The 135,927-nt window shown below is 49.3% G+C and overlaps 12 protein-coding genes across 27 annotated transcripts; 5 read left to right on the plus strand and 7 right to left on the minus strand.

The window, feature by feature from the left end:
• Positions 1-14,414: 14,414 nt before the first annotated feature.
• Positions 14,415-15,473, minus strand: TSTD1 (thiosulfate sulfurtransferase like domain containing 1). The gene is made up of 3 exons (XM_065899366.1): positions 15,446-15,473; positions 15,116-15,238; positions 14,415-14,602 (listed from the first exon to the last, which is right to left on the minus strand). The coding sequence occupies exons 1-3, from the start codon at positions 15,453-15,455 to the stop codon at positions 14,415-14,417; spliced, it is 321 nt and encodes a 106-aa protein (XP_065755438.1). The 5' UTR covers positions 15,456-15,473.
• A 359-nt stretch (positions 15,474-15,832) lies between these two features.
• Positions 15,833-21,677, minus strand: USF1 (upstream transcription factor 1). 2 transcript variants are annotated; one of them, XM_065874314.1, is made up of 11 exons: positions 21,587-21,677; positions 19,401-19,493; positions 18,978-19,027; positions 18,698-18,813; positions 18,338-18,439; positions 17,903-18,098; positions 17,565-17,652; positions 17,369-17,427; positions 17,128-17,222; positions 16,750-16,878; positions 15,833-16,589 (listed from the first exon to the last, which is right to left on the minus strand). In XM_065874314.1, the coding sequence occupies exons 2-11, from the start codon at positions 19,406-19,408 to the stop codon at positions 16,500-16,502; spliced, it is 933 nt and encodes a 310-aa protein (XP_065730386.1). In that variant the 5' UTR covers positions 19,409-19,493; positions 21,587-21,677; the 3' UTR covers positions 15,833-16,499. The 2 variants fall into 2 exon arrangements, with proteins under 2 accessions (XP_065730386.1, XP_065730393.1); XM_065874321.1 differs by lacking the exon at positions 21,587-21,677 and having other exon boundaries at positions 16,139-16,589; positions 18,086-18,098; positions 19,401-19,469.
• Positions 21,678-22,645: 968 nt separating this feature from the next.
• Positions 22,646-37,265, minus strand: ARHGAP30 (Rho GTPase activating protein 30). Of its 3 annotated transcripts, none has more exons than XM_065881249.1 (13): positions 36,896-37,265; positions 31,987-32,089; positions 30,069-30,213; positions 29,093-29,175; positions 28,815-28,922; positions 27,968-28,095; positions 27,311-27,482; positions 27,128-27,231; positions 26,973-27,050; positions 26,298-26,699; positions 25,094-25,359; positions 24,644-25,001; positions 22,646-24,016 (listed from the first exon to the last, which is right to left on the minus strand). In XM_065881249.1, the coding sequence occupies exons 1-13, from the start codon at positions 36,990-36,992 to the stop codon at positions 23,397-23,399; spliced, it is 2,664 nt and encodes an 887-aa protein (XP_065737321.1). In that variant the 5' UTR covers positions 36,993-37,265; the 3' UTR covers positions 22,646-23,396. The 3 variants fall into 3 exon arrangements, with proteins under 3 accessions (XP_065737321.1, XP_065737320.1, XP_065737322.1); XM_065881250.1 differs by having other exon boundaries at positions 23,397-24,016; positions 24,653-25,001; positions 36,896-36,992; XM_065881248.1 differs by having other exon boundaries at positions 22,646-25,001; positions 36,896-36,992.
• A 781-nt stretch (positions 37,266-38,046) lies between these two features.
• NECTIN4 (nectin cell adhesion molecule 4) lies at positions 38,047-54,703 on the minus strand. Of its 2 annotated transcripts, none has more exons than XM_065876023.1 (9): positions 54,374-54,703; positions 45,332-45,691; positions 43,783-44,073; positions 42,566-42,686; positions 41,480-41,628; positions 41,075-41,231; positions 40,579-40,654; positions 40,133-40,207; positions 38,047-39,800 (listed from the first exon to the last, which is right to left on the minus strand). In XM_065876023.1, the coding sequence occupies exons 1-9, from the start codon at positions 54,447-54,449 to the stop codon at positions 39,576-39,578; spliced, it is 1,530 nt and encodes a 509-aa protein (XP_065732095.1). In that variant the 5' UTR covers positions 54,450-54,703; the 3' UTR covers positions 38,047-39,575. The 2 variants fall into 2 exon arrangements, with proteins under 2 accessions (XP_065732095.1, XP_065732085.1); XM_065876013.1 differs by having other exon boundaries at positions 39,576-39,800; positions 41,075-41,234; positions 54,374-54,449.
• A 10,350-nt stretch (positions 54,704-65,053) lies between these two features.
• KLHDC9 (kelch domain containing 9) lies at positions 65,054-66,904 on the plus strand. The gene is made up of 4 exons (XM_065892244.1): positions 65,054-65,709; positions 65,994-66,153; positions 66,245-66,443; positions 66,712-66,904. The coding sequence occupies exons 1-4, from the start codon at positions 65,189-65,191 to the stop codon at positions 66,876-66,878; spliced, it is 1,047 nt and encodes a 348-aa protein (XP_065748316.1). The 5' UTR covers positions 65,054-65,188; the 3' UTR covers positions 66,879-66,904.
• Positions 66,905-67,431: 527 nt separating this feature from the next.
• Positions 67,432-80,819, minus strand: PFDN2 (prefoldin subunit 2). Its single transcript, XM_065891678.1, has 4 exons — positions 80,740-80,819; positions 68,555-68,643; positions 68,311-68,434; positions 67,432-67,721 (listed from the first exon to the last, which is right to left on the minus strand). The coding sequence occupies exons 1-4, from the start codon at positions 80,812-80,814 to the stop codon at positions 67,545-67,547; spliced, it is 465 nt and encodes a 154-aa protein (XP_065747750.1). The 5' UTR covers positions 80,815-80,819; the 3' UTR covers positions 67,432-67,544.
• A 98-nt stretch (positions 80,820-80,917) lies between these two features.
• NIT1 (nitrilase 1) lies at positions 80,918-83,791 on the plus strand. 4 transcript variants are annotated; one of them, XM_065883341.1, is made up of 7 exons: positions 80,918-80,969; positions 81,501-81,599; positions 81,866-82,120; positions 82,232-82,335; positions 82,548-82,681; positions 82,850-82,975; positions 83,257-83,791. In XM_065883341.1, coding segments are annotated over exons 1-7 (987 nt in total). In that variant the 5' UTR covers positions 80,918-80,967; the 3' UTR covers positions 83,524-83,791. The 4 variants fall into 4 exon arrangements, with proteins under 4 accessions (XP_065739413.1, XP_065739426.1, XP_065739436.1 ...); XM_065883354.1 differs by having other exon boundaries at positions 80,921-81,000; XM_065883364.1 differs by having other exon boundaries at positions 80,928-81,016.
• A 607-nt stretch (positions 83,792-84,398) lies between these two features.
• Positions 84,399-95,062, minus strand: DEDD (death effector domain containing). 2 transcript variants are annotated; one of them, XM_065883340.1, is made up of 6 exons: positions 94,982-95,022; positions 93,239-93,271; positions 86,591-86,979; positions 86,280-86,369; positions 85,821-85,967; positions 84,399-85,277 (listed from the first exon to the last, which is right to left on the minus strand). In XM_065883340.1, exons 3-6 carry the CDS (start codon positions 86,913-86,915, stop codon positions 84,901-84,903), a joined length of 939 nt encoding a protein of 312 aa, XP_065739412.1. In that variant the 5' UTR covers positions 86,916-86,979; positions 93,239-93,271; positions 94,982-95,022; the 3' UTR covers positions 84,399-84,900. The 2 variants fall into 2 exon arrangements, with proteins under 2 accessions (XP_065739412.1, XP_065739411.1); XM_065883339.1 differs by lacking the exon at positions 93,239-93,271 and having other exon boundaries at positions 84,724-85,277; positions 86,280-86,387; positions 94,982-95,062.
• Positions 95,063-95,571: 509 nt separating this feature from the next.
• Positions 95,572-113,323, plus strand: UFC1 (ubiquitin-fold modifier conjugating enzyme 1). 2 transcript variants are annotated; one of them, XM_065883928.1, is made up of 7 exons: positions 95,572-95,757; positions 109,837-109,959; positions 111,595-111,662; positions 111,900-111,963; positions 112,257-112,333; positions 112,586-112,676; positions 112,879-113,323. In XM_065883928.1, exons 2-7 carry the CDS (start codon positions 109,837-109,839, stop codon positions 112,957-112,959), a joined length of 504 nt encoding a protein of 167 aa, XP_065740000.1. In that variant the 5' UTR covers positions 95,572-95,757; the 3' UTR covers positions 112,960-113,323. The 2 variants fall into 2 exon arrangements, with proteins under 2 accessions (XP_065740000.1, XP_065739990.1); XM_065883918.1 differs by lacking the exon at positions 95,572-95,757 and having other exon boundaries at positions 109,830-109,959.
• Positions 113,324-113,936: 613 nt separating this feature from the next.
• On the plus strand, positions 113,937-120,094 carry USP21 (ubiquitin specific peptidase 21). Of its 3 annotated transcripts, none has more exons than XM_065879105.1 (13): positions 113,937-114,131; positions 114,943-115,563; positions 116,355-116,414; positions 116,573-116,693; positions 116,917-117,028; positions 117,196-117,351; positions 117,858-117,922; positions 118,179-118,282; positions 118,465-118,551; positions 118,837-118,915; positions 119,146-119,253; positions 119,360-119,474; positions 119,720-120,094. In XM_065879105.1, the coding sequence occupies exons 2-13, from the start codon at positions 114,964-114,966 to the stop codon at positions 119,808-119,810; spliced, it is 1,698 nt and encodes a 565-aa protein (XP_065735177.1). In that variant the 5' UTR covers positions 113,937-114,131; positions 114,943-114,963; the 3' UTR covers positions 119,811-120,094. The 3 variants fall into 3 exon arrangements, with proteins under 3 accessions (XP_065735177.1, XP_065735195.1, XP_065735185.1); XM_065879123.1 differs by lacking the exon at positions 113,937-114,131 and adding an exon at positions 114,181-114,207 and having other exon boundaries at positions 119,720-119,810; XM_065879113.1 differs by lacking the exon at positions 113,937-114,131 and having other exon boundaries at positions 114,964-115,563; positions 119,146-119,257; positions 119,406-119,474; positions 119,720-119,810.
• An 842-nt stretch (positions 120,095-120,936) lies between these two features.
• PPOX (protoporphyrinogen oxidase) lies at positions 120,937-124,926 on the plus strand. Of its 5 annotated transcripts, XM_065879878.1 has the most exons (13): positions 120,937-121,161; positions 121,336-121,430; positions 121,591-121,725; positions 121,859-121,974; positions 122,154-122,286; positions 122,586-122,730; positions 122,840-123,030; positions 123,688-123,748; positions 123,932-124,050; positions 124,128-124,238; positions 124,338-124,487; positions 124,582-124,624; positions 124,708-124,926. In XM_065879878.1, the coding sequence occupies exons 2-13, from the start codon at positions 121,344-121,346 to the stop codon at positions 124,848-124,850; spliced, it is 1,434 nt and encodes a 477-aa protein (XP_065735950.1). In that variant the 5' UTR covers positions 120,937-121,161; positions 121,336-121,343; the 3' UTR covers positions 124,851-124,926. The 5 variants fall into 5 exon arrangements, with proteins under 5 accessions (XP_065735950.1, XP_065735954.1, XP_065735958.1 ...); XM_065879882.1 differs by having other exon boundaries at positions 120,940-121,430; XM_065879886.1 differs by lacking the exons at positions 120,937-121,161; positions 122,154-122,286 and having other exon boundaries at positions 121,344-121,430; positions 121,591-121,732; positions 121,845-121,968; positions 122,561-122,730.
• A 586-nt stretch (positions 124,927-125,512) lies between these two features.
• B4GALT3 (beta-1,4-galactosyltransferase 3) lies at positions 125,513-129,603 on the minus strand. The gene is made up of 6 exons (XM_065875699.1): positions 129,342-129,603; positions 128,575-128,810; positions 127,453-127,643; positions 127,222-127,344; positions 125,920-126,024; positions 125,513-125,786 (listed from the first exon to the last, which is right to left on the minus strand). Exons 1-6 carry the CDS (start codon positions 129,601-129,603, stop codon positions 125,513-125,515), a joined length of 1,191 nt encoding a protein of 396 aa, XP_065731771.1.
• Between the last annotated feature and the right edge of the window lie 6,324 nt (positions 129,604-135,927).

The following is a 135,927-nucleotide window of genomic DNA, read 5'->3' on the forward strand; positions in this document are numbered from 1 at the left end:
CATATAAAACATTTATGTATATATTAATATTTACAAAGCATGAAAGTAATTTTGGGACATGCAAATAATTTGATATTCACCAGGTTCCTTTTCCCATAAAGTTGATTCAATAAATAATAAATTTTAAAATTTCATTATCATTGACATTTGTTTTCTGTAGTCTTTTTTGAAAGCCAGATTTTGTAAACTTCAGACTGGTGAGTTTGTCTGCAAAGTAGAAAATTCTGGAAGGGACTATTAAATATAAATCTTGATTCTGTCATCCAGTATATTAGTAGTTGCACCTGAATCTGTGTTATATGCAGATTTCATACACAGGCTATCTATGACCCAATTCAATAAGTTAATAAAAATATTGAAGAAAGACAGAGTTGAAAACAGAATCCTTAAGTGACCTCTTTCTGAGCTGGTATAGTACACTAATAGCACTCTAGGTACTGATATTTCCAGAGGTTCCTGTTGAGAGATGGTGTGCTTCTGTCATATGCTGGTCATATGGATGCCTTACATTTTATAATCAATCTGGTTAGTCATTTTGCTTTACTCTCTAGGAAGACCAAGCCCAAATTTGCAATGCAAGTCCAAAAATTGACATGCATTCATTTCACCTGACTTTATCCTGACTTCACCTGACTATGCTATTCAATCTTCCCTTAGCCCTGACATGTTTTTTTTCTTTTATCCTTTTTGGAATGTAGGGTTTTCTGTACATACAAACATACTGTAGTAATGCTGACTCCCTTTCAGAAATGAAGAACAATTTCCCCAGCTGTTGGTCTCTTTGGGAATTGCCTCCACCAAAGAGAGGCACCTAGGCCAAAGACATGCCCCCTCACCTACCCAGGGGAGGAGATTAGATATGTACAGGGATTAGACATATATCTAATGTCTAATCCCTGTAAATTGTTCATGGGTCACCTTGAAAGAAGTGTCAGGGGAACAGCGGAGTAAACAATAAAACCTGTATGGAATAGGCTGAGGAGAGAATGTAAATCGAAGAAATATAGACTATGGCTACAGGCACTTCAAGAGAGATTTTGCTGAGAAGGGCAGCAGAAAAAAGAAGCGGCAGCTGGAAGGGTGCTGGATGAAGGTAGAGCAGGTATTTTGTTTACATGGAAATGATGTTTGCTAATGACAATGACCCAGTATAAAGGAAAAAATTAATGCTGTATGAAACAAGAGGGGTTATTTGCGGTACCAAGTTCTTGAGGAGACAGGAGATGGGATCCAGAGCCCAAGTTGAGGGTCAAAAGGGAGCAGAGACAACCATCCACCATGACAAGAGGGAAGTATATGGTACAGTTGGTACATTTGCTGGTGGGAAGATGATAAAAATTTGGTCTGCCTTCTGTTCTCTGGAGCGTGAGGTAAAGCCATTAGCTAAAAGCACAGAGGAAAAAAGGAAGTTTAGGAGATTGAAGAGTGGGGAGAAGCAGAGACAGAAACTGAACATACTAGGGAAGTGTATCAGGCCTGGTGAGCAGTATCAAGTGCCTACTAGATATTTTGGACATAAATTTAAAGAGAGACCAGTCAAGCTGGTATGAATTTTACTCCAGCTGTTTGACTGCAGGAAAAGTGTAAGTGGTTAGTTGGGTGGGACCACAGTTGGGATTTTCCTAATAAGTGGATGGAGAAAGCAGCAGGGATGCTAAAGAGGTGTTCAAGGGAGTGGCATTTTACTAATTCTCTCTGTGTCATTCCAGAGTTTCTTCTTGCTAATATAAGCAATTATAAACACGTATTCATATTATCTTACTTTTTTTTTACACTACATTTTATTTTTCACTTGAAACATGTCTTGGAGATCCTTCGCAAATGCACTGTTTCCTCATTCTTTTTTACGGCTACATAATATTCTATCGTACGCTTATAATGTTGTTTGTTTAGCCAGTTTTAACTTATAGATACCTGGATTGCTTCCAGTCTTTTGCTAATATAAATAAGGTAATGAGGGCCTTCCCTGGTGGTCCAGTGGCTAAGATTCTGTGTTTCAACTGCAGGGGGCAGAGGTTCAATCCCTGGTCGGGAACTAAGATCCCTGCGTGCTGCGGCCAAAAAATAAATAAATAAATAAATAAAATAAGGTAATGAATAAACACATACATATATCATTTCACACGGATGCAAGGTTATTTGTCCGATAAATCTCCAGAAGTGTGAATGCTGGGTCCAAGGATATATGCGGTTATTTTTTTTTTAATATGTTTTTTCAGGTCATTGTCATTAATCAGCGTTTATTTTATTTTATTTTATTTTTTAAGAAGATGTTGGGGGTAGGAGTTTATTAAGTTATTTTTTATTTACTTTTGCTGTGTTGGGGCTTCGTTTCTGTGCGAGGGCTTTCTCTAGTTGCAGCAAGGGGGGGGGAGGCCACTCTCCATCGTGGTGCGCGGGCCTCTCACTGTCACGGCCTCTCTTGTTGCGGAGCACAGGCTCCAGACGTGCAGGCTCAGTAGTTGGGGCTCACGGGCCTAGTTGCTCCGCGGCATGTGGGATCCTCCCAGACCAGGGCTCGAACCCGTGTCCCGTGCATTAGCAGGCAGACTCAACCACTGCGCCACCAGGGAAGCCCGCGGTTATTATTGTAAGGCCAACTGGCCCGAGGCAGTGGAACACAGTCAGATTCACAGGTTGCATCAGACCGAAATTCTCTGGACCACCCAGTTCCAGAAACTGCCCTGGAGACATTCCGGACCACCCAGTTCCAGGAACTGACCTGCGGACTTTGAACCCAGCCCAGCCTTCCCGCCTTTCGAGGGGCGGGACTAACGGTCCCCCAGGATACCCAAAAGACCACCAAATAAGGAATACCCTGCGCCCTCCCAGATTCACCACACCCCTTTCCCTTCTTCCCCTATAAAATCTTGCCCAACCCTCGCCCGGGTGCGACTTCTCTGGCCCCCTTTTTCTCGGACCAGTGAACCTCGCCCGGGAGCGCTCCCTAATAAAGCTCACTTGAAGCCTTCCTCTGTTTCGTGGTGCCGTTTGTTAAGATCCGACCTTACATTTGGTGCCGAAACCCGGGAGGGGTACCAAGCCTCGCGGGTTACCGCGCGGGCCGCTCCTTCCCTCCCCCAGGAGACAACCAGGGAACCTCTACTCATCCACTCGATCCGGCAGAAAACGGGGTAAGTCCCCCTCCCTTGTTCCCTCCGACCCTCAGAGTCCCTGCCCACCGGACTCCCTGTCCTTAATCGCGGCCGCGTCAGGGATTCCTCCGTCCTCTCCCCGGGCCTCCGGCAACTGTGGAGACATCCCGACTGCCTGACCGCTCTCCGATGCGCCGGGCCTCGGGTGATTGTGGAGACGTCCCAATCGCCTGACCGCCTTCCGACCTGCCGTGAATTGGAGACTGAGACCAGGGACGCCTCTCTTCCTCTCCATTCACTCAGGGACAGACTGGGGGTCATGGGAACCTCACAATCGAAACCAGATTCTAAGACGCCCCTGGGGTGTCTCCTAGCCAATTTTACAGCCCTCGGCTTCACCCAAGATCTCCGTTGCCGATGGCTTATTTTCTATTCCACTGTGGCCTGGCCACAATATCCTCTAGACAATCAATCCTGAAGGGACTTTCGATTTTAACATCCTCCGTGATCTAGATAATTACTGCCGCAGGACGGGCAAATGGTCCGAGGTCCCCTATGTCCAGGTTTTTTGGTATTTGCGCTCCCGCCCCTCCCTTTGCTTCGATTGTTCCACTTCCCAGATCCTTCTTGCCAAACAGACATCTCCTGCATTCAAGCCCTTAATTTCCTTTGACGATGACCCCTCTCCACTAGCCGACCCACCCGAATCTCTCGCCTCTCCCCGCTCCAGCGCTCCTCTCCAACCTCCACCCTACCCTGAGGCGGTGCCTCCTCCTCCCGAACCCGCTCCGGCCCCTCCAACCGTTCCACCGCCTCCCTCGACGGTTTCTCCTCCCACGCCCCTTGCTTCGCCAATTAGTGCACATACACGCCCTCACGACTCCCATTCCTAATCTCCTCTGCCCTGTGAGGGAGGTAGCAGGAGAGGAAGGACTGGTCAGAGTCCATGTCCCTTTCTCTCTCCAGGACCTCTCTCAAATTGAAAAACGATTAGGCTCCTTTTCTGCCGACTCTTCCCGCTACATCAAAGAATTTCGCTATCTCTCTCAAGCTTACGATCTAACCTGGCACGATACCTTTGTGATCCTATCTTCTACTCTGACCCCTGACGAGAGGGAAAGAATTCAAACTGCTGCCCGAAACCATGCAGATCAGGTTCACCTTACCGACAACTCCATGCCTGTCGGAGCGACTGCCGTACCTGGCCACCGATTCAGGCTGGACTTACCAGGATGGCCAAGATGGCCGCCGTAAACGCGACCTCATGATCCAATGCCTCCTGGCTGGCATGCAGGCTGCCGCTCATAAGGTAGTCAATTTTGAAAAACTAAAAGAGATAACCCAAGAACCTAACGAAAATCCAGCTATCTTTCTCAATCGCCTTACAGAGGCCTTACCTCTCTACACCCGGCCGGACCCCGACACCCCGGCAAGGGCAGCGGTCCAAGCCACCCATTTTATCACCCAATCAGCCCCGGACATCCGAAAGAAATTAAAACGGGCAGAAGACGGCCCCCAAACCCCTATTCGAGATCTGGTAAAAATGGCCTTTAAAGTCTATAATGGTCGTGAGGATTTGGCAGAATCCAGCCGACAGGCTCGGATGCACCAGAAGGTGGCCCTCCAAACCCAAGCTCTTGTAGCCGCCCTAAGGCCGGCCATCTCCCATGGATCACAGCATCCACGGGGTCCGCAAAAGGCAACCCCGCCGGGGGCCTGCTTCAAATGCGGAAAAGAAGGCCACTGGGCTCGCCAACGTCCCAATCCCCAACCTCCTTCTAAGGCCCGTCCCAGCTGCGGGGTAACGGGCCACTGGAAGAGTGACTGCCCTACGACTGGCCCTCCCTCAGCGTCTCCACGCGGGGGGCAGGCCGACCCAACGGCATTACCACTCGAACTGCTGGGATTGGCTGACGACTGACGGCGCCCGGACTCGAAGACCCCCATCACCCTCGCCGAGCCCAGGGTAACGCTACAGGTAGCGGCTAAGTCCATCTCGTTTCTGGTGGACACGGGGGCTACCTATTCGGTCCTGCCTACTTATTCCGGGCCAGTTTCTCCTTCCCACTCCAGACCGGTCCACCCCCGCTGTCTGCTTCACTTACGATCAGACCCGAGACTACTGTCAATGGTGGAATGAGACCTATGGGGGGGGTGCCCCTATCACTCATGTAACATCCATGTGGCAAAACTAGATACCAGGAGCTCGCTCCGACAATCCCACCTGCTCACCACAAATGGCAAGTGTCAATTATTCATCAACATCAAAGATCTCTGGGACACAAGATGGGTAAAAGGGGTACAATGAAAAATCTACCGATGGGCAACTGATGCCTACCCCATGGGCTCTATCAGGGTCTTTCGCTCATATATCAGTTTGATTCCCAAAGTTATCTAACAGTTGAGCGAACAAGCCACTGCCATCCAGGAAACAGAACAAGCCCTAAGACACCAACTACCTCACCCCGAACACAAAGAGGATCATTTTTCTTGGTTGACCCTCGTCCGTCAAGCAGTACAGATACTCAACCACACAGGAATAGGTAACATCTCCGACTGCTTTCTATGTGCCTCGCCTGGCCGGCCACCCTTGGCTGCTGTCCCACTCGACCCGCCCTTCAATTCTACTTCCTACACCTCCCAAAACCCACCTTTTTCCCCGTTAAAATTCCCCATATTCCTTGATTCAAAAAATCTCACCATCTGTTATGGCAGCCGCCCAGATCTAGGGGATACTGGGTTTCTTTGCAACTCATCCCTCACGGTAAGCACATCAATTGAAGCATCACCAGGCACGTTTTTGTGGTGCAATGGTTCCCTCAAAAAAGAGATCAATTCTTCCTCCCCCTTCCCATGTATCCCCGTTACTCTCGTCCCACAACTCACACTGTATAGCCAAGCCGAATTTTCCTCGCTAATCACGCCGCCCTTTACCCGACGAAAAAGAGCTATCTTTCTTCCTCTGGTCGCAGGCATCTCTCTCGCCTCCTCCCTGGTCGCTGCTGGCCTCGGGGGCGGGGTGGGGAGCCCTTAACACATAGTGTTTCAACATCCCTTCGACTTAGAACATAAACTCCAGCTAGCCATTGAAGCCTCCGCCGGCTCCATCTCTCTCCAGCGCCAGATCACCCAGTAGCCCGAGTTGCCCTCCAAAATCGACGAGCCCTGGATCTCCTGACGGCCGACAAAGGAGGTACCTGCCTCTTCCTACAGGAGGAATGCTGCTGTTACATCAATGAAACAGGACTCGTCGAAGACAACGTAAAAGCCCTCCATCACTTAAGAGAATAACTCCAACGCAAACACCAACAGTCCGCCTCCCCAATTCCCGATTGGTGTTGATCCACCCTCTATACCTGGCTAACACCAATCTTAGGCCCCTTAATTCTCATCTGTATCTTGCTCACGTTTGCTTCCTGTTTTCTTAGGTTCCTTCACAGGCGCATGCAGGAAGTCTCTCGGGTGGCCACAAACCAAATGCTCCTCGATCCTTACACCTTGCTTCCTACAGAACCCCCCACTGGTCTCCCCTAAGCCTCGGACCTCTCTGGTCGCCCAACTCCCCTTTCGATGCCCCCATTCAGCATGAAGTAGCCAGAGATCAGAACGCCGCCCCATTACACCAAAGATGTCGGGATGTAAGGCCAACTGGCCCGAGGCAGGGGAACACAATCAGATTCACAGGTTGCATCAGACCGAAATTCTCTGGACCACCCAGTTCCAGAAACTGCCCTGGAGACATTCTGGACCACCCAGTTCCAGGAATTGACCTGGGGACTTTGAACCCAGCCCAGCCTTCCCGCCTTTCGAGGGGCGGGACTAACGGTCCCCCAGGATACCCAAAAGACCACCAAATAAGGAATACCCTGCGCCCTCCCAGATTCACCACACCCCTTTCCCTTCTTTCCCTATAAAATCTTGCCCAACCCTCACCCGGGTGCGACTTCTCTGGCCCCCTTTCTCTCGGACCAGTGAACCTCACCCGGGAGCGCTCCCTAATAAAGCTCACTTGAAGCTTTCCTCTGTTTCGCGGTGCCGTTTGTTAAGATCCAACCTTACAATTATTTTTATTGATATTGACAAATTGCCCTCCATAGAGGTTGTACCAATTTATATTTACATAATCTATTAGCATATCTATTTTCCCACAGTCTTGCTAAAAGTGTTTTATCAAACATCTGAATTTTTGCTAAAATGATAAATGCAAATTGAAACTTCAGTTTAGTTTTAATTTGTATCTCTTATGAGTAAGCTGAGCATCCCTGTAGGTTTAAGAATCATGTGTATTCTGTGAACTGTCTCTTCATTTGTTTTGCTCACTTTCTTACTGGGATAGTTGTCTTTTTCTTATCCATTTGTAAGGGCTCTTTATATATTCCAGGAATTAGCCCTTTGCGTATGCTATGAGTTGAATTTTTCCCCTAGTTTGCTGTTTGTTTTTGGCCCCGCAGCATGTGGGATCTTAGTTCCCCGACCAGGGATTGAACCCGTGCCCCCTGCATGGAATCTTAACCATTGGACCACCAGGGAAGTCCCCTGTTTGTCTTTTGACTTGACTTGTGTGATGTTTGTCTTTACCACACAGAGGCTTGCTTGTTTTGTATTTTCTCAGTCTTTTCTTTCATGGCTTCTAAATTTTGACTTAAAGTTAGAGATATCTCCCCCACTTTTAGATAATAAAATAATTCTTCTTGATAGTTTCCATTTTTACTTTAAATCTTTGAAAGTTATCTTGGTATACAGTGTGGGGTTTGGAACTCATCTATCTAATTGCTAACTATTATATATTTTAATAGCTGGTAGGGCTTGCTCCCCCTTACTGATGTTCTTTTTCTAGATTTTTCTGGCTATTCTTAATTTCAACTAAACTGATATATTTATGGAACTGAGTCTTCCTATCCAAGAACCTTTTAAGTCTTTTCTTTTGTGCAAGTCTTCTTTTAAGGTCTTTTCATCATGTTTTAACATTTTCTTCATATTGGTTTTGAATTTTCTTGATAAGCTTAGTCCCAGTTATGCAAAGGAACGATGATAATGATGAGCCATGCATGGAATCAACTAGATTAGGAGGAAAATAAAATCATGAGGAAAATAATAGTGAAATTTGGGTAAGGTAAATTAATTGGAGGACTTGATAGGTTGAGGAATATGATTAGGATGGGGAAAACTAGTGGAATAAATGAGCTGGAAGGGCTTCCCACTGGGAAATACTATCAAGTCTAGGTTCTGAAGACTCTCAACTCTGTTGACGCATATTCTCCTTAGAGTCTCGCTATGAGCTTAACTGATATTTTCTTTTAATTAAAAAAATCTGCTTTTCTTGTGTCTAATTGTGCTTAGTGTTTTCTTCTTTGGTTAATATGAATTCCAGGAGACATGGTCTATTATTACCATGTAAACACTAACCTAAATGAAGCTGGTGTAGTTGTAATAACAGCAAACAAAATAGACTTTAAGGTAGGAAGCATCACCAGAAATAAAGAAGGACATAGTGAGAAAAGGATCCATTCCGGAGGAAGCACAGCAATCCTAAATCTGTAACATATAATAACATAGTCTCCAAATATACAAGTTAAAATGCCAGAAAAAAAAGGCAGAAAAGACAAGTTCAAATCATGATGAAAGATTTAAACATACCTCTATAAGTAGCTAATAGAATAAGCAGATAAAAAAAGTCAGTAGAGCTATAGATTTGAACAAAATAATAAACTGGCCCAAACTGACATATATAGAACACTACACCCCAAAACTACAGAATATACCCTCTTTTCAAGTGTTCATGGAACATATACAAAAATTGACCATACACTTGGCTATAAAGCAAGTCTCAACGTGGTTTAAATGATTCAAATCACAGTGTATGTTTTCTGACCACAGCAGTGGTTAAATGAGTGTGTAAAAAATCAAGCTGAACACTTATATTGTCTGACTGTTCTATTAAATATATTTTCTTTAAAAAACAAACAAAACAAAACAGTTTTGGGGACTTCCCTGGTGGTCCAGTGGTTAAGAATCCGCCTTCCAACGCAGGCGACACGGGTTGGATCCCTGGTAGGGGAACTAAGTTCCCACATGCCACAGGGCAACTAAGCCTGCATGCCACAACTACTGAACCTGCGCTCTCTGGGGCCCGTGCACCACAACTAGAGAGAAGCCCGTGCACTGCAACAAAGAGCCAGCATGCCACCATGAAAGAGCCCGCATGCTGCAACTAAGACCTGACGCGGCCAAATAAATAAATAAAACAACCCCCTTGTAAGTTAACATAAATAATATTTTTAAAAAACCACTTTTCCACTGCCAGTCATAAGTTCCCTTCCATCAAGTTTCAATGATATCTATGCTATTTTATTTATCTTCTTGTGTTTACTCATATGTACATCTCTAAATCCACACGTTTTAAATGACGGGCACTTTACATATGTTATCCCAGTAAACTTTCACAACCATCCAAAGAGATAGTCTTTTAACCCCCATTTTATAGATAAGGAAAGTGAGAAGTGGAATAGTTAAAAAGTAACTTGCAGTGACCACTAAGTAGTGCTGAGTCAGAACTGGAACTCAGAACTCTGATTCATAGCCTTTGCTCTTTACATAATAACATGCCATGACACCATTCGTGAGTATTATTCCCAACTTTCTCCCCTTGCATTTTCCCCCCTGGGAATTATTAAACACCACAATAAAAATTCAACATCTATTGAGTACCTCCTTTATGCCAGGTTCTGGTTTCATTGTTGTCCATACAAAAATAAGATAAACAGTCCCTCCCCTTAAAGAGTTCAGTCTAGGGCTTCCCTGGTGGCGCAGTGGTTGAGAGTCCGCCTGCCGATGCAGGGGACACAGCTTCGTGCCCCGGTCCGGGAAGATCCCACATGCCGCGGAGCGGCTGCCCCCGTGAGCCATGGCCGCTGAGCCTGCGCGTCCGGAGCCTGTGCTCCGCAACGGGAGAGGCCACAACAGTGATAGGCCCCCGTACCGCAAAAAAAAAAAAAAAAGAGTTCAGTCTAAAGGGGAAGAACCACATAATTTATAATACAGTGTGTTAAGTGCTACATAGAGGTGTGTGCCTTATCCACCATTCTCCTGTTTCTTCTGTCCTTCATGGATCGGTTATACAATCTTATCTGGTTATTTTTTCTCCCTTTTCCTTCAGTTTACAAGCCCTCTAGATGAAGACCGCAAGCATCCTGCCAAATACATTCTTCTAATTTTTGTGAAATTGAGTGTGGCACAAAAGAGGCTGGCAGCTTCCCAAACAGGGTAAATCTTGAGTAAAGGTCAGGGTCAGAAAGGAGTAGGGTCTACTTTGGGGCCACTAAAGAAACTAGTCTGATGGGAGCTGGCACTGAAAGATATGTTTGAAAAGGCAGGGTGTTGCCAGACCCAGACTAGAGACTGCTCGAAATGCCAGGCCAGGACGTGTGCTTGAGCCACTACGCAACAAGGACCTATTGTAAATTATCAACTCTGACTGATAAGATTAAAATGTTATTTTAAGATTGCGCAGGCAGCAATGTTTCAGAAAGACTGGCATTAGAAGATTCTGAAAGTGGGGAGGCCAGTTATGCTCAACAAACACCTACTGAGAACTCAGATCCCAGGCACTGGAGGTAAGGAAATGAAAGCCAGTTTCTTCCTTTGAGGAGTTCACAATCAACTGAGAGAGATAAACAACAAAAAACGTAATGTAGTAGATATGATGACACAGTCAACACAAACCTACGGTAGATAAAATATGGTGAAAGAGAGGAGTCTGATGTAGCATGGAAAGAGAGAAGGCAGGGGAAAGACAGAGCTGGTAAGCTCTAGCTCTTCATCCTCACCTGCTGAAATAGTTAGCTACGAGGAAAGGGAAAGAGAATGTTAAAGGGCAAGGTAATGGCTTGGCACAGCCTATCAAGATTATGAACCATATAGTCAATGAGGGAGAAAGAGGAATGTTCTCTTAACAATGATCAAGCCGGAGGGCGTGGTCATGTCGTGGGCCAGCTCAGTTTACTTCCAGGATCCTCTCTAACCCTCATCAGCTAAACTGAAGAAAGCAAGTAGTGTAGGTTGGCAGGCCAGGAAGGAAGCTAGAAAACTAGTTTTCTAGTTACAAGATAGAAAATGGTTGCCTAGAAAGAGATTAGGGATGGAACTGACTGGCAAAGCACCCTAAAGAAATGGGGGGGATTTTGGTGTTCTGTATCTTGCTTAGGATGATTGTTACCTGTAAGCATACGATTGTCAAAACTCAATGAACAGAACACTTAAGAACAGCGCATTTTAGGGAATTCCCTGGTGGTGCAGTGGTTGAGACTCTATGCTTCCACTACAAGGGGCACGGGTTCAATCCCTGGTCGGGGAACTAATATCCCACATGCCGTGTGACAAAAAAAAAAAAAACCCAAAAACCAGTGCATTTTATTGTAGGTAAATTATGCCTCAATAAAAAAAGAAATCAAATTACAAAACTTGAGGAGGGAAAAAAGAAAGTTAAGACTCAAAGAGGGAATGGACTTGAGGATATGGGGAAGGGGAAGGGGAAGCTGTGACAAAGCGAGAGAGAGGCATGGACATATATACACTACCAAACACGTAAGGTAGATAGCTAGTGGGAAGCAGCCGCATAGCACAGGGATATCAGCTCGGTGCTTTGTGACCACCTGGAGGGGTGGGATAGGGAGGGTGGGAGGGAGGGAGACGCAAGAGGGAAGAGATATGGGAACATATGTATATGTATAACTGATTCACTTTGTTAAAAAGCAGAAACTAACACACCATTGTAAAGCAATTATACTCCAATAAAGATGTCAAAAAAAAGACAAAGAAGGAAATCAGATCCCATGAAAAATTTCCCAACTAGTCTGAGAACCAAAGGAATTTGGGTATTTGGGGAAAGAGTAACTGATACCTATTATTTGCCAGACCCTAGACTACACTGTTTCACATATTTCAACTTCATCTCCGATCCAACAATGTCCATCTAAGCTCAGTATTTTAACAGTATTGTGACTATTTCAGGGAGAGTGAAATAGGTCTGTGAAAGGAGGTGGAGAGCTCAGACGAATGGAAGATTTCGTACAGTGTGCAGTGTAGACTGTGAGATAAAAGAAGTATGAGGGCTGGGTTCAGTCCCCCGAAAGGCAGAAGGGGAAAAGGTGAGAGAAAGGCAAGGAATACAGGAAATGTCTGAAGGAATTTCTCCAGAAACTTGAAAAATCAGAAAATTGGGTCCATCTCTGATTCAACCTTTTCTTCCACAAAAAAAGGAATAAAACTTTTGTAAATCAAATTTAAGAAGTCAAAACTCTGCCATTAAAATATTTAGAAGGGGGGGCTTCCCTGGTGGCGCAGTGGTTGAGAGTCCGCCTGCCGATGCAGGGAACACGGGTTCGTGCCCCGGTCCGGGAAGATCCCACATGCCACGGAGCGGCTGGGCCCATGAGCCATGGCCGCTGGGCCTGCGCGTCCGGAGCCTGTGCTCCGCAACGGGAGAGGCCACAGCAGTGAGAGGCCCGCGTACCGCAAAATATATATATATATATTTAGAAGGTCTGGAACCATATGCATTAAACCAGCGGTCCCCAACCCCCGGGCCACGGACCAACACCGGTCCGTGGCCTGTTAGGAACCAGGCCACACAGCAGGAGGTGAGCAGCAGGCGAGCAAGTGAGTGAAGATCATCTGTATTTACAGCCGCTCCCCGTCACTCGCATCACCGCCTGAGCGCCGCCCCCTGTCAGCATTATGGTGAGTTGCAGAATTATTTCATTATATGTCACAATGTAACAATAATAGAAACAAAGTGCACAATAAATGTAATGTGCGTGAATTATCCCCAAATCATCTCACCCCCACCCCTGGTCCGTGGAAAGACTGTCTTCCACGAAACCAGTCCCTAGTGCCAAAAAGGTTGGGGACTGCTGCTTTAAACCATGAACTATGCTAGAGGGAAGTTATATACCTACTGTATAGTGTTGCACTTTATCTCAGTAAACATGTGCTTTTTCTTTTCTTTTTTCTTTTTTTACCAGTTAAATTTTGTTAAATCCACTGTGGGATCAGAGAACGGTGTTGCTAAAAACTGGGACCTCTTTCTGTTGGCACAGGAGGAACTCCTCATACCTGTGGATCTGTGTTTGACACAAGTGTAGGATTTAAGAGTGGCATCCATTCCTTCACACGACTGCCTGGGAGAGCCCTATCATTTTCTCAATCCAGTGACAAAGTCTGAGAGAAGTGAGGTTGGGGCTGGGGACCTGAAGATCTAGAGCAAGCGTGGGCAAACTTTTTCCATAAAGGACTAGATAGTAAAAATGTTAGGCTTCGAAGAACATACAGTCTCTTACAACTATTCTGCCATTTTAGCCAGAAGTAGCCATAGACAATATGTGAGCAAACGGTCATGGCAGCAAGACCAAGTGGGGCCATAGTTTGCCGATCTCTGGTCTAGAGCAGTGGTTCTGGCTCCTGACTGCACATCAGAATCATTTGAGGGGCTTGTAAAACCACTAATGCCCAGCTCCCACTGCCGAGACTCCAAATCTGATATGGGGCCCAAGACATTTTTTTTTTTTTAAACTACCAGGTGGGGACTTCCCTGGTGGTGCAGTCGTTAAGAATCCACCTGCCAATGCAGGGGACACCGGTTCGAGCCCTGGTCCGGGAAGATCCCACATGCCGCGGAGCTACTAAGCCCATGTGCCACAACTGCTGGGCTCACGCGCCTAAATCCCGTGCTCCGCAACAAGAGAAGCCACTGCAGTAAGAAACCCACGCACCACAACGAAGAGTAGCCCCCACGCGTGGCAACTACAGAAAAGCCGGCGCGCAGCAGCCAAGCCCCAATGCGGCCAATAAATAAATAAACAAACTACCAGGTGGTTCTGAATTATAGTCTCTCGGCAAACTGCTGGGCGTTTTCATTTTCGTTTTGGTTTTGGTGTGTGAGGGTGCAGGAGCAGATGAATGCTGGAAGAAGAACCTAGGGCTGAAATGAAGTCTAGATTAAGATTAGAACTGTTTTCAGTCCACCTGACAAATTAAGTGCTTCCAATACTTTAATTAACTGCTCTTTATTTGTTGCTTTTGGTGCACAGCACTATAAGAAGTTGCCTGACTCAGCAAGTCAGCCCCTTCATCACTCCCAGTGAAGGAGGCCATGGGTGGGTGGAGGGAGCATCCAATAAGCCACCTTCTACCTAACCTTCTTTCTGGAACCATTCACTATAGGCCCCTTCATAGTTCCGAGCCCTGTGGAGAGAAAGAGGGGTGAGGGAAGGACAAGCCCAGGAGGCCGTGCCCAGGAGGCAGTCCCCAGTCACGCCCCAGCTAGCAATTCACACCATCCCCATACCCTTTGTATCCAAGGCCCCGGGCCAACTGTGTGGCCTGAAAGCCCCGCCTGCCCTTCTGACAGAAGAAAATGAGGTTCTCATCTTCCAGCTTTGGTTTCTCGGTGGAGTACAAAGCCTTGAAAGCAGCGGGCTCCATCCTCAGAGCAGTTTCCAACTCTGACACTGGCAGGAGGAGTCAAGAGGACAGAATGGAAAGCCGGCAGTTTGGCAACCTCAGGCTCTGAGGCTGGGCCTGGAAGGACTGGTCCTGCGGTCGAACAAATCTCCAGGGGGCCCCAAAACAACACACGGTGACCACCACCCCCCAACCGCAAGGACAAGATACAGCCTACCTGCACAGGAAGTCAGCCACACAACCTTTGAAGGGAAGCCACTTCCCTAGTTTGTGAGGAGCGGGCAAACTCAGGCATTCAGCCTTGGGGAGATCGAGCGTGTACAGAAGCTGGCCTGCCACTTCCATGTCGCCTGTTATCCCCTCAAACTTGAAGGGCCAGTTCCGCGGCCAGGATCCGCCTCCAATCAACCCTTCTTAAGGGAAGTTTGGGGAGCTACCGAATACCGGAGCCCCGTAACCCGTGCCTTCCCCACACCATCCTAAGTGAGGTCCCATGGGCTGCGACTCTCCTGGACGGCCTCTCTACTCCACCACCAGGGCTTCCCCTCTCAATCCCATACCCGGGATGTTGAGCGCCCCAGGGATGGTGCCAGCTGCCGCCTCCTCCCGAGATCTCACGTCGATGAGCCGGGCCCGGCCCGAGGCCAGGAGCGAACGGAGTTCAGGGAGCAAGACCGTGGGCTCTGAGGCAGGGGGCACGAGAGCCTTGAGGGGAGCAGGACTGCTAGGCCCGGCTGCCGCGGCACCCCCTCACCTGGCCGCGCCCCTACCCGGCGGGGGTGAGCGAGGACGCCCTCCGCCACGCCCCTTTGCGCCTCCCTCCGCGTGCACCTCCACCGGGGGTCTCCACGCGCAGCCTATACGAGATTCCAGGTCTCCCCTGCGGGTACCTCCAGCCATTGTGCGCGCCGCAAACGCGAGTTTCAGGAATGCGGCCCCGGCCAGCCCCCACTGGGCGCCCGCAGCATCTCCCCCGCCCTCCCAGAGCCGGAGCCGGAGCCAAGCCGAGACCGGAACCGGAAGCGAAGGCACCGCCTCTCGCACAGCCCCCTGCAGCACCGGTTGCCGGTGGCCCTAACACACGGCCGCTAGAGAAATCCTCGCGATTGCCGGGCGTGGGCGGGCAACGACACACCGGTCTGGCCCAGGTAGTAGGACTCAGAGTCCAGGAGCAGCACCCCACCCTAACCTTGGCCCAACCCTTACTGGTCAAAGCACAATGTGCCCCCTCCCTCCAGCCCTGGGGCCCGTAAAAGGAGAAAAAACGGAGACAGTTGTGGCTCTGAATATTTTATCTTAAAAAAAAAAAGGAAAGAAAGAAAAGTGGGGGGGGGAACCGTCCCCACAAGAGGGTAAGGCCCCCAGTGGGCCCTGCCTGTTGTTCTCCCTGGCTCCAGAGACTTCTGCATAGGCCTTAGCTGCTTGCCGGCCAATCTCCTCTTCCTGGGGCAGCAGCCACTGCTTAGCATCCTATCCCCACTTCTTGCTGAAGCCTGCTCCCCAGAGTCCTCAGGTGCACATCTGAGCTCCAGGGAAAGGAAGAACCAGTGGAAGCGCCAGTGTCCTGGGGCAAGCCAGAGCTTTGCTTGTCAGCAGACCCTCTGCTGACACTCTTAAGCAAGCACAGGGCAAGCCCCCCAGTTCAGTGTGTCCAGTGTCCAGCATGGAGACAGCACATGCATTGTGCAAGAGGAGCACAAGGGCCCAGGGGCTGCACGGTGGGGTTGGGCGAGGAGGTCAGCACACATCCACGTGTGTGTTTCACACCACTGCAGGCTGCTATATCACAGGGCCTCAGTTCAAAGACACGCCTTCTGAACTCCCCCCAGTCCCATGCCAGAAGTGGGCAGTGAAGGAAAGGGCACGGGGTTAGCCTGTTGCTCCTGGGCTATCTGCAGTTCTCTGAAAGGGGCTGTAGGGCCCAAAGCCTCTGAATCCCCAGAATTAGTTGCTATCACTCTTGATGACGACCTCTACTCCGTGGTGCCTCAACTGAGCTCGTAGCAGCAGATTCTTGTTTTTAAGATCTTCCACCTACCACGGGAAGGAGGCAGTAAGGAAAATAGGTAGAAAAGTTGGCACAGCCAAGTCCCTGAACTTACCGGGACACCCACCGGTGAGGAGGAGGAGGCCCAAGCTGGGTTAGTGGTTAGGGAGGCTGAGGACAGCTATACTGAGGGTGCGGGGGTCTGACCTGCTGTCGAAGCACATCATTGTCCAACTGCAGCTGGTCAAGCCCCTGCAGTTCTTCAGACAACCTGTGGTTACTCTGCCGAAGTTCCTGGATATAATCACAGGCTTTGGATAGAATTCCACCTTTACTCTGTAAGAAAAAGCCAACAAAATGAGGACTAGGATATAAGATACCTGGCTTGCTTTCCAAAAGCATGTTTACACTTTGGACCTCATTTTCCCTTAAGGATGGTGAAATAACATCTCCCAGGGATTCAGGAACCTCAGAGAGAGATAGGAAAAGACTACTGCCATGTGTGCCCACTCTCTACCATTTCTGGAAACAATACCAGGAGACAGAATTCAGGCATCTTGCCCACTACCAGGGTCTTTCCATGACCTGGCCAGACTTGGTGCTCTCCATGGAGCAGTCTGGGATGATCTTGGACAGCTGTACAATCCAGTTGTTAATCTTGTCTCGGCGGCGGCGCTCCACTGTGGGGCAAAGTAGAGGACAAGGTGACTCAGGGAGAACTCACCAAAGGCCCCAGGGTAAAATTACCTAACCTCTCCCCTCAACATCACGGCTATCCCCCAATCCCACCAGAGAGCTCCAAGCTTCAGACGCAGATCATACCTACCTTCATTATGCTGAGCCCTGCGTTTCTCATCCCGAGTTGTCCGGGGAGCTTCTGACTTCCTAGCAACAGAGCCCAGAGTGGCCAGAGTGAAGGGAGGGTCAAAAAAATGAGATTGGAGTTTGGGGTGAGGAATTACACCAAATCTGGAAAGAATCAAGACCATTTCTGGTAACTGAAAAGAAACCGGGTTACTCACGGGGAATAAGGGTGGGTCCTGGGGGCAATAGAGCGCTGGCTTCCTCCTTGCAACACTTCTTGTGGTGACATCATCACAAAGAACTGACCTATGAAGATGCACGGTAGGTTCTGTCAGGACATAGGCCTAGGAACCTCACCAAGCTCTAAGGCCAAGGCCCTGGGACCCTCCTCTAAGAAGGACATACTGCCTCCTGCTGGAAGGGCAGCCCCAGACTCACTGCCTGCCCACGTCTTTGTGATCATTTAAGGGATCATGAGTGAAGGCCCACTGCCCACCAGCCATGTCCCACAGCCTATCCTAGCCCCTCCAGCCAGCATCCTCACATAATATCTCACCAGTGCCAGGAGGGGTCGCCTGCCCCAGTAGTGCCTCTGAGCCCTGGGTGGTAACAACAGCTGCTGTACTCCCCGATGTGGTACCCCCTGACCCATCTCCCACTGCAGTGCTGGGGAAGTAAGTATAGTGCGTCTCAGCAGCTGTCCCCTCTGTGTCAACTGCATCATCACTCGTGAACGCACCCTGGATCACAGCCTGGGAAGGGGAGCAAGAGAACAGAGACAAGTGACAGTTAAATACTTCCCATGAGCTACTATGCAGCTTCTATCCCTTGGGAGGAGGGAGGGAGAAACATCCAGAAAGGGAGAGCCTAGTGCTTTGGGTCAAGGCAGCCCTAGATGCTTCCCTATCCCTAGCCACACCTATCCTATTGGTTCCCTTCTTCATGTTACTACTCAGAGCTCTAGTCCCCTCTGCAGCCCATACCCCTGTACCTGAGTCATGGATTGAGTGGCAGGGTAGCCACTGATGGCGCCAGTCCCCTCAGTCTGGCCATCCAGCTGCCCCTCAGACACCTGGATCACCCTGTACATCACCTAGAGGCAGGGAGGAAAGGGGAAGGAGGGGAAGAGGGAACAACAGAGTAAGTGCTAGGGATTCCAGGGTCCCTCATAAAGCTTCTCTTGGTTAGGGCCTCCAAACAAGAATCCTTCAGAGACCCCCATCCCCTTCCCCCCAAACAGTCCACATCTTCACCTCATCCTCCAAACCAGGTTCTACCCATGACAGGTTCAATTACCTCCCTCAATCCCAACCCCAGGTAACACCTGCAGCCACCTGGCCCCCTCCCTTACCTGGCCCCCATTTTCAGTTCGGAAGACGTACTTGACGTTGGGGTCAGGGAAAGTGGCAGCTGACTGGATGCTGGCGATAGCCACACTGGTTGGGTCCTCCCCAGTTGCCACTGCACCTGAATTAGGAAAAGGACAAGTCTGTGAGTTACTGCTGTTCTCCCTCTGTTGCACCTGCGTGTCATTTAAAAGGAGTAGCTTGCACAGGTGATAGGCCCGTGGGGTAGGGGGAGAGGCCACGATGGGCTCTCCGTCTCAGCTCAGTTCCGTTTCTCCCACTCACCTTCCTGAATCTGCACTGCCCCCTCTTCCGTTTCAGCTGTTTTCTGCTGCCTGTTTGTGAAGGGACAAGAGGAAGAATAAGGGAAGAAGTGAATTCAAAGCTCACTGGCCCAGTAACATATGGCTCCCAAACTCACTGGCATTCCCAACAGGTGCTAGGTTAGGTTAGAATAACAAGAGCTAGTATCTACTGAGCACTGAGCTAAGCACTTAACAGGCAATATCTTACTTAATACTAAGAACAGCACTATGAGTAGGTAGCACCACTTGCATTCTATAAACTGGAAACCAGATCACATAGCAGGGTGATGTAGCTGGGACCTAAATCTAGGTCTGCCTGACTCCAGAGCCAGTGCGCTTAGCCATTTTGCATTCTCCCAGGCCTCCCATCTCCCATCCCAGACCCTACCTCTTCTTCACTCACCCCTTCATCTCTCTGTGAGGGGGCACATCCGAGGAATTGGTCCTTCTTTGGAAGTCTTCGTATCTCCTGCCTCACAGGCCTGAGTGCTAAGTCCTGGTAGGAATCAGGGAGTCTAGTGAGTCTAGGAAACTGAAAGCTCCCCTGTTTCTAGAACCTAGGCTCCCTGAAGACACATCCAGGAACATAAACCAGTCATCTGCAGGCGACAATCAGCTTTCTCTATTCTGATACTGAGGGCTGGCTACAGTGATTGAAAAAGCAACTCTACAAATAGTGCTCCGTGTCTCTCCAATTATCACTCCATCTCCTGATGGAGAGGGAATAATTATACTGCAAGACTGAGAAACAACATATTTCTGGATGGATTATTATTAAAGCTATTACGATCTGCCATGACATGGGGATTAGGAAGGGCCATGTTTAGACCACAGCTATCAAAAAACACAGGGCCGGGCTTCCCTGGTGGCGCAGTGGTTGAGAGTCCGCCTGCCGATGCAGGGGACACGGGTTCGTGCCCCGGTCCGGGAGGATCCCACACGCCGCGGAGTGGCTGGGCCCGTGAGCCATGGCCGCTGGGCCTGCGCGTCCGGAGCCTGTGCTCCGCAACGGGAGAGGCCACAACAGTGAGAGGCCCGTGTACCGCCAGAAAAGAAAAAAAAAAAAAAAAAAACACAGGGCCATGGATGCTGACGCTTCTTCCAGCCTCTCAGGCACATATTGTACACCGAGAAATTCCCGTCCTCAAATCTAGGAAAGGGAAACCTGAAACCCATTGGAAAAACCTCCGGAACCATAAAGACCAGACTTGGCCCTCGGGCCCCTTTCTACTGACAGGGCTCTTGTTTTGGGGAGTCCAGCTTTATGTCATTCATTAAAGACCCTAAAGCCCAAGTGTATCATCTTCAAGCTGCTACAATTTTATTCACCAAGCCTTCCTGTAGAGCAACACAGTTGCTAAAATGTTGCCATGACAACTCCAAATCAACTGAGCCTCAGCAAAAAGGGGCGAAACTCCAGGTTCGGGGTTCGGAAAGAGAAGAGACAATGGGGGAGGAATCCATCTACGAGGTGCCTGCCTTAAGACCGTTGACACCCGTTGCGGGGGGCGGCGCGGACTGGGGAGGCGGGCAGGAAAAACAAAGGGCCAAGCAGACAGATGCCTCCAGGAAAAAAACAGCTACATCGTACAAAGCAATAAAATAATCCCGACAGGAAAGGGGTAAGACTTTTGTAAGTTCTCTACCCATAAGGTCCCCCAGACCTTTATCTTCAGCGAATTAGCCATGGAAAGCTTGTATCCAGTGTTAACCAAAAAAAAAAAAAAAAGGAACTGAAAGTGAAACTGTCCGGAGGAAGTAGCGCTGCAAGAAGATCCCAGTCCCTAAGGGAGAAGTAGCACCAGAGTTTCGAGACCACCTACCTCTCCATCCTCAAACCTGCGGAGGAAGTGCCCCTCTGAGGCTTGCAGCGCTGACAGCAGAAGGAAGCAATGAAACAGAGGCCAGGGCACAGGAGGCGTCTCTATGGCCCACAGCTGTCAGACAGGGGCAGCCTCTGAGGACACCCAGCAACGGGATCAGGCTACTTATTCAAATCTTATTTGGACATCGGGAAGCATTTCCTGAGCATTAAGGGTATGCGACACGGAAAGCGGCTGGGATGTTGTTGCGTGCACGCTCAGGGAACGAGGGCCCTGCAAGAGCCCTAAGTCTCGACACAAAGGGAAAAAGAATCAAGTTCGCAAAGAAGTCAGGCGCCTAGACCTTGCCTGAGAATGCGGCGTCTCCCTGCAGGCCCACCAACCAGTAGGCGCTCAGCAGCTGAGCGCCGGCCAGGCGCGCGACCAGGAGCCCGCGCGGTGACCTGGCCAGCCCGGCCGGGCTCACCCCCAGCCTCCGCTGATCCGCAGAGGTAGGAAAGGACACCGGGAGCTCAGCGGGTCCCGCAGTGTCCGGCCCATCGGCTCGCGGATAGCAGCGCGGGAGGGCGGGGACTTGTGCGCCCGGGGGCGGGGAGTGAGTTCGGCCCACAAAAGGGGGAGATAACGAACCAGGCACGGCCCCCTCCCTCAAAACAAAGGCTTCCGCCCCAGGAGTTCCTGAACCTAAAAAACGGAAACAAAATAGAGGCTGCTCTGCCTCGCCGGCGCACCCAGTCTCCAGACTCCCGCCGTGTCCTGCACTCACCGGCCAAGGCAGCTTCAGCCGCCGATCTCCCCCAACCGTGTTCTCCCTCTCCGGACTGGGGTATCTCCAAAGACAGCTGATCATGCGCACTGCCGGCCCGCGCCCATGTTGGTGAGGGGCGGAAGTGTCTCTCTGGACCCGCCCAGCTTACTCAGCCTCTGAGTCGCCCCACTTCCGTTCGCTCCATCTTGATGAGGGCTTGGATGGGGGCGTGTTGTGGGTGTTGCTGGGGCGGGGAAGAAGCAGTGGTCAGGGATCTCGGGAGAATGGCTCTGAAGTCGTAGTCGCTTTCGTCCTAGTCCAAGAACGGGAGAAGGACGACTAACTTGGTGCTACCATTTTTCTGCTGGACAGTGCCTTTTTAGTTCCAGGAGAAGGGAGTGAGAGAGGCCAGCTTAGATCAAGAGAGGGACATCGGATGGAGGCGCCATCTTTAACAAAGGACATCTTTTTTAAGTTTTCTAATTGGAGATTAGGACATATCTGGGCACACATAGAATTTGTATTAGCGTTAGCGGTCACCCAAAGACCCCCAAGGCTTATGGTTTTTGTGAGGCTCAGAGTTTCTGTGAGAGGTATCTTGATTCCCATTCGTTTCAGTCAAGACCTACCCTTAATGGATTTGGAGTAGTGTGGTGTGATAGGAAGAGTTCACACTCTGGAGCCAGACAAACTCGGGTCTCAGATCTAACCTCTGCCACTTCTTAGTTCTGAGACTTTTGGCAACGTTTGACTTAACATTGGTTTCCTCATCTGTAAATGGAGATTACAAATACCAACCTTATAGAATTATTAGGTGGACCAAATAAAATCAAGAGCGTAGATTCTGTGCACATAGAATACCTAGCCTTTACTGGCATATAATGAGCATTATGTAAATATAAGTTTCTCTTCCCCATTTCCTGACCACCATGAACCCAGCTCTAGTTTCTAGCTACAGGTCTTCACGACAACAACTGAGGAAGAGCGCCCAAACAATAAAAACAGAAAAACACAACGTTTGGCCAAACGTATCACTCAAGACTTTAATAAGAATAATGAGACACCACAACTACTTATGTGTAAAAATACAACGTTTATTCTGAGACATTGCCCCTTGGGACGTGTGGCCCCAGCCTGTCGGGAGCAGTCCCAGGGCCTGAGTGACGCCATTCCCCTTCCCTAAAATAGGAAGTTATTCCAAAGGAGAAAGGAGAGGCCAGAGAGATCTATACAAGACCTCTCTTCCTTGAGATGGAGGGAGGCAGAGGGTGGGGGAGCTGGGAAGGGAGCCAGTCCCTCCAACAAATACTCCGCATTCAAAGTTTCCTGCACATTTTCCTCCTAATCTGGAGTTAAGAGGAGCAAGAGGTGTCCCAGGGCCCAAGAGTAGAACAAGGATGGGTAACTCTAAAAGTGTTTGTATGTAATAGGCTCTGATCTGGCCCTGACCCCTGGCTGTACTCTGGACTTCCATGAAGAGAAGTTCATTGCCTAAGAGGGCCGGAAACTTGGCTGGAGTTCTGCCTTCATTCTTCACGTTGAGAAATCGTTAAGTTTGCCGCCTACTCTTTGTTCCCTTTGGCCAGTGACCCCACTCTCTGGGAACAGGATCTCGGTGACTTTCTCTGGAATCTTGTAAGGGATAAGTGCTTTGTGTCTGAGACAACCTCAGGTAAACGGACTAAGACGTGCCTTCCACAGTCCTAAAGAGAAGCCGGAGGGCCAAAACCTATAAAGTTGGGCACTAAAGCTGCTCAGGCTGCCAAAGAGACAGCAGAGAGACCCTGGAGACAGCTACTGTCCCCTGTGCCCAGTGGTCTGGTCCGAATCACAGTCCCTCACCTTTCCCAGAGTTAGCCTGTGTTTCAAATGCATACGATCGGCGCTGGGGCGACTCAACAGGGTCAGGGAGCTGGGGTTCTCTCGGGGGCAGACTAAACCGACTCCGGGGTCCAGACCCTTCTGTGCCTTCAGCTGGGAGCTCCAGGCAGCTAAGGGGCCGAGGACAATAGGCAGAGATCATGCTATAGGGGGAGGTTTTGGGGATGAGGCTGTAGTCCCCAGCCCCAGTACAGGTCTGGGTCCGCCGAACTGCCTGAGCTTCAGTCCTCTGGCGGTCCCGGGCCAGGGCCACAGCAGCATCGAAGGAAAGACTGCCCCCGTTCCTCCAAGAGGAGCGGGAGGCTCGGGACCCCCAGGCCCGTTCCCCAGGAGTTCCATCAAGCCGGCCAGGCCTTGGGCATGGGTTTGCTGGTGCCACATGGATCTTGCCACACATTGCACCGGGCATCTTGGCAAACTGTGGTTTGGGGGGCACCACAGGCACAGAGCGGACCTGTTGGACCTGAACCAGGGTGGAGGCCAGGCGCATGCCCACACCACCAGCTGAGCCAAGGGGACTGGGCTGCCCCTCTGGATCCATCTCCTCTGGACGGGGTGGCTGTGGGGCTGCGTGTTCTGTCTCAGAGGGCTGGGCATTGCCCTCTCTGGCACTGTCAACCTCCAGGGACTCTACATGTGGCACTTCAGGGAGGGAGCCCTCTTCTACATGGTCACCTCCAGCCCTCTGGTCTCCCTCAGCTTCTCCGTCTCCACACTCCCGTTCCTTGCTGACCTTCCCTGCTCCTCCTTCAGCTGCTGCTTCTGGGATTCTGCTATCTTCACCATCTCCTTGGTCTTCTCTTGCCTCTTGGTTCTCATCCCCCCTCTGCCCTTTGACCTCATCTTCTCTGCCTCCTTCAGCCTCTTGTTTGTGTACAACTTCCCAGCTCTCTTCAGCAATTTGGTTTTCCTGGGCCCCATCCTCTGGGTCTCTCCCGGCTTCTCCCTGGGCTTCATCTCCTTCCTCCTCTTCTTCTCGCTCGGTCTTTCTTTCCTTCCCCTGCTCCCCTCCTGTTTCCTCCACACCCTTAGCTTCCTCTGTACTCTCATCCTCCTGCTGACCTCTGGACTCCTCTCCCTTGGCCTCTGTCTCCTCTCTCTCTTCCCCACGTCTTTCGCTCAAACTGTCAATCACCTTTTGGCTTCCCTCAGCCTCCACTCCTTCCTCACTGGCCTCTCCACCCTCCACTCCACTCTCTGGACTCCCCTCAGCCTCCTCCCTGATGTCCCGTCTACTTACAGGCTCAGCCTCCTTGCCCTTCTCAACTTCCCAGAATACCTGTTCTCCCTCCGCCTGTCCTGGAGCCTCCTGTCTTCCAGACCCTGTTCCCTTTTCCTCTAGACTGCCTGAACCCTCCCAGGTCGGGAGTTTGGGCCCCAGAAGGGGACTTAGGTCATCATAGGCACTCAGGAAGACTTCCTCCCCACTTTCCTCCTCTGCTTCAGGCCCGGAGCCAGGAGAGTCCAGGGAACAGCAGCTGGGGGCCAGGACAAACTGAGCCTCATCCAGAGACAGGTCATCCAGGGGTGGCTCCACAGAGAACTCCTCCACCTGTAAGCACAGCATCGTGGCTCAGGACCAGGTGGCCCTGTCCACCCTCTGGATTCCTTAGCACCCCCAAACCCAGCACAGCGCCTCCTTACCTGAGGCCCAACTCCCAGGAGCTCCTCCAGGTAGCCCATCCCAGGGTCGTCCTCCCCAGGGGAGAAGGCTGCTCCTGCTGGTCCTGCCTTGGCCACCTCCCCATCCACCACCCCCACCCACTCAGGCTCTGAGCTGCTTGAGTCCTCTAGGAAGGAGAAGGAATCCTGCACCTCCTGGGACAGGCAGTCCTCCAGGGCAGGGGTCATGTCCGCTGGGCCTGAGTCAGCCAGGGGACCTGGGGCTGGACTTGCCTCCAACTTCTCATCTGTTGGGAGAAAGGTAGTCCCAGGAATACAAAGGTCAAGACCAGCCCTGACCCTTTCCAATGTGAGTCTTCCTAGCATTGCTACAGTATGGGCCCAACGTTCCCAGCATAGATCCTCCATGTGGCCGATCCTCTCAGACCCATATCCCTAACCATTGGCTTAGAGCCACCTTTATTGAGCTCCTACCAGGTGCCAAGCACTGCGCTATACATTTTATAATGCGTTATCTTATTTTCTCCATAAAACAACCCTATAATGTAGGGTATTTTTCCCCATTTTATATATGAGGAAAGTGAGACTCAGAGAGATTTGTCCATGGTCACACAAACAACGAGTGGCACAGCCAAAATTTGAATCCAAGACTACTTAACTGTGTAGCCCTTATCCTTATCCAGTACCTAGTGCTGCCTCAATGCTTCTCATTATTGACACTTCAGGAACTGGAGTCAGAGCAAAGATCAAATCCCAGCTCTGCCACCTCCTACCAAATCGCTTAATGTAAGTCTCAGGTTACACTGCTGTAATGTAAGGATAAAAACAATACCTGTGTCAACATTATGAGAAAATGAATGAGCTAATGCCTTCAAAGTCCTTAACAAAGCCCATCATAAACTCTCGACAAATGTTAGCTATTAGTATTAATATTATTATTATTACCATCATCTATGATATATTCCCACTTTGTACTTAGTAATCCCTGCTGTATATATATGACACAGATCCCCATTCTTGGATATATCAGTGATCTAAGGCTGCCAGAGATCCTCTCTGCAAGAATTTCACACAACCTGATAATATTACTGGATTCTCCCCATCTTGAATCCGGGGAGGCAGCTAAAGATAACCAGCCAAAGCCCAGAGCAGATCCCCAGCATCGGAGCCTCAGCCTAGAGTTCCAGTCCCCTCTCCCAGCCCTGGGAAATCCTTGAATCCTCACCTGGGGGACCAGGGCCAAGGCCAGGGCCAGAGCCAGGGCCAGAGGCAGGGCTTGGCCGGGGCTGTAGGGTGGGGTACTCAAGACCACGGGCGAACCCGGCCAAGGAGACGTTAGAGATGATGTTCGGGGATATGTTGAGCATAGAACTGATGTGTGGTGGGAGGTTGACATCGTAGGGCTCTGAGATGTGGACGCCAGCACGGCGCTCTGCATGGCTGCTGCCCCCAGCACGGATTGCTGACCGCCCAGGTCGTGGTGTGCCGGGCTCAGAGCTCGTGCCAGCCAGTGCTTCTGCCTCGGGCTCCTGTTCACCCTCTGCTGCTTCCACAGAATCATTCTCCAAGCTCGCCAGCAACAGTGGGCATGGCCGAGGACTGCTGCGTCCCACCAGCCCCTCTGGCTCTGTGGAGGAGAGAGAGGTAGGCAGCAGCCTCTGCAAGGGGACTGGACACCTCAGAAAGGCTCCAGAGAGTGCCCCCTGTTTTCTCTAGCCTGGAATACACCAGGCCCATCTTCCCTTAGCCGCTACTGCAAACCTTACAGTCAGCAGGTCAGACGTCACCCCACCAACACCTACTTAGGAACCCCCTTCCCTCCCTGGAGGTACAGTCACTAGCCATCACTACCCGCACCCCGCCCCGACACACACACACAGGAGTGCACACCTATACTCACCATCACTGACCCCAGCCACCGCACTCAGTGAGTCCATGCTCTTGGCTGGCCGCAGAGTCACCTTATCAGATTTGTCCTCTGCAAGACAGGGATGCGCGTAGAGCCAGGGCCTGGCACACCCTCTGCAGAGCTCCCCCTACATCTCCCAGACTTACCCCTGTCCTCAGCTCCCCGTGGAAGTTTACGCTTGGTCTCATGGCCAGAGCGACCCAGATTGAAGATAGATCTCCACTTCCTGACCTTCAAAGACCCCTTCCTCCTGGAGGGGATGGAGAAATCACTGCAGTTGGAGCCTGGTGGCCAGTGCAGGGGAGGAGGGCCCAGGAAGAAGGCCTTACTTGTGCTCTGCAATCTCTATGATAGTGTGATAAGGCCGCATCTGTGGGGGTCCATCACCAGACTGCAGGATGCTAGGCAGGTGGTAGGGCAGGGATCGGGGCATAACGTCCTCGGGGCCGCCTGACACCCGGACCCCTGGAAGTGATCGCCATCCACTTTCCACCTCACCACCTAGGAAAAGAAGAGGAATTGGCCAGCCAGGAACAGAGAGAGGGCTTTGGGTACGGAGCTCCTCACTGCACCCTCCCACTCACCAACTACCATGCTAGGGATATACCTGGAGGCAGACCCTCTGTGTCTAGCTCCTCAAGAGGGAGTCCTCAGGGACAAAGGGGGCCAGGAGATCCCGGGACATTGGCCCAGTGGGCCGGGGGTGGGAATGATCCTTCACTAGCCTCGAGAACCAGGATGGATGGTGATTCAGAGGCCAAGTTATGCCCTGGACGGAGAGCAGAAGAGGCCTACTCAAGTCCTGACTGCACCATTCTCTCTGCAGGGTCTTCTCCACGTGACCATAAGCAACAATACTTTATGAGACTCAGTTCTGTCATCCACAAAGCAGGGAAACTGAACTAGATGATCTTGGAGGCTCTCTATAACTCTGACATGACTCCCAGACAGAGGATGGTGATTTGGTGAGTTGGAAGGGCACTGACCAGAGAGAGCAGCACCCTCAAAGAGCTGGTCCACATGTGTGAGGATGAACTCGACGACAATGGACTGCACCCGCACCTCCATGAAGGCTGCTGTCCCATTGAAGCCTGAGGCCTCTATGTCCTTAGACCTGTGGAGGTGTGGAGTTATTCTCCCCCAGCCCCACCACACTTCCCCATTCGAATTCTCCCTAAAAAGATCTTACACCCTTTCCCCTGAATGCCATTAACCCCATCTCCACCTCTTAATCTACATGCATGATTCAAGTCTCAAATGGCCACTTCCTCCAGGAAGCCTTCTTGGACACCCTCCTCAGGATTAATGTCTACCTCCTCTGCAGGGCGCCTTGTGTATAGCGAATCTCAGGACTTCTCATAGTCTGCCTTGCACCACAGGGAGTGACATGCAACCCACTTCTCCAAGACATTTGCTCAACAAACGTTTGACAAGGATCCCCCCAACCCCTCCCTGCTCCAGTCCCTGAGCTAAGTGATGCAGTGTAAGAAAACACAAAGGTCTGGGAATTCCCTGGCAGTCCAGTGGTTAGGACTCCGTCCTTCCACTGCAGGGGGCACGGGTTCGATCTTTGGTCAGGGAACTAAGATCCCGGATGCCCCTCAGTGTGGACAAAAAAGAAAAAGAAAACACAAAGGCCCTGTCCTTAGGGACTTTACTCAAGCTCAGAGAAGGGGCTCACGTGGGTGAGCTCCATCACACTCAATGTGATCCTGAAACTTCCTGTTCTCACTGGGTGAGACCCCTCTTCCAGTGCACCCGCACGGCCACAGCCCCTCCTCGAGCAGCTTCCCAGGGGCTAGGCTCTGCCAGGATCCCCACACATGCACCCACCTCAGCAGGTTGGGGGCCCACACGATGGCCAGGTTGCGGGCGTGCATGTTGGTCTGGGCACTCAATGAGGCCATGTGCACCAGGTGCCGCATGAGGAACTCCAGGGTCCTGCAGAAAGGGGGCGTTGTGGGGTAGAGCTCACAAAGGGAGCGCTCAGGCAGAGGCAGGATTGAGGGGTGGTGCAAGAAGAGAAGTGAGCAGTCAAGGCCCCAGGTGGACAAAGAGCCTGGGCTGAGCGGAGTGAGTCGGGACTCTGGATGGGGAGGAGGCCCACACACCTGTAGTTTGGGACAGGGAGTTCTCGAAGCACCTCTAGGATCTTGACCAAGCGCTCAGGTTCCAGTTGCACTGCCACAGCCTCCTGGTTGAAATCAAGGAGCAGGAGTCACTGACCCAGCGCTGCCCCTGCTTCCTCCCCAGAGTTCTGAGCCAAACTCTCAGAAACAGTCTGTGCTGTACCCCACTCCATCCCCCAGGTTGAATCTTCGAAGTACACTGACGTAGAATCTGGGCGCCCCAGGACCTGCAGATGGATCTTGGCTATGCCGCTTACTAGCTTTGTGACCTTGAGCAACTCACGGCCACTCTCTGCCTTAGCGTCCTCATCAGTAGTGCTCTGGCTCTGGAACACATCAGGTTCCACCCTGTGGGCGCCCCAGGGGCCACGGAGTTGATTTCAAGGTGTCCAGGAAGGCCCATGCCCACCCATTCTGGCCTGTATGGGCTGAATGGCATACCCTGGTATTCAGGATCTCTAAATGATGTCATGCTCAATAAAATGCAACTTAATTTAGAAGTGTTACTCAATTCAAGAGAGCACTTTTGTCATGTATTTTCTTATTCAAAAGATATTCAGCACACGATCACAGTTCATGGAAGGGCGAGCTTGAAAAACAATTGACTTCCTAAAAGGGTTCTCACTCTCTTAAATGTAGGGAAGCTCCCGTCTAGGTGATTTCCAAGGGCTTTCCAGCTTCTGCTCTCTCTCTGGCCTCTACTCTCCCCCAGTCTCACCCTGCACGGTCTGCAGTTTGCAGGGAAAGGAGAGACAAGGAAGAGCAGAAGGACAGGGGAGAGCAGAGGCAGCAGAGCTAGGAGATTTGTAAGGGACGGGGCTTTTCATTTTCATGTGGTCTCTGTCACGCAGGATCCCTAGAACTCGGTCTGCATTGGACACATCTGGGATGTCAAAACCACAGAGGTCACCACCCTCAGCCTTCTCTTCTCCCCCGAGCCCGCTGTCACTCAACTCACAGCAAACTTGTCATAGAGCCGGTAAGTGAGCAGGGGGTCTGGCAGCTCTCTGAAATAGGCCTTGCACAGGGAGGAGACGCAGTGAATGTCCTGAAGGTAAACATCTCGCCGCAGGTCTGGCTTCCGCTCAGCCTCAAACTCCTGCCTGGGGAGGTGTAGAGTGGTCAGGAGTGGTGACAGTCTGAGGAAATGTAGGGACCCTCACCTACATTAAACCTATGATTTGAGGGACCCTCACCTAGGCAGAGCTGTAGAGATGAGCTCCAGGCAGGGTCGAGGGTCAACATGTATGAATCTTGGAAGGAAGAGGTTGGGGCGTGTATATACGTGAGGCAGCAAGTATAAGGCGTTGTATCTGTCAACGTGCAGAGTGGATGTTGAGATGGGTAAGTGGATAGGTAAATGGGTCTATGCATGAACAGGGGTACATATCAGGATGTAGAGTCGGTGTGAGTAGCAATGTAGGGGTATGTAGGAGTCGGTAGAAGTGGGAGGATGAGCCTAAATGTGTGTTTCCGGGTATGTGTAAAGATGGAGGAGTGTAACTTTCAGAAGGAAACATAAGTGTAAATCTTCAGGACCTCGGATTAGGCAACAGTTCCTTGGATATGACATCAAAAGCACACGCAACCAAAGAAAAAAATAGATAAATTTGACATCAAAATTACAAACTGTTGTGTACCAAAAGATGCTATCAGGGAAATGAAGACAACGCACAGAATGGGAGAACATATTTGCAAATCATAGATTTAATAAGTGTCTGATATCCAGAATACATAGAGAACTCTTACAGCTCAAAAGACACAAATAACCTAATTATTAAATGAGCAAAGATTTGAATAGACATTTCTCCAAAGATACACAAATGGCTAATAAGCACACAGAAGGTGTTTGACATAATTAGGTATTAGGGAAATGCAAATATAGATGAAATATCACTTCATACACATTAGGGTGGTTATAATCAAAAAGACACACAGTAACAAGTGTTGGCTGGGATGTGGAGAAATTGGAACCCTCACACATTGCTGGTAGGAATGTAAAATGATGCAACTCCTATAGAAAACAGTTTGGACATAGAGTTACCATACGACTCAGAAGTTCCACTCTTAGGTATATACTCAAGAGAACTGAAACCATATGTCCACACAAATACTTGTATACAAACGTTTATAGTAGCATTAATCACAACAGCCGAAAGGTGGAAACAACCCAAGTAGCCATCAACCGATGAATGGGTAAACAAATGTGATAACGCCACACAATGGAATACTATTCAGCCATAAAAAGAAGTGAAGTACTGGTACATGCAACAGTATGCATGAACCCTGAAAACATGCTAAGTAAAAAAAGCCAGACACAGAAATGTACAATTATATGATTCCACTCATGTGACAAGTCCAGAATAGGCAACTCCATAGAGACAGAAAGTAGACTAGCGGTTGCCAGAGGCTGGGGGAGAAGGGCAATGTGGAATGACTGCTAATGGGTATAGGGTTTCTTTTGCGGTTGATGAAATGCTCTGGAATTAGACAGCGCTGGTTGCACAAACTTGTAAATGTACTAAAAACCACTGAATTATACATTTTTTTTGAATTACACATTTTTAAATGGTGAATTTTATGGCATGTGAATTGTATCTAAATTTGTTTTTAAAGCTGGGTGGGTGCATGTGGGAGGGGAGGAGTGTTTGTGTGTGTGTGTGCACGTGTGTGTGTACATGCGTGTGGGCACACACATGCCCGCGTGCAGGCTAGCCTGTGGGGAGTGCGGGGCATGGTGTCAACCTTCCCCGAGGAGACTAGAGCTCCTCCCTTGGACAGTATCTATCATCTTTGTTTCCTTCTCCCCACATCCCCTCACCCCTGTGATTCCTGGCCTCCCGGCCACAGAGCTCTCCCCTCACTGCCTGACTCACCGGAGCTTCTGGATGTTGGAAGAGACCCCTGAGAGGCGGTAGATCCCATCCACCACTCCATACTCCTCCACAAACTCTGCACAGCTCCTTAGCACCTGGGGCACTGGGAACACAGATGGGGCAGAGAAAGAGAAATCAGAAGGTCTGGGAGGTCAGAGACTACAGGGGGTCTGAGAAATGGATGCATCAGGGAAGGAGGCTTGGGGAGACTTGAAGGCAAAGCTCGTGAAATAAAAACTTGTCGGGGGCTTCCCTGGTGGCGCAGTGGTTGAGAGTCCGCCTGCCGATGCAGGGGACACAGGTTCGTGCCCCTGTCCGGGAAGATCCCACATGCCGCGGAGCGGCTGGGCCCGTGAGCCATGGCCGCTGAGACTGCGCGTCCGGAGCCTGTGCTCCGCAACAGGAGAGGCCGCAACAGTGAGAGGCCCGCGTACCGCAAAAAACAAAACAAAACCAAAAAACCCCCCAAACTTGTCAGCAAGATTATTGCAGGACATCAGCTCCAGCCTGCCAACCCATTACAATCTCTCTGCCCATTGGGCCTAGAGTCTCGGCATAAACTCCCCCAGTAAGGGGGAGCTCACTGCCTCTCCAGACTGCCCATTCCTGTTAGAAAGTTCTGCCTTTGTTGACCTGAAATTCTCTCTCTCTGTAATCACTAGTTGCTATTACAGAAATTTTAAAGGGACAGCAATGCGATTGGAAGAGGACTCAGGGTGAAGGACTGGTCTTGAAAGTGCGTTTACATAACACTCTACATAAGATGAAGGAACATGAGCTCTTGCAACCAAAGTGGAGCAGAGCTGATGGGCATTACTGTGAAGCACCTCCTCTGGTTAGTGAATGCATGGATCTTAGATCTGCCATAGGAAGGTACATGAAGTTGCGACAGACCTTCAGACGGGTCAATTCAGGAGAGAAGCACCTATATGCCAAGCACTATGCATTAGACATGAAAACCGAGGATCATAGAAGTAATGAGTGTGCAGTATCATCCAGCTAGAGCCAGGATTCCAATCCAAGAGTGCAAAAAGCTGTATTCTCTCTCCCTTCTTCGGAGCCCTCCCCAGTTACTAGACCGTAAGCTCCTTAAGGACAAGATCTAAGTGTGACCCATCCTACTGTTCCTCACCTTATCTGTCATGGTGTCTCAGTCATGGGAAATCCTCAGAAACCATGTGTTGAATCTCATCTCCACAAGGCCACATAGTTACCTCTCTAAAGCACTTCCATGCTTTACTTTTTTTTTTTTTTTTTAAGCACTTCCATGCTTTAAATCCTTTGCTATGTACACACTCTGCTCCACCCCAATCTTCAATGCTTAGCTTACAAACACAGAATAAAGTAGAAACTCCTCAACATGGTATACTGTATAAGACCTTTCACAAACCAGGTCCAGCTGCCATTCCAGCCTTAGCTCCGGCCAGCTCCTCCAATAAATCCTATGATCCAGCACTTTCCTACCCCCTGAACAAGCCTTGATACTATCACTCATGTTTTCCCTTGCCTGGAAATGCCCTCCTCTCTGTGTCTGCCTGGTGAGTCCCTATGCATTCCTCAAAACACACTTCAGACATCACTTCCAATTCTGAACCCTTTGCTTACATCGTATTATACTTCCCAAGGTCCTTTGTTTATATCTGTCCATAGCACTTATTGTACTTTTTTATGATTGGTATATTTTGTATCTATACCTTCTGACAAGTAGTGACATCCGCCCCAGCGTCTAGCACAGTGTTGAAACAGAGCAGGTGCTCAACAGATGTTTATTAAATTACTCAATGAATTGGAGCTTTAATAGAGAATATTGCCTAAGACAAAACATTGAGTCCAATTAACTGAGACTCACCAGAGAAATTCCTGTCATGTGTTAGTGTCAGAAAAAGCTGTGCTTCTCCTAAGCCACCTATTTTTTTCTTATGGGCTTTATGAATTTCATACCTGATTACGTTTACCTCTTTAACTACCAGGAAGCTCAGAGCCCATATCTTGGAACCATATAGAACCACCTGAAATGCATTTCTAGGTACTGATTTTACCCCTCCTGTTTTCCCTTCAACTCAATTCCTTCAGTCATTTATTCTTTTTTTTTTTTTTTTTTTTTTTTCAGTCATTTATTCTTTTTGTAAAGTTTTGGGTTTTGGAAGTCATCCGTCTCAAGCTCTTTGTGGAATTAAGTAAGTTAGAAATACAGACTGAAGAAAATCAATAAATCCATCAAACACTATTTTAAACCCTCTTTATGTGACCCGGAGTCCATACCCTTTACCCTCCTGCACCCCAGAGCCAGGATTTGGGTGAGACAAGGAGAGCATCAAGGCTGCAACATTTAAGCACTCACTCTTAGGGTCGTGCACGTGTCAACTGTGTACATGCACGACCTTGAGAGTGAATGCCTCCTTAAGAAAGAAGCACCTAGGGCTTCACTTGCCTGGCCCTGAGAGTGAGAGTTTCCTTACATTTTGCACCCTAGTCACCTCTCTTGTCTCAGCTTAGTACAGGCTCTACAGTTCACCATCCACCCCTCCAGGACCTCTGCCCATTTGCCGGGGTCCCCTGACCTCAGGTTCCCAGCACTGAATGCAGAGATGAGGCAGACCCTCCTGGTTCAAGCTGTTGCTCTACTCTTGGGTGAATAATGCTACCCCAACTCTTTCGGCCATCACTCTGTTGACTCATAAATAGTTGGCTGTCACCTGAACCCCAGGTTGTTTTCACAGTAACTGCAATCAGTCCAGGTCTTCTCCATCCCATCCTTCTCTGTTGATTTTGAGTCTCCACGGGAGGCCTTTGAAGAAGGCATACCTTTAAAGAAGGCATTTGAGAGCCTAAGGAGTCAGAGCCATAGAAGAAATGGGTCAAGGAGATGGGGGAAGAGATAATAGGATCAGAGGGATGGAGGAGTCAAGGAGACAGAGATAAGAGAAATGGGGTCAGAGATAAAAGTTAGAGACATAGTTGGGGTGGTAGAGTCAAAGGGTGGGTCAGGGAGGAGGGCCTGAAGCTTAGGAAACTGGAGAATCAGAAACCTGAACAAGATCTCAAAGAGATAAATACTAGGAAAAGGAAGAAATCAATTGATATAAGGGCTCGGGAAGGAAGAGACCCACCTAGGGCAAAGAGCTGAGAGAGGGTGCTGAGATGGAGCGAAGCTGCAAGGATGGGGGAAACCAAGATAATCAGGGAGGATAAGTTAACCCACAAACACAGCTCTCCTGGCCTGGGCTTTCATTTTTGCTGGATCTTGGCTTAAAGAGAGAAGCCATCACTGGCCTCTCTCTGTCCTTCCACTTTCCACCTGTCTATACTAGGAGGAGCTGGGAGAAGGGGAGAAGGCTGCCACTGCTTCTCTGGTGCCCAAGATACTCCTCCCGCCTTGGACTCAGGTGAGGTTCTTGTGAAGGGCAGGAGGGGCTTCTCTCTCTCTCTCTCTCTGGGATTCACTAGGATCAGGACCCAGCAACTAGATGCCTATCCCTTCCAGAGAACATGCCCCTCACCTTCTGGGAATGCTGACAGTTCAGTGTTTCAACAGGAGGTTGGCAGGGGGTCCACAGGGAAGGACAGTGCCAGGATGAGGATGCTGAACTGAGGGTTTGCAGAGAACTGGAAGAACATCAGCCCCAATTAAATCATGTGGCCCTCACCCAAGAGCCATCATTCTCAAGAGGCATCCCTTGTAAAGGAGTCAACCCCACACTGGCGGCTGGGCTGTGCCCTGTTAGAAAAGAAAGAAAGGCACAGAGAAGCCACTTGGGCTGTTTAACACCCTTCCTTGGGGCCCGGGCTTTCCCTTAACTGAGGCCAGTGGGATGGGGGCCTCTGGGGGAGGAGAAAAGGGGAAGGAGGTGTCTGGGGACACAGGGGCGGGTCTAAGAGCAGGAAATGAGCTGGGAACCACCATCACCCTCCCTCTACTGCAGGCACACAGAGCAGCAGCCCAGAGCAGAGAACAAAGAGGAAATGACAGATTGGGGTGGAGGGGGGGGAGAAATCATGCCCTTCTTTGGGAGGAGGTCGAAGTACCAAAAAACAAGCTGGGCTGGGCAGTCAGGATACCTGCGTTCAATTCCAAATCAAATCAAGAAATGTTTCTGAGTGTCTACTCCACACCAAGCACAGTTGGGAGCCAATGTTGTCCCTGGTCCTGCTCGTTTCCAAGCGCCCTCCAAGGTAACTCAGGGAGGATGCTTTCCACAGACAGTCCTCACCCCCATCCTCCTTTGTACCCTCTACCCCCATCTTCACACCAGGCCTCAGACCATCTCTCTTACTGTTCTGGTGTTCCCATTTTAGCAGCTTCTCCCCTCACCTTCCACTTTGAACCTGTTTCTCCTTTGCACAGGGAAAACCGGAGAATCAGAGAGACTGGGGGAGGAGACTGTCCCCACCCTGCATCTTCACCTGTGGCCCAGCAAGGCTGCAGAGGGATCAGAGCCCCATAACCTCGTCTCCTCCAACCAGGAAACACCCATCCTCCCCATGTGCCATCCTCAGGCTCTCCAGGGGCCCTTCTCCTGTCTTTTTTCATTCAGACCTAAGGACCATCCATGCCCCTTCAGCCACTCATCTCCTGACCCTGTCCCTTCAGCCTTCCTCTCCTGTCCCCCAGCTGTCATCTCCTCACCTCTGCTTCTTCTACCTCTCCTGGGTCTCCAGTCTCTCCCTCCTCTCCTCTCAGTGCTCCCTCGGTGCCCCCATTCTCATCACCAGTCTCTTCACCCCCAGGCAGTCACTGAGCCACATTTCCTGCCCTGCCTGCTCATCAGCTGCCTGGGGGTGACCCCAAGCCACTGCTCGTTCTCCATGAGCTCCTGGAAGCTGCTTCTGTACCCTCAGCCTAGATCAGGCTGGAGAAGCTCCACGCCTCCCCCTCCGCCCAGCAGCAGCTCCGGGCTGGCCTCCTTACCCTCCTGGCCCGAGTGCTGAAGGTGGTCCTGCAGGTCGCACCCAAACACCCGCTCCTTCGAGCTGCCCTTCTTCTTCCCTTTCTGCCGAGACTTCATGGCCGGAGCCCCAGGGCTCTGGCCCAGCCACCTCTGTCCCCTAAGACCTTTGCCCTACTAGTCCCCCATGGGATCCCAAGCCAGCCTCTGGGCTTGGCCTGGCCCCAGGGGGGCAGGGCTCAGAACTGGGGGTGGAGGGTGGCCTGGGCAACGGGCAGCAGCTCCTGCCTCTGGGGCCCCGGCCACACGGAAGTGGCTGTGGAAGAGGAAGCTGCCAGGACCCCGGCAAGAAGTTGTGTCTCGTGGCCGGGCCTGGCACTCGCCCTTCTCGCCCTGCTCAGCCCTGGGGGGCAGGAAGCTGTGCAGCTCCTTAAACCCGCTTCCTGTTAGAGCATCTTTGCAACCACAGAGCTGGGGTGGGGGAGGTAGCTGACATTCACATCCTCACCCATTGCTGGGCCTCCACTCATTGGTCAACAGGAGGTGATGTCAGAGCCCTGGGGTGGGTGGTAGCGCCTGGGGCGTGAGCAGGTGACTGACACCCTCGGAGACCAGAATTCTGGGGTCTGAGGTGGAGACCCGAGACTTGCCTAGGAGCAGAGCAACACAGGGCTGTGCAAGGCATACCCAGGAGGGAGGACGGCCAGGCTTTGGCCCTGACCGGCCTGTAGTCTCAGTCAAGTCACATTACTTTGCTGAGCCTCGGTTTCAACACATATAAAAAAATGGAGAGTGGACTAGATGATCTTTAAATCTTTCCAACTCTAACATTCTGTGGAACTCATTTGAATTTTGGGTTCTTTGACTGTAAAAAGTTACACTGTTGTCTACTTTCCAGGCCTGTTGTAGTGAGACTCCAATACAATACAGGATATAAAATACTGACAACTAAGGCACTGCCTATCTTGGAAGGGCTTATAGTTCCACTGCCGACCTCGACTCTCAGAGATGGCTGAAGGTCTTGTGGAGGCCGTTTCTTTTCCCCCGTCCCCCCTAGTTCCAGGCAAACTAACTCCTCCCCTACTTGGGACCACAAGGAGGATGGTGCTGAGACGGAGAGCACTGAGGTTCAGGACTTACACAGTCCAGGGAGCAAGACAGGAACCGGAAAGAACAGGTTTTATCTGTTTATTTAAAAACAGAATATCTTTTTTATATACAAATATGAACATATTTACACAAAATATACATACTAGAGTTCCATGTCTTCAGGTTCCGCATCCAAAGTCCTGGGCTGGCTGGAGAGCAGGGGATGAGAGTCTCTCCTTTGGTCCAGAAATCCAGCAGAGTTCAGGCTGAGCAGGGTTTGGGCACTAAATCTAGATATTCTGGTTGAATGTATTTGGGTGGGGCAGGCAAAAATGGACCTTATCTAATCCCAACCAGAGAAACGGCTGGAAGTTAGTGATCCAAGTTAGTAACCCTGAGACCCCTGGGGAAAAGGAGACATTCTTGCTCCCAGCAGCTCCTTCACCTCCCTTGGTCTATAATCACTATTCTCTCTCCCCTACACCACAACCAAACCAGGAGCCCTTTTCACCAAGTCCTAGCAGCCCCCCACCAAGGGATCACAAACAACTGTGGATACAACTAAGAAAACATGAGGCTAGGGGAAGAGCTAAGGAGCCCCTAGGGTCAAGGACTCTACCTACCCTCCCATAGCCAGTAACTGAGGGGCGCACACCCCTCCTTCAAACTCTATCAGCTCTTAGGCTCCCTCCCAAGAGCCTGCCTAGATTAAGATGCCTTAGATGGAGCACCTTTCAGAACCACAGGAATTAACCCCCTGGGGTAGGACCTGAGCAAGGTCTAGCTTTGCTGAATTCTTGTGTAGGCTGATGTCACTTTAAGCAGTCCTTGCAATAATAAATGTCCAGATGAATCAAAAGTTTATAAAAAGTCTTTTCTCTTATTAATGCATTTGGGGCAGTAGTCCTTAAAGAAGCTCCACTGTGCAGGTTTATGTACAACAAATATGTACATGCAGCAGGCCCAGAGGCCACCAGAGGGCAGAGGGTTTCTTCTGTAACAGTTTGAGCCTCTGGCCGACCCCTAGGCCCGCTGCTTTACACTTGCCCTGACAGCTCCCAAGTGGTGGGAGCCCGGCTCCCGCACTCAGGAGGCCAGATTCCAGCTCCAACTATGCCCGCACACCTGGACCTGGCCCACAGTCTCCACCTCCCGCCTCCAACCTCTGCATCATTAATACTGCTCTGGGGTCTGAGGAAAACACCTGCGTTTTACAGGCAAAGGTCACACAGCCACACGACACATGCACCGATCCCCTGTGGCGTTCCCCATGCAGCCACTGAACCCAGTGGCACACACACCACGGTTCACTTGGACTCTGACGTGACAACACAACGCACACTGTGGGCACGGTCACCCCTCCACGCACACACAGTGCACACCCAGACAAGCACTAACGCACACACAGTGACCTGCACACACTGTGGGAGGGACTCAACAAGCAGAGCCCTTCCGTCATCCAACAGAAGGACCGGAGGAAAAGGTCGAGCAGTCAGTGGGGTGGGGAGCATCTTCCTCAAGAAATGAGGTGTGTAGGGAGGCTCCCCGGGGATGAGCTGAAATCTTCCATGTCAGCAGAGGGAGCCAGGCTTAGGGGACGGAGGCAAGCCTGGGTCAGACCAGGTGCCCCCGCCCATTGATGTAGATGCCATTGCCCGTGGGCTTGGCCCGCAGGGTCCCATTCTCCTGAACAAAATGGTTCATGGCCTGTTTGATGCCTTCATCCTGATCTTCCTCCTCCTCTGTCCGCCCAGAGCCTGGAGACAGCAGTTCAGTCTGTGTTTCAATCTCCCTCACTGTGGTCAGCGTGGAGTAACTGCGGCCCTCTGCCTCTTCGCTCTGGAGACCAAGGGCGGAGGGCAAGTCAGGAACCAGGGCGGGGCAGCCAGACGTGAGGGGGTCGACTGAGGCACGCTGGGGTCAGGGGTCAGGCACAAGCAGGGGTTATGGTTGCTCAACGGCTCAGAGATGGGGGCCCAGGAATGAATGTTAGGCCTGGAGAAGGGGAGACTAGAGAGCAAAGGTACAGCGGGGCGGGGAGGGGATGGGATGGGGCAGCGTGAGTCTGAGGTATCAGGGACCGGTGAAGGGGCAGCTGACGCACCACATCTGGGACCCGGAGAGGGGCCTGAGGAGAGTGGTAGGGACGCCGGTGGGGCCGGGAGCCTCACCATCACAGAGCAGCTACTGTTGTCCTTGAGACCATCAGGGTGGCCCTCGGCTCTCAGCCCTACACTCTCCTCCGGCTGCAAGGCCCGCACATGGGGGAGGAGTCAGAACAGGGCTCAGCCTCTTCACTTCTGTCCTCCCCCAGCCTCCCCCCAATCACCTCCCCCCCAACCTGACCTGTCCATTCTCTCCTCGATGCAAACATCCTCACTTCCCCCACCCCTACCCTCATCCCACCCTAATCCCACCCTGAAACCAGTGCTGATGGTGGCTTCCCACAGCAACCTCGAAGGGGGTTGCTGAAGGGGGCCTTCTGAAGGAGCCCAGCAAACCCAGAGCAGCTCCAGACCTGCCGGGGCTGAGTCAGCGGCCAGACCTGGGGGCGGGCTGCGCTTCTGGTCCGCAGAGGGGCCCCGGCCCCAAGAATGCATCCAACCTTGGCACACACCTGGTTCCTGGGGTCCGAGTGATGGGAATGCAGCCTCCGGATGGAGTTCTCCCTGGTCAGGGTCAGCTCCTCCTCACTGGGAAGACACCCCCTGGTCAGGAGCTGAGGGTAGTGGTAGCCTCCCAAGGTGAACCTAGCCTGGCCAAGCCTATGTGAGCCGGGGCTGGAGGGTGTGGGCGCTGGATTGTCCCTGCAAGTGCGAGTGAGTGGCTGTAGGTGGCGGTGCGGCTGCAGAGCGTGTGTGTGCCCCTGTGATACACATGCATGCGGATCTGACCCTCACTCAGGCAGTGTGGCTCCCCTCATCCAGCTGCGACCCAGGCCCCAAGGCCCTTCTCACCTCCCAGAAGACTGGCTCTGCCTACCTCTGGTCCACAAGCTCCTCAGATGTCAGGCCGCCCAGTCTCCTCTCGCTCCTCGGTCCTGGCCCACCTCCTGCTTGCCTCCCCTTTGTTCCCTGCTTACCTCTACCCGCCCAGGAGTGGCCAGTACTCACTATTTCTGGGTCATCTGCTGGGCCTTGCGTCGATGGTATCGGGACATGAGCACCACCACCACCACCAGAAGGCAGAACAAGAGTGCGGCGATCACACCCACCACCACCACGGAGGCCGACACCAGATCCACCTGCTTCCCCGTGGTATCCTGGGGGTCTGCTGGAGACAGGCCATTGTCTGAGGCCGATGCCCAGATCCCTGACCGGCCCCCGGACTCCACAGCCCCCCACGCACTGTCCTCCCAAAACACGTCCCAGGACCACCCCCTCAGCCTGGCCCTCTGCAAAATACATGCAGTCCAGCCCCCTCCAAATAAATACTCTCCCAATTCACTCTCTCTGTCTTGCTCCCTGTCCCCCCATCAGGCCCTCGGCCCATGTCCCAGCCTCTGCCCCAGTGCTTACCAAGTACATCCACATCCACCTGAGAATCCCTTGAGGAGAGCTCATTGCTGACGTGGCAGACGTAGGTGCCACTGTGCTCAGTGGTCAGCGGGGGGAAGGCCAGGGTATCTCCTTCTGCTTGTACCCCACTGGGCAGAGGCCCGTCCAGCCTGGAGGACAGGGAAGCTGATGGGTGCTGGCTGGGGAGGGCTGAGACTGCCACGACCCAACGTGCCCGGGCAGCTCTCCACCTCCCTCCCCCATGACGTCACCCAGAGCCACCGGCTGTTCCCACGGTGCCCCTCCTTCCCCTAGGCAGGTCTAGGCAGAGGTCCCTTCTCCCTGCCGCCCAGCCTGACCCAGGCACCCACACACACACTTGGGGAAGATCCACACGCGTGCCGTCCCACAAGCTCCATAGGCATCACGTCATCCCGCACTGGGTACCAGGTCCACACGGTATATAAAGTCCACACAACAGGACTGTCCCTTCCTATCGGGGCTCAGATGTACTTGGACAATGTGACTGCATGCCCCAGCACCCACGATGTTTCATGGCAGGATACATGAACACAGCCCCAGGCACAAGGCCACATGCGTGGCTCATCTTCTCACATGTGAGCCTGTCATGGGCTCACACACATGTGTCCCTGACCCCTCCCTGATTGTCTGGACATCTCAGACCCTGAAAAAAAGTCAAAGAACTGGCAGAGATGGGTGGGTGCTTCTGAGGTGCTAGCAACCTGGTAGTGACTATAAGAGTGTTAGTTTCACAACAGTCACAGTCAGCTGTATCTTTTTGTCTTATTCACTTTAGGCACTTACATAAATATATAAAGTATTAACGTTGAAATGCTGTATTATATTTCACAATTTTAAAGTTAAGGAAAAAGAAGCCAAGGACTTATCAGCTAATTTCCTGCCGATTACCACGTATCCTACACTCCTAGGTGCAAGGCAATAACAATGTTTGGTGAGCATGCATATTCTTGTATTGGTTTGAACATGTGCCCTAATTTATTTGGGGTTCAGAATATATTGTCCCAGCCCACGGTGAGTATGTGCTGGTCCTGAGGGAAAGACCCTGGTCCCAAGATAGGCCCTTACCGTGTCCAGTTGTACGAGGGAGGAGGCTGCCCTTCACTCAGGCACTTGAGCATAGCTCCTTCTCTGCCAACCTGCCACAGCTTTTGGTCTTCAAGGCCCCTCACAGAGGCCTCAGCAAGGACTGGAATGAAAAGTTGGAGGAGAAAGGATGGAAATGATACCTTTGATCACGCTCTTCCTCAAAGGGCCCCCGCCCCAGGCCCCACTTTGCCTGGAATAGCCTCCCCCTGCCCTTCTCCATCTTACTCATCTGCGGCCAAAGCTAGCCCAGCCCCGCCTTACTGACAGCTCCCTCCCCTCTCTAAGTTCAGAGAGTCCACATGGGTTTACCTGTGCAATGAGCCTATAAGTCCCTCTGCACAGCAATGTGGCACACCTTTTCTGAATCCCCCGTGGTCCGTAGCATAGCGCTAGTCACAGAACAGGTGCTCAGCAAACACTCCCTGATTCATCAAAGGCTTAACCATCCTACTAGTTCATTCATTTCTTTTTTTTTTTTTCTTGGCCGTGTGGCGCAGCTTGTGCGATCTTAATTCCCTGACCAGGGATCGAACCCGGGCCTTTGGCAGCAAAAGCATGGAGTCTTAACCACTGGGTCACCAGGGAATTCCGGTTCATTCACTTCTTTCACAGACATTTGTTGAGGACCTACTTTGTGCCAAATGCTGGGTTAGTATGAGTAGAAAACATTGCTATCCTCCAGAGAGGCTCAAAGTCTAATGCCAGGAAAACAGTATCGACTGTCGACCGAGCACCTTCTATGCGCTAAGCGCTATGCGAGAGGCTCAGCATTCGTTCAGAGCCCCATAAAGTTGACATAATAATACTTCTGCTGATGAAGAAAATGAACCTTAATAAGATTGAATAACAGCTGGTAAACAGCAGAACTAGGGCTCATCCCAAGTCTATCTGTCTTCAGATCCTAAACTGTCTATTTTACAAAATGCTTTTAATTCCATGTTTATATCTGACTCTCCCAACAACCCCTGAAGCAGGGCCAGCTCCTTTGTAAACAGAAGGACACAAGGTCAGAGTGATTTGCCAAGGTCACCTGGGATGAGCTCCAGGTCTTCTACCTTGGACTGGTGCTCTCTCAGCCATACAAGGTGGCCTCCAGGACCCAGGCTGGCCAGACTGGTGTGGCTTAGGGTCTCTCACTATCTCACCAATCCCCTTGGAGCCCATGGGGGCGCCTTACCCAAGATCCAGGTACTCACAGGCCACTTGGAGGATGTGGGTGATCCTTTGGTCCTGGAGCAGGCCAGGGTGCGACACCACGCAGGTAAGTGGCTGTCCATTCATGCTGCGGCTAGGCACCAGATGGAATTCTGAAGTGACAGCAGCTGAGCGAGAGTGCGTGAAAGAGCGGCTGGATGTTGTGCCCTTGACCTCTGTGTCCCAGGTCACGCTGGGGGCCGGGCTACCCTCTGCTGTGCAGGAAGCTGCCAGTGTCAGGCCCTGGCCCTCTTCTAGTGCTGGACCAGGATTCAGTGAGGGCAGGGGAGGCACTGCAGATGGGGGGGAGGCAGAAATCACAACCTTCACAACCCCTGTCAGGAGGCCCTGCCCCATCCCAGTTCAGTCTTGCACAGGTGCAAAGTTTCAGGCCCCTTTTTCTTCTTTTATTTCATCAACAAAGATGCCAGGTGAGTGGTAGCATTTCAGCGGACTTTGTACCTTTCTCCAATGCTTGAATTTTTTACAATGAGTACGGGTCATTTTTTAAATAAAAATAATGAAGTAATTAAAAAACTAACCAGATAACATCTATATAATAATAATAACAGCCATCATTTATTAAGCACTTACTATGTGCCCAGAATTGTGCTAAACACTTTACAAACGTTGTCTCTTTTAATCCTGTCAACAAACATGAAGTAGGTGTTACTATCTGTATTTTACAGCTGAAGAAACTGAAGCTCAGGGAGGTTTAATGATTTATTCCAGATCAGTAGCTATTAGGTGGTGAAGCCAAGAGCCACACCCAGATTTTTCTACCAAGGCTGGTATTACTAACTTCCATGTAGATAAAGGGAAACTATAAAGGCCTTTATTTATTTTTATCTTCATAACATTAACAGTCCAAGCACAGAATGGAAAAGACTTAACTTGACCATAAGTCTAGGGCATCCGTGGAAAGTGGTGGTTTAAAAGGTGATTGTGGTCTCCAACCACATTCACTGAAGGTCCAGATCAGGAAAGGTCTCAGCCCCACTGGTCATAGCTGGGTCTGCATGTCCACATCTAGGCACCACATTCTAAAACCATGGAGCCCAGGGTGGTGAGGGAGGCTCTGAATGAGTGTCTTTAGTAGAACTATTGCAGAAACCTGTAAGTTTAGCTTGGAGAAGAAGAGACTTGGGTGGGGCATGGCAGAGGTCCTCAGCTGGTGGAAAGGCTGTCGTGCAGAAGGGAGAATAAGCTTGTGCCATCTTGCTGGGGTGGGTGAAAGCAACCGAGAGGGAGATTTCAGATCAGCAGAAGGAAGAACAGCCTAATACGTGGATTCTTCCCCAAGCCTGACCAAGCAGTATCAAGCTTTTGGGGTCACTTGGAGAGAATTTCTGGATTGGGGTGAGGGGGGGTGGCTAAATGAAGCTCCCTCACGCCTACAGGGCCCCACCTCTTTTTCCTGTTCCGCTTCTGCCCGCTCCATCTCTGCATCCCCCCGCCTCCAGCTTCTGCCCTCCAAGACCCGGGGCCTGAGGACCCGGTGCTTCTGCACACACAGCACCCCCGCCCCCATGCCCAACGGGCCTCACTTACCCAGCACGCGGAGCCGAAGCTGCGCCTGGAAGCTGCCGGCGGGGAAGGTACTGACGCGACACTCGTACTCGCCCTCGTCCGCCTGCACCGCGTTGCGCAGAAGCACCGCACCGTCCAGGGGGTTCCTTGGGGGAGGCGGCTGTTCCACGCGGCCCTCGTAGGCTGAGCTCACGTACAGCCCGTATTTAGAGTTCAGAAGTGCCAGCTCCTGGCCGCCCTCGCCCTCGTGCACACGAGCCCATGCCACTTGCTCCAGCTGCTCGCCCGGGTCCCCTCGGTAGAAGCAGGGCAGTTTTGCGTCCTGGCCCAGCACCACGGTCACCAAGTCCGAGGTCTCCAGCTCGCCCGCCGGGCACCGACCTGCAGGGGGGCAGACAGAAGCAGCCAGGATTAGGGGCACTGCCAGAGCGGGGGGGAACACTTAACCACAATGATAATGTCCGCAAAGGCAGCCCGGAACTCCTGGAGCACTTTATGCTTGCAAAGCACGTTCAGTCCATTACCTCATTAGATTCACAAAACATTCCCAAGAGGCAGGTGTTATTATCGCCGTTTAACAGATGAGAAAACTGAGACCCAGAGACAGGAAGTGACTTGCCTAAGGCCACACAGGTGGTATGTGGAAGAGTCATACCCTCTCTCAGCCCAGGATTGTATCCTGAGCAATTGTAAGGTGGGGGCTATAACAGGAGGAGAGACCCAGCCTCTGCCCTCAGGGAGCTCCGGGAAATGGATTTTGTGCACACAAAGACGGGAAGCCATGGACAAACTTTCACAGAAGGCTCAACCTACCAAGGGGGGGAAAAGTGAATGCTTTCAGAAAGTGTGGCCAGGAACCAAGGCAAGGGTCGAGAATAGTTGGTGTCTGGGATGGGGCATGTAGTGTAGGAAGGGTCCAAACCAGCAGGCCCTTCGGAACAGTCTTTTCATGGCTTTAAGATGAGAGACCTGGATTCCCAGAGAGAAGAAGGTATTCTATGTGGGAGGAAGGGCATGAACCAAGGCTCAGAGATAGGAATGAGAACGTCACCGAAGACAGAAAGGCCCCAGGTCAGAGACCCAGAGATACGAGGTCAGCACAGACACACATGACAGGGTCAGAACCGTGAGCCAGAATCGGAGGACCAGAGATAGGGACCAGTGACAAAAGGCGAGTGTTTTGTGCCTTGACAAGGAGCAGTATGAAGCACTCAGGGGTATCTATCATGTAGCCTTATCTGCAAAGAAGGATGCATTTCCTGCACTCACAGAACCTGAGCTCTGTTCTGGAAGAGGAGATACGTGTGGAGACAGCTATGGAGACACTTGTGATGGTTTCTGATTTAGCTCTTAGTGGTGTGTTGCAGGTTAGTCGTGGGATGGGACAGTCACAGTGGTCCCGAGTCACACAGGAGGGGCTCATGCATGAGTTGGGTAGAATCAGTAGGGGATGAGACCTGGAAAGGGGTCCCAGGTAAGGGACCAAGGTGGGCGAACCCCAAGGAGGTGGAGAGGCTGGCTGGTTCAGGAAGCAGAGAGGAGAGGACAGAACTAAGGCAGAGCAGGAAGTGGGACATCTGGTCAGAGGAAAATCACCCAGGACCTTTCATACCAGGCAAAGGAATTCAGATTTGGCCAAGATGACACAGGGAGTCCCTAAAGCATGAAGCCAATGGGCATGTGCCCTCAGACTAGAAAGTAGGGAGACTGGGGACAGGAGACCCACTAGGACCCTGCAGCTGCCATCCTGCACCGTGCTGCTGAGAGGATGGGACAGTTCCAGGGGAAGTTTGGCAGGATTTGGTCACTGACCAGAAAGAGAGAGAAAAGTCTCAAAGACAACTCCTGGGTTTCTAGGATAAGTAACTTATGAGGGAGGCGTGGCCGGGCAATCTCATGGCTGGGAAGAAAGAAATTTGGAGTTGTGGAATAAAGCGTGTGAAACACAGGGCTGGGGGCTGAGGCTGCAGACAGAGTGAAGGCTCTCTGGGATGGCAAGAGCTCCTTGCGTTGGAATGCATATCCAGCAATTCCCAAAAGTTCAAAGCTCCTGCCTCTGGCCAGCACTTCACACACCCTGCTGGCCCTCACTTTGCTCCCACCTGGAGCTCCTGCTGGAATGCCCTCCTCCCTATGTCTGGCAGTTCCTAGTCATCACTGTCTGGGTAACTCCTACTCATCCTTGAAGACTCTGCTTAGACATCACTTGCTCCTGGAGTCCTCCCTCCCCCCACCCCCACCTCAGGCAGAGTGAGGTGCCCTTCCTCTGTTCTCCTCTAGCACCCTGCTTTGACCCATCGTAGTACTTTATACCACAGATTGTATTTGCTATTTTCTTGTCTGCCTCTTCCACCAGATTGAGAACCTCAAGAGTATAAACTCGGTCTCACATCACATATGGAAACACGGTTTCCGATTTAGTGCTCAGTGGTCTGCATTCCTGGCACATAATTTGTGCTCAGTTAATGTTTATTGACTGACTGACTGAGTGAATGGGTGCGTGAATGAATGAATGCGAGAGACAGGCGGAAGAAGGAAAGGGTAGAATGAGGAGGAATGTGCAGTCTTCGGTTGGGCTGGGCAGGGAGGGGGTTGGCATGGCAACCTTAGGCTTGCCTTAGAGACAACCTTAGAGACAGGATAGGCTGGCTACCTGGGTTCTCTGCCAAAGGAAACACCTCCAGACTGGACCTAGGGAGAAGGAAGGGGATGCAGGGCGTCAGGCGTGGAGGGAGAAAGTGAAGCCCCGCTAGAGTGGACCAGAGGGGTCCAGTGAGGCAGAGCGTGGGACAGAGGAAGGGGGTCCCATGGCCCTGCTAGCAAGGGAGGAGGAAGGGAGGATACTCTTGGGAGCTGGGAGGTCCCAAACGGGACAGGACAGACCTGCAGGGCCAGATACCAGGGCCCTGACCTGCCTAAGCTGATGTTGGTCCCACCCAGCCCAGCCTGGGAGTCCAGCTAACCATCTGCACCTCTCCCAGACACCTCCTCCTGGCGCCAGAGGGAGCAGGGCTGCCAAGGAAGGGCTGGAGGTGGGCTTGAGATAGGGGCTTCCCAGTACTTCCTCTGCTTCGAACACTGGTGTCCATGCAGGTCACAGGGAGTCCAAGGCCTGCTCCACTGGAACATTCAAACCCTTTCAAAGACTATTTCTAGGACAATGTCAGATGGCATATTTTCCATCCCCATCCCTACACTTGCTAACCAGCTGGCCCCTCCGCAACACGAATCACTCACATTTCCCCCCCAAAAAAATACCTTTTTTTTTTTTTTTTTGCCACACAGCGGCATGCAGGATCTTAGTTCCCCAACCAGGGATCGAACTCACGCCCCCTGCAGTGGAAGCTCGGAGTCCTAACCACTGAATTGCCAGGGAATTCCCAAAAATACCCTCTTAGGGTACAACATGCATCAAGTCCCCAGCACATGTCTGAGTCCAATCTTCCACATCCCTACCTGTGGGTCCAAGATCCCCATGATCCCAAGTGATAAACCCAAGCTTTGTAGGATGAGGAACCCAGTAAAATCAGAAAGTCCCTTCTGGGTGAGCTCCCCATTGTCCTAAATCCACTGTTTAGTGGGAGCATATCAGCTTGAGCAATGCCTTCCTTCACTTACACACATGTGCGCGCACACACACACACACACACACACGCTGCAAGAGAAGGAAAAGAGAACTTGGGCTTTAGAATCCCTGTCCTGGGCTCAGTGGACCCAGAAGCTCATACTCCCAGGGTAAGGTAGGCCAGGACTGCCTCCCACTTCCCTCCCCCACCCAGTGCCCACCCAGCATCAGCATGATGATGTCACCAGAGCAAAGGAGACACGCCGCCTGCCTGGTGAGATCACCCTGCGGGCATGTAGTAGCCAGGCCAGGCCCATGGACCCTGCTGCTGCAAATTGTTTCCTGAGCCTGGTGGACTCTGCTGGCTGGACCCTCCTCCCTCTGACCCTCCCCCCCCCTTCCCTCCCCTCCCCTCCCCTCCCCTGCTTCTGGGAGTACCAGGATGCTGATCAGGAGCCTTGGTGATTCAGCCGCTGCTGCACAGCAGGCCCAGCCTCAGTCACCACCAGCCACCACCTTGCGCAAGGGAGAGAACAGGCCCAACTGGCCAGACGGGATCCCTGCCCTCAGCCTCCCCCACCCCGGGCCAAGCCCCCACGGGCCTCTTTGGGGCCCTGCCCTCTGTGTACCCTGCCTGCTCCCAGACAGGCCCTCCATTCCTGGCTTGGGCTGGCTGCCTGCTCCCCACCCTGTGCCTGGGTCCCAACTTTCCTATCTGTGTGAGGCCTGGCCTCTGATCTCCAGAGGGGCAACAGGCTGGCAGCTGCCGAAGACAGCATCTCTGGGGAAGGAGGCTTTTCTTTCTGAGGAGACTGTCTCCTTCAGCATCCCCTGCTAGTACATCTAGGGGTACGCAGTGGGGTCCTAGAGATGGGCCCGTGAGTAGGAAGAAGGGAATAAGTGTGAGCCTTTTGCGTCTGAACGTACATCTTTGGGTGAGGGTCTGGTGAGTCTCAGTGCTGGTTAACATGCAGGAGAGGCTGTCTCTTTGCATGAACTTGGGGGCGTTTTGCACATATATGTGTTCGTGTCTTATCTTCAGGAAAGCGTGTGTGCTTGTCTGTATCCAGAGGGGGCTATGAAATGCGTGTGCGTGTGGATGTGCACACATAGTAAATATTTTGATGTCGGTTTCTCTTGGCTTCTGCATGGCTGTCTGTCTCAGCTGCCTTAGGCCAGTGGTGTGTCGCTCGGCGCCTTCGCCTCTGCACCCGTTTGGAGTGTCGCCCAGGCAGCCCTCCCCACCCCACCCCAGACTTGAGGGCAGATGCATCTCAGGTGGGGGGACCCAGAGATGAGGTCACTGTCCCTCCAGGGTGATAGGAAATAGCCATCAAGGACTCCCCAACAGAACAAAACAAAAGCTCTCTCCACCCTTGCTCCTCAGGTTCCTACTAGAAGGACCCCCACCCTTCTCACCCCCCAGCCACGCCCCCAGGCCCTCCAGCACCTCTGGCCCCCCAAGGAGGCCTCTCCCTGGGAATCTCCGTCAGGCCTCTGCTGCTGCCACCACCAGAAAAACCAGCTCTAGCTCCAGGCCTGGGGTGAGGGTTGTCTGGTGTAGGTTTGGTGGGAAGTGGTGGGGGGAGACCCTGCCTGGGGCTAGGGGGAGGGGTCCAAGCTGTCTAGGGTCTCACTCTCCTTTGTTAACTCTTGCCTCCCCTCACCCCACAGAAGCAGCCTCCACCAGAGACAGGTGGAATATGTGGGTGAGTTTGGGATAAGAAAGGACGTGGGAGGGGAGCCCTGAAGCCCCCCATTCAGGACAGGTGATATACACAACGCAGCACTTTTTTTCTTCCATCCTTCCCCCCATAGCCTTGGCCTTGGAATGCTAAGGAACTTTGAAAACCAGCAAGATTCTCCCTCTGCATTCATCCACCTCCCTCATTCACCCCACATTGTCCTAAGCCCCCCAGCTTAGTGAGAGCTTCCCAACCCGGGCAAAGCGCCCACCACAGATTAGTGGATGGGGAGGGGGGCCACACCAATCACAAAGGGAGGTGAGAACAATGGGGGAGGACAGGCCTTGAGGCAGCCCCGGCTCTGGTCCAGACACAGCTTCCAGCACAGGTAAGTCCCCTAAACCCCCAGGGAGCCAGAGTCTGAGCCCGGCTGAGTCACCAAAACAGCCACACCGTGGGTGGGAGACCCAGAATTCCGCTTCTCCCAAACTCCTGAGATCCTGCCAGCCAACCACAGGACATTTCCCCCTTCTGTCACCCCAGTCCTGCCAGCCAACCACCCCCCTCCCACATCTCTGCAAGTGTGGCCAGCTCTGCTCCACCCCAAATCACAACCTCAACCCAGCTCTCAGGACACGCCAGCCAGTTTTAAAGGCTAGAGGGGAGAAGGGTGGCCTGAGAACTGTGGGTAAACTTCTGAGGCCAGAGGCCTCCTGCCTCAATGAAAGAGTGACCCCGACCCCATCCTGCACAGCCCTGCTCCAGGGGGCTTTGTGGCTTGCCCCCAGTTCTGAACTTGACCTTCGCATTTTAGATCCTGTTCCCAGATCCAACCCCTAGGCTCCTCTCCTCCCTTCACTCCTGACTCAGCTCCCCACCCCACCCCCATCCCTTCTCTCTGTCCAGACTTTGGTTAGCACCAGGGCAAGTTTGGAAGGCCGGAAAGCCCAGGCGTTCTCTCCTCACTAGGCTGGCTCCCCACGGTGGCTGACCCCCCTTCACTTTGCCTGGAGGACCCCAGGATCCCGAGGCTGGGGTCTAGAGGCTGGGACTGTGGACTCTACTATGAGCCCCTCACTGCCATCTCTGTGGCTGGGGTTCCCTTAGCCCAGCTCCCTGAAACACTGGGGTGGGACCAAGGTCAATGGGACCACAGGGCTTCCCTGGGATTCCCCCTAGTTCTCCCCACCTTGGGCAGGGAAGCTAGCCTGCGTTTCTGCCTTCCCTGGCTTTGGGTAGATCCTACAGGAAAGGGCCTGCCCCCCTCTGTAAACAGGAGTAGAAAAGCAGGGATGGGGCCCTTCCCTTTCTAGGAAACTAACTTCAGACAGAAAGCTGGTCCTAACCCTCAGAGGAGAGACCTCAGAATTCAGAGAACCCCATGCAGGGCTCAGTTGGGCCCCAAAATAGATCTAGGAACTAGGATCCTATTGGAGGGGTATCTGTAGATTTAGGTCCCTCAGCCCCAGGGCAGGAGATGGGGAGGGAGAAGGGAGGGGACCTCACCTGGAAACTCATCCCATTAAGGAGAGACAAAGAGCTGTGGTGTTGAGGTGCCTCCCTAGCCTGGGCTCCTTTCCCCAGTCAGGGGTGGGGCAGGTCCCTGGGGCTCACAGCTCTAATGCCCCAGGACTTGGTGGGGGCACTAATTTGCAGCAGTGCAGGGGCAGAAGGCAATATCCAGGGTAAAGCTACCCTTGGTCTCCACTGAGAAATGGGGTCAGGACATTTCCCCCTTCTGTCACCACAGCCAGACTCACCACCTCTTCCAGCACCCAGCACCCACCTTCAGTTCAGGGCTGGATATTTACGCAGCCACAGGCTTTCAGAGCTGGAAGGCCTATAGGGATCATCTGGTTCTACCTCTTGGTCTACTGAAGTCTAGTTTCTTAGTTGCCCAAGGTCGTGTAGCAAATTAATTGCAGGAAAGGGACCAGAACCCAAGACTCCTGACTTCCCAGTCCAAGGCTTTTTCAGAGACAAGAAACACTCTAGTTTCCTGGGGGCCATTGAGGAATGCCTACAGAGGAGCCAGAATGGGGGTGGTAGTTAGGTGGACGCATCTGATCCTCAGGCTAGGAACCTGGAGTCTGAGTTCCAGCCTTCAGAGCACCCTCCGGCTCCGTGCAGGTTATTGCAGTAGATCATGGCTCACTGGGCACCAGCTTCCCTGGAGCCGGGTAGCCACAGCACCTGTCCAGGCACTGGGCAAGGTTGGGGTGACGCCCTAACTAGAAGGGGTGTCCTCTACCCTTCCCTGGCTTCTCTGAAAGAAAGCGGGGATTTTGTCTTGTTCACTGCTGCATCTCCAGCATCCAGCACCCTGGCTATCCCTAGTGTGCACTCAGAGGCACTATGCTTTAATGAACTAGGAACTGGGAGACCAAGACGCTAACCCTGGTTACGCTTCTAACACTGAGTAATATTGTTAGCTCACTTGCCTATCTGTTTCTTTCAGTTTTCCCATCTGTAAAATGAGGGAGTTGAATCGATGATCTCTTTGGTAACTTCTGAGTCCTGAGACATCATGGCTCCATTCTTTAGGTGTGGGTAGATCCTACAGGAAAATGACTGCCGAGTTCCCTGGCCCCAGCAACCAGGCCCCACCCTCTTGGCCTAAGCGAGTGAGAGGGTTGTCTGGAAGATGGGAATTAAGATGTAGCGGGTAGGGGGGATGGCAGGGCTTGGAGTTTCAGTAACCTGCGATTGGAGGCTGGGCCAACAGCCTTTCCATTATAAGGTCAGAGCAGAAGCAGCCCCTACCCATCCACACGTCTAGACCTCACTCTCCTCCACACAGCCTTAGCTGGGGATGGAGGTTGGGGGACATCACTGCTAGGCCCTGCTGGACAAACTGAGGCTCCGTCACTACTGATCCTGGGACTGGGAATCAAACTGTCCCATATAGATAAGGCCTTGTCTTTCCAAGGAAGGAGAAAGATTTCTCAGTTGCCCATTATCCTGGGAACAGCCTACAGAATCCTACCTACCGTGGACTCATTATGTACACGCACGCACACACACACATATACTCTCCCCCACTCTGAAGATTATAAATTCCTATAATTTTTATCTTCTGTATATACATTACACGAGAGCAATACAAGGCATCTAGTTGAGAAAATAGGGGGACAGGGGATAAACAAAAGAGTGCCCTAGGGTAGGGCACTCTAGAAGGTGCCCTACCCTAGACCCCCCACTCTTCTGCGTAACCTCCTGATTCCCACCCTGGCACCTTATAGTGTGCTCAGGGACAGAGGGGGCCAGAGAGAGAAGAGCTTCCAGCTCCCCTGTAGTCACCCTACAGTATTCTAGGATATCGTGAACAGAGGAGAAGGAGATAGAAAGACCCTGTCTGCTCTCTGGGCATCAGGCTTCCCTCACCCTGATGACTGGGGAAACCAGCTGCAGCCCCAGTCAGCAATTCTGGGGTCCAGGGTGTAGGCGAGGGAACCTCCAGGAAAACCTGGGGTGAAAGGATCCCCACCAGTTCTACCCCCCTGGCCACCTGCAACGGGTCACCGTGTCTCTTCCCCAAGAGACAGCTCCAGCCCTTTGGCTGAGGTGGTCAGGGACCCCAGACCCAATGACCTGGCCTGGGGCTGGAAGGGGACATGAAGCAGGAGAGCTACAGTGGCTCTTCTGGGGGCACTACTAACCGCTGGAGGTGGGAGAGAGAGATTGATTCCTCAGTTCAGAGTAAAAGGAAAGGGAATGTGTATGTGTGCGTGCGTGTATATGTGTTTGTGTGTGTGTGTGTGTGTGTGTGTGTTGGCTTGGGCTCAGAAGCAAGGATCCTGAAGCAAGTCCTACCTGTAAACGATGCCAGGAGCAGTAGTGGCAGCCATGCCTCAGGCCCGCACATTTCGGCTCCCAGGGACAGAGGCATCGGTCAAAATGCAGAGCTGCCTGGTGTTTCTGAAGTTCCACCGAGTTCTCCCTGGGAGCCGGCTCTAGAGCTGGATCGGGCACCGACCCAGAAGACAGGAAGTCACGGAGTCCTCAGGCACTGCCGCGCCTGCCTATCCCACTAGGATCTCCACTCGGGGACCCGGCCCCGTTCCACCCACCCAACCGTAGCTACCCGCAAGTAGCCGTGATCGGGATCTCCGAGCTCCCCCAGAGCTGCTTCCCACGCCGCGGCCAACAACGACAGCAGAAACTTGGGAACCTGCTCAGCAGGTCAGAACAGGTGCGTCTTTGGGGGCTGGGCCTGGCGCGGAGACACGGCCGCCGCCACCCCCACAGCCTGTGCTGGCTAATGGGTGCCAGAGAGGGAGGGAAGGAGGGAAGGACCTGGGAGGTGGGATCCCATCGTCAGCTCCAGGCTTTACCTGGCAGTGTGTGGAAGGAGCTGTGACCGGAGAGGAAAGGTGGGGGGGGGGGGCGGGGGGGGGGTAGGGGCTGGGTAGGAGAAGGCCTGGTGTGGCTCAAAGAGGGAGGCGCTAGGCCAGGAGGAACAGGGGCAAGGCCCTTGTGGGTGGAAAGGAACCCAAGCATCCCACACCCCAGCCAGCCTTGCTGCCTTCCCCCCGGCCTTGCCGAGTTCCCCAGTCTCCCAGAGGGGTTCAGCTTGGGAGCCAGAATCAGAGAAGGCCAGAACTGAGGACAGTACTGGCCCAGATACCTCATCCATCAGATGAGAAAACAGAGGCCCAGAGTGAGGAAGGGGCTTGCTGGAGGACACACAACTTAGGTGGTATCCCTACATCCCTATCCCTGAGGCAGGGAGTTAGTTCAAAGACCCCTCAGATGGACCTTAAGCGACCCCCTCCGCTTCACCCCTACCCCACAGAGGATAAGCCAAGGGATTGACTGAGGAATTAACCCCACAGATTCCTGGCCTCCCTAGCAGGACCCTCTCTCAGCATCAACACCTTCTCATTACTGGCCAGAAGTCCCCAAAGTGAGTCAGCACTACCTGAGTGGAAAGGGGTTCCTTTCCACCATCTCCATGGTCATTTTATCCATTTATCCCATGGTCATTGGAGAAGCCACATGTCCGGACTTTGCAAGGACAATCTTTTTTTTTTTTTTTTTTTTGCGGTACGTGGGCCTCTCACTGCTGTGGCCTCTCCCATTGCGGAGCACAGGCTCTGGACGTGCAGGCTCAGCGGCCATGGCTCACGGGCCCAGCCGCTCCGCGGCATGCGGGATCTTCCTGGAACGGGGCACGAACCCATGTCCCCTGCATCGGCATGCGGACTCTCAACCACTGCGCCACCCGGGAAGCCCGCAAGGACAATCTTGATTCCAAGTACTCTATCCTTATGTCCCTATAGGTGTACTCAGACCTGTAAGACCACACGTTTCCGTGTTGGATGCATATAATGTAACCGCCAAGTTATACAAAAACTTATTGGCCTAGCTGGGATAGCCAGAGGAGGGGGAAGACCCTGAACTCCCTGAAAATTGAGGGATGGGGAGGGGCAAGATTGCTGACATACTGGAGCTAAAAATATATATACAGGTAGACAGGAGAGAAGAGAGGATACATACGGGTTAAAATCTTGCAGTGGGATCCTTTTGTCTGGAGAGGGGCAGGAAGGAGGGGCTGGGAACAGCAAGGTGGGAGGTCACTTCAGGTAGAATATTTTCCACACACACACGCACCCCCGCCTCTACCTGTCAAAATCTTACTCATCTTTCAAAACTGACCTCAAGTGCCACATCTTCCATGAAGCCTTCTCAGCTCCTCCCACCTAAAATTAATCTTTCTCCCTTCTGTTCTTCCTCAGCCTCTGCTAGTCCCTTTATTATAGTCTGTGTACTCATAATTTGTGCACATCTTATCTCCTTAACTAAATTGTAAGCTTCACTTCAAGAAGCAACAATTGAAGCCTGCTGTGTGCCAAGGATTCGGTAAATGTGTTAAATTGAGGGACAGGACGAGAGCTGTAGTCTGTGAACTCCTGGAAAGTCAGGCTTGTTTTATAATCTTGTCTCAGTCATCCATGCTAGGACAGTCCACAGCACTTAATGGAGACTGAGTACATTTTTGTTGAAGGCATGATGTTATGAACGGAAAAGGCGGTCAGATAGAGGAGTGGAGATCCTGACTCTCCTGAATCTGGTTAGTGACCCAGACTTTAACCCTGCCTCTGGACCGTGACCCCAACTCTCTCTCTCTAGATCCCAAATCTCAGCAGTGTCCATGGTAGTGACCTCTTCTTGGAGGGCTGTTTCCCACAGGTCGGGGCCAGGCCGAATGCCAAAACTCCTGTTTCTCTCCACCTCCACTTTGGTGAACCCCTTCCCCTCTTCGGGACTCACATCCCACCTGTGCCAGGGAAGCAGCCCGACCCCTATGCTGCTTTGAGATCCACCGTGGCAGGGGTGGGGTAGAGCAGGGGGGAATGGGAGGGAGGAGCGTCCCGTGTTGTAATTATAATCATCAAACCTTGGATCCTATCGCGTGATTTCAGAGAAACTCCCTTCCTTCCCACAGATTCACCCCTCCTGGTCCAGGAAACCACAGGAGAAACTGAGGCACGATGGTAGGAAAGCAGTTAGATCAAAAGGTGGGTATCCAGTTCCTATATCTCCTTCAGCCTTTTAGCTCACAATACATCCCAGTACTGCCAGTCAGGAAGTCTGTGAGCCTCTGGCTGGGACCCTCAGTCACCCACCCACAACTCCAGCCATATGGAGCATGGAGGCTGGACGTTCCAGAGGTGTTAAGTCCAGGCTGTGCCAAATATTTTTTCATGGGTATGTTCAGGTCCTATTAGACCCCAGAGGTGTCCTTGGAGGGAGGACTATGTGTACCACTGGGCCTGAAAGGGAGCGCTTGGGCCAGGCAGTGATTCCAGCCCTCTGCTCGAGGTAAGGATCTTCCTCCCCCTTATCTAACAAATATCGGTCTCCAAGTCCCCCGGCCCCTGTGCCCTCAGTCCCGCACATCTCACAAGGGCCATGCTCTTGGGGAATACGCCCTCATCCTTAGGCCTTGCCTTCGCTCTTCTGGGATGAAGCTTGCAGAAGGCAAATGCCAGGGTTGGGGCTAGAAGGAAATACTGGCTGGGGAAGACTTTCCAGACCAGTGCCTGGTCTCTCAGGTTCTGTTCTTTCTTCCTCAGTGAACCCCCATTCCCCTCATGCCTCACTACCTACCCTCCTCCTACCTGCATTCTGGGCCCTAAGAATGGGAACAATTCAAGTCAAGACAGAATCCTTAGCATGTAAATTGTCTGAGTGGCACCACTGCACGCAGGCCTGCATACCTGAGTTCATTCGACAGACATTAGGTAAGCACCTCTTCGTGCCAGGCCCCAGGGAGAGGACAGAGACACATAATACATGGTCCCTGCCTTCAAGGAGTCCTCAGTTAGGACAGGCAGACACATAAACAACTATAACATGCTATGTCCCTCCATCATGTGCTGCCTATATGTCTCTGTATGTATATATGCCGTGTCCATACCCGGGGCTGTCTCTATGAGCATGACCGCAGATGTTCATCACCTGCGTGTATCTGATCATCCGCTTGTAACCTGTGTCTGTCCCCATGGCAGGCTGCACACCTCAGCCAAACCGGTTGGAGTGGGTTGTGCTGAAATTTTTGTTTGTGTCAATGGGACTTGGAGGTGAGTCAGGGAGGGACAAGGATGGGTGGGGTGGTGTGGGGGAGAAGAAGAGTGAGAGTGAGGGTCAGAGTGAGTGAGTGGGGGAAGGAGGGAGTGGGTCAAGGTGGGAAGGGCTGGGGGCGGGATATCAGGAGGATGGGTTGGGGGAAGGAGCAGATGAGAGAGTTTCTTAGTGAGTAATATCGTATTTGTCTGCAGTGAGATCCCAGGTCAAAGAGTCAGAGGCTGGCAGGGAGACCCTCGGGCTTTGGGAGAGACAAGAGTGGATAATAAATCAGAGTGGAACTCATTGGAAGCATGGATGTGGACCAAATGTCTGTAATCCATTTCTATACAGCTTTGTTTCTCTGTGTGATATTAAGCTATTCTTGATCTGCTCATTGCCTTGGCTTCTTTGTACAGAGAAGTGTTGGGAGGTTGACTGACCTTGTAGTAGAAGATTACTGGTAGGGGACTTGATTCCATCCCCCAGGACCAAGGCTATTTCAGGTAGAGGCTTCAAGGTCCTTCTTCCTGCTCCTCAGGACTCTCCTCACCCACGGAGGGCTGGGAAGCAATCCCCACACAGAAAACAGGTACTCCGGCAGCTTTTCCTCCACTGCAGCTGGAGCTCCCCCCCAGCTGGAGCTTCACTGTGCCCAGTATTAGGATGGTGGCATCCTGCTTTCCAAGAGATTCCATCTAAACATTGCCATGGGGCTTCCCTGGTGGCGCAGTGGTTGAGAGTCCGCCTGCCGATGCGGGGGACACGGGTTCGTGCCCTGGTCTGGGAAGATCCCACATGCTGCGGAGCGGCTGGGCCCGTGAGCCATGGCTGCTGAGCCTGCGCGTCTGGAGCCTGTGTTCCGCAACGGGAGAGGCCACAACAGTGAGAGGCCCGCGTGTCGCAAAAAAAAAAAAAAAAAAAAAAAAAAAAAACATTGCCATGTGCTGTGCTGTTCCTATCTGCCTATCCTGCAGGCCCACTGATCCCCAGTACCCAGCCCCATCCCTTAATGACAACCACACTTCCTGGTTGCCTAACAATATCACTTACAGTTCAGGAGGCTGGATTTGCTTGTTCCCTAAAGAGTCCTGAAGCTAGAGTGAGGAAGTAGCTGAACATACGGCACATTTGGGCCCTGTATCTCAGTAGGCCACTGTGTGCAGAGCCCCCTCCTCCTTGCTCTCACCCCATGGACTCCCCAAACTTCTGTAAACACATGGTCATAGAATCAGGGACCAGGGCATGGGTAAAGAGAGAGATGCCTTATTCTTTGACCCTGTGGTCTCTGGGTAGGTTAGCACTTTTAGAAGGCTCTAGAAATAGGTCCTGGCTGGCCCAGGACAAGAGTAGGAGCCCTCGTGGAAATCAGAGTCTTCCAAGTGCTGACAAAAGCAGCAGAAAATGCAGTGGTTAGGAGGTAAGAGCAAAGTTTAAGTGGGGTCCTAAGAATTTGATGAGAGAATGGATTCTAGTGAGGACCCCAAGCTGTGCTCCTCTGCATTCTCCCCATCCCTGTCCCCACCCCTGACCACAGAAAGAGCCAGGCTCCTCCCAGGGAGCTCACCTGTTGAGGAACATGCATGTAGGCAGCCCCCAAGGGCCAGCCCAGCCTGCAGAGCCTGCACCACCAGGGCATTTTCAGGTAACACCTGGCCTCTGTAGTTTCTCACACTCATCTCCAGGTATCCAGCTTAGATGCTGTGGGTGTGGTTCCTCTCTAAACCAAAGACTGCCACTTCCTGGCCATCAGCTTGGGCTCCTGCCACGGCCCAACTTGGCTTCCCTAGGGGAAAGCCTCCTGAGGCCCTGCGATCAAACATCACCCTTGGAACAGGCCCTGGGGGAGGCAAGACGGCTGCGGAGCAGAATATGGGGCCGCGGATGGAGAAAGACACCATGAGACCCAAGGGCTGTGGAAGCCTGGAAGAGGTGGGATCTTAGGGGGAAGAGCACAGAAGACCCCAAAGGGAGAGGGCCAGTGTTGAAGGGACTCTGAGGGAAGACGTTAGAGGAGAGGGGTAGAAGCTGAGAGGACACGAGCAGCAGTTGGGAATCGGGGGAACCAGTAGGACCTGGGGATTCTCGTAATTAGAGAGTAGATTTTCTTTTGAAATTTGTTAGCAGAGTCCTCCTTCTGTATGGCCCAGGAGTATTCACCTTTCCATCACGTCAACTCTAATTCCCTCCTTTCTCTCCACACCAGAACCCAAAGTTACCTCAAACCTGCAGCTCTGCCTGTTTCCATTATCAGTGCTCAGCACTCAGCAGGCAGGTGTAGCTGCCCTGGTCAGAGGCCAGGATGTGGTGCAGCTGTAGAGGAGCCCTAGTCTCAGTGCCCTGGGCTTTCTCTGCCTCATCCTGGAAAGCAGGGGCTTGGTCTTCAGGTTCCAAGACACCCCCAAAGCCCCAGTGCTGCAGGACTAGTTCTTGGCCTTGGTCTCACTGCACTGAGACTCAGACCCTGTCCTGCATCTGTTTTCAGTCCTAGAGATAGCAAAGTTGGGAGCCTTTGAGCTGAGGATGGAGGAGGTAGGTCCCAGGCTGCGGGAGAAGCAGGGATGGAAGCCGAGTAGAGCTTGCCCCTGAGTCCCTTCTGAGCATCTTCGTCATACATCCCCAGATGGACTTCATGCTTTCCTTGCAGGAACCCCTGGTAACTGCCCTCCAGCTTCACCCTGAAGCCTTCCTGAAACTCAATTTTTCCATCAATTCTAGAAGTAGCATAAAAGAAGAAGGGCTAGGGATCAAGACACAGAGCAAGAGTCCCTTGCTAATGATAACTAGTGAGATAACTAACTAGTGATAACTAACTAGTCCCTCGCTCATGAATACTAGCGAGATCAGGAAGCATTGGTCCATGGGCTATAAGGAAAGGTAGAGGAACCAAGACCGGGGTCTCATCTCCCCGTGCCAGCCTGCTTCTCTCCCTGGGCCCAGGCCTCCATGCTCTAAGGTCCTCAGTGGGGAAATCCTACTCCCTGAAAAGGCCCCTTTTGTTGAAGCTCACTCAGGACCTCATCAATAATCAATACCCTGTGACTGTGCCCAGGGACCCCAAACTGGTTCTACAGTTCTAGCATACAGCCAAAGGGGGAGAATCCTGGCCACTCCTAGAAGGTTCCAAAGCTCCTTGCAGAAAAGTCAGATGGTTGGCTCTGTCAGGCAGGAGAGAGAGGGCAGGGGCGACAGAAGGGCAGAGACCCAGAGAGAAAAACACAAAGGAGATATGGTGAGAGAGATCTCAAGGCACCGTGAGACAGGTCGAAACCTAGAGATAGATACAGAGAGGGAGAAACACACAGACACACAGACACACACACACACACACACACACACACACAAGTTATTGAAGGGGGGTAATTCAAAGAGATAAGAAACTGAGACAAAATCTGAAACAGACAGAAATACCTAAAGAGAAATTTCTGGACACCTACTTGCCCACTGCTGGGATCACTCAGGTACTTCCCTCTTCCACCCTCAATTTCCACCACTCAACAATGACCCGTTGATACTTTCCTACTCAATATCGCCATGTCCCTCAAAAACAAGTTTTTCCCCATCCTTACCCCACCTCTCCATTATTCTCTAGCTCATCTGATTCCCACTCCCCTCCACCCCAAGGCTGCTCACAGTTCCACTTCTCTCACCGACTACTTTCAGCTCACGTCTCAATCACGTCTCAAGATCTGGCCTCTTGAAATCTCTTTTCCTGGTCATTCCTCTGTCCTCCTGTTTGCCCACGTCCTTATTCTGGCTGAGCTGAGAGCAAAAAGCCAGAATTGGGACCAAGAAGACATGGGGCCAGGAAATCAGCTATAGGCAGAATGAACTGTGGGAAAAATGTAGAAAGCCCAGAGGACAATAAAGGAAAAGCCACAGAGACCGCCTGAAGGATGGGACAGCCTGGGAGATGTAGGCAGAGGCAATTGAGAGAGTCTTGAGAGTGTGACTAAGACCCCTAGGGTCCAATTGTTGGCTTTTTGTGTGTACTGAACAATGCTGTGAACCAGGGATGCTTCCAGGGTCAGAAAATGAGGTTAAGGGGAGGAGAAGTTAGACTAAAATTTTTTTTTGTTTTTTTTTTTTGCGGTACGCGGGCCTCTCACTGTTGCGGCCTCTCCCGTTGCGAAGCACAGGCTCCGGACGCGCAGGCTCAGCGGCCATGGCTCACGGGCCCAGCCGCTCTGCCACATGTGGGATCTTCCCGGACCAGGGCACGAACCCGCATCCCCTGCATCAGCAGGCAGACTCTCAACCACTGCGCCACCAGGGAAGCCCCTAGACTAAAAGTTTTATGAAGGTTTGAGACAAGGGTGTGTAGATTTGGGGCTGGGACAGACATCTAAGACTAAGAAGCTGAGCTTCAGGGATCCTTGCTTGCCAGAAACAGCCAACTGAGGAAACCAAACTCATAGGATCACATCAGGATTCTGAGACTTTCAGAATGATCAGCCCCCACTCTCACTCCTGGACAGAGGTTGTCCCTGTGCCTTTCAGTTTTTTATCATTGACGGGGTCATTATACACCACTTATGATGCTGCCCTGGGGTGTCAAGTGTTTGTCAGACACGTACAAATCGGCTTATTTTCTTCCTCTCTTTTCTTCTTCTTCTTCTTCCCCTTCTCCTCCCCCAGTTTCTTTTCTGCCTCCTCCAAAATACGGGCTTACTTCAGACTAAACAGGGGAGGTAGGATTCCTCCCCCGGATCTATGTTTGGAGCAGCAATGGATGGACACCTCTAGCTACTAGGTGGAACTGGAGGAGGTGCAGAACTGGGAGGTTCTGTGAGGTTCAGGCTCCATGTTCAAGTGAGATGACAACTGCTGAGGACTCAGAGTCGGAGTGGCAGCTGGGAGAAGGAAAACAAAGCTGGGAGAGAGGAACTGGAAAGGCCCCTGGGGTGGGGAGTTCCCCGTTCTATCCGGGAGAGGCAGAGAATGAGTCTGGCACGACAGTCAAAGACTTAAGCAAAAGCAAGAGCCTAAAATGGGCATATAGGCCAGTACGGTTAAAGCAAAATGACACCACCCACCAGGCAGCTCCTCACTGAAATCCTAGGAGTATGACAGATCTGAATCCAGCGGTTGGGAGGTTAGCCAGTCAGAAGATTTAGGGAAAAGGTTGGCTTTCAGATTTCAGCCAAGGATGTTAGAAGTTAGTGATTTTTTTTTTTTTTTTTTTTTTTTACCATGGTCTGGAAAACTGAGGATCCTCTTTGTCGAAATCTGGGAAAGCTATAGTTGGGTGGGCAGAGACTTTCAAAGCTACTACTGGGTCTCGGCTTTAAGGTATAGGTGGGCAACAGGTCCTGGTACCTACCAGTCTCTCTAAATGTGCCTTCCTGCCCATACCCTCCTCATGCTATTTTCTCTAAGGACCATGAGTTAGGATCTGGAATGGGAAGAGCCCTGCCCTGAATTACATGTCCAGCCTCACTGCAGCTCTAGCCACTCTCTATGGCCTCCATTTCTTGGGCCTGATGGGGATCCAGTTGATGAATAGAAACCAAAGGCAAAAGTAAGCAGTCATCACTCTCATTTACAGACCAGCCCTGGGGGACACAAATCCTGTTTCTGTCCCACCCCAGCTATGCTGGGAGTAGAAATCTGTCTGCATTTTCACCAGTAGCTAAAACTAGTCAGCTTGGATCTGGGCCTCTTCATTCTTCACTGGGTCTTGAAGGGATAGAGTTAAGAAGAAGCTCAAGGACCTGGCTTGAATAAATGGAAGATACCAGGGAGGGGCAGGAGTTTGTTTTTCTCACTCCTCGCCTGCTTCACCCCCATCCAGCTTCTAAGACTAGGCAGCTTCTGCCCTGGATCTTATCAGGAGAAACTCCCTGACCTTAATTCTGAGTTCCAGATGCCACGGTACCTCAATTTCCTCCTGCTCTATGAGCTTATGAGACAAAAGGAAATAAGGAGTTACTCTTCCTAGGACTCAATAGTGAAAAGTTCTCCAATGCCTAAGGTATTTTCCGTCACCCTCAACCCAATCTCTCTCTCTCTCTCACACACACACACACACACACACACACACACACACACTCTCACTCACGCTACAATGTGCCCTGAGAGACTGGGTTCTACTACCCTCTAGTGGCCAGAGAGGAAAGGGCTGTCCCACCCCGTCGATCAAGACCTTCAAGACTTTACCATGGTCTTTGGTCTGGAAGACACCTAAGGGATAAGCCAACAGCACATTTTTTTTTTTTTTTTTTTTTTTGCGGTACGCGGGCCTCTCACTGTTGTGGCCTCTCCCGTTGCGGAGCACAGGCTCCGGACGCGCAGGCTCAGCGGCCATGGCTCACGGGCCCAGCCGCTCCGTGGCATGTGGGATCTTCCCGGACCGGGGCACAAACCCGTGTCCCCTGCATCGGCAGGCGGACTCTCAACCACTGCGCCACCAGGGAAGCCCCAACAGCACATTTTATAAATGTGGAAAATAATCACTTTGAGAGTCAGGGTATAGTCGGGACCGGAACTCAAGTCTCCTGACTCCCAGGTCAGTGCTTAATCCACTTTCACTGCCTCCTCTCTGACTTTTGTCTCCCCTTCCTAGCTTATCCCTGGGGAGGTCAGAACGAATCAGAAAAACGCCCAAAACGCCAAAGCCAAAAAGGACATGGTTCCTCCTCAGCCCTTGCAGAGCAACGCCTGCACCTGAAACGTCATAGTCCCAAGTGAATTCACATCTTTGATAACATGGGTCCTTCTGAGGAACTGGCTGTCCTCAGACTTTCCGAATTTAACAGACTTTCCAGATTTTTATTGACCTCGCACAGCTCCTGTCGCCATGGTGACAACACTAATTCATGGTGACTACCCAGGTCTCCTGTCTCCACGGTAACCGGTGCTTTGCGACCTTCAGTTTGCAGCGGTCGTGCTGCAGCCGCTGCAGTGGTTGCTGGGCGACGGCGGAGAGAAGCAGGTGGCTTGAGGTGGGGACCCGGACAGGCTTCCGGTAGGGGTGTAGAGGCGGTTCCGGGGAAGCCTGCGCCCCCCGGTAGGGGTGCTCCGGGCCGTCGGCCCCGCAGCCCGCCCCTCCCCGGGCCCATGGCCGGGGCGGTGGGTGGGACAGGGGGCTCAGGCTGGACTTGGCGGCCGGTGGCGCGGGATCCGCTGCTGGCGCGGGCCTTCCATTCATGCACCGAACTGCGGGGACGGTTCTATCTGGTGGGGGGTCTCCTAGCCGGAGGAGCGAGAGAGCCGAGCAGTGATATGGTGGTCTTCGATCCGGCTGAGGGCCAGGCCGTGCGGGTGGGAGCCCGGGGCGGCCCGAGGCGCAGCCACCACGACGCGGCGCTGGTGGGCGGGCGCTGGCTCTGTGTGGTGGGCGGCTGGGATGGGTCGCGCCGCCTGGCCACAGTAAGCGCCCTGGACACCGAGCGCGGTGTGTGGGAGGCGTGGACCGCCGCCCCCGGCAGCTACCCCCCTGCCGGCCTCAGTAGTCACACCTGTACCCGCCTCTCCGACCGAGAGCTGCGGGTGGCAGGCAGGGAGGGCGGGACTCGCACTCAGCGTCGTTATGGAAGCATCTACACGTTAAGGCTGGACCCTGGCGCCCGCACCTATTGGTATGACACCCCTTGCCCAAAACCTTTCATGCTCCCTCACTTACACTCTGGAAAAACAGCTTCGCAGGCAATTTATCTAATATCCTCACCCTAGAACCCTCCTTCCCCGGGAATCTTCCATGTCTAAGATAGCTGAACTCTTTATCAATATTACCCTCCCTCTCAACCGAACTACATTTGGCACTGTCCCATGTCTCCTTTCTATCCTTGGCAAGGGGGTTGGGGAAAAGGCAGTACAGCACTTATATTTTCCAGAAAACCCAACTCAGGCCTGAATTTCACAGCTATAAGGAAGAAGGCTACCACACAGTCTCACGTTCAGGTCACTGCGCTGCCCTGCTCCAAAGTCCTGGGCCCCACCCAGGTCACCAGCTATTGCTCTTTGGGGGCTGCAACTCAGCTGAACCAGAAGTAGCTGGGCACTGGAATCATGGGAAGATTAAGGTATTATCTACTCACATCTTGCTAAGGGTGGAAGGGGGCTAAAATGGGGATGCCCAAATCCCTCCAGACAGTCCCTTCTCTCTCCCCCAAGGAGGAACCACCTGTTGCCCCCCGTTTGATGGAACAGCTTGCAAGTCTCGTGAGCAGTGGGCAAGGGTCCCAGCAGGGGCCTCGAGGACTCCGGCATCACTCATGTTCTGTGGTTGGGCCCTTTGCTGTGCTGTTTGGTGGAGAAACTCTGACTAGAGCCCGAGACACCATCTGCAATGACCTCTACATCTATGATACCCGTGAGAAGGGGCTTAATGGTTGAGAAGGGGAAAAGGTGGGAAGATAGGAGAACCTGCAGACTACAGAAAGAAAGAGGATGGAGTAATGGCGTAGGGAGAAGGAAGATTTAGTCGACAAATTAAAGTAATACACAGAATGTTAAATTGTGAAGAGGCCCACAAATCCAGTGAGGAGAAAAATAATGAGCAAATATCTGGTCTTGTTAAGAGCCCCATGGGAGCCAAAGCGCTACTGCCTCAATAACCACTCTTTGCCCTTACCCAACAGGAAAGTCTCCTTCTCTGTGGTTCCACTTCCCCTCTGCAGACCATGGGCTAAAACGCGTGGGCCATCGGACCTGCCTTTGGAATGATCAGCTCTACCTGGTTGGGGGTTTTGGTGAGGATGGCAGGACAGCTAGTCCACAGGTTTGCATTCTGGACCTCTTTATCTGAAGAATAGTGCCAAGATACACCACCAAGCCTCTGTTTTTTGTTTGTTTGTTTGGTTTTGTTTTTTTTGCGGTACGCGGGCCTCTCACTGTTGTGGCCTCTCCCGTTGCGGAGCGCAGGCTCAGCGGCCATGGCTCACGGGCCCAGCTGCACCGCGGCATGTGGGATCTTCCTGGACCGGGGCACGAACCCGTGTCCCCTGCGTCGGCAGGTGGACTCTCAACCACTGCGCCACCAGGGAAGCCCCAAGCCTCTGTTTTGTTGCAGACTCATAAAGCTTTAGTTATCACCAGAGCTATCTGCCTCATTTCAAATGCTGATTAAATTTCAACCTGAGAGTTAACGTTTGTTTCTGAATCTTTTGGCGGGGAGGGAAGTAAATAAGGAGGCGCATCTTTATTTGCAAGGTAAAGGATAAAATATGGGACCTAGTTTGATATTGTGAGCCATTAACCCGAGGGACCCAAAACCACAAATCATATGCTTGCCCATGCCCCGTGCAAATTCTACCCCAAATACTGGGTGAAAGCTTCAGGCTAGAGCTAAGCATTCTGAACAAAACATTTAATTAACAAAAAAAAAATTACAATAGCAGAGAAAATAATAACAATAAAGAGAAATTAGAAGAAGTGGGAATCAGGGTAGAAAAAAATGCAAAGGCCTTGGTCTCTAGGAGACCAACACTCCAGCTGAGCTGGACTTAGCCCCAGCCCCCTCTGAGTTTTCCTTGGCTGCTGGCTTCTCGTCTTCCCCCATGAGACGAATATTGTGCTTTTCCCGGAATTCATTTAGTTCTTTTCCCTTTGCCTGAAGCTGCTGTGTCAGTGTCTCAATGATCTTCTGTATCTAGAGGGCAAACGACAGGGATTATGTAAGGATTTCAGGACTCCCTTCCCCCATCTGTTACAGACTATGGTTGGGGGAAGTGAAGGAGTGATGATACCTCTAACCTCAACTTTAACCACGTATTAATAGTAGAGCCCAGACACAAAAAGTATTCCTTTCTTAAAAACAAGGTTTATAAGCTGTAGTATACATAAGAATCACCTGGGCTGCTTATTTTTAAAATGCCACTTCATGGCTCCCATCCCCAAAGGTTCTGAATCAGTGGGTACAGGAGAGGGTCCGGGAAGCTGCATTTTAAATTAGTCTTCCAGGTGATTTGGATGCACGTAGCCATGGACTACACTGTGAGAAACTCCACTCTAACCACCTCCCCTCCCCCAATTCAGCCAGAAAAGAGGCATAGTCAGCAACTCCTTTGTCTAAGGAGTTAGATGTAGCATAGCTAAAGAGCATAGGCTGATAGGCTATTTATGCTGCCTTCAACACGAGTTCCTACCCACACTTTCCTCCCCCACATTCCCTAAAGCCCTGGCCTCCCTTTCCTTACTCCTCGGTTGCCCAGAGCATCTACGCAGGGATTCTTGCTCACCTGCTCCTTGTTGTTCTCCAAGGCAGGCAGCACCTCTTTGACAGTCCGCTCCACCAGTACCCCTCCAACCATGCGGTAGCACTTGCGGGTCTCATCTACCTCCTTCAGAGTATCGATCACTAGGCTGAGGTAGGAGGACAAGGCAGGATCTGCTGCAACCCTCTCTTACAAAACGGCCCATCCCCCCCCCAAAAAAGGGGGCCCATCCAACTCTCCTGTTGTTTGCTTCTCCCGGCTTCCTCACCTGTGTTCATTCAACTCCATCTCCAGCTCAGCTGCTTTGGATGCCAGGCCCCGCTGTTCCTGCCGAAGGCGGTTGAAGCCAGCGATTACCTAAGAAGGTGAGAAAGAAATAAAGGTGAGAGAGGGGACAGTGGAAATGGCAGAGGGTCAACATAGGATAGCAGGCTTTACAAAGATGCAGTAGTAGACACCTATCTTGGAAAAGGAGTAGAACAGTTTGCAGTTTCTAAATTAAGTCTGGAATTCCATTCACCCAACACTGAGTGCCTACTAGGGGTGAGATACTTGCTAGGCCATCTTGCAGCTTGGTTTGGTAAGGATTAGGCATTTGTTACATAGGAATGGGGGTGGAGAGCTACTGGAGCACCTACAGTGGAGCTTAAACTTGCAGGTAAAGAGGGATGTCAGGAAAGGCTTTGTAACGAGTAACTTTTTTTTTTTTTTTTTTTTAATTTATTTTTGGCTGTGTTGGGTCTTTGTTGCTGCACGCGGGCTTTCTCTAGTTGCGGTGAGCGGGCGCTACTCTTCGTTGTGGTGCGCGGGCTTCTCATTGCGCACCGCAACGAAGAGAAGTGGCTTCTCTTGTTGTGGAGCACGGGCTCTAGGCGCGCAGGCTTCAGTAGTTATGGCACATGGGCTTAGGTGCTCCGCGGCATGTGGGATCTTCCCGGACCAGGGCCCGAACCCGTGTCCCTCGCATTGGCAGGCGAATTCTTAACCACTGCGCCACCAGGGAAGTCCCATGTAACGAGTAACTCTTGTTTGGGTCTGCCCAGCAGCCCTCCCATTAGGCAAGTGCCCCTCCTAATTCACTGGGGTTCTTGTGAGGCTACTAATCACAGGACCCTTGCTCTTTGACCGCAGGGGCAGTGACCTATATTCTATACTATAGAAATTGAATTTTGGGTAGAGACAAACAGGTACAGAAGGCAGCTGGAGCTAAGACACCTATAGTTGTCCTATAAAGATGGTCCTCCATTCCTATTCCTAAAATCCCCAAAGCTGCCCTAGTTATTGAACTCTGTGTGGCCTAGTTGTTTAATGTTCCTTTTCACTGTGTTCAATTCTGTGACCTACCACCATCCTTCTAAAACACTCTTTTAAAAAAAATAATAAATAAGTTGCCCAAAGCCTGCATCTGTAGCCTCTAAACCCTAACTGATACAGGCTTCCTGAGAGATAATGCCTTAACTGAAGCTTGAAGGATGAGAACCTGGGGGTGGGGGTCGGTGGGTAGTGGTACCAAAGAAGCATAATAACACACATAAAGACCCAAAGAAGTGATTACCACCAGCTTCCTGTTCCCCAGAAACTGAGCAGAGAATTAAACAGTGTGAAAATCAGACAGGGTACTAATACCACCACCAGCATCACTTCTAGTATAGGGCTCTGATGACTGTATTTGGAAAGACAAAAGACCAGGTTTCAAGTTTTGTCTCTGCCACATTTTGGCTTTATGAACTCTGACAGACTTTTAGCCCTGTTCATTCAACCCTGGCTACACATTAGAATCATCAGGGGACCATTTTTAAAATGTGAATAGTGGAGCCTCAGAACAATTACACAATCACTGGGAGTGAGGCCCAGGCCTCAGTATTTAAAAAACGATGTCCCATGAAATTCTGATGTGCAGCCAGAACTGAGAACCACTGGGTTAATCTCTGAGCCTTAGTTTCCTCACCTGTAAAAGGGAGATGAAACCTACTTCATAGGGCTGTTGTATCACGTGAATGAATTAATGTGAAACGGCTTTGTAAGCAGTGAAGTGCATTAATTACTATTATGACCTTCTCTCCAAACCCAAAGTGTACCTTGGACCCTCCTGGTCCACTGAGAGCAGTGAGCCCATTCATTCAAACCACTGCCAAATCTCTCACTCTCATTTACATCATCTCTAGTCTCATTTCCATCACTGACTAACCACCTCATCTTTGCTAGGATCCCTTATCTCTAGCTCTTTCTCTCCGCAAGATTCATATACAGCTAAGATAATCCAAATTACTGTCCTGTACCACCCCTACAGCCTTTCTACTGCCCAATAAATGAAGGAATAAATTTGACTAGGAACTTGTCATTACAGCAACTTGTTTCCTTCTCCCATCCATCATCCTTTCATCTCAATCCCCTTCATCCACTCATTTCAGCAAACGCCTTGGAAATCTCACTCATCTACAAGCTGTTTTTCCTTCACCTTCATTGCCTATATCAAAACTATTCCATTTATAATTAGCATTTTCTCCACTGTCAATGTTACAGATCAAAATACTTTCCTCTAGGAAAATTCCACAACTAAACTAGACTCTAGATGTTCTCCTAGCACCCAAATGACATCCACTCTTCTGCATGTATGTCGTATTTAACACACATTAATGAACTCAGCTTAAATGTCTAAAATTTCAGAGGCCTGAACTTATTTTCCTTAGTAATTAGTAGGAATCTACTTTTCAACCACCAATTTAACACAACTATAGGCAAAAAGATTTTAATTCCAACTTTTCTTCAAATACTTTTGCTAATTAACAACCCCTGTTTCCTCTTGGTCCAGTTATAGAGTTTATTACAACACCAAACTAAAGTAAATATATCTAAGTGTATGAGTTATCCACAGTTGTTATGGAAAATTTCAGCCACTGATGCACTTGAAGAAAATGAAATCTCTTAGCAGCTAACTGACAACTAACTTTTAGTTAAACGCAAAATAAGCTGATATTAACCTGCCATCTCTGAGGTCTGCCAGGTAATGAAGACAGAGAGGCTATGCTCTATTCCCACATTCTTCCTCCTAAAATACAACTTACTAGTGGTTTTCTCCCCTATGGCTTGACCTAATTTTCCTTCCCTTTCCCTTATTTCGTGTTCTCCTAAAGCAGTCTGGCATGAGTAGGGATGGCCAGGTCACTGTTGACTCTCTCAACCCTATTAAATCATCTAACTAACATATAAACATCCCTGCTGAAAAAGAATCCAATTAAAATACCAACAATTTTTCCTTTTTTTTTTCTTTTGGCAGTGTGGCACAGCATGCGGAATCTTAGTTTCCCTGACCAGGGATGGAACCCGTGACCCCTGCAGTGGAAGCACGGAGTCCTAACCACTGGGCCGCCAGGGAATTCCCTATTTTTCCTATTCTAAAGTAACTTCAAGCCTTACAACTATGCAGAGCTCTTTACATTTTCATATTTGGCATGTACAAATAATTTTACACAAGACATGATCATCTTTTCTTTGTTGTTCCCAGTGATTAAGAATCCGCCTGCCAGACATAGAGAATGGACTTGAGGACACGGGGAGGGGGAAGGGTAAGCTGGGACGAAGTGAGAGAGTGGCACTGACATATATACACTACCAAATGTAAAATAGATAGCTAGTGGGAAGCAGCTGCATAGCACCGGGAGATCAGCTCTGTGCTTTGTGACCACCTAGAGGGGTATGATATAGGGAGGGTGGGAGGGAGGCTCAAGAGAACGGGGATATGGGGATATATGTATATGTATAGCTGATTCACTTTGTTATACAGCAGAAACTAACACAACAATGTAAAGCAATTATACTCCAAAAAAGATGTTAAAAAAGAAAAGAATCCACTTGCCAATGCAGGGGACACGGGTTCAAGCCCTGTTCTGGGAAGATCCCACATGCCACAGAGCAACTAAGCCCGTGTGCCGTAACTACTGAGCCTGCACTCTAGAGCCTGCGAGCCACAACTACTGAGCCCGAGTGCCACAACTACGGAAGCCCACATGCCTAGAGCCCATGCTCCGCAACAAGAGAAGCCACCACAATGAGAAGCCCACGCACCACAACAGAGTAGCCCCTGCTCACCGCAACTAGAGAAAGCCTGCGCGCAGCAACAAAACCCAATGCAGCCAAAAATAAATAAATGAATAAATTTATATTAAAAAAGATATAATTGACATATAGCATTGTATAAGTTTAAGGTGTACAACATTATGATTTTATATATATATGGAAATGATTACCACAATAATGTTAGTTAATACATCCATCACCTCACAGTTACTGTTTGTGATGAGAACTTTTAAGATCTATTCTCGGGGCTTCCCTGGTGGCGCAGTGGGTAAGAATCTGCCTGCTAATGCAGGAGACAGGAGTTCGAGCCCTGGTCCGGGAAGATCCCACATGCCACGGAGCAACTAAGCCCTTGTGCCACAACTACTGAGCCTGCGCTCTAGAGTCCGTGAGGCACAACTACTGAGCCCACGTGCCACAACTGCTGAAGCCCGCACGCCTAGAGCCCGTGCTCCGCAATAAGAGAAGCCACTGCAATGAAGAGTAGCCCCTGCTCGCCGCAACTAGGGAAAGCCCGCGCGGCAATGAGGAACCAATGCAGCCAAAAATAAATAAATAAAATAAAATTTTTTTAAAAAACGATCTAGGGCTTCCCTGGTGGCGCAGTGGTTGAGAGTCCGCCTGCCGATGCAGGGGACACGGGTTCGTGCCCCAGCCTGGGAAGATCCCACATGCTGCGGAGCGGCTGGGCCCGTGAGCCATGGCCGCTGAGCCCGCGCGTCCAGAGCCGGTGCTCTGCAACGGGGGAGGCCACAACAGTGAGAGGCCCGCGTACCGCAAAAAAAAAAAAAAAAAATCTATTCTCATAGCAACTTTCAAGTATACAGTATAGTACTGCTAACCACAGTCACCATGCTATACATCAGATCCCCAGAATTTGTTCATCTTATAACTCCAAGTTTGTACCCTTTGACCCCCTCTAATCATTCCCCCACCTCCCCCTCCAAGCAACCACCAATCTACTCTGTTTCTATGAGTTCAGGTTTTGGTTTTTTATTCCACATATAAGTGAGATCATACAGTATTTGTCTTTCATTGACGTATTTTCACTTAACCTAATGCCCTCAGGGTTCCTCCATTTTGTCACAAATAGCAGAATTTCTTTCTTTTTTACAGGTGAATAATATTCTCGTGTGTGTGTGTTTGTGTGTGTGTGTGTGTGACATTTTATCTGTTCACCCACAGAACATGGTTTTCTAATTTTTAAGGGCTATATAGCATTTACACCCTATTGATATATTTTTTAAAGCTAACTATTCTTCTCTTGTTGGGACATTCAGGTCATTTCCAATTTTTCTGTAATAAATAGCATTGATTTTAAATATCTGGACAAATAGTACACAAATTTTACAGCCATTTCTCTTGAATCATATTCCCCAAAGTAAGACTAATGAGTCAAAAGGGTATTAACATTATTATAGTTTCTACTGCATGTTGCTATAAAGTTCTCCAAGATGACTAGATGACTCTACAGTGCTACCAGCAATATCATGATTGTACCTAATGGTAGCTTATATTATCTTTGTTATTTTAATAATTTTTAGAGCAGGAAGAGATCTTAATTCCAGAAACCTTGGAATCACCCTCTACTCACTATCCACACCCAATTAATCTCTAAATCATATCTATGTATTAATACTAAATACCTCAAATCCATCCACTATCATCTCTCACCTGTACTACTAGAGTTCCACACTTGCCTCCAGATCAGCCCCCTTCAATCCATTCCCCACACTTCAGCACAAGTAACCTTAAATTTAAATCTAACCATATTATTCCTATGCCTAAACCTTCAATGGTTCCCACTTCTCATGGGATAAAATCCAAACTCCTGAAGACAGCAGAAAAAAGTCCTATAAGACCTGGTCCTTCCTGACCTCTCCCAATCAGTTCTTCTCCCACCTCTTACAGTAAGCACTATTGCCCAGTAGAACCACTTGTAGTTCCCCTATTCATTTGCCTTCAGGCATTGGCATAGAATCCACACCCTACCTGGCACACTTACCTAAACCTCTCTCATTGCATTTTTCTGTGCCTAACTCTAATTTATTTTTTTTACTTTTTTTTTTTTTTTAAGTGTTAGGCTTTTTTTGGCTGTGTTGGGTCTTCCTTGCTGCGTAAGGGCTTTTCTCTAGTTGCAGCGAGCAGGGGCTACTCTTCGTTGTGGTGCACAGGCTTCTCATTGTGGTGGCTTCTCTTGTTGTGGAGCACAGGCTCTAGGCACATGGGCTTTAGTTGTGGCGCGCGGGCTCAGTAGTTGTGCCTCACGGGCTTAGTTGCTTCACAGCCTGTGGGATATTCCCGGACCAGGGATGGAACCTATGTCCCCTGCGTTGGCAGGCGGATTCTCAACCACTGTGCCACCCCCCTAACTGTAATTCTTTCTTCAGGTTTCAACTTAGATTCTTCTAGGAAGCAGTTCTTGCCATCCCCAACTCCCATGTTAACTCCTTCTATGGGCTCACATGTAAGCATATAGCAATTACTCACATTTTTTGATAGAAAACTTTTTCTATTTTCATGTATTGTGTTCCTTATTTTCCACCATGCAGCCTGCCTTCTCATCTTTATTGTTATCTTCTTTGGAAATTTAAAATATGCAAATACAACCTCTCTTAACATATCTATATCTTTCATAGTCCTACAATAACCTGCCTTCCTTCCACAGTTTGCATAGTAAAGGAGCACTACTATGTGCCAGGTACTATGCTAGACTCTTTTTTTTTTTTTTTTTTTGGCTGCATTGGGTCTTCCTTGCTGTGCCACCAGGGAAGTCCTGTGCTAGACTCCTTTATTTCATTTAATTCTAAAACAAACAAACAGGGCTTCCGTGGTGGTGCAGTGGTTAAGAATCTGCCTGCCAATGCAAGGGATGCAGGTTCGATCTATGGTCCAGGAAGATCCCACATGCCGTGGAGCAACTAAGCCCGTGAGCCACAACTACTGAGCCTGCAATCTAGAACCCGCAATCCACAACTACTGAAGCCTGCGTACCTGGAGTCTGTGCTCTGCAACAAGAGAAGACACCGCAATGAGAAGCCTGGGCACTGCAACGAAGAGTAGCCCCCTCTCACTGCAACTAGAGAAAGCCCGCCTGCAGCAACGAAGACCCAGTGCAGCCAAAAATAAAATAAATAAGATAAACAAGTTAAAAAAAAAAAAGTTCACACACACAACTGTAAAAAAAAAAGTCAAACTATTTCCACTTGATTTATTTTGGTTTTCTTTTCTTTTTTGTTTAATTGATAACATAATTTTGATAACTTTGGGGAAAATCTACAATCATTACATTTATCCCCAAAAGGTCCTTTGGTCTTCTTATCTACATGATATTTACTCTTATTGGGTTCAATGGAAGAATAAAAGAGGTAGAGAATTATGACTGGATGCATCTGGAAAAGCATTTTCTGGGCTATTGCTGCACTAAATATCTTCTTTTCAGTCCAGTGCCCCCTTTTCTGACAAACATACTCAACTCTAAAAATTTCTTCGACCTTATCAAATGATGATTTGACCACTGTCAAATGATGATTCTCATCCCTTCTCTTCATCAAATATTCTAGGACTAGTCTACATGCACTGCCTCCACTTCCTCACCTCCCAATTCACTTTATTTATTTTTTTGGCCAGGCCATGAGGCTTGCAGGATCTTAGTTCCCCAACCAGGGCCTGAACCTGGGCCATGGCAGTGAAAGCACCGAGTCCTAACCACTGGACCACCAGGGAATTCCCAAGTTCCTTTTTTTTTGTTGTTACTTCTCTTTTTAATCTAAGTTTTTTCAAAAAAAATGGAGATATCTGCCTCATAGGATGTTGAGAGGATTCATTAATTACATCAAGGACTTAGGACAATATCCAGCATATAACAGATTGTCAATAAATAGTGCCTGCTATTATTATAAAGCACCTCCACCTAAATGTCCTATGGATACCTTAAACTCAGGTCATTCAAAGCTGAATTTTCTTTTACTCCATTTTAAACTGCTCTTCTTCTTGTCTCCCCTATTTCTGCTAGTGACATGACTCTAGCCTGGTAGGAAACCCTGGTTTCATCTTTGGACACACCCTTATCCCATCAACTGCCAAATTTATTGCCTCTACCTCAGCAATTTTTCTTAGGCTTACTGACATCACCCTAGTTGAGGCCTTCATTACCTCTTGTCTGAACTACTGCCACAGTCTTCTAAATTATCTCCCCATTTTTGGACTCTCCAAATCCATCCTATACATTGTTGCTAATTTAATTCTTTTAGCACTTGGGTGACATAGAAAAATATTCGTGATATATTATTAGGCTTAATAAGCAGATTACGGGGACTTTCCTGGTGGTCCAGTGGTACAGAATCCGCCTTACAATGCAGGGGCCGGGGGTTCGATCCCTGGTCGGGGAACTGAGATCCCACATGCCAAGGGGCAACAAAGCCTGCGCACCGTAACTACTGAGCTCATGCGCTTCAGCTAGGGCCTACGTGCGGCAAACTACACAGCCCACACGCCCTGGAGGCTGCATGCCACAACTAGAGAAGAGAAAACCCACATGCCACAACTAGAGAGAAGCCCGCATGCCACAACAAGGAGCCCGCGTGCCGCAACTAAGACCCGATGCAGCCTAAAATAAATAAATAATAAATAAATCTTTTTAAGAGAAAAAAGCAGATTACAAAACAGCAAATAGTGTATAATACTAATTTTATAAAATTAAGTATGTAAAATATACAGGCCCTCCCTTTCCATCTACACACACATATACAAAATCAAAAAGGAGGGGGGAACCTCTCAAAGGATATATTTCAAAACGGTAAGAATAGTTACCTCTGGATAGTAGGATCATAGGTAAAGTAGGATCATGGGTAATTTATTTCTTATTTTGTACTTCTTGTGTTTTCTACAATTTCTAAAATGAATGTGTATAATTTTATGTAATAAGAAAAAAAAATTAATAGTATAACATATATCCTTCTACGTCTCCCTCACTGCTTATATTAAAAAGTCCTGAATTTTTTGCCATACAAAGACTCAGCTTGCTTTAAGGACGACATCTTTCTAACTTATAACTCATGATTTAGCTAAACTAGTCACTGCACTTCATGTCAGTCTATGCTTTCCTCAGAGCTCTTCTTACCCTATTCCCTATATTCTATTTCTACTGCCACCTGTTCAAATTTATCCAATCCTTCAGGCTCAGCCCAAATATCTCTAATAAGATTATGGTATAAAAAATAGGTCTGTCTGATGCTCAAGGCCCTCAATTAAAAGCCCTGCTCTCCCAGTTACTGACTCTGGGTAAGTTAGCTAAAGCCTCCGAAACTCAAACATCTTGAGGACAATACTGCTACTTCAAATGGCAGTAATTAAGTAACAGAAGATAAAACAAGTAAAGTGCCTAGCTCAATGTGCCACTTGCCTCCCTCTTGTCTATATGGCTCAAATTTTCACCGGTGATAAGTATAATATTTTTTACCCAGTGTTCTCTCTGGAACACAAACAAAGGCCAGAGAATGTTAAGCAAGGAGAGCCTCAGAACTCAGTTACCACAGTTCTTCAGTCTCTTTTGAGGGCTTCTTTTTCTCTACCACCCCTTAACTATTGGTTTCACTCCTGTTCTACTTCTTTTTTCACTTTCTGTACAAACTGTAGGTGATTTCATCCACAGCCATGGCTTTGTCTACCATCCATAAACTTGTAATTCTCTAATCTGTATCTCCAACTCAGATCTCTTTCTGTAACTCAAGATTATAAATCAAACCACCTGCTAAATATCTCTACCTGGATATCCCACAAGAAACCCAAATTCAAACTTATTTTCTCCCCAAACCTGTCCATCTTCCTGCATTCCCTGTGGCACCATCAAAAACAGAAACCTGAGGGACATCCTAGATTCCTCTTTTATCTCTTTTTCTCCACTTCCAAGTCTTGCAGTCCATCCCAAACTTTAAGTCCACCTGCATCCCAAACATGTCAGGCAGTTTCTTGCCACAGTGTTTTTAAACACATTATTCTCTCTACCTAGAAAATCCTCCATTTCCTTCTTTGCTTGACTGACTTCTCTCATCCTTTAGAATTGAGCTGAAGGATTATCATTTTTACAAAACAAAGTAATTAACACTTATTAAGCACGTAGTATATTCCAATCACTGTGCAAAACACTTTGTATGCGTTGTCTAGCCTAATAATTGAAATACAGTGAGGTAAGCACCATTACGTTTCCACAGAAGAAGACCAAAAGTAGTAATTCATGGGAGGTCATATATAGGTAGTAAAAGGTAGAAATGTGATTCAAATACAGATCTATCTGAACCCAGTGCACTCATTACACTCTTAGCTACCCCACTATACCACACTTCCCTTTCCCACCCACCCCCCAATCTCATAATCTCCTGCTTAGTTAGAGGTCCCTCCTCTAGCTACCATTAAGAAGGCCCGTGAGGAACATTATAAAACTTACTGTTTGGCAACCTAATCAAAAAATGGGCAGAGGCCTAAATAGACATTTCTCCAAAGTAGACATACAGATGGCCAAGAAGCCCATGAAAAGCTGCTCAACATCACTAATTATTAGAGAAATGCAAATCAAAACTACAATGAGATATCACCTCACACCAGTTAGAATGGGCATCATCAGAAGATCTACAAACAGCAAATGCTGGAGAGGGTGTGGAGAAAAGGGAACCCTCTTGCACTGTTGGTGGGAATGTAAATTGATCCAGCCACTATGGAGAACAGTATGGAGGTTCCTTAAAAAACTAAAAATAGAACTACCATACCACCCAGCAATCCCACTACTGGGCATATACTCTGAGAAAATCATAATTCAAAAAGACACATGCACCCCAACGTTCATTGCAGCACTATTTACAATAGCCAGGTCATGGAAGCAAACTAAATGCCCATCAACAGACGAATGGATAAAGATGTAGTACATATATACATTGGAATATTACTCAGCCATAAACAGAAACGAAACTGGGTCATTTGTTGAGACGTGGATGGATCTAGAGACTGTCATACAGAGTGAAGTAAGTCAGAAAAAGAAAAACAAGTATCGTATATTAACGCATATATGTGGAACCTAGAAAAATGGTACAGATGAACCTGTTTGCAGGGCAGAAATAAAGACACAGATGTAGAGAAACAAATGTATGGACACCAAGGGGGGAAAGTGGCGGGGGAGGGGTGGTGGTGGGATGAATTGAGAGATTGGGATTGACATATATACACTAATATGTATAAAATAGATAACTAATAAGAACCTGCTGTATAAAAAATAATGTAAAATTCAAAAAAAAACCTTACTGTTTGCTTTCTTTTCTCATATGAGTCTGTGTTAACTTGAAAACAAGGTCTATTTCATTTATCTTTTTCCCTGTACCCAGCAGAATGTCTGACACATGGCAGACCCTCAAAAAGTATTAAGTTCCTTCTCCCTTGCCTTTTTCCCCCTAAGTCAGAAACTATCTCTTCTTTCCTCCCCAAAATTCCATAGCACTTTATATCTCTCTTAGATATATTTCTGCCTCACATTAACATTTTGTATGTCATATTTTTCCCACCAGACTATAAGCTCTTTGACTGTAGGGGTCAGTTTTAAAGATCTTTATGCAAATACCTCTGCCTATAGTAACTGTTCAACAAATAACTGATAAATGAAACTATAATTTAAAACACTGTTGTTTTGACTACGTTTCCCTATTACCCAGATTTCTTCCCACCCCTAGTAAACACTAGCCCCACTATTAGCAAACCATGGTTCCCAAGCCACAAGGGGCTTTTCTGATTAATTTATCAAACGTTTCCCGGTGCTAGGCAAGGCACTAGGGGAAATGCATGCTCGGATTCTTAGTAAAGGATTTCTGGTCTCAAAAAAAAATTCAATCTAGTAATGACTCCCGAATCAAAATAGTATGAAACACTAGACTGTTCGAGTATGTGAGTCACGTGTCTCTGCAGAGCGATGACGATTTTCAACGTGGTTTCAGGGTCCAGTAACAGACTACACTCCCAGCCGTTGACTAATCCCCTGGGATTCGTTAGAAGCTGCCTTGCCCAGCCATACCCTGGTTGAAGGTGCGGAGTAAAATAGGGAAAGTGACCACGCACCTTTCCTCAGCCTTGCGCATCCTCCCAGACCCTGCTTCTCAGAGCTTTTCTATCCCCCTGGCTCACGCAACACCCCCGAGGGGGCGTGGCCTTCACCTACCAATCCGCCTACTCTCTCCCCGGGGGCTCGGCTAGCTTCTCCAAGGACCCGCCCCTCTCTGGGTGGCCACGCAAATGTGGGACTGGAGTAAAGGTCTGCACCAGCCACAGGCTTCCCCCGTTCTCACATCGACTCCGGACCCAGCCGGGTTGCCCTCCTTCGCGTTCCCTGCTCCCCACCTGCTCTGCTGACACCGTCCCCTTCCCCGCGCCGCTCCCGCTGTTCTTGCCAGTGCGACCGCTGTTCTCCGCCATCTTCACCGCCTGCTGGGCTTCCGGCCTGCGTAGCTCAGCCCACCCTCCCTGCGTCACGTCCGGTCTCGGAGTTACCGCCCTCTCGCCCCCGACGACCCCACCTCCAGGCCGCTCTTCGGTTCGGATCCTGCGAATCATTTTGGTCGTATCTTCATGTAGGACCTACTACCTATCCCAACCGCTGCGGTGACTCTCACCTGCCGTGCTTTAACTTGTGCAACAGAGACGCTTCCCCTGGGAGAGGCGGGGAAGAACGGGTTAACTGGAGAGTGGGGCGCGGGTTGGGCCCTGGGTGATGAGGAACGAGGGAGGGTGAACTTCCCCTCAGAGACTCTGGTGGGGGAAATATGCTTTGCTTCAATAAAACTGTGCCGGTGCACAGTCAAGAACAGAGGCTGGGAAAACCAAAGAAGTATCTTGGAGATGACTTGTGAACTGCAGAAACATTTGACTGAGGAAAGAGGCTTCAATTTAATGTGAGATCAAAGCCCTTTCCTCCATCTTCCCACTTTATGAGCTCTTCCGGTAGCCCATAATTACTTATGGTACAGAGTGTTTTGAAGACTTGGGGGGTTTTACAGCCGGGGCCCTGATTCAGCTTCACAGTATGAAGAGAGAAGTCAGAGGATCTTAGAAATTTATTGCTTGAGAGTGGGGTTGGTGTCCTGATTTCTCACCTTCTTCAGGTTGGGCTTCATCATCAGGCCTCCTCACCAGCTCCTGTCCCTTCTTTTGTGTCCTGGACTCCGGATACCTCGACTCTCAGTACTTTGTGCTCAGCCCAGGTAACATGTTTTGTTGTGTTCTCAGTGCCTGGCACGTAGTAGATGCTCAATAAATGTTTGTTAAATGTATGGATGGTGGGAAACACTGGGGTGCCAACCATCACAGAACATTTGATCAGTGGGTCATTGTGCCATGGGTCACTGTGCCCTGTAAGAGCAGATTCAAAGGAAAGCCCAGCCTTCCTGCCTCCCCATTTTAGCCTCTTATCATTAAACTTGGGTTTCCCCATGCTAGTCAGTCTGAGTCCTGCCTGTGCCATTTACAGACTCAGAGCCATGGCTGTCTCCTCTTCCTCCTGGGAACTACCCCTGGTGGCTGTGTGCCAGGTAACATCGACACCAGACAAGGAGCAGAACTTTATAACATGTGCTGAGCTGATTCGGGAGGCTGCCAGACTGGGCGCTTGCCTGGCTTTCCTGCCTGAGGCATTTGACTTCATTGCACGGAACCCTGAAGAGACGCTTCACCTGTCTGAGCCACTGGGTGGGAACCTTTTGGGAGAATATACCCAGCTTGCCAGGTATCAGGGAAAGGGGGAGGGAGAAGTAGTTTCTTTCTGGGTAATGTCCCAGGATTGCCAGATATGAGGGTAGAGCCTTGAGAAGAGTTGTCAGTGTCCCCTCCCCCTCAGGGAATGTGGACTCTGGCTGTCCTTGGGTGGTTTCCATGAGCGTGGCCAAGACTGGGAGCAGACTCAGAAAATCTACAATTGTCATGTGATTCTGAACAACAAGGGTGAGACTCTTCAGCCTGCCTCTTCTCAGGCTCTTCTACCTAAGATTCTCCAGAATTCTGTGTTGTTTCTCAACTGTTTCCTTGGCCAAGGGTTTTAGGGGCGTTTGTATTTCTGTTCCTAGCCTATAAGCTACCTCCTCTTTGGGAGGAGAGGAACTAAGCTGGGCTTCTAGAGCACCAGCACTGAGTACTCTTTCTCCCTCTTACTCAAGGGTCAGTAGTGGCCACGTATAGGAAGACGCATCTGTGTGACGTAGAGATTCCAGGGCAGGGGCCTATGCATGAAAGCAACTCTACCATACCTGGGCCCAGTCTTGAGTCTCCTATCAGCACACCAGCAGGCAAGGTGGGAGTTGTGAAAGGATGAGGGTGGGAGAGGAACAAGAGGGAGGGGAATAGGAATATTTTGAAGTGGTAGTAGAGGATAGAAAGCCCTAAGGAGTGCAGTAGCGGGGTTATGACCAGATACTGTGACAAACAGGGCGGGAGACTAAATAGGCCGTTTTCATTCCAGATTGGTCTAGCTATCTGCTATGACATGCGGTTCCCTGAACTCTCTCTGGCATTGGTTCAGGCTGGAGCAGAAATACTTACCTACCCTTCAGCGTTTGGATCTGTTACAGGCCCAGCCCATTGGGAGGTAAGAGGACACCTCTTTAGAACATAAGGGCCTTCTCTTACCTCATTCTCCTCCCTTGGCTCTACCAGTTAAAAGATTTTCTTCTCCTTCCCACCTAGTGGGAAAATTCATTTCCCCAGATTGTTGCCTCTCAGAATAGTTAACATAGTAAATCATTCATAGGCAATTATCAGAATGGTCCCAGTGGGTAGATTGGCCTGTAATGTCCATGGCCTATCCCTTCCCTACTAGCTGCTACCTGTATCTAAGTGAACGCCCATCTCCATCTCCTCCATCCCCAGGTGTTGCTGCGGGCCCGCGCCATTGAAAGCCAGTGCTACGTAGTGGCAGCAGCACAGTGTGGACGCCACCACGAGAAGAGAGCAAGTTACGGCCATAGCATGGTGGTAGATCCCTGGGGAACAGTGGTGGCCCGCTGCTCTGAAGGACCAGGCCTCTGCCTTGCCCGAATTGACCTCAATTATCTGCGACGGTTGCGCCAACACCTGCCTGTGTTCCAGCATCGTAGGCCTGAACTCTATGGCCATCTGGGTCACCCACTGTCTTAAGACTTTTGACTTCTGTCCGTTGAGACCCCCATTGTGAGCTGGTGTTGCTGTGACTTGTAGGCAGGACCCAGGTGCAGCTCCCCTCACTTGGAGAACTTTGTCTCTCTTGCTGGAACACAGGCTCAGCTTCTTGGGAAAGAAGAAACTTTCACCTGAGCTCAGATTTCAGTTTCAGAAAGGTGGAATTTTATATAGTCACTGTTTATTTCATGAAAACTGAAGTTATGCTGAGGGCTGAGCAGCACTGGCAATGAAAAAAATATAATAAAGTCTGTGTCTGGATATCTCTTTTGGGAGCTGAAAGGGGAGGTGGTATTGTACCAGCTGGACTAGACTCCAGTTCTAGGCCTCCTGACTCATTCAACATGCCTCCCTATCTAAATAAAAGTGCGACACTCAGTGCATGTCCCAACCCCATGCTCCCAAGCTTGGGGGTGGGAGTGGGGATAGAGGATGGGGAAAGAAAAAGAAGAAAGGAATTGATATTGAATCATTTCACTTTCACCTATGATGCCCTTTGCCCAAGCCAGAAGAAAGCAAAGGGGAAAAGGGCTGCAGGGTACATTATTTATTTTCACTTGAACATGGAAAGGAAGTGTCACACTCCCCCTTCCCCTTTTTAGGGGGAGTGTATTTTAATCAGCAACCTCTTCTCCATCCACCCTGTGTATGTGTGTACACACACAACACAGTTGGGAGGGCGACTAGGCTGACCTAGTCCGCTTACCTATTACTCCTTTGAAGAGGGTTTGACAAAGAGGGAAAAGGAAGGAGCCACACCAGGCCGAGGTTTCGAGCCATGGAATGGAGGAAACGAGGCAGAGAGGAGCAGCACCAAGGGCCAGAAGAGAGTGGAAAGGGCCACAGCTTCTTTGTTTTTTAAAAATTCTATAATTTGGGAGAGGGTGGTGATTAATTTCCAAAATACACTTCAAAGTCCCACCTTCCACACAGCTCCCTACTGACAGCCCTTTGGTTTCTCAGACAAAATTTAAGAGCCCTCATAAAGCCAGAAGTACTGATAACCCCTCAATGCACCCAAAAGCAGTGATCACTTCAATCCCTTACAAAGACTATGTTCTGTAGACTTTGCTTCTCCCTATACATTTGTCTTATGGCTCAATGGCAAGGTGGCTGTAGAGACACACATGAGGGGGGTAGGTGGAAAAGGGAAACAAAGGGAAGCCCAGGCACATGGGTGCAGGGAGGGGTGGGGAACACCACTTCCATTTTTCATTTGTCTTTTCCTTTAAAAAAAAAAAAAAAAAAGGCAGGGGTGTGATTGGTTGGAAGGGTAGAGGACAAACCCCAGAACGGTATGTAAGCTCCAGAGGTGGGTGGTGAGAAGTCCCCCGAGAAGTGAGAAGGGGAAAAAGGTCAGGGCAATGCTTGCAGCATCAAGTTCCTCAGGAGTTTCTGTCGGCCCAGCTCATAGTCCTCCTCGTCCACATTCACCAGCAGCTTGATGGCCTCGTGGCCCACAGCCTGCTTGAGGGAGTCTGTGATGAAGACACCTTTAAGTGCCTCTAGTAATGAGCCATTGATATAGTCGCGCCAGAATGCATCGAGGTAGGTGAGCTCAGAGAACTTGATGTCACAGATGATGGAGCCCAGGTCCCGGGACTTGAGGATGGTGTTGGCCTGGTTAAAGCGCTCAAACTGGCGCTCAAGTGGGTCCTGCTTGTTAGAGAAGACGTTGCCCTGCAGAGCAGTCTCATGCTGGCAGTATTCAGCCCGAACCCGCAGTCTGATGTCTGTGGGGAAAAGAAGATATGCAGAAGAGGTTGCAGTTTACAGCCAAGTCTGAAAGGTTGAATAGAACAGCAGACTAGCAAAGTTGGGAACATCACCTGACAGCTTCTCTACCTCTTCCCAGGACTAGTTCTTTTCTGTGTACCTCTGAAATCCTTGCCTGAACTCAAGAGGTTCCCTTAAATGGGCCATGCCCAGGTCAGATTACTTCCATCACTCACAAGTAGCACCTTGATTCTAGGAGATATTTTCCTAATTAACAGACACAGAATTTCATTTTAATACTCTATCATGACTTGGGTCATCCTACAATAAGGATGTCATAACAGCATCCCTTTCATCTAGTATTACCTAGAAAGAGTTGAAATGTACTCTGCCACAAAGGTAGAGGAGTTCTCCTCCCAGAGACTATACCATTCAATCTCACTTTGCAACAGCAATCAAACTGAGCCTTACACTGAATAGAATAACTGACCAGTATTCCAGCAGTTCTTTGTATTTCCCTTCAAGCCTACTCTACCCCTAGAACCCTTGAACTTCCTCACCGCATGTCTGCTTTTCCTTGGGATCTGGTGTCACTGACTTCCGGCGTTTTCGCTGGCTCCCAAGTGTGGCTCTCCCTCGAGCTGGCCGCTTGCTACACATCTGAGGGCCCGAAGTGGGGCAGCACACCACAGGATAGTGGGGAGGCACTGACCAGAGGGTAAAAAGGGAGACATAGTAGGGTAAAAGCAGAAATTCAAACAGTTCACTCGGAATGAGGAAGGATCATTTAGACTCAGCACTAAAAGCAGTATCAATAATGTGACCTGAAAGGTGGACACAATGTGGGAACAATTACAGGACCCAGATGAAGCATTAACACCTCATCTGATTTTTGGGGGGCCAGATATGGGCGGGGGGGGGACACTGTCCTTTCATTTAGGCTGGCAAAACTGGGAAAAGATGGGTCCAGTGTCCTCTTTCTTGATTATGGAAATTAGGGAGAGTTAATATTGTCTCACCTGTTTTAGGGGGGTGGGGAGGCCTCGGTTCTGGATCGCTGAGGGCTCTGGGTGTCACATAGCGAATTGATGTCTCTTCCAGATATTTGTCTACAAGATCAGGGCACACTGTAGGGGGAGAGGGGTTCACTCAGGAAAAGATACACCCTTCCCTTCTCCTAGTCCAACCCTCCAATGGGCCTCATAACTTATTCTCCTCAGTACTCCCCAGCGTCAACGCCTCCTTCTGCTTGGACTCCCATGCTGCTCACACAGGGCCACCCACAGCTCTTCCCTGATTCCAGGGTCCCCAGCCCCCAGTGCACCCTCACCAGCCCGTCTCCTCTTGAGGGTGACGTAGGGCAGCAGGTCATGGCGAGTGATGATGCGCAGCAGTTGCAGCACCTGGCGAAAGTTACTCTCATCACAGCGGCCCTGGCGCTCCAGCGCCAATAAGAAGTCACGTCCATTTCGGATGAGGCCACGCTCGTGGTCATCAATGACATCAACAAAGAGGAAGGAAAGAACTCGTACGTCTCTGTGTGTCAGGTGGGTGCCCACGATGTCAAACATGCGATGCAGGCTATACAGCCCATGCTCTTGCTCACCATGCTCTTCGGGCCACACCTGGCTTGCCCTCCGCTTTAGGCCCGCCATGCTGGGGGCTCAGGTGCACAACGCTTTCCAGAATCCCTGCTCAGCAGCTGCAATCCCCACTATACTATAAGGAAAAGGAAAGAACCTGTGAACCACTCAATGTCAGGAATTAGTCATCCATTCCTGTATTCCCAGGGCCCAACACAAAGCCTGGCACAGTGTAGTGCTTAATAAGCATATATTAACTTTTACAAAGTATTTATTTATTTATTTTTTTGACTGCACCACGCGGCATGTGGGATCTTAGTTTTCCGGCCCTTGCATTGGAAGCATGGAGTCTTAACTGCTGGACTGCCAGGCAAGTCCCTACAAAGTACTTATTAAAAAATACAGCCTAGGGCTTCCCTGGTGGCGCAGTGGTTGGGAGTCCGCCTGCCGATGCAGGGGACGCGGGTTCGTGCCCGCGGAGCGGCTGGGCCCGTGAGCCATGGCCGCTGAGCCTGTGCGTCCGGAGCCTGTGCTCCACAACGGGAGAGGCCGCAGCAGTGAGAGGCCCGCGTACAGCAAAAAAAAAAAAACAAAACAAAAAAAGAATACAGCCTAGAGCTCTGTATATCCAACAGATGCTGCCCTAAGTCCAGATCCTACTGGAGATAGATAGTAACTTCTGCTAAGTAAGACTTGTTAACTACAATTTTAGCGCTACATATTCAGCAGAATTTTCTATTAAATATTACCCCAATTGTTCCTCTGGCCTCCAAAATACTGCTTTTGGTCCCTTGTGCTCTCCCTGCCAGCACCCCCAATCAATTCATCCCTTAAATGTAGGTGAAATGAGGAGAAGTACAGAATTCACTCTAAATTCTAATATAGAAGCTGCATCAGATGAACTTAGGGGCCGACAACAGGGAAACTGAAAGCCTTTAGGGTTAGTACTAGTGTTTTGTTTTGTTTTGTTTTTTAATTTTATTTATTTAAGGCTGTGTTGGGTCTTTGTTTCTGTGCGAGGGCTTTCTCTAGTTGCGGCAAGTGGGGGCCACTCTTCATCACGGTGCGCAGGCCTCTCACTATCGCGGCCTCTCCCGTTGCGGAGCACAGGCTCCAGACGCGCAGGCTCAGTAATTGTGGCTCACGGGCCTAGCTGCTCCGCGGCATGTGGGATCTTCCCAGACCAGGGCTTGAACCTGTGTCCCCTGCACTGGCAGGCCGACTTTCAACCACTGCGCTACCAGGGAAGCCCTAGAACTAGTTTTAATTCTGCCTATTTCAGGACTTCCCTGGTGGCACAGTGGTTAAGAATCCGCCTGCCAATGCAAGGGACACAGGTTCGATCCCTGGTCCAGGAAGATCCCACATGCCATGGAGCAACTAAGCCTGTGAGCTCCAACTACTGAAGCCCACACGTCTAGAGCCCGTGCTCCATAACAAGAGAAGCCACCAAAATGAAGTCCGCGCACCACAACAGTAGCCCCTGCTCGCCGCAACTAGAGAAAAAGACCATGTGCAGCAACGAAGACCCAGCGCAGCCATAAATAACTAAAGAGAAAAAAGAAAAATGGGACTTAAAAAAAAAAATTCTGCCTATGTCATTAACAAACTGTGTAGCTGTGTGACCTTAAGTCACTTAACTTCAAAGTCTCACTCACCCCATCTACAAAACAGGGATGCAAGAAACTACTCCTCGAGTTAAGAATCCAATGAGAGGATGTATGTGAAATCACTGTAAAACTTATCTAAATGGTTAAGAGATTTCAAAGATATAAGCATCCTTGGCCTCTGCAGCCAGATTCATCCCTCCACAAACCTAACCTCATTTTTCCAACAATCAAACCAAGTCCAGGAGAATAAATGCTAAGAAAGTTAATTAAATATCCACCAAAACTCATGGATTTAAAACAATAAACATCACTAAGCTCCTAGGTTGAGCATTGTTGTAAGTCTCCTACGCCACCTGTACTCGCCTGATGTTCACACACCGTTTGGATATGTCACCTTCTAACCTTTCCTCATGGTTGTCATTTACCAATCCCCTGTCAATGACCAATCACAGTCCTACATTTATTATATATTTTGGCATTTAATTCACAAATTTCCTCCATCATCCTGGGTAATATCAGTGACCCAGCCAATAACCAATCCTCAAGTCCAACAACTTTCACCTCCTCTCTAGCCACTCCTATTTACTGCCCTGGCAGACAGTACCACCCAATACTGCTCCACCATCTGACCACAACCTCCAATCACCCAATCAATTATAAATTCCTGTTGATGCTACTTTCTACTTCTTAAATCTGCCTCACCCTTCCACCTCTACCATGCTGGTTCAGGCCCCAGCAATCTCTCACCTGGATTACTGCCACCAACCCTAACCCGCCTAAATCAATCCCCCACATCCAGCTGAATTATCTAAAACGCACAACTGACCACATCACTTTTTGGCTTAAGACCTCGCTACAGTCCCCTCCTTACCAATAAGAACACTCCAAACTCCTTACCCAACACACCAAACCTTCCAAGATCAGGCCTTGCCTACTTTGCCAACCCCGTAACTCACTTTTTATTCTCTAACGTTATCCGTTTGTTTATAGTTCATATACATCATACAATTCATTTCTCTGTAACTTTCTTCAGACTATTCTCCTTGCCTGATTGCCCCTCTCCCTTCTCTTCCACACCCCCCATTACCACCCTTTTTCAGATGGTTAACTCCTACTCATCCTTTAAGAATCAGCTCAGATGCCATCTTCAAATTCATTCTCTACACCCCCATGCTGGTATAAGTAGTCCTTTTCTGTGCTCCTATGGAACACTGTACATATTTCCCTTAAACCATTTATCGAAGTGTACTAAAATTATTTGTGTATTTATTATCCTATTAGATCTTAAGCGACTCATGTAGAGGACCTAGGTCATATTCATCTTTATGTGTCTAGTGCCTAGCAATAGATGGAGGCTGGCATATAGTAGGAGTAACCTGTTGTTGAACTGAAATGAATCTCCAAGAGATCACCACAAGTGACACCAATTAAAAAAAACTCACAAAAATCCAAGAGTGAGAGGACCCAATTAAAAGTACACGCAACTCAGGTATCATACATATACTCTAACTGGCTATAGCCTCCCCCACACTGCAAAACTACCCATACCATAGCACCCTACTCAACAGCGAGACAGGCCGTTCTGTCCATTTTATATTCCAAGAAACTGAGGCTAGGTTAGAAAGAGAGTAAAATTATAAACTACTTCAGAAAAGTCAAGCTGTTGGGAACTCAGAAAAATTGAAGAGCAAGTAGGACCTGGTTCTCTCTTTTAATCCTGAAACGGAAGCACAGAGAGACTCATACCCTTAAGAAAAGGGGAGGGCTTCCCTGGTCGCACAGTGGTTAAGAATCCGCCTGCCAATGCAGGAGACACGGGTTTGAGCCCTGGTCCGGGAAGATCCCACGTGCTGCGGAGCAACTAAGCCCGTGCGCCTCAACTACTGAGCCTGCGCTCTAGAGCCCACGTGCCTAGAGCCCATGCTCCCCAACAAGAGAAGCCGCTGCAGCGAGAAGCCCGCGCACTGCCACAACGAGCAGCCCCCGCCCGACGCAACTAAAGAAAGCCCGTGCGCAGCAATGAAGACCCAACACAGCCAAAAATAAATAAATAAACAAATAAGAAAAGAAAAAGGGAGGGCCTCCCTGTAATCACCTAGCCGCATACCATGGGTTCAGCTAGGCAGACAGGAAATATAGCCCATATCTAGTTATGAGAGCCCAGATGTCCCACCCAAAGCATGGGAAACAACAGGGAAAACAGAGATTCAACTATTGACTGGTTTTCCTCGTCTCTTCCTCTCTTGTTTCACCTGCTGCAGTCACTGGCTACAAATAGAGGGGACTGAAGGAAAACAACTTCTTGCTCATAGCAGGTAACATGAGAAAACTGAGTCTCCTTAGAGCCCCTACAACTTCTCCTTGTTCCCTATCCCACCTGTTCCCCTTGGCCAGCTGTTCATTATGTGGATCCCATAAAAAACAGATGGGCAGGTTTCACATTCAACCAATCAGAAGAGCAGGCTGCTTCAGAGCTCCCTAATTCAAAGTGTCCTGACTATAAACCCCAGGAAATTAGGAAATATTGTCCCCACATACCTGGTCACTGGAAAATGAAGCAGAATACAGGAAAGCACTGTGGTCCTAATTATGTATCAATGGATGCAATTCTACAATAGGTCTCAATCCTGAGGGTTAACTCCCTAGATGTGAGGAAAAAACAGCCACCTTTAAGTCGTAGATCCTAGGCTGGATCAAAGTGACAGGAATTATCAGAGCTTCTAGGTCAGTGGTTCTCAACCAGGAGCGATTTTGCCCTCCAGGGGAATTCAGCCATGTCTGGAGTCATTTTAGATTGTCATGACTGGGAGGGTGGTAAGGGAGGGTGCTACTGGCGTGCAGTGAGTAAATGCGATGGATGATGCTAAACATCCTATAATGCACAGGACGGCCTCTTACAACAAAGAATTATCTGGTCCAAAATGTCAATAATGCTGAAGATGAGAAATCCTATTCTAGATGGAGGGTCAAAAGGAGAGACAGCATGTCGCTTCCATCCTATATCTGGAAAAGGAAGTAATTTGGTCCCTCCAACCCAAACCCATCAAACAATATTCCAGAAGAAAAGCCAGTCAGACAAAGACTCATTTAACTTAACTAAGGAGTTCCATCCCACTCCAACCTTGGCTTCTCTATCACCTGCTGTTGCCATTTAGGTGAACAGCAGGTGACAGGACTACACTCCCTTCCGCCCCATCCCAGGAGGTCTAATTTGACCTAGTTCAATCTAAATTTCTGTGCAGATCAGAGAAATGCCATCCTCTGCAAGACAGACAGAAAAGGATCCTGCACTTAAACCTTGCAGCCATCTTTAAAGTCCCCAAACTAGACCAAAAGCAGACCCTTCCTTGTTAGGCTGCTGATCAGACTTATACTGCTTATGCAATGAAGCAAAAAGAGGCAGAAGTTTCCCAAGGCCATGCTTGTCCTTGGGAGAAATGTCAGGAGGCTGGCATGCAGACTAATAGGCAGCCCTCCCCACTTAATTATCATCTAGGATGGTGAGTTCACTCACTCAGCAATCCAGATGGGGGTTCCAAGAATCTATCTAACTTCAGCACTAAAAGAACGTGGCCAACTTCCCCTTAAACCAAAATATACTCAGCTTTCTGTGGCAGTGAATCGAAGGAACTCAGCTTAAATTATACAGAGATCCTAGATGAAAAGTATCAGGGCAGTGAGGAGAATATACCCCCTCTAAAACTGAAGATTAGAAAGAACTTCAGAATCTTGGTGCCTGAAATATTGCCAGATACCAAGAGACAAACACTCCAGTAAACAACAGTCCTGATCCTGCTGGCTGATTTGGGTCTATTTGAGAGCCTAACGTATGGATCACCCTTAACAGGTTCCCAAGACTCATTCTTTATTCTGATGAATTGCTGCATTTCCTGGAGCTGCAGGGTTTTTTGTTGTTCGCTTTCTTTTGGGAGGTCCAAGCCAGCCAAGGGCCAACAAACAATCTATATGTATCTACAGGACTTCCTCTTGACTAATCGTTATCTATTAGATTTCTACTTCCATGCAAAGTCTAGTCTCATCCCAACCAGGGATGAGATCTGTATTTTCTGAGGTACTTGATTCTCTCAGAAGCCCTTAGAAGTCACGTGGAAGAAATAAAAAGAGTGATGTCTCGAAATGAAAACAACAGTCTAGTTTCATCCCAAAAGAACTAGAGGTATTTGACTCTCTCAGAAGCCCTGTGAGAGGGAAAATCATGTGGAAAATCTAAAAAAGAGTGATGTCTTGAAACTTGAAATGTAAAGGACATGGAAAACCTTAAAGATGACTAAGACGACTACATAAAGAGCTTTCTTGCTGGTAGGACCAAGAAAATGTAAACAAATATCTGGAAGTCAGAATTACAAACTGTGTTTTCAAAATGAAGATTCCAGAACAACTAGGATAAAGAGTAAGCTAGAGGAAAAGCCTTCCCAGGGTAGGTGCTCAGCAACCCTCCAAGGCCAACATTTAGTAGACACTGTACTAGAGTACAAAGTTCCATATGTTTAAAAATGTTTCTCTCAGAGCTGACCACGAAGGCTAGATAATAACAAAACAAGGCTGGAGTCTTGCCCTAAGACACCTAATTTCTGTTCTCCTTTCCCTCCTACCAATCTCCAGTGACCCAAAGGGACAACGACTGCAACAGATCTTACCCACTGAAAACCCATTTTCCCTGTCAGCTACCCCATTACTGAGCTCAACTCCCAATATGCCATTTCCATTTCATGCCATTTCCATTCCCTTCCATTGTTTGAAAACAATAAAAAGTTCCAGACTTACCTGTGCAAGAAACTTAATTTCCCAGGTCTCTTCCTAGCACAAGGTTCAAAGCCAGCAGCAAAGCAAAAACAAATAAGAGGGGGAAGCGTCAATTTTCAAGCTTTATTTTGAAATCTCAAAGAGGCAGTCAATCTCAGCTGCAAAAATATACAGACAAGCCTACAGCCATTTCAATTGAAATGATCCACTCCAAGCTAAATGAGAGAACTCACTCCCATCAAAGTCCCCAGGCTTCCCTAACCTTCTATTACCCAATTCACAACACAAAACCAACTCCAAGAATTTCCAGTCTCAGTGGTTTAGGGCAAGAAAAGTCCCAAATTCAACAACTTGTGGGAAAACCAATTATCCTCTGACACCTCACCTGACTCCTCAATTCCTTATGAGGACCACCTACTTTGTTACAGTATTAACATTGACTTTCATCTTTAGATGAACTAGGAGAAAAGTGGTTAGAGCCAAAGAAGGCACTTTCTTTCCATTACTTCACTTATGAGACCAGAACTATCCTCCAAATTCTCACACACTGTGAGAACAAAATATCCACTGAGGCAGCATCCAGTCAAACATCTACATTTCACCAGCGAACGTTTTTTATGTATGAATACTGACCCCCGCTCCTAGCACTTAAACAGCAAAAGAAGGGTCTGGAAACGAAAGCACTCATTTAATTAGCATGGCTGCCTAGACACCATCCTGTGTTTTCTGTTCCCTGCAAACAGCGTTCCAACATAGCATGGCTGTTTCCCCATTCTGGCATTGCTAATTGTTTAAAACTAGAAAAGTCCTTTACTCCTTCCACACTCCAGCGATACCAGGCTCCCCATTTTCTCTTCTTTTTGTAATCAGGAAAAACAAGGGAGCAGTAAGCTAGGCAGCTTTTGGAAATCCAGTTGAACCCTCATCCAACCCCAATTCTCCAAATCCACATGACCATTCCCTTCTGCCCTTCCCACCCTAGTAAAAGCTAAAGGCCTGGCAATTAGAATTGGCTGTAACTGATGCTGCTTAACTCTGCTCTCTCTTCCTTTCTACAGGGGAAAGGGAAACCCCTGAACCTCTATCACTCGTGCAGCTACACTGTCCTATCTCACATCCCATTCCCCTTCCTCCCAAACTTTCTTCCTAGTCTCTCACTTTCTCCATTACCTCGTCACACCGACACGCTCTCCATTCCCCAAACCTCCGTCCTCTCCTTTTCCACCCAAATTCTCCCCTAGGCCCTTCCCCCTCCCACCTCCAATTTAACACTTTCAGAACCTCCCCCCAAACGTCTCAAATCCAATCTTCACCTTTTCCCACCTCTCCACAACACCCCTTACAAGAGTCCAGTCCTTCTCCAACCACATGCCACAAGCCCCCTTCCCCTTCACACCCTCGGCCCCTCCTTCCCGTTCCTACCCCCTCAGCCCGGCGGGACCGCAGCCCCACTCCCCACCTCGGCCTCTCTAATACCCCTAGCCTGGCCCAGCCTCGGCCCTTGTTTACGCCCCTCCCCTGCCCCACTCCTCCGCCTCGACCCTGCCCTCTCCCACAGTTGCCACCTCCCCCGCACGCCCCCCTCGGCCGCTCCCCTCCCCCACCTTGCAGCGTCCCGTCACCTCCCTCTCTTCAGGTTCTCAGGCTAGACGTCGCCACCGCCTCCCCCTCCACTTTCCTTCCCCAAGCCCTTTGCGGCCCCGCCCGGCCCCGCCCCGTCCCGCTCGACTCCCCCTCCCCACTCCGGCCGCCCCGCCGCCTCACTCTCGGCTCAGGCTCGGCGCCGCCATGTTGGATCCATCCGCGCCGCTCTCCCGGGCCTGTCTCACGGCGCCGCATCCGGGCTCCAGCCGCCGCCGCCGCCGCCGCGGGCGTGGGGGAGGGGAGAGGCGGGCGGGGGTGGCTGCATCCTGAACAGCGCCTCCCGGAACCTGGCCGGTTAGTGGCGGCTTCGAGACCATAGTGAGGCATGAGCCGGAGTAGCCATGCTAGTTGAGGGCAGCCTGGCAGCGGCATTAAACGGGAAGTGGATAGCGTCATTTCGGTAGCGGAGAATAGAGATTGGCAGCCATCTTGCTTTGGGGCAAGCTGGCAACGCAAGTTTTTCTTCAGGACGGCTTCAGGGCCGTAGTAAGGCATGAGAGAGGGTTGCGTTCTTGAGTGTGGAAACGTTGGTGGGGTCGGAGCTGTCTGGTGTCGACTTCAGGATCCATTGAAAGACTGCGACTGGCAGCCATGACGCATAAGGGCGGAATATTACGGGGGTCGGATTGCCCCGCGAACTTGGGGGAAGGTTCATGATCTGGGTTTGACCTTTGCTCTGAGCTTCCTGGTAACCCGGACGTTCCGTAAACTTGGGTCCGGAACAGAAAGTGCTTCTCAGATGCCCTCTCGGATTTCACTTTTTGAGCATTTGGTTTTTGAGCACCCACTTCCTGAAGGAAGTGTCGCCTGAGCTGAATACTGGACTGTTGGGAATTGAGGGTGGGGGGCTAGGTAGCTTCTGGAGCTGCCAGCAGCCTGGTTTGGTTAAAAGAGAGGTAATAGATGAGTCCCGGAGGTTGGGAGGGGCCTATTTACGCAAGGCCTTGTAAATTAGTTTATTTTATCCTAAGGGTAATGAATAGGTTTTGAAGAGTCTTAGCAGAGGTGTGAACAAATATATTTGCGTTTTAGAAAGATCACTGGTTGCAATGAGGAGAATGAATTGGAGGGCGTGAAGTTAGAGGCAAGAACAATTGGGAAGCTCTTACCCTGGTAAGAGACTACAGCGGTCTGTCCTCTAGAAGTGGGGAGTGCAGATGGGGAAAAATTGATCGGAAACGGGTATGAGGCTGAGGGAGGAATCCAAGGTATTTCCCAGTGTTCTGGCTTGGACACCTGGGGAATAATGCCATTTTCATTGTTGTTTGGGGTGGGGGAAGAGTGAGCTTTAGGTGCCTGTGGGATATCCATTAGACAATAGAATATTAGATAAGGTGGGTTGGGAGTCCAAAAGGAAAGTTTGGGAGACGGGGGGCGGGGGGGGGCGCGCCCTAGCGTGTGAATATAGAAGGTTGTTGAAGCCATGGAAGTGACTAAGATGGCCTAGAAAGAGGAATTTGAGATGACATAAGGGAAGAGAGAGGAAAAGAGGGCATTGAGAAGGAAAGGAAAGAAGAAACCAGGAGAGAAGTATCAAGGAAACTGGTCAGTGTCAAACATAACAGATCAGGTAAGATGTGGACTAAAATGTGTCCATTGGATTTTGCAACAAGTAAGTCGTTTAGTAATTTTGGAGAAAGCTGTTTCAGAGATACAGTGGGGGTAGAAACAACATTGAGGTAAATTGCGTGACTGGAAAGGCATAGTGTGTAAAGACAATTTCTTCACGGTGTTGACGGTAGAAAGAGGCTAGCAGTAGGGTATAGCATAAGGGAGAATTACAAAGAAAGGGAAGGGGTTTTAGATATCTGTGGGACAGCCAGATGGAGATGTCCAAATGGCAGTTGAAGGTACAAATCTAACACATGGGAGAAAATTATATTAAATGGAAAAAAAGCAAGTGCAGAAGAATACTTACATATTTACACAAGCGTTAAAAAATTACCTATGAAGAGTGGGCCTGGGAGGGATGAAACTTATGCTTTTTATTTTAGATTCATCTATACTGTTTGAATTTGTTTTACTGTATCCATAACATATATTACTTTTATAGAAAGCTGCTTTTTAAAAACTCCAATGATGTATAGGCCAGAATTTCGGGATCATGAACATTTCAGTGGTAGCTGAAGCCATAGATTTGGATAAGCTCCCCAGAGAACAGCAGAGGGCTAAGAAGAGTGCCTTGGTGAATTCTAACATTTAAGGCACAAGTAGGAGAGCCCTTGGAGAATCTTTGAAAAGGAACAACCAGTGAGGAAGAAAAACACTGGATCCTAATTGTCACAGAATCAGAAGGAAGAGAGTGTTTCAAGAGGATGGAAGTTATTAAAAGTGTCAGATGTCCCCAGAAAGGCAGCTAACAAGAAAGGTTAAAAGCTAGCTCCAGACTCAGGTTTCCTGGGAACTTGGCATAAAGGTCAAATCCAGATCTTGAACCATCACCAAATATCACGTGGAATTCAACCCCCATGCTGTTCCATCCTTATATATCATGGTTGCCAGTTCCAGTCTTTCAGTGGGTCTTGAAGTCAACACCAGCCAGTTCTGGCACCACTAATATTTCCACAGTCAAGAATGCCTCCTCTCCCATTCTTTACTATGGTCCTTAAGCTGCCAGAAAGAAAAACTTGTGTTGCCAGAAATGGTAAAGTTAAGGAATTGAAAGTAGGAATAGGGACTTTCCTGGTCGTCCAGTGGTAAAGAATCCACCTTCCAACGCAGGAGACACGGGCTCGATCCCTAGTCGGGGAACTAAGATTCCCACATGCTGTGGGGCAGCTAAGCTTGCACGCCTCAACTAGAGAGCCCTCATGCTGCAAACTGCAGAGCCTGTGCGCCACAACTACAGAGAGAGAAAACACGCATGCCGCAACTAGAGAGAAGCCCACGCGCACTGCAATGAAAGATCCCGTATGCCGCAACGAAGACCTGACACAGCCAAAAAATAATAAAATAAATTAATTAAAAACAAAAAAGAAAGTAGGAGTATAAGTTGGAGTTGAGAAGGTCAAAAACTAGCTAATGATCACATAGATTTTCCTAAAACCACCCAGATAGGAAGAGTTGGCACAGAGAGGTTATTTAATAGGCACTGGAGTTCTCAGTAAGCATGAGGGATAAAGGGTACTAGAGCCAAATGGCATAGGCTTTAAAGAAGGAAGAGTTTTTACAAGAGGATGAGAGCACAATCATCTGAAAGTAGCAGTGGATTGCAAAGAGAAGGATGATACCCTGCCACCCTTTCCTACAGGAGTAGAAGAATGAACAACCTCTACTTTACACAGTTGAAGGGAAGAGATATCCATTAGAAAAAGCCAAAAATGTCTACCCCCGCTTCACCACCACCCCATACTGGAACTCTGTTCTGTTGTAAACAGCCTCTCCTATATTCTCATTTTCTTCACAGATTACTCCCTAACTTTTCCTAGTGGACGGGTCATCAGGACAGAGGTAGCTAGCTGTGATATATGGAAGGGGGATGTGCCCCACCCACATAAGCCCACAAAAGAGGCAGATGCAGGCACTACTTCTTAAAATAGAATCATGTTCTCTCCCTACCCATATCCGGAAGTGGTTTGATACTTAGCAATCTTGACATCATGGTAGTAATTCCTTTCCATGAGCCCGTCTTCTAAACTTAACCCAACCCCATTTAGAGGATTAGAGAGGAGAGTCCATGCTGAGGACTCCCTTCTCTAATAGTATGGTGTCCTACCTGCTCTTTGCAGCCTCTGGGGAAAAGATAGATTACCTTCTTCACTCAGAATGGAAAGCTAAAGGAAGGACTGGGATTTTTCTTCATTAGGCCTTCAAAGTAAGCCCTCTTCCTTTATAGGACTGGAAGGACCTAATCCTTTTCCCTGGGGCCAAACCTTAACTAAATTTTACAAATTCCAGACATTGGGACAGTTGCCTGGCCAGCTGTTCCTAAGTTAGTCCATTCATGACTGCATTTTTAGGAAAGTTTTCTGTTTGGGGGGCCCTGGAAATTCACTCTTAAAACGTGAAGCCTTTGGGAATTCCCTGGCAGTCCAGTGGTTAGAACTCCATGCTTCCACTGCAGGGGGCACAGGTTTGATCCGTGGTCAGGGAACTAAGATCCCGCATGCCACGCTGTGTGGCCAAAACAAAAGACAGACAAACAAAAAACATGAAGCCTTGAGATACGATAGGTGCTGAAGAGATCATAATGCCAATAAAGAGAGCTGAGCAGATTTCCTGAGGTGAAATGGGATAAATACTAACTAAACCAAGGAGACGGGCACTCTCATGCCCAGCACTGAGAAAAAATATTTCAAACACTAAGATTTTTTGTTAGTTGTAGCTAAGCAGCTGTTCCCCTTTGGCTTAAACTGTACATCATCTCTGCAATTAAAGCAAAAACTTCATCTCTTGCCTGATGTTCTTTTTCCACCCTCTCCTTCAACTAAAAACTTGAGAAAACTCTCAGAAGATTGAGAACCCTATGTAGGATTCTCCTGTTCCTCCGCCTTTCATGTCCCTTCCTTTATATCAGTTCCTGTCTCTTTCTTGGAGCCTCAGCTGAGATAACATCCCTCCAGCTTTCAAAGACGGGCCCCTCCAACTGGACTCTGAATCCCATTCTTTTCTGCTTCTCAATACACTCTCTTCCTTCACTAGAATCATTAAACTGACATCCTTCAGCTACCTTTCACATGCTCCCATTTCCAGTATGTCCTGCACTTAATTCTCAATTCACTCTAATTTTCAGTGGTTAGAAACGCCTTTTTTTTTTTTCTGTACTTAGAAAAATTTCTTTGTAACTTCCATTTATTGGTCCTATTTTTTTTCCTCGGATCAACACATCAGAGCTAAATGTCAGCCCTTCAGATAGCTACTATGTCCCTACTAAATATTTTTTTTCCCAGTCAATGGTACTACCAATTCAAATTATAGTAGATCTCTTATCTTTTTTAATCTGAATACTCTTTTGAGGCTGCTTGTCCCAGTCCATGCTGTTCCCCAGCTCTGCCAGAATTAAACTCTTTTTAAACCAGACATCCCCTTAAGGAATTCTATACCCTGTTAGCAACCTATTGTCACAAGTATCCTCTTGACTCTTCCAGGCCCACTCTGATCCCTATGTCCCTGCCTGGGCTTTCCTCTTGAACTTTATCCTACAGTGACTTGATGACCTGACAGTCCTCTCTAGGTCTTGGTTTCCCATTAACTCCAAGCTGCTCTAGCTACTCATTTTCACCCAAGCATCATACTTGCTCCTAATTTCAGTTGTACTTCAAACCTAGCTGTAAGCCCTTAGCTAGAATTCCAGTGTCTGCTGGCTCCTGAATAGAAGAGTAGGGACCACAATCAGTCACTGAATCCTAATGATCTGCTGTCCAAAATTCTCCTTAGCCTGTTCCCTTCATTTGCCAGCTCTGACCCTCACTAATACGACTTTGGGCAAGTTCCTTCTCTGAGCTTTTTTTCTCATCTGTAAAAAGGGCAAATATAAAATAACATCCATGTCATAGGTCCCTATTTTAATGATTATATTAAATAATATATGTGCAGTGTCAACACAGGGCCTAGCGCATTGTAAGCAGCGGATAAATGTTACCTAATATTTATATATAACAATTTTCACCAGGTTTCAGAAATTCAGGAGGTTCTTTGTTAATGCTCTCTGCTGCCCCCATGGGGATGATTTTCCAAGTCATTGGTTATCCCACAGGTAGGCCATGACAAAAAACAGCCCTGTTTTACCAACCCCACCAGCTAATTAGAGAATTAATTCTCTTTGGTTGGTTGTTCAGTCAAATAAAAATGATTCTATATTCTAGCAAATTCACTATCATTTTCAAAGAACATATCAGGAAACTGTTATGTTTTCCTGAAGTCAAGATGTACTGTCTCTACGATGTTCTAGTCTGTTAATCTAGTAACACTGACAAGGAAAGTCATTCAGTCATTTACTTAATAAATATACGTTAGGCATTTACTAATGTCAAGTACTGTGATAGGCATATAGGATAGGTTACAGAGTGGTGAACAAAGCAGACATGGTCCATGTCTTCATGGAGTTTATAGTTTACATGGGTAGGCTGACACTAAGGAAAGAAAATAGCAAATATATCATTTTAACTTGAGATAGGTGCTATGAAGGAAAAGAACAGAATGCTGTGATAGAAAAATGAATGATCAGGGAAAGCTCTCTTTGAGGAGGTTACATGGAAGCTGAGACCCAAAGGACCCAAAGGAGCCAGCCTTCTTGAAGAAAAGGGAGGAATATCCCAGGCTGAGAGGATACCTGCTAAAGGCCCAAAGGCAAGGAAGAGCCGACACCTTGGGAGACTGGATCACATTGCCATGAACCACTGTAGGCATCTGGGGATCGCTGCTTTCTTTTCTGTTCATAAAATACTCTTTAATAACTTCTACAGTTTGACTAAGAATCAATAATCTTAGTTTTTTAGTTTCCAGAATTCACCATCTAGAATTTCCCTCTTTGAAAATGTGGACATTTGCTATATTGTGTGTTCCTCAGATGACCTAGACAGAAAACAATTTCACTTACAAATATTTCTCATTTCTAGAATACCATGTGTCCAGGCCCTGAACTCATTTAAAATGCTAAGAATCCTGTTACCATTTTAGCTAATCATTAATGAACTTATAACTAACAAAAAGACTTTTCCTAACTCATTTTACCTCATTTCTTAATGTTTTCTTCCAAGCTTTAGCTATTTGTAAACATTTTATATAGCTAAAATAATAATGTAATTATTATTGCAGATGATAGCTTATTTACATAGATATAATCATGTGAATCAACTTTAAAATTATTACTAGAATTTAGTAAAGTGGTGGTTGGGAGGGGAAGTAACATGCAGAAATAAATATCCCTTATATATAAACAATAAGTTAAAGGTATAATAAAAAAAAGACCCAATAGTGACAAGTCAGATAAAATACCTAGGAATAATTAACAAGAATGGGCAAGATCTGTATGAATGAAAAAAAATCTTTTTTTCCCCGTGCCGCATGGCTTGCAGGATCTTAGTTCCCTGACCAGGGATTGAACCTGTGTCCTTGGCAGTGAAAGCACAGAGCTCTAACCACTAGGCAGCCAGGGAATTCCCAGTATGAATGAAATTTTAAAATGCTACCCACGGGCTTCCCTCGTGGTGCAATGGTTAAGAATCCGCCTGCCAATGCAGGGGACACGGGTTCGAGCCCTGGGCCAGGAAGATCCCACACGCCATGGAGCAACAAAGCCTGTGCGCCACAACTACTGAAACTGTGCTCTAGAGCCCACGAGCCACAACTACTGAAGCCCACGTGCCTAGAGCCCCCGTGCTCCACAACAAAAGAAGCCACCACAATGAGAAGCCCGTGCACTGCAACAAAGAGTAGCACATGCGCAGCAACGAAGACCCAATGCAGCAAAACTAAATAAATAAATGTATAAATAAATTAAATAAAATGCTAACCACATAAAAGAGAACTTGATCAAACGGAAAATAATATCATGTTCTTGGATAGACCCAAATACGTGAGGAAATTTTGTATTGATAAAGGTGTCACCTTAGATCAGTGGAAAGATTATACATACCCTTTAAAATCACTTCCACATGTATTAATAGCCAATCGTAATTAATATAAAATACTAGAAACTATCTAAAACGTAACGGTACAGGGACTTCCCTGGTGGTGCAATAGTTAAGAATCCGCCTGCCCATGTAGGGGACACGGGTCCAAGCCCTGGTCCGGGAAGATCCCAAATGCCATGGAGCAACAAAGCCCGTGTGCCACAACTACTGAAGCTCGCGCACCTAGAGCACGTGCTCCACAACAAGAGAAGCCACCACAATGAGAAGCCCGCACACCACAACGAAGAGTAGCCCGCGCTCGCCGCAACTAGAGAAAGCCCACATGCAGCAACGAAGACCCAATGCAACCAAAAATTAATTAATTTTAAAATTTTTATTAAAAAAATAAAACATAATGGTTCAAAAAGGTTGAAAGTAAAAGAATTGGAAAAGATATACTGTGCAAATATAAACCCAAAGGAAATTATATAATAACAGATACAGTAGACTTGAAAGCAAAAGCATTACTAGAAATAAACAAGGACACTTCATATCAACAAGTCCAATTTACCAGGAAGTTTTAAATTTGTATGCCCTTAACTTCATATTATATAGAGCAACAGAGCTACAAGGAAAAAAATAGACAAATTCACTATCATAATAGGAGATTTCATATACTGCTGTCTTCCACTGATAGAGGATACGTCTTTCAGAACAAGTAGACACCCCCCAAAAAAATTAGTAAGGATATAAAAAATAACGTGAGCAGCAAATTTGATTCAACAAGCAGATATATAGTCACTGTACTCCAAAACTTTAAATTACAAATTATTTTCAAGCACACTTGAAACATTTTAAAAACTGACCATAGTGTGCTATAAGGCAAATTTTAACAAATTTCAAAGTATTAAAATTATACAAAGTGTGTTTCTTGATTTGTAGTTAAGCTACAAATCAGTAACAAAAAAGTAACTAGAAGTTATGAAATACACTACTTCTAAGTAACCCCCCAAAAAATCACAATTGGAGTTAGAAAATAATTTGAACTGAATGATAATAAAAATATTACATACCAAAACTTAGATGTAACTAAAGCTGTGCTTACAGGAAAATGTATAGTCTTAAGTGCACATATTAGGAAAAAAGAAAAGCTGACAGTTCATAAGCTTTGCATCCATTTCAAGAACCTATATAACACAAAGCAACTATACTCCAGTAAAAATTAATTTAAAAAAAAGAACCTATATAACAGTAAATTAAACCCAAAGAAAGCAGAAGAAAGAAAATGTGCACATAGAGATGTCTGGAAGGATGTATACTTAAAATGATAGAAGTTTTTTTCTCCTGGGGTAGGATTTTGAATTAATTTTATTTTTCCGTATTGTTTAAATAAGCTAGAACAAACAAAGCCATTTTCATTTTAAGAGAAAAAGTACTACAGGAAAACATGGGATAATTTTTTTAAAATAATATAAACTGTTGTGGTGACTCAACACCAGAAGTTATAAGCAAAAAAGACTGGTAGACTTGACCTCATGTATGAAAATTTTCCACATGGTTAAAAATACTTTGAACAAAAGCAAAGACAGATGACTGGGAAAAATATTTACAACTCATCACAAACGGCTAACCTCTTTAATGTATATATTTTTTAAACTCATACAAATCAGTAAGAAAAAATGAATGACAATTAAAAAGGAGCAAAGGATATAAGAATTTACAGAAAAGGAAATACAAATGGATCCTAAACATATGAAAAGATATTCAGCCTTACTCATAATAAGAGAAATGGACATTAAAATTGTCTTGAGATTCCATTTCAATCATGAAATTGGCAAAAACAACTCTGATTTTTTGAGGGGGAGCGGTGGGGAAACTTGTCATTTTATATATTGCTAATAGTAATACAAATTGGTTTAATCTTTCTAGAGGCAAATTGGCAATATTTAACAAAATTTAAAATACACAAATCTTTTGAGGCAACAGTTCCATATCTAAGTATTTATTACATATGTACAAAATGATGAGTAGGCAAGGCTATTAACTGCAGCACTGTTTGTAATAGCAAAAGACAACCTAAATAAACATCCTGAGGGTCTTGTTGAATAAATTATGGTAGATCCATACAATGGGATGCATCTACAAAAGAAGAAAGGGGGGGGGGAAGAATGAGGTAGTTTTGTATGTATTAATATAGAACAGCCTCCAAGATATATTATTCAGTGAAAAAAGCAATGTGCAGAAATGTGAATAGTATGCTATGATTTTTATAAAATGTTTTAAAAGAATGTGTATGTGTGTACATATTGGTAAGTGCATAGACTGTATCTGGAAGGATATACAAAAAACTAGTTGGAGGGGAGAGGCCCCTGGGGAAGGGAACTAGCCAAGGAATGAGATAAGAGGGAGACAACGTTTCACTCTATATCCTTTTGTATCTTTTGAATTTTGAGCAGGTGTATGTATTACCTATTCAAAAGTAAATATTTTAAAACCACATCTATGTACAATTTTGTGTTCTGATTTTACACTTATTTTATAAATATTCCTCTATAGCATATTCCATATAGTTAATTTAACATTAACAGTTTCTAGGAGCTTTCTTCCCTCTTCTGTTATAAATAATGATCTAGATATTTTGTGTCATTAATATAATACTATTTTCCCTCATGCCTTCCTGCCTTACACATGTTCTTCTTTCTGCTTAGAATGCCATACTTAACCCTGCTCTCTCCTTGCCCGCACATTCAATGTGCTCATCCTAACAGTTCCAGTTCAAATACTAACAGCCTTACCTGATTCTCAGGAATACTTACTCAGACAGTACTTTGTATACCTCCAGAATAGAGATTTTTTATTTTATGGTAATTGACCGTTTATTAGTTTTTCCTCCCCAAAGAATACGTCTTTTCATCTTTGTTAACCAAATCCTCTGACACTCCCAACCCTTGCCAAGATCTTACTAGCTAGTAGGTTGCAGTTAAAGTCCATAGTTGCAAAATCTCTAGGGATGATACCAACACGTCAGAGGGTCCTGTGCACACATCAGCCCATTCCAGGGAGGGGGTTTGTTATCTCATTTATGTTCCTGCAGCTCTACTGTTTGTTCCTGCAGTCTCTCTTTCTGTTTTCAGAAACACTGGTTCATTACTGATAGCTGTCTTCCCTTTTAGGGCCGTGAATAGCCCCTGCCACCACCTCCATCCCCTCAGATCACTGGTGCTAATTTCACATTGGCCTGGAAATGGTAGAAAGCTGGTTAAGGATGTGATTTCTAGAGCCAGACTGTGCTTGGGCTTGAATTCCAATCCTGCCATTTAGTGTCTGTGTGATATAGGGCTTTCTTTCATTGAACCTGACTGTTCCTCAGTTTCCTCAAATGTAAATGAGGCTAATGAAAGTAATTATCTTAAGGTTGTTGCCAGAATTAAAGGATCTAATTTTTTTTTTTTTTTTTTTTTTTTTTGCGGTACGCGGGCCTCTCACTGTTGTGGCCTCTCCCGTTGCGGAGCACAGGCTACGGACGCGCAGGCTCAGCGGCCATGGCTCACGGGCCTAGCCGCTCCACGTCATGTGGGATCTTCGCGGAACGGGACACGAACCCGTGTCCCCTGCATCAGCAGGCGGACTCTCAACCACTGCGCCACCAGGGAAGCCCAAGGATCTAATTTTTAAAAACGTTTAGGACAGTGCCTAGCACACAGTAAGCATTGTATAAATGTTAGTTTTTATCATTCACTTTACCAAGTTCTCTAAGTGTGAAACTAATTCCCCACGTAATAACAGAGATCAGGTTACAGTTTACAAGAATTCTTTGCTGAAGTCTCCAGAATAATTAAAGGCAATAACAAAGGAGAAAATTTTACAAAAGTGGCCACTCATCTACACTGATCCTCTATAGCAGCAGTCCCCACACTTTTTGGCACCAGGGACCGGTTTCATGGAAGACGATTTTTCTACGGACCGGTGCGGGGTGGGGTGGGGAGGGGTGCGGAGGGGTGCAGGCGGTAGTGTGAGCGACGGGGAGCGGCAGATGAAGCTTTGCTCACTCGCTGCTCATCTCCTGCTGTGCGGCCCGGTTCCTAACAGGCTGCGGACCGGTACAGGTCCACAGCCCCAGGGGCTTGGGGACGCCTGCTCTATAGGGTGTCTCCCTCCCTGTAGGAGAACCAGTATTTCCCTCACCATTCTGAGTAATATTCCAGAATATCAGAGTCCAGACTAACCCCTTAAAGACCAGAAGGAGGAATATTTTTAATTCATTTCCTAATCCAAGGTTTATTTCCCTAATACAATATTTATTTCTCCTTTTGTCCCAGGAGCTACCTTTCTCCATGATGACTGACAATGGGATTTTCAACTACTTTCAGAGGCTCCCTCATGTACTCAACAGTACTATCCCATCAAAACCATGGTCTGACGTTAGTGTGTTTCCCAGAATTGAGTTTTCCAATCAATTCTGTCAGGTTCCTTTTTATAGCTGTTTTAGGACAATTTCCATGAGGGCAAGGACTCTGCCTGCCTTGTGCACTACTGTATTTCCAATGCCTGAATGTAGTAAGAACTCCATAAACACATGAATTGTGTATGAATGAGCCCTTCCTTTGAAAAAAGATGAAGCTCAGGCCTACACACTCTTCTTTCAGTCTTCTCAACCTTAGCTTCTGATCTCTTGTGAGAATTACTTAAAGCAAGAATCAGCTAAATTGATAATTTAAAAAGAAACTTCTCTAAAGAAGTTTCTCTCTCCAGAGATGCAACTATGCTTACAATAGAGACAGCTGTCGTGCATTATGAACTCTGCTTTACAAAGTGGTCTAATAAGGTGATTTTCAAAAAAAAAAAAAGGTAAGATGCAGATTTAAGGTGACAGTTTGTCTGATGCTTACCTAACTCATCAAGATATTCCTTTATTTTAAAAATATTGATTGAGCACTTACTTTGTGCCAGGCATTACAGTATTATTGTATGAACAAGACTGACACACAGTCTCTACTGTGAGCTTACAGTCTTTCAAGACAATTAAACAATAAAGTGTGATGTGTTGTTACCATAGGGGAAGTATTCTAAGGCTAGAGGTCTTCTGCCTGCACTTGAACAAGAGCAGCTCTGCACTGATCATTTTTATATTTTGAGATTCCAAGTGAGATTTTTTGTTGTTGTTGTTAACCTGGCTCCAGTATTACAAAAAGTTTGAAAATTACTGCCATATATATATCTATGTATATATATACACATACATATATATATATTTCTTTTTACTTATTTATTTGTGACTGCATTGGGTCTTTGTTGCTGTGCGCAGGCTTTCTCTAGTTGCGGCGAGCAGGGCCTACTCTTCATTGCAGTGCGTGGGCATCTCATTGCAGTGGCTTCTCTTGTTGCGGAGCACGGGCTCTAGGCACAAAGGCTTCAGTAGTTGTGGCATGCAGGCTCAGTAGTTGTGGCTCACGGGCTCTAGAGCGCAGGCTCAGTAGTTGTGGCGCATGGGCTCAATAGTTGTGGCTCACGGGCTTAGTTGCTCCGCGGCATGTGGGATCTTCCCGGACCAGGGCTTGAACCCGTGTCCCCTGCATTGGCAGGCGGATTCTTAACCACTTAGCCACCAGGGAAGCCCTGCCATATATTTAATGTGAATTTCATTCTGAAAATCTATTATGTGACTGAATGAAGAGACACTGCATATATAGTTAAAATCACCCTATAAGCATTACTATCCTCCTTTTATAGGGGAGAAAATGCAGTTCACAGAGTAACTCTCCAAAGTCTTTTCCCCCCCGCAGTTTTACTGAGGAATAGTTGACAAATATAATTGTATAAAGTGATGGTTTGATATACATATAAATCATACACATGCGATAGTTTTATATATATATATATATATATATATATATATATGAATGATTACCAAGATCAATATCCACATCCATCACTTCACATAGTTTACACGTGTGGTTAAGAATGCTTAAGATCTACTCTCAGCAACTTTCAAACATACGATACCATTTTATTAATTATAGTCACCATGCTGTACATTAAATCCTCAGAATTTATTCTTTTTATAACTGAGAGTTCGTATCCTTTGACCTACGTTTCCCCATCTCTCTCCCCCGTCTCTAAAGTCTTATGACAATTAAATTGCAAGCCTCATTCCGAATCTCTGCACTCTACCACACCACAGAGCCTACACCCTAAATGGAATAAATCTTTATTTCTCTAGGAGAAAGAACTCTAATGAGATATTACAAGCTTTGCCTTACCCTTATCCAATATCCAATATTTCAAAGAAAGAAATATATAGCATGCAAATAAAAGACAAAAACCACATCATCATCTCAGTGAATAAAGAAAAAGCGTTTGGGGAAAAAAAATCCATATCCATTCATGATAAAAACCTTCAACGCTAGGAAGAGAAGGGAACTTCCTTGACTTGATAAAGGGCATCCACGAAAAGCCTACAGGTAACATCATACTTAAGGAAGAGACAATGCTCTCCCCTCTAAAATCAGAACAAGACAAGGTTGTCTCATCTCAACACTGTACTGGAGTTTTCAGCCATTAGAAATTAAAGTTGTAGATAGACTATAGAATTTGATGATTAATGGGATTTGATCCAAAATTACTGCCATGGGTTGGAACGATTAACACTGCAACAGATATGTAAGTTAAGGCCAAAAATAATGTGCTTAGGTTTAAAAATCAACTGGAAGATACAAATTTCTCAAAAGGATTACTGGGTACCTACTGTGTGCCATGCACTAGAGATAAGAGACATGATTCCTTCCTAGATGAGTTCATTCCAGACCCAAATGCCTAAGCTACACTAAGGCAAGTCTTCCCGTGACCTCTAAACTCCTTTGGCATTTATTAAGAATTTTCTAATTCAATTGTGTTAACGGTTCAGGGCTGAGATTGTATATACTTTGATTCTCCACGGTCCCAACAATTCTCAGGAGTTTACTACCGTCCTAATGGATCACTGCATTGGCCCCCCGCTATCTCAGCTGAACTACAATAAGTTAAAGAAGTTTATTCGAAGCCGAAACATGTGAATCGCGCGTTTTAGGATGACAGCGTCCGCAACAGCGCCTAGAACTGCCTGAAATTGTAACAACTCTTCAAGTGTCCGGAAGCGTTTTCTGAGATTACGTCTCTGAGCATGAGCGGAAGTCACCCTTTGAGCAATCGGCGGTTTAATTATATTCAGGACAGAGACATCCGTTTCCATTCTTTTCTTCTCGTTGCACCCATAAGCAAGTGATCAGGTGACAAATTTCTCTTCGTTACTATAAAATAAAGATCGTATTCAAAGAAGTTTCAAGGCAGCCCAACTCCCCATCGTCCAGTAGTAAAGATGGAGGCGCCCTGAATGTAAACTGCAGGTAATACCACTTCCGTGTTTCTCTTGCGCCCTGGTCCAAGATGGCGGATGAGGCCACTCGGCGTGTCGTGTCTGAGATCCCGGTGCTGAAGACCAATGCCGGACCTCGAGATCGGGAGTTGTGGGTGCAGAGACTCAAGGAGGAATATCAGTCTCTTATCCGGGTCAGTTGTGCTTCTACTGCCAACCGCGTCGCAAAAGGGTTGCGGGTAATCTGGTGTCCTTAGAAATAGGCTCCGTGTGGAAGCCGCTTCCGGTTTTAAAGTTTAACTTTACGAATTCATAGATATTGGATGACTGCGGGGCTGGGGGACTTAGGGAAGCGCGGTGGGGCGGAGGTGCCTCCCAAGAGATTCAGGTTAGGAGCCACGGTGGCGCCAGACTTTCTGACTGAAAGCAGCAGTTATTTGGGGGATATGCCGCCCCGGAGAATGACGTGTCCTCCTGGCCCCAGGTGATTGCTCTCCTGGATGTAGGGGAGGTGGTCAAAAGGAATTCCTGGAGCCCTAAGTCCCGGTCCGCGTCTCTCCGCTCCCTCTTTCACTTATCCTGAGGGAGGAATCCACGTTAGAGCTAAAAATTCAGGTAGATATTAGTTGCAGAGAGACAAGGAGCTGAGCTCAGGGTTAGGAACGAGCCATCTTCTGAGCTAATCTCCCTTCTGTGGAAGGAGAAGAAAATTTGACTTTCTTGCGGTGGTCTCTTGTTTCAAAGGCTAGCAGCTTTCCTGATGCATGTATTCATTCACTAAAAAACATTTATTGTACACCAAGTACCTAGGAAGGGCATCCAAAGCCGAATAAAATTGAGCCTACGGAGGTGGACAGAAACATATCATGATAATACATTATGTGGAGAAACAGGGAGAAGGAGTCTGAGAAATTGCTAAGATGTTTTGAAGCAGGAGGTGAGATACCGAAATCCAGCTTGGGTCTGGTCAGGGAAGGTTTCCTAGAAGAGGCAATGCTTGAGCTGAGGCTTAAAGGGTGAACATAAGTTGGCCTGATAAAACATGAAGGTAAGAGAAGAACATTGAAGGCAAAAGGAACAGCATGAGCAGTCATAGAAGCTAGAAACACCATGACATATATGAAGAAACACAAGTAGATCAGAGTTGTTAAAGCATCAAAGTGTGGCAGGGAGTGGTAGATAAGGCTTGACAAATAGATTTGAGCACTTGAATTTTATCTTGGAGGCATTGGGATACCTTTAAAGGATGTTAAGCGGAGGAGTAACACGATGAGATTTGGGTTTAGATCAGTCACTGGCAGTAGAGAGGAAAATAGAATTGACAGAGATAAGATTGAAGTTAGGAGGCTGTCATTAATCTAGGCAAAAGAAAGATGATGATCTCTAAACTCGGGAGTTATGGTGAAGATAGAGAGGAGAGGTAGATTTAAAGAATATTCAGAAGGTAAAATCAGCAGGACGTTGTAAAAGATTGGTTTGTAGAGTAAAGGAGAAGGAGGGTCAAGGATGATTCCCAGGTCTTTGGCTTGGGTGACTGAATGCTAATACTGCCAACTGAGGTTGGTGCAGTGGAGAAACAAGTCTGAAAGACTAGAGGGAAACGGACTGCCTAGTTTGAGGTACCTGTGGAATGAAGGTAGAAATTTCAATACACAGTTGGATAATGAAGTTGAAGCTTTGAGAAAAGCTCTAGATTAAAGATAAAGATTTAAAAGTCATCAGCATATGGGTGCTTAAGAGAGGAAGTAATCACACACTTTTCTTTTGAGGGAAGGGGGACTGCCCTTGACCTCAACACTCCCCTCAAAGACCTCATTCTCTACTTTTAGTACGTGGAGAACAACAAGAATGCAGACAATGATTGGTTCCGACTGGAGTCCAACAAGGAAGGGACTCGGTAGGCAGACCCTCTTGGGAGGTGTGAGGGTGGGGATGCCACATAGCTTGAGCATTTTGATGTCCCAGAGCCCACTGCTAGGCCTTTCCTGCCCCTTTCTGGTCTCCACTCCCACAACTCCAGAGTTCCCCAATTCCCAACCCACGAGTCTCCGAGGCTGGTGACCTAAGCCAAGAAGATGTCATCTGAGTATTAGAAGAATGGGAAAATTGCACTGAGGTTTGGTCTGTGTTACAGGTGGTTTGGAAAATGCTGGTACATCCATGACCTCCTCAAATATGAGTTTGACATCGAGTTTGACGTGAGTATGATGGAGTGGGAATTATGGAGGTTAGTAGAACAGGAGGGATTAGGTGACTGTTAACAAGCTAACCAGGAGGGACCAAAGATAACTTTTTAAATGGGAGGGAAAAGCTGAGGTTTGAAACAAGCATAGGTTATAGTTATTCATCTCCATGTCCAGAATCCTGATGTGTGACTGCTGCTTGATGAGTTTATAGAACATTTCAGTTCAACCAAGAAATGTGTATATCTGATTAGATTAGTTCCTTTCTATTCTGATTCTGTTTTATTAAAGCTTTATAATTCTTCCAGATTCCTATCACATATCCCACTACCGCTCCAGAAATCGCAGTCCCTGAACTGGATGGAAAAACAGCAAAGATGTACAGGTAGGACTGAATAGGAGATGGGAAAAGGTCAAAGAAGGCCTTGGGGAAGAACTCTCTGAGGCAGGAGTTTTCCCAGAGTCTGCAGGCCTAGAGAGACTCCAGGTCTCCCTCTGCCAAGCCTGGGCAAAGCACTTAGCTGACCTTGTTCTCATTTCCGATCACCAGTAGTCTTCCTGTGCTCTCAAGAGCCTGCTGTGCTTTATGGTATACCTTGCATGTCAACACCTTCTGATCATCTTGTCCCTCTCATAGGGGTGGCAAAATATGCCTGACTGATCACTTTAAGCCTTTGTGGGCCAGGAATGTGCCTAAGTTTGGACTAGCTCATCTCATGGCTCTGGGGGTAAGTTTGGAGTATTTGGTATATAAGGGGAGAAGGGGTTAGGTCCTGAGTGGTATAAGAAAAGTAACTGAGAGTAAACAAGGAATAACAGTGTTTTCCTTTGGGTGTGTTCTCCTAGAATATCTCTAGGAAGGAGCTTCTGATGGAATAAGAGGCATTGATTGGGTGGTAGTAATCTCACAGGGTCTCCCTTGTATTGCAGCTGGGTCCGTGGCTGGCAGTGGAAATCCCCGATCTGATTCAGAAGGGAGTGATTCAGCATAAAGAGAAATGCAGCCAATGAAGGATCAATCCACTGAGGCAGGACAGAGGGACCTTCCATAGGCTACGTTCCTGTTTTCCTGTGCATCATTCTTTTTACTCATCTAACCACTTCCCCCAACACCCCTTCACCAGTAATTGTTACTAAGTATCAACAGTTGCAGCAAACACTGCTGAAAAAAACAACGGTATTGCTGCTGAATTTCTAAGTTGGGCTACACAGGAAGAAGAAAGACTAGGGCCTTGAAAAACCAAAAGGCAATTTATATCCCTTGTCCAGGTGGAGCAGTGTGAGGTCCTGGAGGGATAGGGGGTGACTGAAAGTGGGTACATAGTCTTTTTGGTTTCTGGAGATAACTGATCAATAAAAGCTGCTTCCTCCTGTGGCTTGTGGTTCTCATTGGTGGCTGTTAATAGAGGGTGAGCAGGCTTAGGGTCAGCAGGCTAAGACCCAAGGCACATGTACAACTATACTAGTTCAGGAGGGAAGGGGAAATGGAGGATGCTCTGTTCTGGAGCTGGGGAATGAAAGGAAATCCTGACTGCTCTCCCTGCTGCTGAGATCTGCTTTTGTCCTTTAGCAGGGAGCCTACCGCTTTGGCCTGCAAGATGCTTGACGACTGGTTTTGCAGGGCCAGTATTCCCTGCCCTCCAGGGATCTTCCCAACCCTATGTGGATACTTCACTGGTCTGTGGGCTGGACCCAGGCCCTGCATTCGCACCCCTGCTCCCTGGGAAGGATCTGTGCTGCAAGCCGGGGGGCCATACTACGATTGTCAGATCTATATCCTTTAGAGCCACGGGGTGGGGCGATGGGACTCTACTTTAGGGACTTGCGATGGTTTAAAGACAATTCTTGCCAAAGCTGGGAACTGGCGGTCCTAAAGTTGGCTGTGTTTCCATGGTGTCGGCAGCGGAGCCTAGGGGGCGGGTTCACGCAAGCGCCGAGGAAGCCGGTGGGTGGAGTCTGAGTGTGGGTGCGCAGGCGCCCTGAGAGACAGTGAAGCCGGCGGCCGGTGGCCGGGCGGGACCAACAAAGATGGCGGCGGCCCCTGCGGTGGGAGAGATCTGGGCACTAGCTGCGGCTAAAGCTGCAGCCGGGCCCGCGGGGGCGCTGCACGAGGGTAGTAGGGGGTGGCCCTGAGCTGGGGCCTGGCCCCGGCTGGCCTCCCCCGCCGCCTCACCCGGGGACAGGTACGGTCCGGGGCGTTATGGCGTGGGGGTGCCGAGGGAAGACTGTTCCAGACCCGAGAGATCGCCCACCCCAAAAGCAGAGGCGCTGGGGGCCCGGCAGGCCTGCGAGAACTGGGCTGGAGGGACCAGCATCCATGGATCGTGTAGAATATGCCGCTGGACCCCGTAGCCAATCAGCAGCCTCGGCCTTTCTGCCCTCGAGGGGGGCGGACCCGGTTGAAACCTCCTGTGGTGGGAGATGTGCAGAGATTAGGGGTCAGGGAGTTAGTTCGTCCTCCCTCCCCGCCACAGCCCCTGAGCCCCAACACCACTTTGGAGCTCAGAGGTGGGGGAGGGAGTAACCTTTTTAGTGTGCTTCATTTGCAGCCAGGAGGGGCAGGGGTTTGAGAATGGAATGCTGTCCTTGGGGCTGTTATACTTGCATCCACACCGCTATTTGACCAGAGGCCCCAAGTGACCCAGAGCACATCCCACTTGACTAGGCAGGTATGGGGGAACCTTCATGAGCACCTAGATTATAAAGCAGCCAAGATAGGAACTCTTTATCATTGGCTCTCCAGTAAAGCAGTATTGTGCAGGAAGGGCGTGAGGAATGTAGAAAGAGTCAAAGCCCTGCCTGCTATCATTCATTCATTCATTTACTCAATGGATACTAAGTGTTTACTTTGTACCAAACACTATACTAGGCACAGGGGATACAGTGATTGATACACTAGACATGGTTCCTGCCCTCCATGCATGTAGCTAGTATGGCAGCCTAGGTTCCCACCTCCCTCCGTATTCAAACGCTGATCGTCTCTTCTCCTCCCAGGTCCAGCCTGTGGTGTCCACAATGCCCCAGGCTTCTGAGCACCGCCTGGGACGGACCCGAGAGCCACCTCTTAATGTCCAGCCCCGAGTGGGATCCAAGCTACCATTTGCTCCCAGGGCCCGGAGCAAGGAGCGCCGAAACCCAGGCCCTGGGCCGAACCCTGTGTTACGACCTCTGCCTCCTAGGCCAGGTCCCCCTGAGGAACGGCTCAAGAAACTGGAGCTGGGACGGGGACGGACCTCAGGCCCTCGTCCCAGAGGCCCGCTTCGGGCAGATCATGGAGTTCCCCTGCCTGGCTCACCACCCCCAACTGTGGCTCTGCCTCTCCCATCAAGGACCAACCTAGCCCGTTCCAAGTCTGTGAGCAGTGGGGACTTGCGTCCAATGGGGATTGCCTTGGGAGGGCACCGCGGCACTGGAGAGCTAGGGGCTGCACTGAGCCGCTTGGCTCTCCGGCCTGAGCCACCCACTTTGAGACGTAGCACCTCTCTCCGCCGCCTTGGGGGCTTTTCTGGGCCACCCACCTTGCTCAGCATACGGACAGAGCCCCCTACTTCCCATGGCTCCTTCCACGTGATATCTGCCCGGCCCTCTGAACCTTTCTACTCCGATGACAAGATGGTGAGGACTTGCCAGCACACACGCCTTCCATGCCCATGTTCCTCCATGCCTCCAGCTTTCTTGCCATCATATGGCTTTCCTTTCCCCTTTTTGCCAAGTTCCTTTTTCACCCCCTTCATTTCAGTAGTTTGGACTCTCCTCTCCCTTATTTAAGTAACTTTAAGACTCATAGACCCTTTCCAGGGTTGTCTGTGACTCCCCAGAATGGTGTGCCATTTCAGTCCCCAAGGAATAAACCATTTGGAATTCTTCGGGTCCCCAGGCCCTTACCTTCCCTTGCTGTACCTTGTCTCCTAGGATGCTGCCTAGGCCTAATTAATCTCTGGAGCTGAAGAGGGGCAGGCTCAGAACATCTGAGCTCGTGCGGTTGCCCATTTCCCGAGCTAAGTGAGCTAGGCTGATTGCAATTGGAGCCGTCAGGAGAGGGTGCAGGAAGGGGCCACGGGTGCAGGGGGGGCCTTGGGGGTAGCAAGGTGGGGGTGGGGAGCAGCTGGGCAGCCATGCCAGTGCTTGGGGAGTTGCCCCAGGAGCTGCATCGCTGGCTAGCTGGGCAGAGGAGTAAGTGGGGAATAGGTGGGACAGCCATGGCTGAGTCCGTGGTACACTCAGCTGTGTTAGGCTTACTGCTCATGGCCATTGAGGTAGGGAGACCCTAATACCCAGTGACGGAAAAAGTGTAGAGTTTGGGGGTGAAGGATGGGGTGGGGAAGGCAGTGGGCAGCATGCTGTTGAAAGGTTAAAGTGCCAGGTGGGATATATGGGAACGTGCTGACTGTACTCTGACCTTCCAGGCTCATCACACACTGCTTCTGGGCTCTGGTCATGTTGGCCTCCGAAACCTGGGGAACACGGTGAGAGCCGTTCTCCTGTCTTTCCTAACAGGAATGTGAACTGGTGTTGGAGGCAGGCATGGGGAGGGAAACTTGGGGAAGGACAGCACTGAAGTTCTCCTAAGGCTTCCCAGGCACTGGTCTGGGGAGGTAATGGCACTGTCTTTACTGCTCCCCAGTGCTTCCTGAATGCTGTGCTACAGTGTTTGAGCAGCACTCGGCCTCTTCGGGACTTCTGTCTGCGAAGGGACTTCCGGCAAGAGGTGCCTGGAGGGGGCCGAGCCCAAGAGCTCACTGAAGGTGGGGCGACAACTCCTGCTCCCTTCTTTCAAGTCCTCTTTTCCCCAAACCCTTGTAGGTCCACCTGCCAGTGCCAGTGGCCCCAGCCCTGAAAGCTGGCAGGTGTATCTGTTTCTCCCAGTGCCTGATTTCCTAGAGGTTGTTTTCCACCTTCTAAGCCCCCTCTTGCTTCCCTCTTCTAGTCATTAACCACTGTTTCCCTTCCCCACTCCCACCCTAATAGCCTTTGCAGATGTGATTGGTGCCCTGTGGCACCCTGACTCCTGTGAAGCTGTGAATCCTACTCGATTCCGAGCCGTCTTCCAGAAATACGTTCCCTCCTTCTCTGGATACAGGTGGGAGAGCTGGAGGGTATGGGATTTCTCTCTGGCCTGGTCTGGGGGTAGGGCCAGGCAGCATCATTCTGAGCCTTGAGACGCTCTTCATCCAGGAAGTGGGGACAGGGGTTAGTGACTGTGGACTAGGCAGGGGTCGGTTGCCCATGTTCTTTGTCTGACTGCAGCCAGCAGGATGCCCAAGAGTTTCTGAAGCTCCTCATGGAGCGGCTGCACCTCGAAATCAACCGACGAGACCGCCGGGCTCCGCCAGTCCTGGCCAATAGTCCAGCTCCCTCCCAACCCCGCCGTGGAGGGGCTCTGCTAGAAGAACCTGAGTTAAGGTAAGGCTGCTCCCCTCCTTCTCCTCCGCAGTAGTTTATCAGCAGCATTCACCCTTCACAGAAGTAAGCTAGTCAAGATTGAGGATGTAGTGTCCAAGGAAATACTTAGCTCAGAAAATGGTTTGAGAAGCAGTGCAGAAGTAGGAAGAAGGCAGGAGGAGGAGGGAGGCTGAGGGGCACAGATGGAGGCAGAAGATAGGGCTATGGCTGTCACCATATTGACGGAGGAGGGGATAATTAATTTACAAGGTACCTAAGGGGTCTGAAGCCAGGTGGAGGAAGACGGCATGTTCTTCCCTTGTCGACATTCCTTTCTTTTCCTCTCACCTTGGATTTCCCCGGAAAGTCTTCTGAAGCATTACTCCTTTGTCTGTTTCTTGAAATTTAGAGAAGGAGCTGGGGTATGGATGGGGTACCAGGCTCTGTGGATCATTTCAGTGGTGTTGGGGGTGCCCGGTGTTCCTGCTGTCTCATGGGTGCTCCCCACTTCCCTTGATCTGTCCTAGCGATGACGACCGAGCCAACCTAATGTGGAAGCGTTACCTGGAGCGAGAGGACAGCAAGATTGTGGGTATGGAACGAGACAAAGTGATGGGGAAAGTTAGTGTGTGGGGGATGCGGGCTTGGCAGAAAAAAATCAATCCTATCCAGGGGTGTGGGAATAAGACTGGAGGATGAAAATGTGGAGAAGTTGTGAGGGGTTTGTGAGGAGTGTCGGTGGTGGGAAAGGAAGCATCAGGCAAACGGGTGGGAAGAGATGGGAATCCAAGGAAGCATCTCAGGCATCCCACAATGACTGTTTCTCCTGCCCCTTTGCTTCTATCTAGACCTGTTTGTGGGCCAGTTGAAAAGTTGTCTCAAGTGCCAGTCCTGTGGGTATCGCTCCACGACCTTCGAGGTTTTTTGTGACCTGTCCCTGCCCATCCCCAAGGTGGGATTCCAGAAGATTCCAGGGGTGGATGGGACATGGGTTCTGTGACCCAACCCTACCCACCCCCAGTGTGGGAGGGAACCCTGTGGGTCTCTGGAGCAGAAATGAAGCTTGGATTAATTGAGAAGAGTTGGAAAAGGAAATTCAGAACATGCTGACCCTTCACTCTCCTTTCCCCCCAGAAAGGATTTGCCGGGGGCAAGGTGTCCCTGCGGGATTGTTTCAGCCTTTTCACCAAGGAAGAAGAGCTAGAATCGGAGAATGCCCCAGTATGTGTGGGTTCACGAGGGATATAGTAAGGGTGGGAGACCTGGGGGGGCTCCATAAGGGTAAAAGGGGTTGCATGATGCCTTAGTATGAAGAATAACACTTATATATGTCTGGGTTTGTGTAGGAGTTTCAGATATGTCCTGGGATTCCCAGGGCAGAGGGCAGTGGCCCAGAGGATACAGAAGTAATAGGGAGCATAGTAAATTTGTATGTGAGTCAGAGTATCAGAAAAGCCAACGGAGGTGAGGAGCACGTTAACCTTATATTATTTGACATTTACTCAGGTGTGTGACCAATGTCGGCAGAAAACACGAAGTACCAAAAAGTTGACAGTACAAAGATTCCCCCGAATCCTCGTGCTCCGTATCCTAATCTTGAAATTCTTATTTCTCCCATTCATTCTTTTTCCTCATTCCCCATGTTTGCAGAGGTTGGAACTTTGGGAATTCAGTTTTCCTTAGGAAAAGCCTGCCACTCCACCTTTCCCTACCAAGCTCCCCATGTGTGTTCAGGGAGGGGAGTGGAAAACATTCAATTCCTCAGCCCCCCTCAGAGGCCCTCTGCCTCCCAAATTCTCCTTAACCAGAGCTTAGATCTTAATCGATTTTCTGCCTCCCGAGGCTCCATCAAGAAAAGTTCAGTAGGTGTAGACTTCCCGCTGCAGCGACTGAGCCTAGGGGACTTTGCCAGTGACAAAGCCGGTGAGTCTTGTAGGGAAGGTCCTGAGGAGCTCCCATGAAGGGGAGGGAGAGAGTGGGAGTGGGGCACAGCTCTGACTATAGAATTTGGTCATCTCTAACCCCGAAGGAAGCCCCGTATATCAGCTGTATGCCCTTTGCAACCACTCGGGCAGTGTCCACTATGGCCACTACACAGCCCTGTGCCGGTGCCAGACTGGTTGGCATGTCTACAACGACTCTCGGTGAGAATAGCCTCCTGTTCAACTCCTGCCCCATTCCCGCTGCAGCCCTGACACCTTTCCCTAATACGGAGCCCCAGGAGAGCACAGTGCCTGGTAAAAGGCGGGCGGTGTGTGTGTGTGTGTGTGTGTGTGGGTAAGGGGGCGTCTTTCCTGATCACTACCGGCATGCTGTGAGGTTGATCATGTGGGGAGGGGGGAATATGCAGGAATGATCACACCTCCTTCCCCATCTCCCTTCTTCCTAGTGTCTCCCCTGTCAGTGAAAACCAGGTGGCATCCAGTGAGGGCTACGTGCTGTTCTACCAACTGATGCAGGAGCCACCCCGGTGCCTGTGACATCCCCTTTAAGCCCTGGCACCTGTGAAACCCTTTCAACACCCTCAAGCCCCCAGGCTCCCCATTTACCTCAGAGACGTCTATTTTTGTGTCTTTTTAATCGGGGAGGGGGGAGGGGGTGGTTGTACCTCCCATTATTTTTTTTATTAAAAAATACCCTTCTACCTGGAGGCTCCCCTGTCTCCCTGCCCCATGTACAGAGCTCCCCAGGCCCCTGCCCGTGTACAGCCCCCAGACCCTCTACAGTCTCACTTTTTTTTGTGAATAAATTTATTAAGAAAAAATGATGTCCTTATTTGTATTTGTGCTTAAAGTGGGTGGAGATACAGAACTAGGCCGAATTGGGAGTCTTCCTGGGACTCAGTTCCCTCTCTGAACAGATGGGGGCGCGCTCAAAGCCGTGGGGGTGAGAGTGGGGATAGAGATGCCGGACCAGGACCCGTTGATGCTAAGGTTTGACCACGCAGTGAAGGTTTACATTGGGAGGAAAAGGGAAGGCGAGTTTGAGACTCGTGAAGCTGTAGGGAAGGCTGGAGCTAGAGCGCAGGCACTGGGTAGACGGGTTTTGCCGGCGTAGGGGGCTGCCCCCTCGAGAGCGAGGTGCCCAAGGACCCCTGTTGATAAACATGGTACGTTGCCGGGCCGCCCTAACTCCCGTAGGTCCAGGCTGTTGCTACTATCAAGGAGCTGTTTATGGAGCCACCTCCCCACGGACCAGCCTCCAGTGTCCCTATCTACTCTCCCTACAACCAAAGCTCATGAGGCCCTCCCTCCAGGGTTCTCAGCCTAGCTGGGCCTGGGAAGCTCGAGCTGGGGAATGCTAACCAGCACGCAGCTCTCGCCGCTCCAGCCTTGAGGGGAAGTCAGTGATGGATATGGCTGCTCTCTCCAACCTGGCATCGAACCAGTTAACTAACCTCCAGCTCCACACAGCAACCTTCTACAGGGGCCAACCCTCCGCCTTTGCGGTAGGAGGAGCCGCTGCCGGTTCAGTGTTTTCATTGGTGAGTGTGATCGGGGCCTTCCAGGACCCACCAATCCAGGAGCAGGAAGGTAAGGTCGGGAGTGTGCCGCGAGAATAGAGTGGACGGAGAGTCGGAGAGACCGAAATACTGGGAGGGGGGCGGGCGGTGGAGGCAGCGGACTGAAACTCTAGGCCTAGTGGGGGCGGGCGGGAGGGAAAGCGCTTTAGAAGACTGGCAGCAGGTCGGAGCCCGGAGCCCTGCGCTAGCAGATAGCGTGGGTGTGGCCCTTATCCGCCTCCCAGCCCCCGCCTCTGGGACGCCGGCGGCATGATGTGTTGAGACCTCTGTCTTCTCCTTTCCCCTCATTTTTCTCGTTCCTCTCGTGGGTGAGTCCTAGGCCCTGGGCGGGGGGACCTCACAGTTCCACCACCCCATCCGCGGGCTCTGCCTTGGTTTCCCCTAAAGCAGCGAATGGCCGGGGGTGGAACGCGGAACCCGCAGGTCTTCTGGAGAGCAGGGTGCTTCTGGTCAGCCTGTCCGTATCGCCTCCACACCCGCAGGCTTCACCATGGGCCGGACCGTGGTCGTGCTGGGCGGAGGGATCAGCGGCTTGGCCGCTAGTTATCACCTGAGCCGGGCCCCTTGTCCCCCCAAGGTGAGTGCCCCCCTCCCTCCGTGCCAGAGGGAGCCTCCTTTAATACTCCTCTCCCATTTCCAGGAAGAGGGAATGCGCCGCCCCATTCCCCTCCTGACCCTTTACGCCGCCGCGGCCGCGGCCGCGGCTATAGGCCGCAGTGTCTCCCTCTTGTCCCCAGGTGGTATTGGTGGAGGGCAGCGAGCGCCTGGGAGGCTGGATCCGCTCGGTACGAGGGCCAGATGGTGCTGTATTTGAACTTGGACCTCGAGGAATTCGGCCGGCGGGAGTCCTGGGAGCCCGGACCCTGCTCATGGTGAGCGGCTTGTGGAATGCCTAGGAGAGGTTGTGGAGGGACCTTCACTGGAGAATAGAGTGAAGGGGAGCAAGTAGATTTGGTGGTCAGTCCTTTCCTTAGTTTATGCTCTTTCTGAGGACGTGTGGAGCAGGTTTCCGAGCTTGGCTTGGACTCAGAAGTGTTGCCTGTCCGGGGAGACCATGCAGCTGCCCAGAATAGGTTCCTGTATGTAGGTGGCGCCCTGCACGCCCTGCCCTCTGGCTTCAGGTAATGCTATCACCTCCTTACTGCCATCCTTCTCTGCTTCCATCCTTACATCCCTTCCATTTCCTCATCTTCCAGTTTGTCAGCCCTCCCAGCAAAAGGGGCCAAATGAATGGAAATGACCCCCTGGAGCTGGGAGGTTAAATCAGAGCTCCCTCTTCACTGTGCCTTCCTCCATGCAGGGGGCTACTCCGCCCTTCACCTCCCTTCTCCAAACCTCTGTTTTGGGCTGGGTTGAAGGAGTTGACTACGCCCCGGGGCAAAGACCCTGATGAGACTGTGCACAGTTTCGCCCAGCGTCGCCTTGGTCCTGAGGTAACACCGCCCAGAAGCCCCCAAATCCCTCCTCTCCTAAACCAGCTGCAGATCCCCATACTCAAACCTTCCACTAGGGCCTCTTCTGTATCATCTGAAAATGGCCTCTTCTCTTCATACCCAGTAGCCCCCCAAACTCAGTGTTGGGGGTGAATGCCTTCATTTCCTTTCCATCCTTCTGTAATAGTGGGACTGCTTTCCAACCAAACCCCACCCCACCCCTATTCTCTGCCAAGCAGGGACAGTGGAAATTAGTGCAACTTATTCCTTGGCCTCTCAATCCCAGTCTCACCCTTAAGGTGGCGTCTCTAGCCATGGACAGTCTTTGCCGTGGAGTGTTTGCAGGCAACAGCCGTGAGCTCAGCATCAGGTCCTGCTTTCCCAGTCTCTTCCAAGCTGAGCAAACCCATCGATCCATATTACTGGGGCTGCTGCTGGGGGCAGGTGAGGGGGGAGTTGGTTCAAGGGTTGAAGATATTAAGGACTGCCAGAGTGAGGGACTGGAAGCAAGGGGTGCTATTTTAATGACGCTTCTCTACTTCCTCCTCTGCAGGGCGGGGCCCACAGCCAGACTCAGCACTTATTCGCCAGGCTCGGGCTGAGCGCTGGAGCCAGTGGTCACTCCGTGAAGGGCTGGAGACATTGCCTCAGGCCCTTAACACCCACCTGACTAGTAGGGGTGTCAGTGTTCTCAGAGGCCAGCCAGTCTGTGGGCTCAGCCTCGAAGCAGAAGGGTGCTGGAAGGTAGGAGAGCCCCCTGGAGTGTAATGAACCTGTCTGTTAGAGTTTCCAACTTTGTCTAAATGCTTTAGCTGGCAGGACTGGAGTTTCTCCTTGTTCTCCTGTCCTAGAAGCTATTTAAATATGGGCTACTCCACATTCCTAGGCCTTATTTGTGGACCTTCCTCCAAGACCTGTTTGATCCAAACCTGTGGATAGAATATATATAAGTGGCTCCCAGCTAGGGGCAAGAACCACTGAGCTCCACTAAACATTTCAGAGTAGCCCACTGGCTTTTGTCTGGCCCATTTCCTGGAGTAATGGGATGATTTTTGTGCTGACTACTTAGTCTGTTCATCCTGAGTCAGCACCCAGTCTCTCTCCTGCCTGGGAAACTAAGGCAAAATTCCCATGATCTCTGTGTCTTTTATTTTATTTTATTATTATTTTCTTTTTTGCGGTACGCGGGCCTCTCACTGTTGTGGCCTCTCCCGTTGCGGAGCACAGGCTCCGGACGCGCAGGCTCAGCGGCCATGGCCCATGGGCCCAGCCGCTCCGCGGCCTGCGGCATCCTCCCGGACATGGGCACGAACCCGCGTCCCCCGCATCAGCAGGCAGACTCCCAACCACTGCGCCACCAGGGAAGCCCTCTGTGTCTTTTAAATGTTTTCTTCCTCTCAGGTGTCTCTAGGGGACAGCAACCTGGAGGCTGACCACATTATTAGTGCCATTCCAGCTTCAGGTAATGTGGTGGTCACCCTCCCCTTCTCCAACCAGGTTGAGGCAACGTAGCTTCTTTCTGGGCCAGCAGGACCATGCCATGCCCCTGAACTGGTCAACCCTGTGGGAGTCTAATCCCAAGGAGGGTTGGTAAAATTGAAGTGTGAACGCCTCCTGAGGCAGGCCTCTGCCTGCTCTCCTCCAGTGCTCAGCAAGCTGCTCCCTGCTGAGGCTGCACCGCTGGCTCGTGCTCTGAGTACCATCACTGCTGTGTCTGTGGCTGTGGTGAATCTGCAGTACCGAGGAGGTCGTCTGCCTGTCCAGGTGTGACACAGAAGAAGGGGAGATGTGGGCTCAACGGGAACTCTTCCCTCCTGACCCAGTCTCTTCCTTTTCTCCAGGGATTTGGACATTTGGTGCCATCCTCAGAAGACCCAGGCATCCTGGGAATCGTGTATGACTCAGTTGCTTTCCCTGAGCAGGATGGGAGTCCCCCTGGCCTCAGAGTGACTGTGAGAGAAGGCAGCTTTGCTTAGTGGGAGTTTCCCAAGAGCTCCTCTATGCCCCAGCGTAGTAAGGCCAGGCTGGTCAGTGCCATATTCCCTCTTTAGGTGATGTTGGGAGGTTCCTGGTTACGGACATTAGAAGCCAGGGGCAGTGTCTTATCTCAGGAGCTGTTCCAAAAGGAGGCAGAGAAAGCAGCTGCCACTCAGTTGGGACTGAAGGAGCCACCAAGTCACTGCTTGGTCCATCTACACAAGGTAAACACTCCTCAGCTACCCACTGGAGGCAGGGACTACCCAGGCGTGGAACATCAGTAATAATCTTTCCCTGTATCCCCTCTTCTCTCCCCAGAACTGTATCCCCCAGTATACTTTAGGCCACTGGCAAAAACTGGGTAAGTTGGGAAAGCAGCTGGGCTGAGAGGAGCTATGAAAATAGACCCCCAGTTGTAACATTCCTTTTATCTTTTCCTCCCAGAGTCAGCTACCCAATTCCTGGCTGCTCAGAAGCTGCCTTTGACTCTGGCCGGAGCCTCGTATGAGGGGGTTGCTGTCAATGATTGTATAGAGAGTGGGCGCCAGGCAGCAGCCCGTGTCCTGGGCACAGAACCTAACAGTTGATCCTCAAACCCCACTTCTTCCTGCCCCTGCTCACAGGGATTCTCTCACCCATGAAAATAAAAGATGCTGGAGCATGGCTTGGTCTGGCTGTTCTGTCTCCTGTGGACGTGGGTGGGGTGGGTGAGCAAAGGTAGGTAAAGGGTGCTGAGGATACAGAAAGCAGGAGCAGAGGCAAGACAAAGTCCTTTATTAGAAAATATATCAAAATCCCAGCCCCCTGAGCAAGGTCCAGAAGAGGGAGCTACTCCAGCACTGGCAGAAAGTACCCTGGGAGGGGCTTCCTTCAAACACACTTCCTGGGAACCATAAATAGAATAAATATTCACAGAGTTCCCGGGAGAAGTCAGAACACTCTTCTCTCCATGGAAGAGGAAGGGATTTGGGGTCCAGCCCTGCTCTTACCCCATGGGCAGGGGACTCCTAGGAGTCATCACAGAAAATCATGACTTCAAGGATTCACAGTCATAAGCCCTGGCTGGTGACCCTAGAAAGAGGGACCCCCAGGGCTAGAGGAGCCCAGCTCCAGTCCAGCAGTGAGGAGAGGCCCCTGCCCCCAGCATGGCAGTAGAGTTCATTTCCCCCACATCCCCTCTAAGAGCAGTGAGGAGCTGAGGGTGGGGAGAACACAACTCTTCTGATTCAGTTTCATGATTAAGGAGGAGTCAGTGTGAACCATGGGGAGCTGTGTGGTTGGCAGCAGGCAGAGGGTCGGGCCTGGCTGGGGGCCGGCGCTGCAGCATCTCCTGACGGAAGGCCTGGGAGGAACCAGGTGGGTAACGGGGACCAGAGGGAGTCTGAGGACCCCGAGGGTCAGTTCCAATGTCTGCTGTGATGTTGGTATAGAGAGGGCCCAGCTCTCGAGCCAGCAATCGGTATGTCAGTGAGTTCATCCCATCTTGAGTCCAGGAATTCCGGGTTCGGACCAGGAGGTCAAATCTGAGGATTAGAGATTGGAGACTAAGACCTGGAAAGGAACAGCCTGGAATCTAGGAACCTTCAGGAACTGCCTGGCTAGGGTGCAGAATCCTGAGGATCCAGGAATAATTCCCAGGCAGCCGTCCCATCCTACCTGTGGGGATTTTCCTCGTTGCCCTTATCTCCTCGGTGCTTCACCATCTTATAGTGTCCCACAGACGTGGGGGGCCGAGAGATCTTCATCCCAGCCAGGCGTACCCTATGGGAAAAGTGAGGGCAACTTGGAGGATCCAGAGCAGAAGAAAGCTGCTGACAGGTGGGCAAGAAGAGCTAAGGCTAGCAAGGACGGAATTGCACGTTTCTTTACACAAAGAACAGCTATTGCTAACTAGGCAAAAGAAGTGCCAAGTACTGGAAGGGGAGAGAAAGTCAAACACAAAGAAGGAAATGGCTGAAGAGAATGTAAAAGCCTGGCTGTATCCAGATCCTCAGGGCCTACTGCCAGGCACCCTGGGGGCTTTAGACAATTGGCATAGGTAGATTTGTACCTCCCACCTTTGCTTCCTAAATGGCTCCCAGGAGCTGCCCCTGCAGTCTGGAAAGGACCGGGAGAGGAGCCATTTTCTCAAAAAGGGAGGGCAAGACTGGGAGTCACAGACCCAAGCTCAGCGATTCTTATTTAGACGAGTACTCTGCCACATCCCCTACCCCCCACCCACATTAAGAAAAGAGTGGAACCAAGTAATCAGGACCTGGAAAGAAACAAACTCCCACTCTGACCCACAGAAGCAAGAAGTGAAGGTAGCCTGGGAAGGTACTGAAAGAATACATACATTTAGAAATTGCTGGGTGCTTTACACACATACAGAAGACAAGAATTCATAGAGATGTCATGCCCGAGGACAAAGGGGGAGGAGAAGCAGTGGGTCCAGCATATCAAGCTCAAATAGTCAAATGACAGATAGGAAATTGGGTCAGCTGAGGCTGAAGGTCAAAATGTTTCACATGCTAAAAATAAGTTGGCATCATGCCAATGGCACAGGCCTTTTTTTTTTTAAAAAAAAAAAAAAAAAGTGGTTCTGGGCTATGTGGAGCTGAGCCTCTCCTCTCCCAGCCCTGAAGGGAAGTGTGGTTTGGATGCAACCCTAGCAGAGGCAGGACTAAACTGTCTCTAGGCCCCTTTCCAGCTCTGGAATCCCATGATACTATAGTCTACTGATCTGATCTCTCCCAGGGACATTACTAACCAGATCTAAGAGACTGAAGGACAAAAGAATGGGGAGCAGCATGCAAATCCTGACCTGGGTAGAGACTGAAAAGACTAAGGGAGAGGAATGGGCACAGTGCAGCACCAGGGAGCTAACAGTTAGCGGTAAAGGACTATGGCTAGGGGTGGTCTCACAGGACAGTGATCCAGGCTGGGGTTAGGGAGGGAGGTGGTGGCAGGAAGTCTGACCTGGTAGCAATGTCATCATCCTCACCACCCCAGCCCCAGTATTCATTGGGGAAGCCATTCATCTTCAGATACTGGTCAGGAGTGAGCGCCGAGACCCCTCCAAAGTACTGGGGGTACGGGAGGCTGGGGAGAGAAACATCCTTGGATTCCACAAGTCTTCTGGGGGGCCGTCCCCCCTTCGTCCACTGGGTGGTGGAATTCCTGCTTCCAGTACCCTCTCATGCCCTCTACCTGTATCCAAACTTGTTCATGGCAACAGCAACATGCCGGGGTCCTCGGGGGTCACACACATACAGATTGTGGTCGTTCTCTGGCAAGAGGTCCACATCGTGCAAGAACAAGCAGTCCCATTCTTCATCACGCAGGGCCTCCCGCACCCCAACATTCAACAGCTTTGCCCTGTTAAATGTTCCGTTTCCAGCCTGGAAGATAATGGCGGAGGACCAAACTAGGTCTATAGGTAGCATGGAAAAGAAGCATAAAAGTGAGAAGAGGGAAATCAAAGTGGGGTATGGGACAAGGAGAATGAAGAGAAAGACAACTTCTTTGTTTTTTCATTCAACAAAAAATTTTTTGAGCATCAGTATGTGCCTGACACTTACATGCTGCTATTCAGCATTTAATCCCGACAACAAACCAACCATGTGGAACAGGTGGTATATTAGTTACCACTCTCTGCCTCATTTTAGCAGGTTGGGGATCTTGCTCAAGGTGACATATGGAACAAGTGGCAGAACCCAGAATTTTAGCCCAAATCTATCCACTTCCAAATTCAAGAATGGAAAAATCATGGAAGATTATAGGACAGTGGGAATATCCTTAAGGAGAAGTATGGGACTAACACGTTGGCAGAGCAGTGCCAGCTGCTGCTTTCTTTTTATATATATGTGTGTGTATATGTTTTTTTTTGGGGGGGGGGGCTGCATTGGGTCTTTGTTGCTGCACGCAGGCTTTCTCTAGTTGCGGTGAGCGGGGGCTACTCTTTGTCGTGGTGGCTTCTCTTGTTGCGGAGCATGGGCTCTAGGCGCGCGGGCTTCAGTAGTTGTGGCTCATGGGCTCTAGAGTGCAGGCTCAGTAGTTGTGGTGCACGGGCTTAGCTGCTCTGTGGCATGTGGGATCTTCCCGGACAGGGCTTGAACCTGTATCCCCTGCGTTGGCAGGCGGATTCTTAACCACTGCCCCACCAGGGAAGCCCCCTGCTTTCTCACATTCAACAGTCTGACCCTCTTTTTTTCTTTTTTGTCTGACCCTCTTAAAATTATTTCAGGGATCCATCAGATGAGAGTGGAGTGGAATTTGTTTGAGGCTTCCTTATAAGAAAGAAAATCAGAAGGGTATGGGAATTGGGGGTACCTGGTGGATGACATAGATGCCATAAGCAAGCTGCTGGCGTTGCAGGAATGGGTGCAGGTGGTAGAGCAGCAGGCGCAGGTGGTGCTCCCGGGCACGATGGGGCACAATGATGGCTGTTCGGGACCGGGGCTCACACCCTGCAGGGCGGTACCGGCCCCCCGGTTCCACCCGGGGATTCCTCTCCACAATCTCTGCCAGTGACGGCACTGGGCTAAAGGACACGGACACGGGACCCACTGTTGGGAGGGAATGGCAAGGTCAGGGATTAGAAGGGCAAGAAGAACTGTCCCTGGCAGTCTTATTCTGGGGCTCAGCTCCCCCAAGGCCTTGCTCAGAAACCTCACAAAACCTTGAGTTCCCCATCACTGGGACAGCTTTGCAAAGTCTGGAAGGTGAAGGCTCCTTACCTAGCCTACCTTCTTATTTGAGGGTTCCATAACTCCCCCCTGCCTCACAAGGTTAGAAGCTTACAGTTAGGGGATGGAGAGAACAGATGGACTTCCAACTAACTCACTAAACTAGGAGTGATCTACAAAAGAAGCAAGTCCTAGCCCAAGGCAAGAAGAGCCCATAAATGGGCTGTGGCTCAACCCAAGAGCCCAGTCGAAACTCCAAATTTAGAGTCCATTCTATCTCAACCTCAGCTTCCCTTCCAGTTACGTGAGCCTCCTGTTCTAAGGCCCACTCCTGCCATCCTATGCCTGTCCAAGCCTCCCTGTCCCCACACCTTGTCCTCGCCTTCACTTCTGCCTTCCTTCTGCACTCACCTAAGAGAGGAGATCGTTCTGGACAGTAGGGCAGACCTTGAGGAGCTGGGGGGACCCCTGGGGCAACAGGGGCCCCAGGCAGGTGACTAAGGTTACTGTAGACATCATGGGGATGAGAGTAGTCAAATGTCGGCTCCTGCTCTCGGCCAAATAGAGCGCTGAGGCTTCGGAAGCCCCCCAGCGACAGGTACATCATGACAGCCAGCTGGGAGCCCACAAGCAGGGCCAGAGTGCAGGGTCGCTCCAGCAGCCTCCGCAGCATCCTGGGGTGTGGTCTGGAGAGGCAGAGAGGAGAGTGCTGGGGCAGGCAGGAAGAGAGCAAGCCAGCAGAAAGAGATCATTGGGCAGGGATGAAGGTGGTGCCAGGGGTAAAGAGGAAAAGAACAGAGTCACAGAAGGGAGCACACAGATGTATGGAAAGAAATAGAATGCTACCACTAGCAGACCTACCACCTGTCACTTCCAGCCCAAGTTTCACTCTCCTCCACCCCTCCCTCAAACCACTCCTATCACCTACTATCAGTCCCCAAGAATGCTTACATCATTCATGTCCCAAGGCCATTTCAGAGCATTCTCTGGAGAACCTCCCTTCCAATTTTAGAGGGGGTAGAGATAGACTCACCTAGGTTCAAGCTGTCTTCTTCAGGATGGGGACTCCACGGGGTCCCGGGGGAGCAGAGATGTGAGGCATTATATAAAATTGGAAATGTCACAGAGGACAGAGAAAGGCTCCATCCAGCACTCCAACAGCAATCTTAGGACCAGCTGAAACAGAAGTGGTCAAGGATAGCCAGCCACCCGCAGAGGGGCAGACACGAGGATCAGGGTGAAGCCGGTTTCCCAGCTGGGGAAGGGAGGGAAAGTGGTTGGAGAGAAAAGGGGTGCAGCAGTAGATGCTAGGTCCCTGGCCTCTCCCCCGTGACCCTCTAGTTTGTCAGATTCACTCTGCACTTAACCATCCTCCACCCCAGCAAGACCAACCTGTTTGGAGAGTGGGGAAAGGGAAGCTATCGGAGATCTTACTTTCGCCAGGGGGTGAGGCAGTCTTAACAGGACTGTGGAGTGGCCTCAAGAGAACCCAGGGAGGCGGAGGAAACTGGCTCCTTTCCGTTCTTCACGTTTCTGGGAGCTAGCTCTGCAGGTGCAGGGAGCGTGACCACCTGGGAGCTGCATGCAAACAACCTTGGAGCGCGGCGGGGAATAGGATGGGGGTAGCATCCCCTACCTTTTTCTATCTTTCCCCGGTCCTATCGGAGGTGGGGATCAGGGGTTATTGGTGAAATGAGATAGGGAGATGGAGGGCTGGGCAGAACCTGTCAGAGGTACCTGGGCTAGCTCACCTAGAGGGGCGTGGTCAGCGCTCTGCAGGGGCTTACAGCCCAGTTGTTTCGGAGCACCCTCATCCCACCCCAATCTCCTCCTGCGTTTGCTCTACCTTGCAATGTGAGCCCACCGGCCTCTGTCCATACTTGCACTTACGTCCCCCTCCCTGCTCAAGGCTGTCTCCAGCCTTTACCCAAAACTTCTCACCTTCCCAATTTCCCGAACCTTTCTCCCGTGCCTCTCACCCCACCAGCCCCAGACCACACACCTGACCTTCTGCAGCCAGTCTTCACCACCACCCCGACAGCCGGAAAGAAACCGCTGCCGCCATCTTGGAAGCGGGAGCTTCGGGGGCGGGGCCTCGCGTCACGGGGCGGGGCCTAGGATGGAGCCGCCCCGGCCCGCGAAGCGCAGGGTCTGAGCCCCGCGCGGCCTGTGGGGCACGAGTGAAGCTACCGCGCGGGCATCTCGCGGCTCGATCCCTCGGGAGAAGGCGCGGGGGCTCATCCCCACCGGACCGACTTCCAACGGGATTCCACCCCCCACCCCTCACCCCTCAGACTTGTGAAAACATCAAGTCAAACCGGGACCTTTCTCGGGGCCAAGACGTACTGAGAGGCCGGTGCATCGGAAGACCTCACTATCGCCCGAAGTTGACCTGAGCCCCTTTCCCAGTGTGTCAAAGGCGCCCCCTTTAACCTAGTGCCACTTATTATCAAAATTATTTCTTGCTCAGGGTACATCGTTGCAGACTCCTCTGGCGCATTTTTGTATCCCCAAGGTATCCCGCAGGCCTTGAAATAGAAACGGTTAATAAAACAAGGAAACGTTGAGTGTGGAGGGAAGGGCAGCGTCCGCTTTAATGTAAAAATGTGTTTCCCCAGATGTTAGAGTAAGATGGACGCTTCGTTAATATGCAATATGTTTTATCTTGTGGCTTCTACTTAGAAACTGAGGAAACTTAAATAACTCGCAGTGTCTGCCTCAAAAAGCTCATGTTCTTTTGTGCGGGGTCGGGGTGGGGGTGAAGGGGGTCAGGGTAGTTGTACACAATATAGTGTGATAAATATGATAGCCTAAAAATTGCACCTCATTCACAAGTTGAAGTTTGGGAAAGGTTTCCCAGAAGAAGTGATGACTAATGGGAAACCTGAAGGACTTGTCTATCGCATGTCCTTCTGTTTTATAAGATTCAGTCTCCATGGAGCTATTTTACAATTCTGTGTAGGTTAACTGATCCACATGCAAATTCTGTCCTGTCTGAGAGAGGTTCAATTAACCCCCTACTCCCCTCCTCACCCCGCCCCCCCCGCATTGCGGGAAAAACAAAACAAAACAATTTTGCCTCCATTTTCGTATTTCTTTATTTCTGATCTGTAAGTGTGTCTGTTCTTTAGATTTTTTTTTTTAACGAGTTATAACATCTGCTGGTTTCCTTATGAGTTAAATAAAATCTTTAACAGGTGTTCATTTTTATACGTGTATTGACAAAAACTCTCTCCTTGACCACATTTTAGACAGGCTCCCCTGAGCCCTCTTTTCTAATAGACCTCATCCTTGGGCCTATGGCCATTTTTATCAAGAATCCTGCTAAGTCACTTTAGCAAGAATCCCCTCACCCTTAATTTCTGATCACCCTGGCCTGCCTTTAGCAAGAATTCTAAGTTGGTTGAGCAAGAGTCTCCCTACTCTTGATGTAATTTTCCGTCTACTGATTCATTCTGCTCATTGGCTATAACTATCCACCTGTCCTTAACTGTATTCAGAGTTGAACCCAATCTCTCTCTGATTGGGATAGCCTTGGCACCTTTTGCAATAGTCCTGAATAAAGTCTTTCTTACCATTTTAACAAGTGTCAGAATAATTTTTTCTTTAACAGTGAGAGAGTCATAATTTTACCCTTTTCTGAAAATTATCTTTTAACAGGTGAATAGCGTTCTAGACACAGGAAACCATAGTGCAAAAGTCTGGAAATGAGGAAGAAATTAGGGAGTTGGGGAAATTAAAAAATGGATCAACAGGCTAAACGATAGAGTCAGGGGAATGGTGAAAGATGAAACTGAAGAGGTAAATAGGTGCCAGATAATGAAAGACTCCATAAACCACATTGAAAGAGATTGAGTTTTATCCTGTGGGCAAGAAGAAAGCCTTAAAGTGCTCTAAACAGAGGGTGCTACGATCAGAACTAGGAATTTTACTCCGGTGGAAACGAGGAGCATTACTGGAGGTCAAGACTGGAAGCAGGGACCTATCAAGGAGGTTACTGCAGCCATCCAGGAGTGAGATGAAACTCATGCAAAACAAGGTAATATCAGTGGGACTGGAAGGAAGAGGACACCTTTGAGAACTTTTAGGAGGCAAATAGGACTTGGTGACTGGCTGGATGTGTCAAGTCAGGGAGTTAGAAGACTCCAAGAGGACTCCCAGATTTCTTTTTTTTAATTAATGAATTAAGTAAGTAAGTAAGTAATTTATTTGGCTGTGCCTGGTCTTTGTTGTGGCATGTGGGATCTAGTTTCCTGACCAGGGATAGAACCTGGGCCCCCTGCATTGCGACCACAAAGTCTTAACCATTGGACCACCAGGGAGGTCTCGACTCCCAGATTTCTAATGTGGATCACTGGGTGGATGGTGGCGACATTTAATGAGAAACAAAACTTAGAAGAGGTGGGCTTCCCTGGTGGCGCAGTGGTTGGGAGTCCGCCTGCCGATGCTGGGGACACGGGTTCGTGCCCCGGTCCGGGAAGATCCCACGTGCCACGGAGCGGCTGGGCCCGTGAGCCATGGCCGCTGAGCCTGCGCGTCCGGAGCCTGTGCTCCGCAATGGGAGAAGCCACAACAGTGAGAGGCCCGCGTACCGCAAAAAAAAAAAAAAAAAACAAAAAACTTAGAAGAGGCACATTTGGGGGAAACAGTAGAGATGACAAGTTAAACTTTGGACCTCATGAGTTTGAGGTGCCTATGGAGGCTCAGAATTAGATAATACTGGATTTGAATACAATGGTAGCTTTGAAACCCACTGGCTGTGTGATGTTGAGCAGTACACTCTCTCGGTTTCATCCACACAGTGAACCCATCTTCAGTGGTTTTGTGATAATTAGTGAGAATTATGGAAAAGGGCCAGCAGACAGCAGGTATTCAATACATCTGATTTTGAGCACAAAGTAAGAGCCAGGTAAAAGTCCTCACTTTTTGTTTTTTTTTAAAGATTTCACTGTGTAGTGGAAAAGACAGACATACAGAAACTTGAAATGTAGTTCTTCTAGAGGACCCTTCCTCAGCCTCTGCTCCTCCACGGTGTTCTACTCTTGTAAAACTGACTTCACCTTCTTATCCCTCCTATCTACCATCTTCTGATAACTCCTCTACATTCATTTGCAAGCTCCCTGTTTTCAAGAACCTTCATCTCTACTCTTTTTCAGCCTGGCCGCATCCTGGGCTTAGTCATCCCCTAGAATTGCTAGTTTCTGAAACCTTAAATTCTGATATGCTGGTTTCCACCACAACATCCGATCTTTCTGTATTCTGAATAAATCCTGGGGCCTCTAGAGGCCCAGTCATGACACACAACATAACAGAAGAAACGCAGTCTAGTAATAAAAAAAACTAATTTAACATAATTTAAATCTTTACTTAGTTTCTCAAGGAAACATCAGAGGATGGGGGAGGGGAGAGTGAAGCAGGAGCACATTTTAACACAGCTCAATGTCTTTAAAATCCTCTCTCTCCCACTTAACATTTTCTACCGAGATGCTAGCTTCTCCCCAAAACTACCCCTTCCAACTCGACTCAGTTGCTTTACAGTATTATCCACCAGCTTCAAGTCTGTTCACTTTACTTTGATTTTGCATAACAGAGCAGAGCCTGGGAGCTGACCTAGCAAGCACACCTTCCACCACTACCCTACTCTCCAAAAGCCCTTATAGCTTACTTCTAGAAGGGGAGGCAGACACCTCCTCCAGGAACACTTCCTTGACCCCATATTCTATGCGCCTCTTCTATCATGGCACCTATCACACAGGTCTGGAATCTTTGTCTTACCTGACTGTCTTAGCCACCAGACTATGAACTCTCTGAGGACAGAGACCATGTCTTCCTTTTTATTATCCCCTGAAAGTAACCTACAACTTTTGGCACAAATTGTACAAAATAGCCCATTTTAGATCTGACCTAGAAAGTTCCTTGGTATACTTATTTTCTCAGGCCAATGCAGGAGTGGGAAGGGAACAGGGAATGGAAGAGATCTGAGGGGAAGAGAATCAGCATGTATTGACACTTACTAGAAGCCACACACAGGGCCAAGCATTTACATCATTATGTTCTTAAGTTCTGACAACCTCTCCATAACGCAGGTGGTAATATACCCATTTTACAGATAAAGAAACTGAGGCTCACAGAGATCAAGTAATTTAAGATCATGCCATTACATCTTGGCTCTTGCAAAGCTTAGATTCAGTCTGACTCCAAAAATCTGTGTCCTTTCCAGACACTGTGAGAGAATGATTTGATTCTAGTTTATAACAAAATGGCTTATTTATTGAACAAATAAGTGGGATGAACAATTCATTCTCACTGGGGAATTAGGTCAGTTAATATATTTCCTCTGACCCATTTTCAGGCCCCAGTTCTCACATTTTCAGCTTCTCAATGCTTATTTGCATCTACATTATCAAGAGAATGTGCTAATGTATCTCTATGGAGTTGGACATGTGTATGTCAGTGTGTGTCACTGTTTGTGTATTTGTTTATTACTGGGTTTGTAGGGCCTGTTATTGGTTGCTCAAAGACTGTGAGGGATGCCTTCAATCTATACTTCCTCCCCTCCCTTTCCTTCCTAAAGCTACTTAAGTACTCTGGGCCTGTCCCCATATAAGGTCCTATCTGAGGAAGTTGTTTGGAATTGTTGTTCCCCCCCTCCCCTCATCTGCTTCTTTCTGAGCATTTTTAGAAGTGGTGGTTTCCTGCAGCTGTCAGCTGGTTACTCTTGCTGCCAATGATTTTAGCTTGCCCCCAGCGACAGTCAATGGGGAAGGTGTTCAACTTGTTCAGAAGCATCGTCTGAGCCAATAAAATGTTACTTCGTTAAGTTCTACTTTCTTCCCCCTTCCTCCCCCACAAGTCCTGACCAATGGGATGCTGGTTTTGTCAATTACTATCAATCTGGTATTTCAGAAAACAAAACACTGTTAATACCGTATGGAGATTAAACAAGTGGAGCCAGAGATGGAGTAGAAATGTAACCGAGTAGCTGGTCCCACAGCAC

This window comes from Phocoena phocoena, chromosome 1 (genome assembly GCF_963924675.1).
Source record: "Phocoena phocoena chromosome 1, mPhoPho1.1, whole genome shotgun sequence".
Lineage (NCBI taxonomy): Eukaryota > Metazoa > Chordata > Mammalia > Artiodactyla > Phocoenidae > Phocoena > Phocoena phocoena.

Bases quoted from the DNA above. Each gene is read 5' to 3' on its own strand.
- NECTIN4 (XM_065876013.1), bottom strand. From the start codon at position 54,449: ATGCCTCTGTCCCTGGGAGCCGAAATGTGCGGGCCTGAGGCATGGCTG. The intron at 42,687-43,782 runs GTGAGTACCTGG...TTTTCATTCCAG, and splicing joins CCACATCCTCCAAGTGGCCT to TCCTTGCTGAGGCCTCTGTG. The intron at 41,235-41,479 runs GTAAGCACTGGG...GCCTGTCTCCAG, and splicing joins GGTGGATGTGGATGTACTTG to CAGACCCCCAGGATACCACG.
- USF1 (XM_065874314.1), bottom strand. The intron at 18,814-18,977 runs GTGAGTGGGAGA...TTCCTAATTCAG, and splicing joins GGCAGTGCAGATTCAGGAAG to GTGCAGTGGCAACTGGGGAG. The intron at 16,879-17,127 runs GTCATGGAAAGA...TTTTTCTTACAG, and splicing joins AGAGCACCAAGTCTGGCCAG to AGTAAAGGTGGAATTCTATC.
- PFDN2 (XM_065891678.1), bottom strand. From the start codon at position 80,814: ATGGCGGAGAACAGCGGTCGCACTGGCAAGAACAGCGGGAGCGGCGCG. The intron at 68,435-68,554 runs GTGAGGAAGCCG...CTCCTACCTCAG, and splicing joins ATGGAGTTGAATGAACACAG to CCTAGTGATCGATACTCTGA. The intron at 67,722-68,310 runs GTGAGCAAGAAT...TTTGCCCTCTAG, and splicing joins TGGAGAACAACAAGGAGCAG to ATACAGAAGATCATTGAGAC.
- KLHDC9 (XM_065892244.1), top strand. From the start codon at position 65,189: ATGGCCGGGGCGGTGGGTGGGACAGGGGGCTCAGGCTGGACTTGGCGG. The intron at 66,154-66,244 runs GTATTATCTACT...CTCTCCCCCAAG, and splicing joins GGAATCATGGGAAGATTAAG to GAGGAACCACCTGTTGCCCC. The intron at 66,444-66,711 runs GTGAGAAGGGGC...CTTACCCAACAG, and splicing joins CCTCTACATCTATGATACCC to GAAAGTCTCCTTCTCTGTGG.
- USP21 (XM_065879105.1), top strand. From the start codon at position 114,964: ATGCCCCAGGCTTCTGAGCACCGCCTGGGACGGACCCGAGAGCCACCT. The intron at 117,923-118,178 runs GTATGGAACGAG...GCTTCTATCTAG, and splicing joins AGAGGACAGCAAGATTGTGG to ACCTGTTTGTGGGCCAGTTG. The intron at 119,475-119,719 runs GTGAGAATAGCC...CCTTCTTCCTAG, and splicing joins CATGTCTACAACGACTCTCG to TGTCTCCCCTGTCAGTGAAA.
- NIT1 (XM_065883341.1), top strand. The intron at 82,121-82,231 runs GTATCAGGGAAA...CCTCCCCCTCAG, and splicing joins GAATATACCCAGCTTGCCAG to GGAATGTGGACTCTGGCTGT. The intron at 82,976-83,256 runs GTAAGAGGACAC...CTCCATCCCCAG, and splicing joins CAGGCCCAGCCCATTGGGAG to GTGTTGCTGCGGGCCCGCGC.
- B4GALT3 (XM_065875699.1), bottom strand. From the start codon at position 129,603: ATGCTGCGGAGGCTGCTGGAGCGACCCTGCACTCTGGCCCTGCTTGTG. The intron at 128,811-129,341 runs GTGAGTGCAGAA...CCCTCCCAACAG, and splicing joins AGAACGATCTCCTCTCTTAG to TGGGTCCCGTGTCCGTGTCC. The intron at 125,787-125,919 runs GTAGGATGGGAC...TCTAATCCTCAG, and splicing joins AACGAGGAAAATCCCCACAG to ATTTGACCTCCTGGTCCGAA.
- UFC1 (XM_065883928.1), top strand. From the start codon at position 109,837: ATGGCGGATGAGGCCACTCGGCGTGTCGTGTCTGAGATCCCGGTGCTG. The intron at 111,663-111,899 runs GTAGGCAGACCC...TCTGTGTTACAG, and splicing joins TCCAACAAGGAAGGGACTCG to GTGGTTTGGAAAATGCTGGT. The intron at 111,964-112,256 runs GTGAGTATGATG...TAATTCTTCCAG, and splicing joins AGTTTGACATCGAGTTTGAC to ATTCCTATCACATATCCCAC.
- DEDD (XM_065883339.1), bottom strand. From the start codon at position 86,915: ATGGCGGGCCTAAAGCGGAGGGCAAGCCAGGTGTGGCCCGAAGAGCAT. The intron at 85,968-86,279 runs GTGAGACAATAT...CCCTCTGGTCAG, and splicing joins TCCCCACCCCCCTAAAACAG to TGCCTCCCCACTATCCTGTG. The intron at 85,278-85,820 runs GTGAGGAAGTTC...TTTTCCCCACAG, and splicing joins CAAGGAAAAGCAGACATGCG to ACATCAGACTGCGGGTTCGG.
- TSTD1 (XM_065899366.1), bottom strand. The intron at 14,603-15,115 runs GTATGGGATTGA...TCCTCCTGCCAG, and splicing joins TGGGGCGCTCAACATCCCGG to TGTCAGAGTTGGAAACTGCT.
- ARHGAP30 (XM_065881248.1), bottom strand. From the start codon at position 36,992: ATGAAGTCTCGGCAGAAAGGGAAGAAGAAGGGCAGCTCGAAGGAGCGG. The intron at 28,096-28,814 runs GTGGGTGCATGT...ACACCTCCACAG, and splicing joins TGGGCCCCCAACCTGCTGAG to GTCTAAGGACATAGAGGCCT. The intron at 25,360-26,297 runs GTGAGGATTCAA...TTCTCCCAACAG, and splicing joins CCTTGGCCCTGGTCCCCCAG to ATGAGAAGTTGGAGGCAAGT.
- PPOX (XM_065879878.1), top strand. From the start codon at position 121,344: ATGGGCCGGACCGTGGTCGTGCTGGGCGGAGGGATCAGCGGCTTGGCC. The intron at 123,749-123,931 runs GTAATGTGGTGG...GCTCTCCTCCAG, and splicing joins TAGTGCCATTCCAGCTTCAG to TGCTCAGCAAGCTGCTCCCT. The intron at 124,051-124,127 runs GTGTGACACAGA...CCTTTTCTCCAG, and splicing joins GAGGTCGTCTGCCTGTCCAG to GGATTTGGACATTTGGTGCC.